We start from the raw sequence: 144,179 nt of genomic DNA, 5'->3' as shown, positions 1-144,179 counted from the left end.
AGTGATTGCATTTGCAATTGCTCAATAAAAAAATCTATTTTGGAAAGAAAAGAAGTGAGCACTGAACCACTGACATATGACAAGTGAACTGTGTTTGCTATTGTTTAAGATAAAACCTATTTGGGAAAGAAACTACTTTTGCCATTTTTAAGGATGTTTATTGTTTGCAACTACAGATACAGTAGTTGCCTTGGTGATATTATCTTGTGTCAATTGCAGTAGTCATTGTATCACCACCCTGTTCAGTGTTTTATTGTTACTCTTTTAGGTTTAGGCAGATCAGCAGCAGCAGCTCCTTCTTGTTCAGGGGTTGTTTCCCTAATTGTGTATATTGTATTAAGCAGGCAAGGGGTTTACTTTAAGCAGATCTTGTCTACCAAGATGTTATATCTCATATCCACTGATTGTCTTGAAGTCTAGACTAAATTGCTTCCACTGAAAAAATCTCAGCACAGCTTTGACTAGGGAAATCACTGCTGATGCTTCCATAATACCCATTTAAAAAGAAAGAGATTAGCTAGCTAATACTGACCAGGTATGTCACTATGAGGAAGGATTATAAACTAATTAAGCATTTGTCATTGGAACGTCCCTTTGATTTAATCAGATCTCTAAACAATTTAGTGATTTACAGGTGACAAAATTAATGAGTCTGGAGTTTTCGCCTTTGATTTCATCCTGAAAACTTGTGTCACCTACGTTAATCATAAAAACAGAAATCCACAAACATAAATTATGTCCCTTGGCTTTACACTCCCCCCCCCCTTTTTGCTTGACATATAAATCTTTGGTGCACAGCTACATATGTATTTGTGGATGAAATTATGTGCACCTACACTCAGAATTTCCATTCAGCAGTCTCCTCCCATTATGAGATTAAAATGAAGTTGGTGATGAGAGGGGAGTTGATATCAACATTTGAAACTCACCCACTCAAATTTCAAAGGGATTTCTAAAATCCAAGTGAGTCACAGGTCTTAGGGCACAGCTACCCTGCAAACTCCAGAGGGAAATCTGTTCTATTCTGTTGTAGCAAAAACAACATAAAGTGCTCTAGCATCTTAAAGACTAACAAATGATTTTATTAAGGCTCTAGATGCAAGTGCCTGCTGTTGCCTGGGAATTCTCAAAAACCAAAAATGCTGTGATTTGTATATACAGTTGTTAATTTCCAGGGCTGTGCACAGCCAACTATCATTCCAGTTTGTTTGCTGCTGCACTGTGGAAAATGGCTGCCTGAGTGAGACTCGGCTCATTCACCAGCACCCCAAACTAACTCCTGTATAAGCTGTCACCATAGCCAATGGTGAGTTCAACTGATCATGGCCCTGGTTCAATACTAGGTCAGTAGCCTGTTCTTCTCTCCTCTTCTCCACACTGCCAGTCCCAAGTTTAGGTCTTCTCATTCCTCCTTAGGACCTCTCTGGTCTTGGTCAGACCATTGGGTCTACTTTCCCATCAAGTTTCCTGCAGGTAAGACACTGGCAACGAAGACTCCTACAGCCAGCAGGATTGCAATTGAGAGTTCAATAGTGCCAGCTTTGACTGGGACCTGGCATGCACAGCCAAAACACAGTGTGGAGCTGTTTGAAATCCCTCTTGCAAGCAACCTATTGCTGTTGTTTGTGGAAGCTACCCATCTCCCCTTCTGCACATTCAATACCCCACTCACAATAATCTCAGATTGCCCAAGGTGGCCCAACCTAGGGGTGAGCCAAGGCTGCCTCAACCTCATTCAGTCAAAGCCCAAATCCACCAGACTTTTTTCAGGCTTTGACTTAATCCCATACCCAACCCTATTCCATTTCTGCAAAGGATAGTTAAAATTAGTTCATTTTCAAATGGTTAGGTCCACCATCCTGATTCAAAGTGCTACAGTGGTACCTTGGTTCTCAAATGAAATCTGTTCCAGAAGCCCATTTAGCTTCCAAAATGTTCAAAAACTGAGGCATGGTTTCCCATTGGTTACAAGAGCTTCTTGCACTCAGCAGAAGCCCCATCACACGTTCAGGTTCTGGAAAATGTTCGAAAATGGAAGCATTTACTTCCTGGCTTTTGGCTTTTGAGAACCGAAATGTATGACAATGGAGGTGTTTGAGAACTGAGGTTCTACTATATCAGTTGGCATCCACATGTAGACCAAAACCTACTTGTTGCTTTTGGGAATTATGACACCAAATTGGGCACCATATTCAGAGAAACCTTAAACTGAACAATGTATCTTCAGAGGTGTCTAAATCAGTGCCATTTGGAACCGATGGGTCCACCATCTTTTTAAAATGGTGTCCAAATGTAGACCAAAAGCAATTTCTCCATCGTCCCAAATCTGGCAATGATGCCTTCAGAGGGATCCAAATTGGAACAGTTTTCCCCAAACTGGACAAAGGGAACCTGAGAGCACTAATTTGGTCCAAGGCTATTTTAGAAACCTATGGGACTTATTTGATGGGTGATGTGGCTAGGCTCCCCTGTTGGGCACACATTTAACATTTCATGAGCAAGGAAACATCAAGAGGTGAGGGTTTAGCTTTGGGCCAGGATGGCAGCAAAGAGATGTTAATTTCCTAAAATCTCACCTATAATGTGACGAACCTGTGCTACAGTGGGGCAGAAGGCAGTTAAGTGGGGAATTGTGTCATAGATCAGTTTTTTTATTAAACTTGTGGCTTTAGTTTAATCCATATCTGTGTCTGATGTCCATATTCTTGAATGGAGGGACAAGGCAAGGTACATATTATGGAAAGAAAAGGCAGCACAGAGGTCCAGTTTGTGATGACTGTTTTTAAGGGTGGAAGCATAATAGTCCCAGAATGTCAATAGAGGCCTATTCCACTTGTAGTTTGAGGTTTGAAGCCTAAAAAACCTTTACAGAAGCATTAGTTGAATTTGTATATTTTAGAAAGAAGACAAAGAAGAATGTGGCACTTGCTGAGCACTGCTAGCATAGAGATAATATGTTATCAGAAGAGTTTTATGACTGGGGAGTTCTAAATGTTAAGCTGCAGCTAAGCTTTGTAGCTGTTGATGTGACAAAGTGAAAACAATACCCCATAACACCCTTTAGTATTTTAAGCTGGGATGTATATTTATCTGATGCCTGTATTTAATAGCTGAATCTCTGCCACACGAAGCAATTTTTGTATTACAAGGTGAAAGATCCTGTCAAGCTCTGCCTTGGTGGTAATTCCACAAAATGATAACAGGACAAACCAACTTGACTAGACATCCATATATTATATTTTTCACCGCCTAGATAACCTGCAGAGTCTCCAAAAGGATATCCTGAGACAAGATTTACAAAAATCTTTTTACATTCATAAGGGATCAGGAGCTAATCCCGTCCTTTAGCTGCATCGACAGAAATGCAGTGACAAATATATTTAAAAATGTACTTACAATGTAACGGGACGTCTTTCACATTTGCAAGAATTTAGTCTTACGCAGTTTGTTACTTACCATGAGGCTTCTAAGCACTGCAGCATCTCCTGATAATGAGGCTCTATGGGAACTTGTTAAAATGTAAATACGGCTCATTAAAAAGAAAAAAAAAAAGGTGAAAAACACAGAGAACCAATTTGATTTGACAGGGAGCAATGAATGTCACCGACTCTCCCATCCCTTTCACTTTTAAAAGTTATGTGACTGTGAAACTCACAGTTTCAGGGGTAGTCATAGCAAACACACAACTGTAAAGTGAGAAAACCGATGTTTTTTTTAACGGGCATGGTCAACATGGAAAAATAACATATGAAAGAGATTCCTCTCAAGGTCCACCATCTTTTTGTTGGGGGGAGTATAGTTCTTTTAAATCTTTTGGGAAATCACATTGCTATAATTAAAAATTGTTTTCATCATAGTAACTGTAACTTATTCAGACAGGCCTGGAGTGGGGCAGGGTGGCGAGTGCGAAGAAAGGCCCTGATGTGCCCTGCCATTTCTCGAAGCCCGTCCGTCACATACCTTCGGCAAGTCTCTTCAAATGCATAAAGGGTACTTAAGAGATTATTTGGGAGACATGACTGGCCTGGCCAACTAGCTCTGGCATCTTATCTTTATTATTTTTGTTACCAGAAACAAATACTTATTGGTACATGCAATTTTGCTCTTGGGGAAGGGGAGAGCATTATTATTCCCAACCCTGCTGCTGAAATGTACAAAGGCATTGCCTTCTTCTGATGAAACATGAAGTAATAACGATTTCAACCCCCGAAAGATTAAATTAATCTACTACTCATAAACACACTCACTTTCTCCTCCGTGCCTGCCTTGAGTAATTAAATTTTACAGCTTTTTACTCAGCAGCATCTGTTTCATATTTTTGCACTGTAGTTAAGCTATCCGTTTTTTGGCACTCTAATAACACCATCGTGTCAATAGCTCCTGTTCTGCTGTGGCGCTATTGACTCTGCAGGCACTTCCTTGTTTGTTTGTTTTATAACGCATATGTTTCGTGCGCACGCTTCTCCCTGGCTGACATGACGTATTAATAAAAGGCTGCCTGCCGCATGCGTCTTGCGAGAGTCAAAACTCTGTCTGTGCAGCTGTGGCAAATGGTTTTACATGTGCATGGCTTCGGAAGTGATGCAAGGGTTCTTTTCAAATACTGCTTCCTTTAAAAACAAAACAAGTTTAGAGAATGCCTAGCATCTCCGAATGGAAGGTCTCTTTCTGTTCACTGACGAGACAGAGATCCAGTAGAGGATCCCTTCTGTGGAAGGGGCTGAGGTCAACTGCCCCTTCCTCCTATAGCAGGGGCTGCCAATATGGTGCTCACAGGCATCAGTGGGATTGCCAGGGCCTCTTATAGGAATTCCTCCTATAGAAAGCAGGTGGCACTGTGGGCTCTTGGGCTTCCCAGTTAGAAGGTTGGTGATTCAAATCTGCACGACGGAGTGAGCTCCCATTGCTCAGTCCCAGCTTCTGCCAACCTAGCAGTTCAAAAGCATGCCAGTGCGAGTAGATAAATAGGTACCACTTTGGCGGGAAGGTAAATGGCATTTCCGTGTGCTCTGCTTTCTGTCATCGTGTTCCATTGTGCTAGAAGCAGTTTAGTCATGCTGGCCACATGACCCAGAAAGCTCTGAAAGTGAGATAAGCGCCACACCCCATAGTCAAATTTGACTGAACTTAACCGTCCAGGGGTCCTTTACCTTTTACCTTTACCTTACCTCCTATACAAGGTCTCACCTCAAAAACTCACAATGCACGAGAGATTATTTGGCTCAGATTCTCCCCTCCCGAACCCATATCCTTAAATATATCCACATTTCATTGCATGCCAGTGTGGGCTGTCAACCTGCTCTTCCATTCTGGACAGGGGAGAAGTGCAAAGTGTTTCTCTCTGTGAAGGAGCATAGAAGTACAGTGTTGGGTGACACCCCCTTTGATGGAAGGTTGAAGTGTAGGCATGCCTGCACCCAGTGCTTTTTTCTGGGCAGACGCATACCCCTAAACATTTTGTGAATCTTTGTACTTTTGTCCATTTCCTGTATTCATTTTTCCCAATTTGAACTCTAAAATGGTGATTTTATTGAGTCAAAATGGGAGTACAGTGGTGCCCCGCAAGACGAATGCCTCGCAAGACGAAAAACTCGCTAGACGAAAGGGTTTTCCGTCTTTTGAGGTGCTTCGCAAGACGAATTTCCCTATGGGCTTGCGTTGCAAGATGAAACGTCGGGCGAGTTCTTGCGAGTTTTTTTCCTTTCCCCCCCTTTTTCTAAGCCGCTAAGCCGCTAATAGCCGCTAAGCAGCTAAACCGCTAATAGCACTAATCCGCTAATCCGCTAATAGCCGTGCTTCGCAAGACGAAAAAACCGCAAGACGAAGAGACTCGCGGAATGAATTAATTTCGTCTTGCGAGGCACCACTGTACCCCTAAACGTTTTTTTTAAGAAAAAAAACACTGCCTGTGCCATTTTGTAGCCATGTCTTTTTTCTGCTTCTGCTTCTGCTTCTTTTTTAGATCTGAAAGCCATTTGGTATTATGCCACATAAACCGAAGCAACCACTTTTTGTCGAGGTGTCATTTCTGGCAGTCAGAAGCTGCCAATCCCTCTGGGGGAGTCTGGTGAAATTCCTCCTGCCCCCAATTTCTTTTTCCCCCAATGGTGATGGAGAACCGCAAGAATCCATTTGTACACAGCACAAATACATACACATTCTCAGGTGAATATCCCACAGCTTAACGTTAAAGCAAACTCAAATAGCAGGGCTGGCAAAGACTTCTGCTAAAAATATTAGAGAGCTGTTGCCCATTGGAGTAGAAAAGAGTGGGACTGTATGAACAAATTATCTGACTCGGTTTGCAGTATGTTTCCCTTCTTGAAACTTCGAGACCTGAGAAGGAAACTGCAGCTGAACACAGCTCCTGGTGAGCCAGTATTAGTTGCACAAAAAGCAATATTGTTAGTGATTAAATACCGTATTATCTTTGGCTTATCTAGCAGTAATCCAGGTCACTCCTGGTCACTTCTGTTGAATGAATGACATGCTAGAAAAATGCCAGGTTTATAACTCTAGTCTTCAAATACGCCTATTATGAAAATGTATTAGAACTGCTGGTTTAAATGTGATGTTGGAAAGACTCATCACAGGAGAGTTCCCTGCGCCCTCCTATCTTCCTGACACTGAGAACCACTGTTAACTGCTCTGGCCAATAACAGCTGCCATTTGACCCAGTCTGAATATCAGAAATAGAGGGAATCAGGCTTTGAGTGAGATTCAAGTTCAGCTTGTGATCCTGCTTCAAAAGCAACAGGGGAAAAACACTGTACTGGCAGCAGTGTATAATCTTGCACGCTTTCTTGTCTTCATATTTTGCTTTAAGTTAGGGTTGCCATATTTCAGAAAGTCAAAACCAGGACACTTCGAAACTTGTTGAAATATAGAGAAATTTTAGAGAAAATTTAGAAAAGATGATATATACATATCATAACATAACACCATAACATAACATAACATAACATAACATAACATAACATAACATAACATAACATAACATAAAACACAACATAACACATAACATAACACAACATAACATAACATAACATAACATAACACCAGTAAAATTAGGAAAAATGTATAAAACAGGAAACAAGGCCTGCTGGAAGTGCAAAACAAAAGAAGGCAACTTCCTTCATATGTGGTGGACGTGTGAGGAAGTGAAGAAATTTTGGGATTTGATTTACAATGAGTTAAAAAAAAATATTTAAATACACCTTTTCTAAAAGACCAGAGGCCTTTTTATTAGGAATTATTGGGGATGAAATTAGAAAAGAAGATAAAACTTTGTTTTAGTATTCGACAGCAGCGGCCAGAATACTAATTGCACAAAATTGGAAAAGTACAAATATACCAACGGTGAGGGATTGGCAATCAAAATTATTTGAATTTGTGGAATTGGCAAAAATGACGCAAAAAATTAGAAACCAAAAAAATACAAAGTTTATTGGCAATTGCAATAAATTTATGGCATATATTGAAGGAAATCATAGAAATTTAACAACTATAGCAGGTTTGTTATAAAACTTACGATGTTTAACCCAGTAACAATACCAGCTGCATAAAATGGAGTTTTTAATTAAGAAACCCGAATCCAGCAGGGAAGGAAGTCAATTTGTCTGAAACGGTTTGTGTCATGTGTATCTGTTTTTTTTTCTCTTTATTTTTTCTTCTTTTTTCTTTGTTTGGCTTTTGGTATCTTTACTTGTTTAATGTTTTTTGTTTTTTGTAAATGAAACTTAATAAAAAGAATTAAAAAAAGAAAGAAAGTTGTTGAAATATTTTTTAAGGAAGACCCCAAAATGGTTGAGCTGCTTTTTTTTTTTTAAAAAAAAGGAAAACTCCCAATTTTTCAATTAACTTGCCTAAGATCCAGGACAAAGGAGTGCCACCTTTCAGAAATCCCCCGACGTCAATCCCGGTAATGTCTGGGAAAATCCAATCATCTGGCGGCCCTGTTGATTAGGCTTTGAAACAAAGAGCTCAGATTCTTGAAGGCAAATGTCAACTCTATGATGAACTTATGCTCCTAAGGAGAAATCCTCTGTATCGGGTGTGGGGACCCTTTGATATGTTTCTGAACTGTAACTCCCATCATCCCAGGCCTTCCATTATGCTTGCTGGGACTAATGGAAGCTGCAATACAACAAAAGTTCCCTACACCTGTTCCGTGCCCATGATGCACTTTTAAATAATACAGTCAGTGATAATTAGAACTTAATTGTAGGTTAAATAGGCACACTTTTAACCTTTTCCCATAGCAAAGTGGTGATAATTTATTCAGCATTGCCAAGATTAGTGCATTAATACCTGTGGTGGGGCAGAGAACAATTTGCAAGGAGCCGTCATCAATTGCACAAATATCATGGCATTGATAAGCTAATTAACCCGTGTAATGTGCTTCAAAATCCTTTGTCTTGATTCAGCTACAGAGCAGCTCACTCGAATTGTAGTTCAGGGGTAGCATTTAAGTTTTAGTCAGTGTGCATCTATTAAAATTAATGGACCTAAGCCGTATCCATTAATTTATATGTGCCTACTCAGAGTAAAACTTAGCTAATACCATCCGAGCTGTTTCTCATTCTATTCTCCCTCTGAAATATAATCAGAGCAATGTTTGTTTTACAAGGGATGAGTTATTCTAAGAATTATATGGCTGGGGAATCCAAAGTTGGACCAGGCAACCATGGGGTATGACATAGCAGGGTCCATGCCATTCTGTCATCTGCAGCCCCATGGCCCATGCTTGCTAGGACAGAAGGGCAAGCAAAATACTCCGGGGAACTCAGCCTAGAGTTGGTGCGGTGACTGGGCCCAATGTTGTGAATTAATATCCGAGGGGCTGGCTTTGGAGCCAGCAGATTTCAGGCTAGCTTAGCCCCTTCCCCATTTTTTCCACAGAATACCCCATTTTCATGGGGCTGCCATACGTCCAGGTTTCCCCGAACATGTCTGGGATCTGTCTGACAAAAAAAAGTGTCCGGGCGGAATTTCTGGAAATCATAAAAAATGTCAGGGAAAACCTGGACGTATGGCAACTCCAATACCTCGCCAGAGGAGGAGCTGCCGCCAAGGACCATCTGGCTAGTCTGGTGCATGCACCAGATTGCAAAGGGTCTCCACAAATCGGTGCACGCAGCAGGCTTGCCAGACGGCCTTTGGTGGCAGTGGCAGAAGTCAGCTCCTTTCCCAGCAAGGTGCAGGGCTTTCTTCCTCTTGGCTCGCCCCTAGTTCGCTCGGCAGCCAGGAGAGAGAGTGATCCAGTTGCTAAGCAGACTAGGGACGAACCAAGAAATGAATTGAAAAAGATGTTTAAAATAACATTTGTAAAACAGCAGCAACAGAAGCTTTCCTTTCGGGAATTATAGGGGCAGAACTACCCAAACTACCCAAACTGTATAGAAATTTTTTCATGTATGTGACTACAGTGGCAAGAATGTTACTTGCCCAAAAATGGAATGAAGAAGAAGTCCCAACGAATGAAGAATGTATACAAAAACTTATGGAATACGCAGAAATGGAGAAATTTACCAGAGAAATAAGAAATCAAGATAACAAACTTTTCATAAAAGAATGGAAATGGCTTATTGTAAACAGATAAGAACACTGGCAGAATTATTGTAATAACCTGCAGGTTTTTTTTATAAGAGTATATATTTAGATGAATAAAATTAAGTTATTTTGGTATATGCAGAAAATATTAAAATAATAATTTAAGGAATTGCAGAATGAGGGAGAAGGAAGTTGAGTTTTAAAATGTTAAAATGATTGTAAAATTATTGAAATGTATAAAATTGAAAATCGGAAGGGCAGGCGGTGGAAGGGCTCACGGAGTTTAGGAGAGACTCGGCAGCAGAGGAGGGAACCAGCAGGGGGAGAGAAGGAGCTCCAAGGGAAAGTGAATCGGAGGGATGGCTCAGAGAGACTTCCAGCGAAAGTGGGGAAGTTTCAGGACCTCCTATAGGGACACCCACCCCTCGCCGGAAACTGTCGTGCCGAGAATCTCGAAGACGCGTCTCCGTTAAGGAGCTTCTATGCTGGAAGCGTTTCCGCAAACGCCCACTGTCGGATTCTGCCAGCGATTGAGGGAGTCATGTTTTAGGGGGCTCCGCTATAGACAGAGCTTTGATAACCAGGCCAGACTCTGAGGGACTAAGCTTTACGCACAAGCAGCTCATCATCCCATCACACCTAATTTGCACAAACTCATAAAACCATAGAACCAAAGGACTGTAGAGTTGGAAAGGAGACCAAGCACCATCTTAAAGATCTTAATATTTATTTGCATCAGCCACTAGCCATAGCAATAAAATAAAATGTACTAAAATAGAGGTAAAAATATAACTATAAAAAATACATTTGGGGGGGTTTACATCAATAATCAAATAATAGATCTTATTCTAACTGCCCCCGCTAAAAACTTTGCAGTTTTTGCTGTCACCTGGTCATTTTGATCTGCTAAAAGAAAAGACACACTAGCAATGGTTGAGCGACCCGGCATGGACAATAATAGAGGGGTTATAACCTCATTCCTCAAATCTTTATAAAGAGTGCAAGCCAGAAGCAAATGAGCCACTGAGCACCAACTAGTCCACCCTCTGCAGGGAAGGAATCTTTTGCCCAACATGGGGCTTGAACCCACAGCCCTGAGGTTAAGATGCACATGCTCCATTGACTGAGCCATCCCACCATTTCCCACAGGCCTGCCTCAAATTTTATCGTGTATGAAACAAGGAGCTCTGGGCTAGCATCATGCAGTGGGAGGAGACTAGCACAGGTGTTCTGGGCTAGCTTCACCCCATGGAGGATTGGGGGATTGGATTGTGCTTTAAGTGTTCTTGAAGACTTAGAATAAAGTCCTAAGGAAGGGGCTGTTCCTCAGTGGCAGGAGCCATGTTTTGCATGAAAATAGTTGCAGGTTGGCATCTAAATGCAGGGCTGTAAAAGGTACTTGTCTGAAATCCTGGTGGATTGTCAGTGACTCTCTCAAGGCAAATCTTTTTTTAAATGTAGTATAAACACCGACAACTGGGAAACAGGGGCCTGCGAGTGCTCCAACTGGAGAACATTCTACACCAAAGCAATAGCGGATGAAGTTGCTAGGGTGCCTGGGGCAGCGTGCCCAGGCATGGCACGAGCCGCCCATGGGGCAGCACGAGGGCGCATAGTGGCAAGGCACATCGCAGGGCCTCCAGAGTCTGCCTGCCTCCTCCCACTCAGCTGCCTTACAGCTGGGGAGGGACGCAGTGGGCGGACCATTTGGACAACACGGAGCCTGCACTCCCAAGCCACTGCATCGCTTTCAGTAGAGATGTGTGGCTCGGGTGTGCTGCAGGCCCTAGGTGAGTGCTGCCTGGCATTTTGCCACCCCCCTCAATGGTGACACCTGGGGTGACCCGCACCCACAACACACCCCTTCCTCCGCCCCTGCACCAAAGGCATCATGGACTTTGAAGAAGCACAAACTCAGGACGAAAGGGAGAAACATGCTAAGAGGAAGGCACGCTTGGCAAACCCTCACCATGATCAACTCCCACCTGGAAACCTATGTCCCCACTATGGAAGGATGTGTGGATCCAGAATTGGCCTCCACTATCACTCACTGACTCACTGTTAAAACCGTGTTCATGGAAGACAATCTTACTCGGCTATGAGTGATCGCCAAAGAAATTGTCAGTCAATGTAGACAATATTGAGCAACTTCCTGTGTTGCTGTACATCAGAAGAGCAAGTATCCAACACAAATTCTGTCTTACACAGGTGGTTAAACACAAGCATCTCCTGAAGGTATTTCTCTTGACTATTTTTAAAACGCTAATAATTGTCTTTTCCCCAGACAACACAGAACAAGAAAAGCCGAATGCACACGTTGACAAATGAACTATTAAGGTCCTTATTAAACATATTGCTATTTCTCATTCCATTCACCGTAGCCTGAAGTTTGTTAATAGTGCATTCAGTACAGTTTTTGATGCTGAATAATTTTGTTTTAATACCAGAAACGTGAACCTCTTTTTAATGCTAGCATATATTTAATGAGAAGCATAGATTCTGTCAAAACCTGAAATTGATGGATCACACACCCAAAAATATGCATAGATGTGAGGAGAAGGAAAATTCCAGAGCCAGCTCTCCTATAATTAAGAATGCTTTTCTTAGCAAAAGAGAAAGATTTGCATAACATTTGTCATGTCTGCTTACCTTGGAATTAATCAGTTATGGCGAGCAAAGCAGGTGACTCCATTGTTCTTATACTTGGATCTAGGAAATGTAGAAATTTGTCATGGACCCAGATTGTGGTTTTTTTTAATAAAAAAAAAGAAGCAGACCATAAACCCTAGCTCATCAGCAGAATTTTATGAAAGTGATTAATATTAATAGATTCCACTGAAATACATACAAAATAGAAGGTTAACACGTTGCATTTGAGCCACCAGAAAAGAAACTAGAGATGATAGTATTTGGGTATAAATGGTGTCCAACAAAGTCCTACTCAGAGTAGACCCATCAAAATCAATTTCAATGAGTATCCTCTGACAGTGATTTGGCTAGATATCGCAGACAGCCCAACAACCAAGCTTAAAATAAGAATGCAAACATTAACATGCAAATAAATATCGTAAGAAAACAGAGTACATGATGCAGTATAAAAGCCTCTAATAATTTCTACTGGTAGAATAAAGACTATAAATGAGCATGAACTTTTTATTTCATGGCCCCTACTTTTAACCGCCCCCGCCCCCCAATCCACACTCCATAATGACTTTTACAGCTTCTCCATCTACTAAATTTATGGGCTTATTCAGATGGCAAAATCTTGGCTTGACAAAGCATGGTTTTAGATTCAGGTAGGTAGCCGTGTTGGTCAGATGCAATCAAAAAAATAATATTTTATTTTTTTTAAAAAAAATTCTCCAGTAGCACCTTAGAGACCAACTAAGTTTGTTCTGGGTATATGCATGCACGCGAAAGCTTATACCCAGAACAAACTTAGTTGGTCTCTAAGGTACTACTGGAGATTTTTAAAAATTAATTAATTAATTAATTAATTAATTAATTTCAAATCATGGTTTGTTAGGCTGAGAGAGGTCTAGTGTCATGCTCGTGGGCTCATTGCCTCTTGCCTCCTCCTCTTCCAGCTCTGGCACTTCTGTTATGGTTTGTTTAAATCCATTTCCCATTCCTTCCGAACCAGGAAACTCTTATTTATTCTCTGTCTGCAAGCCACAATATGCTTTTCAAACCAGGTTCATTCTTCCTTGGTGTTCCTCATCATCCCAAATAAAGAATCCTCACCAAAGTGGTGGGAAAGGCTTTGTTAGAAATACTTAAGTGGCTATGTTTTCTCATGTCGCAGGGCATTGACAGAATGATCAATGATATTGTTGAATAAATCCCTCAAAGAGTTCTGGTAAAACTCATGCTGGTAGCTTCGAGAACACTGCCCAACCATCTCATCATCTGTCATCCCCTTCTCCTTGTGCCCTCCATCTTTCCCAACATCAGGGTATTTTCCGGGAGTCTTCTCTTCTCATGAGGTGGCCAAAGTATTGGAGTCTCAGCTTCAGGATTTGTCCTTCCAGTGGGCACTCTGGGCTGATTTCCTTCAGAATGGATTGGTTTGATCTTCCTGCAGTCCATGGGACTCTCCAGCACAATAATTCAAAAGCATCAATTCTTCGGCGATCAGCCTTCTTTATGGTCCAGCTCTCACTTCCATACATCACTACTGGGAAAACCATAGCTTTAACTATACGGACCTTTGTTGGCAAGGTAATGTCTCTGCTTTTTAAGATGCTGTCTAGGTTGGTCATTGCTCTTCTCCCAAGAAGCAGGCGTCTGAGTGTCATATGCCAGAGTTAAAGTGGATGGAGCGTGGCTTTTACCCTTGCACAGTGAAAGTCATTTTTCTCCAATCTCTATTTGAAAAGGAGCAGAGCAGTTTACAAGTCACTGGAAACAAGATTGTCCCAACCATCGATAGGACTGCTTCTCATTTCTCTCTCTGCTCTTCTGCAGCCTAACTGAATAGTTGCTGCTGGGTCGCAATTGAAGGAGAGAAAGAGTCACAGGAGTGGCCTGGCTTCTCACTGTTATAGCTCGTTGAGATCAGGGCTGGTCCAGGAGGTTTGGGCACCTGAAGCAAAATGTACCAGCACTACAGTGGTTGGTGCAGAGCATCACAAGTGTGAGAAGGCCTGTGCACAACAAAGTGGGTTCAATATCAAATAGGGCTGCCATACGTCCGGGAATCGGGCTGGCAAAATTGCGTATGAGCGGATTTTTGCCGAATCGGCAAAATGCAGTGGCGTCGCGTGGGTTGTCAGCACCCGGGACAAGGCAAGTAATTTGCGCCCCCTAACCCGTGGATTTGCGCCCCCTAACCCGTGGATTTGCACCCCCTAACCCGTGGATTTGCCCTAACCCCAGATGTTGCGCCCGGTGCGGCCAGCCCCCCCTGCACCCCCCACGCTACGCCACTGGCAAAATGTACAGGAAAACCCAGACGTATGGCAAGTAGGGTGATTTTTTAAAACAATCCAATTGTTTTAAAATTTTCACTTTGGGGAATATGTCAACCCTAGTATCAAACTTTATTTCTGTCAAGAACCAGCATAAGATAAAACATACAGATCAACTGAGCGTAAGACTTAAAACCAGGGAACCAGGCAGAAGGCCTTCTCGGTAGTGGCACCCTCCCTGTGGAACGCCCTCCCACCAGATGTCAAAGAGAACAACTACCAGACTTTTATAAGACATCTGAAGGCAGCCCTGTTTAGGGAAGCTTTTAATGTTTGATGTATTACAGTATTTTAGTATTTTTTTGGAAGCCACCCAGAGTGGCTGGGGAAACCCAGCCAGATGGGTGGGGTATAAATTATTATTATTATTATTATTACTACTACTACTACAGGTAAGGGATTAAAAGTAGTAGTTAAAGGTGATTATATCATACATAACTTTAAAAAGTAGAAAAAAGGACAGATGGTTTAAAGCAATTAAAGCATGAAGAAGCACAACTCTTATATTTGGGGTCTAGTTCATGGTGCTAACCATCCTTTGACAAATATCCATCATGGCAGCTCAAAATCAAGCAACTGAGTACATAACATCTTCGTTTTCATCTGGAAGTAGCAGGGAGATATAAAGTTGTTCTGAGCAACTTGGAAATTTACCGTATTTTTCACTCTATAGGACTCACTTTTTCCCGTTCAGAAATGATGGGGAAATGTGTGTGCGTCCTATGGAGCGAATGCAGGATTTCGCTGAAGCATGGGGAGCGAGTGGGGTTATTCTAAAGCAGCAATGCAGCAGCAAGCAAAGGCTATAGCAGCTCAGTCAGCTGCTTGTGGCTGGAAAGCCAAACAGGATGTTTGTGACTGTTGCCATGGAAACAAAGGGGCAGTCCATTCTGTATTGAGCACCGTATGTTAGCTCAGTGTGTGTGACATATGACCTGTACTGGAAGTACATGGGTGGAGTTTATTCTTACTGCTGTTGAGTGCAGACATGTTTTCTCTGTACTGAAGTGAAAGACAGAAATAAAAGATGTAAATAGTTTTCTGTCTGCTTCTTTCCCCTCCCTGGGGGACACCAAAGGGGAGAGAGAAGGAACGGTGTGTTTTTCTCACAGCCTGAGAAAAATCGCCGAGACCTCGCCAGCTTATCTGCCGGGAGTAGCAGCCGGGAGGTCGCCAAGGAATATCTGCCGGTGCCTGGAAGACTGGCACATCCCTCTGACCCAGGCAGAATTCCAACAGTGTGCACCAGCCCCTCTCACTCTCCAGGCTTCAGGAAGCTATCCACAAGCCTTCGGAGTGCGGCAGGAGTGCCCCCTGGGCTCCGCAGGCTTGCGGATAGCTGCCTGCATCCCGAAGCCCGAGGAGTGCGGCGCTGCACACCCTGGGCTTCGGGAAGCTATCCACAAGCCTTCGCAGCCTGGCGGGAGTTCCCGCCGGGCTCAGAAGGCTTGCGGATAGCAGCAAGCTCCGGGAGCGAAGGCGAGGTTGAGCGCAACCTCGCTGTTGCTCCCGGACCCGTTCTGGGGGCTGGGGTTGGGGGAAGCTCAGGCTTCTCCCACTCCCAGGCCCGTGGCTAAAAAGGAAGCCAAGACTGCAAGCAGGATCCATCCCGCTTGCGGTCTTGGCTTCTGCCAAAGCCGTGCACAGCCTCTGGGGGATGGGGGGGATATTTTTTTTTCTTTATTTCCCCCCAAAAAACTAGGTGCACCCTATGGTCTGGTGACCCTATAGAGCGAAAAATACGGTATGTAGTATAGGACAGAGGAACCTAGCTCATATATCTGTATAGTATTGGCAGTGAAAAAAGGCATGCCCAATACTATGCAGATATAAGAGCTAGGAATATGGGAATAGGGCAATATGGGTGCTCTCCTGAAAGTTTCTGGGCTGCTGCACAACAACTGTGAAGCACAAAGTCTCCTTCTTCCTCTTTGCCTTTCCCTTAAGTCTTTTCTCATCCTTCCTCATGCTTTGCAGCAGCGGTGTGTGATTGCATTCCTTGGAGGGCTGGGTCTACTTGGGCAACCACTTCACTTTGCCTCATGGGTCAGTCGGCCCCAATTCCCTCTAGCATGAAAGTTTCTAACAAATCAGCGCTTACAAGGTGGTGCAATTTCTATAGGACGCTTCTGAGGCTCTGCATTGTAGCCTGTTCCAAGATGCTATGGCCAGTAATAACAAAATATTGCATGGCTCAAATACTGAGGAGATGCAAATATTTGACCTGAAAATTCAATAATATTGAATTTTAACTGCAGCCGTAGCCAAGGTTAACATTTACTTGGTTATATTAATAGGATAATTGTTCTTCTCTTAGCATTCCCTTAGAGCTTTTTTTTCTCTGGATGTTGCTTGTCTGCATCAAACATGCCTTTAATCCTTTTCTGTGCTGCTGACACTCTTATCTGCTCCATCTAACCTGCTGCTATTCTGCAAACCATGCCATGTGGAGAACACAGAAAGAGAAAAGGCAAGTTGTCTTGTTGACAACTTGATTCAAAACATCTGGGCTGTAACTCACAATCCTGGTTCTTCTCCAGAAAAAATAAAAATAAAGAATAAAGCCCTTAATCTCACTTTAAGGTTTATTGTGTCAGTCCTAACATCAGAGCACCTATTATACTCCATCCAAAGACTATTGTATACACTGATCTAAAATCTAATCCCTCCTCACAGTATCTCTGCAATTTCTAAAATGACATCAAATTTGAATCCATTTCCTTCGCTGCGAGTAAAGTCGTTTGATACCTATTATTTTACAAACCGCACATTCCCTTTAATATTCAATCTGCTGCCACAATACTTCAGTGTATGTCAATCATTCAAAGATAAAACAAAAACTGAACCCTTTGATCATTTTATTCAACGCAAAACAGGATGTGTGATTGCATCCTTACCCCCACGGGAACAATCAGCATTCCCTTTTTGTTAATATAATCACTTAGCGATTAGTATGTCGTAATATAAATCTTGATGACTCTGCATGTGGAACCTTGTGATGAGCCTTCAATAATGAGGGAATTTGAGTGCATCATCCCATATGTAATTTATTTCCCATAACATGGCTTGCCATAAAGAAATTATAAATCGATTATGTAAAAGTGTCACCATCATTCTGTTCCAGAGACATACCGCATTATTGTAAGTGATGGAAAAAATATCGTTGGAGAGAGGGATAAACAAGTTGGATCACCCTGTCTGCCCCTCATTGGGCCCCTTTTCTGTGCCAAATTAAATATGGTGCATTGTAGATGGAGAACTGCAGTCAGGTAGCTTCTCAGCTTCTACAGACCCCAAATAAACTTCATCCACTTATTGGATTCCCCTAGGCTGGATCTAGACACATTAAAAAAAAAAAAAGTTTCAGGAAAACACATTGTAAATCTCATAATGAGAAATCATGTTGCTGAAAGATGGAAGTCCATAGTGCCATCTGGTTTCACAGTGTTATAATGCATTTATAACACATTTTCTTTACTAATGTAGCTGAGTCCCTGGTCAAGAAGGAGATACAGATGAACCATTAAAACTGTTTGTGCACTCGTAACTTCGTGGATTTTCTTGCAAGTCTGCTTAAGCCTGGAAGATGTTAAGTATAATTGATTTAATTAACTGTGTTAAGTAAAATTCACAAAGGAATGAAAATGTATGTGTATTAATGAAGTTTTAAAATGGAACAATGGGGTTTTCCTCCATTGTTTTCTAAAGGACTCTGGGTTCCTCAATAGGTTACTGAATAAATGCTAATTGCTTTCTGTTACTCTAAACCTGGCTTCCTCAAAATTGCCCCTCCAGCTGTTTTGGGACTAGCAGGACCAGTGGTCAAGGATGATGGGAACTGTAGTCTCAAAACATCTGGAGGGCTGAGTTTGAGGAAGCCTGCTAAGCTGTTGTAACCTTAGATCAGGTGACAAAGGTACTGAGTTGCAAATTTGCCATCTTGAAAGGGTGGTGGCTGAGTGTCTTTCTCTGAATGGGACACAGAACAGAAGGATGTAAACGAAGCTCTCAAGCAAAACAGTTCCATGGAAATGGATGCTATTAAAGAGAAAGATGTCTGCTTAAAGGTCTGTTTGTATTATTTCATATTTTCTAAGCTGAGCCTGTGCTGGACAGCACAATATACTATATGGATATTTTTGATGTATCTTTGACGCTTATGTTCTGTTTTTGAAGAATTCTACCACTGTGTGGTGGTAGAGCCAGTGTGGTGTAGTGGTTAAGAGCAGTAGACTTGTAATCTGGTGAACCGGGTTCGTGTCTCCACTCCTCCACATGCAGCTGCTGGGTGACCTTGGGCCAGTCACACTTCTTTGAAGTCTCCCAGCCTCACTTACCTCAAAGAGTGTTTGTTGTGGGGGAGGAAGAGAAAGGAGAATGTTAGCTGCTTTGAGACTCCTTCAGGTAGTGATAAAGCGGGATATCAAATCCAAACTCTTCTTCTTCTTCTTAAACTTTAAATGATATTTTTATGGTCCTGAACAATTATTTCTTCCTAAAGGAGTCAATTCTTATGCTTCCAGATGCTTGAAACTGCACAATATTAATATCTGCAACAGAAGATGCACTGTAAGGTCATTTACTTCCTACCTGCAAACTTAGGTTTATTTTATTGGTCAAAATTACCCTAATATTTTTTCATGGTAATGATGGTGAATGAGCACCATCACCAACAAACTCTGATCTCAGTGTTAATAACCTGCCCATGTAAAGCAGCATAAATCACCATATTTGCAGAGACTTATAAACAACAAATGGGTGCCTGTAAGATATTTGTCTGATTGAGACCAGCGACGTTCTCCATTTTTGTTCTGTCATGTCTTAACAAAAGTGATGCCGGTGTCTGATAAAAATCATTAACTGCTAATCCTATCCAGACGAGCTGACAGATTTCATTTTGTCTGATGCAGGTATCACGATTCTATTTAATCTGTTGAATGACACCCGGTAAAATTCCAGTTATAAATGCATTTCAATGAAACAAAAGAAGGCAAACAGCGGTTGGGCAGGGAGGAGCACAGACTTCCATCCATGCTGCGAGATAAAATAATGACTAACACCTTTCATCTGATGAAGAAAATAAGCTTCCCCAGGCAAAATGACTACATCTGTTTTAAATACTAGGGTGGATGGAGTCACGGAGACTGCTGCTAAATCCAAAGTAAAAAATTAAATCTATGTATGAAAAAATAAGAGATGGAATATCTGCTAGAGGGAACTGCTTCTGCATGAAACTTTTCTCTGCTGCATGGTGCTGATGGGAAATACAGTGCAGTCTGATGAACTTATCATGCCATTGCAATCCCTTTGGCAGGACTGGGGAACCTGTGGCCATCCAGATGTTGTTGGACTACAGCTCCTAGCAGCCCCAGACATGTAGTGATCAGGTGGGATTGCTATGAGGAATTATAACAAATATAGAGTAAACCATCTGTGTCAGCAATGAAAGCATTGTGTTGACTGGGTTTAAACTATTTTGATATGATTCTTGGTCAATCTACACCTCTGCATCCCTGTTCCATTTCTCTTTCTTCACAAGTCACATACACTGCCAGTTGCTCCGCCAGGCAGGCATCCTGGATCATCAAAGATAGTGGGCAAGTTTCTTTGAAGTAGCTTTCTAATATGTTAATCTTAGGGCCAGTAAACAGATCTCACATGAAGGTGATAATGATTGCTGTCCTCCTGACCATCCTCCTTATCATGTATATTGCTTGTTTATCACCTCCAGGGTTGCCAAATGTCCTCCTTTGTAGTTCTGTTCTTTGTTTACCCCAGAAATATTTGTGCTTAATTAGTTTTAGTAGTTTAACTTGTCCCCATGTGGGTTTGTTGAAATGCTTAGAAGAATTCTGAGTGGTTCTGTAAAAAGTTCTTTTGTGAATAAAACGACCTGGGCCAGGGGCTGGAGAGAGACAGACAGAGAGAGACTATTATACGCACCCTTCCCAGAGTCTTGATGGTTCAAGCCTCTGTGTGTATTCTTATTAATCAGAGTTCAATCCTTCCTTTACTTTGTGAACGCCTCACGGACAGAATAAACAATGGCTGGTGGTGTCATTGTTGGCTAGAGTTGTAGTCCAGCAACATCTGGAGGACCACATGTGTTCAAATTTGGTGATCATTGGCAGATGACCGACTTATACAAGATGTATATTTAACTGCAGAATACATCTTCTCACCATGCTATAGTAACATGTGCTTTTGAAGGTCCCTGATTTGAATTTCCTATACAGTGGTGCCTCACAAGACGAAAAGAATCCGTTCCGCGAGTCTCTTCGTCTAGCAGTTTTTTCGTCTTGCGAAGCAAGCCCATTGACGGCTTAGCGGATTAGTGCTATTAGCGCTATTAGCGGCTTTTAGCGGCTTATCGGCTTAGCGGATAAGCAGATAAGTGGCTTAGCGGCTTAGAAAAAGGGGGGAGGGGAAAAAACCCCGCAGGAACTCGCAAGACATTTTCGTCTTGCGAAGCAAGACCATGGATAGCTCAGTTGGTTAGACCATGGTGCTGAGAACACCAAGGTTGCAGGTTCGATCCCTGTATGGACCAGCTGCATATTCCTGCATTGCAGGGGGTTAGACTAGATGATCCTCAGGGTCCCTTCCAACTCTACAGTTCTATGATTCTATGATTCATAGGAAATTCGTTTTGTGAAGCACCTCCAAAACGGAAAACTCTTTCGTCTAGTGAGTTTTCCGTCTTGCGAGGCATTCATCTTGCGGGGCACCACTGTAGAAGCTCTTCCCTGTGTAGAAGCCACCACATTACACCTGGTCTCCATGTAGCAAGATCATGGTCAAATGAGGCTGACTCCGTGATGTGTCACCTTTGGTTTTCCCTGTCATCATCTCATAGTCCAATGTAAGGCTCCTGCAGTTTCAGCATCCAGCCAGACCTTTACAATGTTCGATAACTCCAGAGCTCACGGAGAGTGGGGAAAATATTATGAAAAGGAAATGAGAACTGAAGTATATAGGAAAGGGTTCGAAGGGCTGTAAATTGCTTAAATTTATAAACTGCTTTCTCCTCGTTTGTGGTAAAAGAATATGCCATCTCGAATTACCAGGAGAAAATATGATGCGAGGAACCCAAATTGAAACCTAATTTGAACTGCAAGCAAATTGTCTCACCGGAATATACAGTAGTTCACAGTGCACTAGTAAAACCTTCATAACTACTAAATAAGGATGCCTAGAGAGATCACAATAAATAATAATGAAAAAGCCCAAGGTCACCTCTGTACTGCGGCATGTTTTCATGCTTTCATTTGAAGCACTTGCAGGGTGCGAACTAACTCATCTAAAGGCAAAGTTGTCTTCTGCAAATGGCACATTTTGACAGACCAGTCCTCTTAAGGCAAAACATTGAGCAGACCCTCTGAAATCACACTTGCTGTATAGGCATGTGCATAGTTTGTTTTATGATCCGCTTCCTGCTTGGGCTGGTTTGTACCACTTTGGTGGTGCCTATCAGTATTGGGAGATGAATGCATACAGCGTACCTAGGAGTTGACTAGTTTGGCCCCCCAAAGGGCCCAGGCCCAGAGAAGTACAAAAATTGTACCTCTGCACTCTGGCTCAGAGTGACTTGGAGCCCAACCATCCATCTGTGCACCCTCATATTCATTGTTAGCCATCACAACTCACAGCTATGGATAGATCTATCCAAGAGCAACGGGAGCTCACCCCATCCCAGGGATTCAAACTGCCAACCTTCTGATTGGCAAGTCCCAGGGGCTCCGTGGTTTAGATCAAAGCACCACCCACTTTGTCCCAGCTCCTGCCAACCTAGCAGTTCGAAAGCACACCAGCGCAAGTAGATAAATAGGTACTGCTGTGGTGGGAAGGTAAAAGGCATTTCCATGCATTCTGGTTTCCATCACAGCATCCTGTTGTGCCAGAAGTAGTTTAGTCATGCTGGCAAATGATCTGTAAAAGCTGTCTGTGGACAAATGCCGACCCCCTCAGCCTGAAAGTGAGATGAGCTCTGCAACCCCATAGTTGCCTTTGACTGGTGTGGCATTCGTATGGAGCCCCCCGTCGTCTCATGGACTATTGACCCGTACACCACTAATTCGCTGCCACCAACCAGGTCCTCCCCGGTAAAATCACTTCAGTCTCAGTTGGATTCTCAAGTTAATAAAAGAGAGTGTATTTTATTTCAGACTCAAACAAACTTTTACGGCATTCCAAAAGTTGTTACTCTTTACTTTCTTAGTCTTATTTTCCTCTCTCTATCTCTTCTACCTCCCCTCACTCAAGAACCCACTGCCCTAACTGTCTCTCTAATTCCAACTGCCTGCCAACTTCTTCTCCAACTGCCTTTCCCAACCAGCCAACCCACTAAAACCAACCCACTACCCATCAACAACTCTAACAAACCTCGGGCTAAGCCCGATACACATGTAGGCTCCACTTCCAGCTTTCCTATTGGTCTACATTTTTAACCCTTTCTTTTCCCCCTGTACAGACAGGCTCTAAACGAATCGGCAAATGCCACAACTGGACTTAACCATCCACCTAGATCTATCCCCCAAAGGAGATTTGCCCATTCTTTTTGGAAAGACATCTAAGTGAGCTGTTATCACTGTGTCTTGATACACTAACTATTACTGCACCAACGTGAAGAAATGCCAACTTTTATCTCTCCCAGACCTACTGCAAATCAATTTCTTTTAGTGACTCACACCCCAGTATTATGAAAGAGGAAGAAAGTTTTCTCTCTTCACATCAGTGCACTGTGTCCTTCCATTCTCTGTGCATTTCCCCCTCACGTTGTGAGCAGGTGGCAGGTGGCAGGTGGCAGGTGGCAGCCATCAGCGAGAAGCATTTTCAGGCCCAGCACTGACTCCATCCATAAAGTCAGTCACTGGATCCTTCCAGGAAGGAATAAAATAATAAAGGACTTTGTGTTCCATAGGATCCTTGCTTGAGCAACACAGTCTTCCTAAATTCTGGCTCATCTTTGCACCAGTCTTAGGACTCAGCTATACAGCTGCAAATAAAACATTTTAAGTGTGTTGTAAAGTGCAACATACGAATGTGACACTTAGATGACGATTGTGACCTATGGCAAATTCAATATATTTTTCAAAACATTTTAAAGAAGCATTTTCACAGCATTTTTTAATATGTATGTAGGCTACACCCCATACTCTCCTTTCTCTCTCTTTTACCAAACACCTTTATCTAGATCAGGCACCCCCAAACTCGACCCTCCAGATGTTTTGGGACTACAACTCCCATTATCCCTAGCTAACAGGACTAGTGGTCAGGGATGATGGGAATTGTACTCCCAAAACATCTGGAGGGCCGAGTTTGGGGATGCCTTATCTAGATTGTGCCTCTACCACCAATAAAATTGTACTCCAGCCTTCTGACCGGGAAATATGAATATTAGAAATAATGAGGTTTTTAAAACCTCATTATTTCTAATATTCTCATTTATTTATTAAAAAAATCCCGTCAATCTTGCAATTATGAATTTATGAAAATAGAGAGAATTATAATGCAAATCATCTCAATCAAAAACAAGTTAAACTAAGGAGATGCTAACCCTGAAATGCCAAATTAATTTTAAATGAAGAGAGAGACCTGTAATAAATGAGAATGAGGATTACATGCCACCAGAAGTCACAGCAATGTTGCTATTCAGTGAATTTAAGTGGCACATAAGAGGCTATTAAGAGGGAAATGAACAATTGTATTTCCCGGGGGGAACATGTTTGTGCTGAATGGCTGCATAACCATAGTAACAGGGAATGTGGTGGCCAGTTCTGTCTTAATAAATTAAGCAAATCTGAACAATAGCCACAAATGTTAAGTGGAACGGACATGATTTGGGAACAGCAGGGAACTGTATGAAGTATGTGTTGTTTAAATGCAGAATGGACAGTTGGCAAGGTGCTTATATGTTACAGGTGAAAATGCATTGGTAAATTTGTGAAAATAGGTATTTCGTCCTGGATAAATGACTAAGGTCTGCTGCTACTCCCTCTGTGCATGACTGACAGGGTATGCAGCAGCTCCTTGCTGATCTTAGATATAACTCCCCCTTTCTCTGCAGCATGCATCCCACACATTGAGCGTGTTGGAAAAGGATCTAACCATTCGCTTCAAGTCTAAGCCCTCTCCAGTAGGGCCTGGAGAGAGGAAGGAGCATAAATTAGCGACAAAGGACATGTTTTGCATACAGAGGATCCCAAGTTCAACCCCTGGAATGTTCTTCTCCAAAAGCAGAGCCACCAACCATCCATGGTCATCATTGAGTGGGGATCGGATGATACCTGAACAAGCAACTCCACCCCCATCGTTCAGCCTGGACACTGAGGTCCTGCACCGAGGACCTTCTGGCGGTTCCCTCACTGTGAGAAGTGAAGTTAGAGGGAACCAGACAGAGGGCCTTCTCGGTAGTGGTGCCTGCCCTGTGGAATGTCAGGAGCTCGTCCTACTCTTGAGTAGGACCCTGGCAGAGACACATTCCCAACTGGCATGTTCTCTCTCTCCTGGTCGATCGTTTGGGAGCTTCAAAAGCTTTCTTCTGCCCGAACATCACAGAGACTGATGCCAACAGACATTGGCACACTTAGGCATCCGTAGAGTCTTCACAGCTTGCGTAACAGACATCAGCAACTCAGCATTTTGGCTAATCTACTTTATTTACATATAAACACACATGGAGCACTGCAACATGGCTCCCTCTCTCTCTAGCATCAGACAGCAAAGAGAAAAAAGAACAAAGGACAATAGTCCCACTTCACAGAACACAGTAACACAAACATCCTGTCTCCGTCACTTCCCACTTTGTGGAGTCAAAACATACATACACCGTCATGTGATAGACAAAAATCCCATGACTGCAATCATAGAGCAGGAATTCTAATGCCCTCCCGTCAGATGTCAAAGAAATAAACAACTATCTGATGTTTAGAACACATTTGAAGACAGCCCTGTTTTGGGAAGTTTTTAATGACTGATGTTTTAATGTATTTTTAATCTTTAGTTGGAAGCCGCCCAGAGTGGCTGGGGAAACCCAGCCAGATCGGTGGGGTAGAAATGAATTATTATTATTATTATTATTATTATTATTATTATTATTATACTCTTTTGGTGAATCAATTACCCACTTTTCTTTTCCCTTTGAGACGTTGGGCTCATCCCAGTAACCATCAAAGTGGGTTGTGATGGGAGATGATCTGAGAAAATGAGGGCTGACACACATTTTTAGAAAAGTGTGTGGTGTAGCCTTCCCACAACTGCTTCAGAAGTTCGCTTTTCAACATGCCTCCCATGTAAAATCTCACTGCAAGGATTAGCACATCAGGGAGAAATTGAGGTTTGTATTCTGCTTCCTGACCAGGATGCATCACAAAGCTGTGGATCACCTCTTACAGGGCACAGAGTGCATAATCGACTTGGGCATATTTGGTGCTAAGGACAAGGGACAGCATGGGCAACACATCACCAAATTTCACATAGAAATCTATTTTAAATAATTCTTCCTCTTGCCACTTAGGAGTTGATTTTTAATCATCCCAGTCATTGATCACACACAAAATGTTGTGCAAACACAAGAGTTTAAATAACTGTGTGTTTTGCTGCTTGAGCACCCTCCAGCCACTGAAAACTTAATAAAGTTTTACGACTTCTGCTGCTTTAATAAGCATCAATTAAGTCCTTGAGCGTAGTTAAATATGTGCTCTAAAACAACGAGATAAGATATTTAAAAGTGACATCTCTGTCCCACTTTTCTATATCAAGCTCTGGGAATTCAAAGCCAGCCTAAGGTCGTCTTGTTTCATTGTTGTTTCAGTACTCATTTTAGATAGCAACCAAAGACTTTGATACACATTACTTTGCTCACAAGGGGATTCTACAAGGAACATAGCAGCTGGGAAAACCAGAGAGATTTGTCCCTTGTTAATTAGGTAATAACCAGGAGGTCGGGGCATAGTTAAACAAACCAAATTCTGGTTTACACATCTTGTAAGTATGGACTACTGATCAAAATTGACAATTGCCCTGACTTTATGTATTCCTATTCTGGAGCTTTCTGTGTCTTTTGACAAACTGACATGATCACAAATCCAGTATCTTCTTGCACCCTTTGACTGTGCTTATAACTGGATAAACAAAAAAGACCCCCTGTGTTGCAAACAGAACAATCTGACAATCCAAAAGCAACATGGTAGGCTAATAATATAATTACAGTACTTTTATATCACTATTGAATTATGTCTTAATTTACAATCAGATAACATACGATCAGCTGAGGAAGAACATTTATTGAAACAGTCGGTTATCCTGGAAGGACTGTCCTGTTGCTGTGTTTGGAGCACAAACATTCTTCAGCTTACTCTCTGCAAATACTGCCTAAGACATTTACCTTGCAAGGCATGTTGCCTCAAGCTTTAGTGATTCTTCATGACGTTATACTAGCCTAAAATCCCTCATTTTGGGACATTTTCTTAATCCACATTAGTTGGTGTCACCATGTATATACAGTGGTACCTCGGGTTAAGTACTTAATTCGTTCTAGAGGTCTGTTCTTAACCTGAAACTTTTCTTAACCTGAAGCACTACTTTAGCTAATGGGGCCTCCTGCTGCCGCCGTGCCACCAGAGCATGATTTCTGTTCTCATCCTGAAGCAAAGTTCTTAAACTGAAGCACTATTTTTGGATTAGCGGAGTCTGTAACCTGAAGCGTATGTAACCCAAGGTACCACTGTATTGTATGTTGTCTGATTGTAATTATGGTAAGACATAATTAAATAGTGATATAAAAGTATTGTAATTATATTATTAGCCTACCATGTTGCTTATAATTGGATAGACAGTCATATATATGTATGCCCTGAGATAATATAAACATTAGACTGACAATGGATTTAGAATCTATTATTATAGTGGCCTAATAAGCTCTAAGGGACGCAGGTGGCGCTGTGGGTTAAAGCCTCAGTGCCTAGGGCTTGCCGATCGAAAGGTCGGCGGTTCGAATCCCTGCGGCGGGGTGCGCTCCCGCTGCTCGGTCCCAGCGCCTGCCAACCTAGCAGTTCGAAAGCACCTCCGGGTGCAAGTAGATAAATAGGGACCGCTTACCAGCGGGAAGGTAAACGGCGTTTCCGTGTGCGGCTCTGGCTCGCCAGATGCAGCTTTGTCACGCTGGCCACGTGACCCGGAAGTGTCTCCGGACAGCGCTGGCCCCTGGCCTCTTGAGTGAGATGGGCGCACAACCCCAGAGTCTGTCAAGACTGGCCCGTACGGGCAGGGGTACCTTTACCTTTAATAAGCTCTGGGGACTCTTTAAACCTTGTTGTAAAGAAAATATAGTTGGGCTTCTTAGAGACAACAAGCAAGATAGCCAATTGGATAGGTTCTTAGAAGTGCTATTTTTCTAGGAAAAGAGGTCCCAGAACTCACCATGAACGCCTCTGTTGTTCTCTTATAATGGCAATGGTGCTGAAACTGAGTTCCAGTGAGTTCTGGCTGAAAAAAGCCCTGGTTCTTAGAAGCGACAGAATCCAATGTGATCTGTGCATGTGTGCTCATGTGTGTGGTGCTTAAGTAAAAGAGGGAAGAGATTTAAGGAGTTGGGCTGCACACTCTGTATTGGCTGCCAATTATTTTCCAGACTCAATTCAAAGTGCTGGTTTTGACCTATAAAGCCTCAAATGGCTCAGGACTGCAATAGCTCAAGGACTGCCTCGCCCCATACGTACCAACCTGGACCCTGTGATCATCATCTAATGTTATTCTTTGTGTGCCCCCTCCACAAAATGTCCAGAGGGTGGCAACATGGCAACGGGACTTTTCTTCAGTGGCTCCCTGCTTGTGAAATGCTCTCTCCAGGGAGGCTCAACTGGTGCCTTCATTATATATCTGTAGCGACCAGGTCTTCTCCCAGACCTTTGGCCTTTAAACTGGGGGATATTGTTTTGTTTGTTATTATGTTATTTTTGTGTGTGTGTTTTCATATTGTAAACCGCCCACTGAGCCGCAGATGGAGGGTAGTATAGAATATTATTATTATTATTATTAATCAAATTTTCATTTTTACAATTCCAAATAAACATTTTACAAACTCTAAAATATCCAGTGACTCCCCTTCTTCTCTTTCCATGGTTCATTTTACATATCATAAAGTGACCCCTGACCATTAGGTCCAGTTGTGACCAACTCTAAAGTTGCAGCGCTGATCTCGCTTTATTGGCCGAGGGAGCCGGCGTACAGCTTCCAGGTCATGCAGCCAGCATGACTAAGTCACTTCTGGTGAACCAGAGCAGCACACGGAAATGCCGTTTACCTTCCCGCCGGAGCGGTACCTATTTATCTACTTGCACTTTGACGTGCTTTCAAAATGCTAGCTTGGCAGGAGCAGGGACCGAGCAACGGGAGCTCACCCCATCGCGGGGATTCGAACCACCAACCTTCTGATCGGCAAGTCCTAGGCTCTGTGGTTTAACCCACAGTGCCACCCGTGTCCCTTACATATCATACATCCCTGTATATTTTACTATAAGTATTCAAATCAGTTTTCCACTTTTACATCCATCAAAAATTATTTACTCTGTTGAATTTATCTTAATGCTTCCAGCATTTTCAGTAGTATACAATTATTTTCCATACATTCAATAAATGCTTTCCATTCTTTAAATGGATGTTCTTCTTGCTCTCTTATTCTATATGTTAAATCTGCAAGTTGTGCATATTCTGTCACCTTTAGTTGCCAATCCTCTTTAGTTGGTGCCTCGCTCACTTTCCATTTTGGGGCTAACAAAATATGGGCCGCACTTGTTGCATACATAAATAACATTTTCTGACTCCTAGGAACTTCTGCTGGACTCTGGTTTTTTGGTGTGGTTTTTTTTTTTTTTTTGGGGGGGGGAGTAGTTTTAAACATTTTCCCCCAATTCATTATAAATCATTTCCTAATACACTTTTACCTTTTTACATGTCCACCACATATGAAAGAATGTAGTATATAAACTTATCAAAACCAACAAACAAAAAGATAAGATAGATCAGCACATAAAGGCATCTTGAGGCAGATTCAGTAAAGCAATCAGACATTTGGCCACGGGACTTGGTTGGTTTTGCAAGACTCTGTAGAAAATGGATGGGTTTATTCAACATTTTCAGAAGTGAAGAAAGCAGGGCTCTCTCTCTACCACAAATTTCTCAAGTGTGAGTTGAGGATGTGCATTTGCCACACATTTAAAGCATAAGATTCCCCCCAAAGAATCCTTGAAACTATAGAGCAACAATTCCCAGCACTTTACAGTTCCCAGGATTCCTTGGGAGAAGTCATTTGGTTTAAATGTATGGTGTGCACACAGCCTGAATTAGCAGTAAAAGTCAAGGATAAAACTTGAGTAGGAAGTAAGCTTTTGAGAATGGATTCTATATCTTCTGCTCTCTTTTTTTGGTCATACCCTGACTTCGTACTTCAATCAGAATACCCACTGAGCTAACTGAAACTTAGTGTACCAGAGAAAACCTAGGAAACCACAGTCTGAATCAATGCAGCAATTCTTCTCCCTGTTACAAACCCAAGGCGTTGTCAACTGTTTTCACATTGGTTCAGTGATTAACTATAATTAGCTTTTCAAAATTCCTTTGTTGCAAGCATCCATATAAACAAAATATTTCCATCATAACTGCATGCTAAGTAAAAGAAAATAGTGTTTATTTCATGCCTTATGAAAACAAAAATCCTTTGTTGAATATGAAACTTGCTTTTTCCTGCATTGCTCACCTTAGTTCTATGTGCATTCTTATGTAAATAAAATAAGAGGATTTCAATTGCAAATGCTGCAAGCTTTGTTCAATTTGCGGCTGGCAAATGACTCCAGTGATACCCTGATTGTTATCCTTAGTGAGTCTTAATGATGTAGATGAGATTGTGAATATTCTTCTTTGGTGATCTCTCATAGCCCAGTAAGATTGTCTTCCATGTAAATGGTCTGTGAGTGTGGAGGCCAATTCTGGATCCACACGTCCTTCCACAGTGGGGACATTGGTTTCCAGACAGGAGTTGATCACGGTGACAATTTGCCAAATGTGCCTTCCTCTTAGCATGTTTCTCCCTTTCGTTCTGAGTTTGACAGTCTTCAAAGCCCATGACACCTGTGGTAAAGGCTGTTCTCCAATTGGAGCGCTCACAGGTCAGTGTTTCCCAGTTGTTGGTGTTTATACTACTTTTTTTTTTTTTTTTTAGATTTGCATCAAGAGAGTCTTTAAACCATTTCTGTTGACCACCAGCATTACACTTTCTATTTTTAAGTTTGGAATAGAGTAGTTGCTCTGGAAGACATTCATCAGGAATCTGATCAGTCCAACAAAGTTGATGTTGAAGAATCATTGCTTTGATGCTTGTGATCTTTGCTTCTTCCAGTACACTGGCATTAGTTCTCCTGTCTTCCCAAGTGATGTGAAATGTTTTTGGAGACACCATTGATGGAATCTTTCGAGGAGTTGGAGATGGCATTTATAAGTGGTCCATGTTTCATAAGTATGGTTGGTAGTACAATAGCTTTGTAAACAAGCATTTTCGTTTCTCTGCAAATATTCTGAATGGAATGGAATGGTATAGTCACATGCTCTTTGGCACTGAAAGTTTTCCAATCCATTCATCCACAGGGCGGTTGAAAGGCAGCAAGCTGGTACAACTGAGAGGGTGGGATGATAAAGAAAAGTGAAAGCTGTTTTGGTAAGCACTTGATTTTGTTGTTGTTGTTTAGTCATTCATTCACGTCCGACTCTTCGTGACCCCATGAACCAGAGCACACCAGGCATTCCTGTCTTCCACTGCCTCCCGCAGTTTGGTCAAACTCATGTTGTAGCTTCGAGAACACTGTCCAACCATCTCATCCTCTGTCATCCCCTTCTCCTTGTGCCCTCCAACTTTCCCAACATCAGGGTCTTTTCCAGGGAGTCTTCTTTTCTCATGAGGTCGCCAAAGTATTGGAGCCTCAGCTTCACGATCTGTCCTTCCAGTGAGCATTCAGGGCTGATTTCCTTAAGAATGGACAGGTTTGATCTTCTTGCAGTCCATGGGACTCTCAAGAGTCTCCTCCAGCACCATAATTCAAAAGCATCAATTCTTCAGCAATCAGCCTTCTTTATGGTCCAGCTCTCGCTTCCATACATCACTACTGGGAAAGCCATAGCTTTAACTATATGGACCTTTGTTAAAAAGCACTTGATATTGACTTGTAATTTGAGGATTAGGTCCCTTCCTAGTTAATTTACTGAGCAAGCAGGCTTGAGGAAGGAGATGATAAGTCAGGAGCAGGGCTAGAAGCATGGCCCCACTCGGAGGGCACACTGCAATGTGAGCAAGAGATAAACAGGGTTTGGGCCTACATCAGAATTACTAGAGGGCAACTTCATTCTTGTGGTGGGCCAAAAAAGCAAAACAAATTCCACAGGGTCATTTGGAACCCCATGAAATTGTAGAAGAGATTAATCTTCTTCAGCTTTGTAATGTTGTATAGTTCCCATTAAAGCATGGCCAGGAAAAGAGAAATGCAAATAGGGTGTTGCTTGGTTTGGCTCCGCCATCCCTTGATGTGACAACAATTTAATTTTTTTATTTTTATTTTTTGGTTTAAAAAAGGAAAAGGAAAAGAATATCAGAATCCACTGCTGCCTCCTCATCTGAAAATGTTTAGATTTTACTGTCTCCTAGACAGCCAATTCACTCACATCCACACACCCCGTGTATTGGGTGGGAACATCAGTCCAGTGGCAGAATTGCTGTTCTCCAAAATTTAAAATGAGCTGAACTACTGAAAGCTTACGAGAAGCTCTATATGCTTTAGATGAAACTGGAAATTTATGGTTATGTACCCAAAGCATTTGTGCATAGGCTGTATAGAACACAGCTATTTTTAAATGTTGGAACATCTCCATTTACTAGTCTGCAATGTGCTGTTTGTGACGTGAGATACAGACAAAACAATACTGCAACAAAAAAAGATACTTAGAAATCAACAAGCGAGACTTGCAACCAAATGTTGTTCTCTGTGTGTGTTCCTGCTCAGAGTTCTATCCAGCCCGCAATCACTTTTTCCAGTATTTTCAATTGTATTTCTCTTCTTGGTTTATAATTCAGCACTCAGACAGTTAGCATGCTGTGACCACTTGATCCTGCTGAGTCCTCACTGGGTTAATTTTAGAGTCCACCCCTTCAGACCTAAGAGTTAAGATTCTTACCCAGATAACCTCAGCCAGTAGCCACTCACGTTCTGGTTTTATCTTTAATTACACAGGAACAACAAATGGGACAGTTGTGTGACCAAGAAAAAAACCCAGTGCCACAAGTTACACAATTTCTCTTATATATGTGTAACAGAGACTTGGTTGGATGAAGCAGATGGGCCTGTTATTGCCGCTGCTTGTCCACCAGGTTTCTCTTATGCACAGCAACTCAGGTCATATGGACAGGGAGGGGGGTTTGCAGTGATTTTTAGGAGTCATTAGCTTATACCATTGGGAAGACCCAGTTCTGGAAATTGGGCAAGAGGGGCAGTACAGTGCTTTTGGTGTACCTACCTCCCCAGTGCACCAAGGATTTGCTGCCCGAGCTGCTTCAGGTCATGGTGGATGTTCTACTGGAGACACCTAGTTTGGTTGTCCTAGGGGATTTTAACATCCATGCCGACACAACCTTACAAGGGACCGCTCGGGACTTCGTGGAAAGCATGGTCTTATGGTGCTGTCCCTGAATAAGTTTGGCCCAACCCTGTTTAGGGAAGTTTTTAATGTCATCTTTAGCCCAATTGTGCATTTGTTCCAGATATTTCTACGGTGGGTGTGTTGAACCACTTTAGGTCAACCTGTGACCCGGTAGCAGATCCCAACTTACCCACTTCAGCCCAGTCGTCTACACTGCAGGACCATAGGTGGCAGAAATAGTGGGTCCCTGTGACACTCCTAAACAAGAGGACTACATTCTTGGCTGCTTCTCCAGTGCCTTTACAGTCAGTAGCGGAGGAAGCTGATTGGGTGCCTGGGGCAGTATGCGGAGGCAGGGCCAGCTACCCACAGGGGTGGGGCCAGTCACCCACAGGGCCTCTGACTGCTTCCTCCCACTCAGTCGCTCTACAACTGAGGGGGAGGTGGCGGGCGGACCATTTGGGGCAGCATGGAGCCTGCACGCGCCCAAGCCACCAGGTCACTCCCAGGAGAGACTTGTGGCTCGAGTGTGCTGCAGACCCCACGGTGAGTGCCGCCCGGCATTTTGTCACCCCCCTCAGTGGTGACACCTGGGGCAGACGACCCCTACCACACACCCCTTGCTCGGCCCCTGTTTACAGTCCCAGTTTAGTAAACCAGGGGCAAAATTAAGCCAAAGTAGAAAAAAAGAGAGCTTCCTATGTGCTGCAATGCCACATAACATGAAAGTGTCACTTCTCAGCTTTTGGACTTTACTTCTAAAATGCTAGCCATTAAAGGCTTCTAACACAACGGCCACCTAATTTGCCATCTCAGGAATTTCAAGGGGAAGAAAGTTTGGATATTGCTAGTGATATCCACCGCAATGAATCCATCACATTTCCAGCTTCAACTGTTTTTGGAAGTTCTTCTATGGTTTCAAACTTTTCGCTGTCATCAAAGGAATGCTTTCTTGCAAGACTCATTGCTGGGGGTTCAAAGATGGGACAGTGCAGTGCTTGAGTTCAACTTGCCATCTTTTCACAGCTCTAATTTCCCCCTCAATTGGTTACAAATGACTTAGGCTTTCAGATGTGCTTACTCCCCCAGACGTTTTTTAGGAAAGCTGCGATTAGCATCCTTAAAGTTCTCCGTTTTCTGCAATTATCTCTCTATTATCCCCCTCATCATTTTAATGGTTATTAAAATTGCCTCTGTGAAAGGTTAACCCCCAGAATGAGAGACATCTGAGTTGCACAACTATGGAGCTTATTAGTCACTTCAATCAAATTACCTTAAGAGAGTCATGGGCTTAAAAAGAAAAGAAAAAGGCATTCAGATTCCTGTTTAAGAGCGGCATAGAACTTGGATTGTTAATTTTATCCTTGGCCTCCAGAAGGATAAATGACTTCAGCAAATTTTACTCAGATACTCAAGTCTAGCCCAAGTGATTGAGTTGTCTTCAATTGTTTTCTCTTTCTCTCCCCTTCTTGTGTTATTGCACACTGAGCATCGTAACAGCAGCACACAGCACTGTTTTCTCATACTCATTTGTGATTGTACCTTTTTTACTTCCTCCTGTTTATAACATTACAATATCCACATCATGGGCATCCTCTTGAAAATGTACGTACCATCTTTAGTTGAGCTGAAGGCATAGGACAGCAACAGGGGGAAGAATATGCCAAAGACTGTTGTACAACCTTCAACTTTATCTGATGAACATAGGGGTGTCCCATTCCATAATGATAATTTTACTATTTATACCCCACCCATCTGACTGGGTTGCCCCAGCTACTCTGGGCATCTTCCAACATATATAAAAACATAATAAAACATCAAACTTTTTTTTTTAAAAAAAACTTCCCTGTACAGGATTGCCTTCAGATGGCTCAGGGCTTGGGTAACTTCATACCCTCCAACATTTCTCCAATGGAAATAGGGACAGCCTAAGGAGAAGTGGGACATACTGGGATCAAATCAGAAACCGGGATGGCTTTTCCAAATCAGGGACGTCCCAGGAAAATATGGACACTTGGAGGGTCTGCAGTTGGGGCGAGAACACAGCCCTGTTTCAAACACTCCTTATAGGGAAGGTGTCCACGAATGAATTGCCATACTGGATGGTGCCATGCATGTTTTCGTGGAAGGACACAATCATCTCATGGAGCTTAGGTGGGCATCCTATCCTGTGAAGAGTCCTTTTTGGCAGTAGTATATGTTGGTGTAATGTCTTATGTATTGAGTCAGCACATTCCCTACATCTGGATGTTGAGAGATAAGAGAGCAGGTGCACTGGGTTACCACAGCAACATCAGTGAGGTTGAGTATATGATTTTCATGAGTCATTCGCCCTCTCATAGGTTCAGAAATGTAGAGGCAGGTATAATAGTCTCTAGAGCTTTGCATCATGCTTACATGATGGTCACATCCTGTCCTGTTTGCTGTCAGGGTCTGACTCTGAATCTATGAGAGTCAGGGGAAGAGGCTGTGGGTTTTACACAGCAGTGTTAGTTAGCATGGCGAGATTGTCGGTGGATCTCTCCGTACGTATGTATCTTTACTTCAAAGACCAGAAGATTGTAGATTTAGTGTTTAGCTTTGTCTTGTGTATGAAGACAATAAACACTTTGTTACTTTGAATTGTGTGGAGAGGAGTTTTTTCCTTAACCAGAGATTCTGAAAGAAGCTATCTGCTGGGAACAGGAGATCTTTGAAGACTTGGCTGGGGGTCCACAAACCCTGCTGATGCATCACACTGGTTGACATGTGGTGAACTATCCACTCACTTCCACAAGTCACCAACAGTATCCTCTCTGAAAAAATGCAAAGATTAGGATACTCAAACCTCCATATCTTTGGAGTTCCAACTGCCTTCATCCCTGATCATGGACCTGTACACCAAAGCATTGGAAGTGAACCAACCTGGAGAAAAAGATGAACACAGAATGAAGAAGACGCTTCTGGCATTTTGCCTTCTAGTTTGGACCACTGTGCCTCGATGGTTCCACTTGCTTCAGATCTAATTAGGAATTTTTCACCTGTCCACAGACTGGCCATGTTGGCCTGGCTTTTTCTGCCTTCTCAGTACTTGATGCTGTTGGGTCATAAGGGCTTAGGGGCCGTTGTGGTTCAATAGGTTTATTGATCACAACTGGTGTGTAACTGGGAAGGAAAAGGACAGGTGAGCACCTTTCGGCACCATTAAAGGTAGTGAATGTTCTGAAGACCAGCCCCTCAGGGTTCAGTGGCCTTTGGCCTGGATATGGAGCACCCTTGAAGCTAACTTGCATCACCTGGAGTTTTGGAGCCCTGGGGATAGTATGGAGTCAGGACAAGCATCTCTACAATGTGTCCCAGGTAAAGGAATTATGGCTTCTCATGCCCCTTGTCCTAGGATTGCCTCACCCAGGCAGTTAACTTAGACAAGCTTCCCACACTGTTCATTGCAAACCAATTACCGTACTTGAAATATGAGAGGGGGTTTTCCATTGGGGGCTGTGTATTTTGTACCTGCCTATGCATCCTCAAATTTTGTAATAAACAGAGAATTAGCCCTGAAGCCTAAGGCAAATTTTCTGATACGAACAATGAAAAGAAAATCTCATTAATCCCCAACCCTGTTCTACTCTATATACTTGTCATTTTATTTGCTTAAGAACCATTACTGAACCTTCAAAATCCTTTCTTCTTTATACTATAATTGGGTGCTAATAATGTGTTTGTTTGTAATTTGAGGATAATAACCAGAACATCACAAACATATCAATAGCTTTTAGGAAAAAAATCCAATTAGGGGGAAAAAAGATCTTCTCTGTCATGTTTATTATGATGGAAAGAAATATATATATATATATATATAAAAGAATGTTTAAATATCATTGAGATATTCTTCAGGGTTTTTTAAAAGCCTCTGCATATAGTTTTATTGGGGAAATGCTATTCGAATTGACAGTAGCTCTTCAGATGGCAGAGAATGAATACTTCATTGATTAAAAAGTGGGGGCACACATTCTAGCCTGAGTAAAGTCATGTCAGTGCGCATCTCTATCGGCAACACAATCCACCCACTTCCTGAGCATCTTTAGACTCACTGTAGTAAAAGCCACTTGTGTATAGCCTTCCTACCTTCATCATTTTATTGACTATTATACAGTTCAAAAAGTGTTGGATTTGCAAGAATGGGTTCAAATTCCAGGGCATCTGTGTAAGTACTGAGTAAAAGAACTCTGAAGAGCTACTGCCCTGAGAAAGTTGCAGAGACTAACCACATGGGTAGCCATGTTAGTGAGGGATGGATGAATCATTATACTCTAGGGCACATTCATATATACTGACCTGTAGATCTATTCCAGTTTGTTTACCAATCTGCATTTTTTATATATATTATTCAACTTTTTCTCTCAAAATATTTATTTTCAAACCTGTTGGGAAAGCCTTTGTGAGCCGAGAAGTGTGTCAGAACATCCAGAAAGCACAATGACTGCTTCCTGGCCTCCAGATTCATGCCATAGCTGCCTGGCCATTGCTCCATCCCCTAGGTTGGCCACCAAGGCTGCAGGGCTCCTGCCTGGACCTGGTCCAAACCAGCCAATCGGCAGCGGCCTGGGGGGTGGAGTAAAGGCCAGGTAAGGAGACTCCCACCAACACAGGCCATTCTGTCGACTCGGAGCATCACCCACCCAACCCTCCCTCTAATTGTAAGGTTGTTGCAGGCTAACCTTTTCCTTTGCAGGTTTGTGGGCACTGCTACGATCACACGATGGTTGCTGTTTTCCAGAGCCTGCTCTGCAGGTTTGTCTTCCCTGTAGCAATCATCACAACTTTGGCGGTTTTAGGCCTTGGGCAGAATCCTTTAGTCCATCAGCAGAATTGAGGGGTAGAGTGGTAACACACCCCTCACACTGCAACATTAGCAGGGCCCCATTAGAGGGGTTTATGTTGGAAGTCACTGACCAAGAGCACTCGGTGTATGGTCAAACTCCCAGAACTGGAGGAGTGGGGGGCCAGCTATGTAAGCACATGTTTTGCAGTGTCCCCCATAATTCCTGCCTGCCCCTGCTTAGCCACAGACCCCAATTGGAGGCTGAGAGGGAAACACGCCCAGCGCCTATGCCAAGGTTTCCTACATCTGAAATTAATAAAGTTTAACCCCATAACTACGCTGTGTTGTGTCTTATTTATCTGGGCCTGGCTGCCGTGGACGAGGGGTCTGCGCTTGGGCTCACAAAAGCCAATGAACAACCAAGTCCCAACATCCACAGCAGTTGTGGATCAGATCAGGTGGTATAAATATTCACAAAGATCGAGCAACTCAAGTATCCCTACTTACTACAAAACACCATGCACAGCAATGGTAATCCTTATGAGGACTCTTCTTAGTTCAACAGTGACCAATATCCTGCTCGAATATTTGTTCAAGCAAAATTTCTGTAGGTGTTGGTCAGTCACACCATCGGGGATTCCATGCAATATTTACCATCACATGTCAACAGTGCCCTTTTCCTGTCTGTGTTCACTAATCAAATGGACACAACCTGACATAAAAGTTGAGAACATTCAGAAACGAGTGGGAGAGAATGTTAGTCTCAGGGCACTCATCTTCTGACTTGAGAAGACATAATTTTCCAAGGGTGGGAGGAAACCTTCAAAAAGAGACTCCGGTAAATTTGATTCTGCTTGTTTGGGACTCAGCTAAGAACAAGGGTTCATCTCTCATTATACTAAACACATAGCATGCTGCTTGCCCTCCAACCTGCCACCTGGGGCATGTGCCCTCATTTGCATACTCCTTGATTTGGGCCTGATCACCATTTCAGCTTTGGATGGAAACGTCCCATGATGGAAATTTTGGATTTCCTGGTCTATGGGCCTCATTGTTTACCTTTTTTAAAAAATAAAAAATCTTTACACATCTGAGAACAGTGTTCCTTGTTAAAGTGGGCCATAGTACACGACAGCTTATGCCACGATGTGTTAGTCATTAAGATTTACTGGACTCATTTTCTTTCAATTTTTATTTTAAAAGTTTCAAAAAGAAAAAAAAAACAATTTTTACACCCCCCCCATGTTTACATCAAACCATCGTCCATATCAGTACCTCTATGGGGTTCCTTGAACCCCCAGGCTTCCCCCCATCCCTCCCTTAGCTTCCAAAATTTATCTTCCTTTTTAAACTGCATCTGAATACCATATTTTTTGCTCCATAAGACGCACCTAGTTTTTAGAGGGGGAATGCAAGAAAAAAAATATATTCTTTAAAGGGAGCACTGAGCAGAGCCTGTATGCATCTCAGGCTCTGCTCAGCGCTCCCTTTCATGAGGCGCGTGGAGCGTGTGTGCGGCACTTGCAGGCTTTTCCCTGAGGAGGGAGAAGGGCAGCCCGTCACTGATGGGCTGACCTTCTCCCTCCTCAGGGAAAAGCCCCCAAGAGCCTCACACACGCTCCGCGTGGCTCTTTAAAAGGAGCGTGGCTATTGGGGGCTTTTCCGGGAGGTGGGGGAAGGGACTGATGGGCTGCCCTCTGTCCCTTTCCCCACCTTCCGGAAGAGTCAGCAAGAGCCACATGCTCTTTAAAGAGCATGCAGAGCATGTGTGCGGCTCTTGGGGGCTTTTCCCTCAGGGAAAAGCCTGCAAGTGCCACACACACGCTCCAAGTGGCTCGTGAAAGGGAGCGCTGAGCAGAGCCTGGGATGCATACAGGTTCTGCTCAGTGCTCCCTTTGAAGAGCCGCATGGAGCGTGTTTGTGGCTCTTGGGTGGCTTTTCCCTAAGGAGGGAGAAGGGACTGACAGGCTGCCCTTCTCCCTCCTTGGAGAAAAGCCTGCAAGAGCCACACACATGCTCCATGAGGCTCTTTAAAGGGAGCACTGAGCAGAGCCTCCCGCCTGCATTCACACCATAAGACGCACACACATTTCCCCTTACTTTTTAATAAGGAAAAAGTGCGTCGTATCAAGCCAAAAATACTGTACATTGATTTAACTGCATCTAACTCAAATAAAAATGATTTCAAAAAGAAAGAAAGAAAGAAAGAAAGAAGAAAGAAAGAGAAAGATACTGGACTCATTTTCAAATACCTTTTTTTTTTTTAAAAAAAAAATCATTTTTATTTGATTTTACCAATGTAAATTAGTTACAATACCAAATACATATCCATAAAATGAGATTTCTCTGAATCTCGAGACTTCCTTCCATCCCCTCTATGGGTCCTATTGTCAACATTTCCAACTGCATATTATTTCATAGTCTATGTTTTGTATCTATCCATATTGTCTATTTTATTTGTTACATTACAAGTGGGATGAAAATCCTGCTAATGTTTTCATCTGCTTACAGTGGTCTCCTAAATAAATTATAAACTTTCCCCTTTCTTTCTTGAATTTCTTGTCTTCTTGGTCTCTGATTGTTCTGGTCAGTTTTGCCATTTCGGCATAGTCTAACAGCTTGGCTTGCCATTCTACTCTGGTAGGGATTCTTTCTTCTTTCCATCTCTGGGCTAGTAGCATCGGTGCTTCTGTTGCCACATACATAAAGAATCTTTTCTGCTCCTTTGGAATGTTGGTACCCATAATTCCTAAAAGAAAGGCTTCTGTTTGTTTTGGGTTTTTTTACAAAAGTTATTTTAAGCATTTTTTTCCCAATTCATTTTATATCATTTCCCAGAAAGTTTCCCAAAATGTTTCACCTATATGCACATCTCCCCTAAACTGCAGGCTGCAAACATTCTTTATATCTTTCATCCCTGTCTTTTTGAAGCCAAGCAGTGATGCTGCTAGGTTTGAGAGTGCCCTGGGCACCTGTCCCCACCCAAAACATTGCAACAATATTCTTCCCTGCCTTCAGGCCCTAATTGCTCTCACACAGCCCACAACATTTCTTATCAGGGTTCAAGTTAGTGAATGAATTCTATAAGGAGTAGCTGTCAAGTTTTCTTCCTTTTCCTTCCCCCCATTACTGGATTTTTTATAAAGGTGTTGTTGTTGTTGTTGTTGTTGTTTTTGGGGGGGGTTAAATGGGACAATGAAGCCCCAGACCATCCCCAAACTGACACCTTTCAATTTTGTAAATATCCCCATAAAAACCCACCACAGTTTGTTCAAGGTTGCATAGTATTTACCTTCCCTTGTGCAGCAAAACCTTTAAACAGTCATATAAAATCAGCCCTACATCGGATCAACACCATTCCAACTTTATTTTACTCAGGGAACAAATGGCTCCTGAAGGGCGGACTTGGGAAATGGGTAAAGACAGCCATAATCCCTGAAACCTGGGGTCATGTACTCAGCAGCCTCTTGCACAAGAGATAATCACTGGCATCCTGGTAAGTTGGGTGTCAGACAGGAAGTCATCCCATGGACAAAGCAAACCATCCAGGAATGGATTAGGTTCTCGGTGTGATTAGCTGACCAGGAAACCCAGGAACTTGTAGATATTTCCTTTGTATCACTTGATGCTCCCGCATGTATCACTGCCTTGTCATGGCAAAGGGGCTTGAATAACTCAGAGTAGCTATGAGCTATGCCATGCAGGGCCACCCAAGATGGGCAGGTAATAGTGGAGAGCTTTGACCAAACGTGATCCACCTGCAGTAGGAACTGGCAAGCCACTCCAGTATCCCTACCAAGAAAATTCCATGGACAAAGACAACAGGCATATTGAGAAGAGAAGACTCCCTGAAAAAGACCCTGATGTTGGGAAAGATTGAGAGCACAAGGAGAAGGGGACGACAGAGGATGAGATGGTTGGACAGTGGTCTCGAAGCTACGAACATGAGTTTGACCAAGCTGTGGGAGGCAGTGGAAGACAGGAGTGCCTGGCATGCTGTGGTCCATGGGGTCACGAAGAGTCGGACATGACTAAACAACAAATCACTTGATGCATGTGAGGTGGAAGGCAAGTGAGGGATAGGGCTAACCTGCCAAGAAAACCCTTCCCCGTTTGTGACATATGTATGATGTATCTATGATGTATGCATGATGCTTAACCAAAGGTGTTTATGGGGAAAAGATAAACTTATAAAAGAGGGAGCATCCCCTTGTTTGGGGTTTCTTCCTGCTTCTCCTATGTGATGGGTGGAAGTTCTGTTGCAACAATCTTTTGAATAAAGATCAGGCCTATAGGCTGCTGTTTTGCTCCTATATTCCTGGCTGGTGTCTTTGTTTGACAATCCAAGTGAGCCCAAGGATTTTCCTATAACATCCCCCAAGAAAGAAAGAAAGAAAGAAAGAAAGAAAGAAAGAAAGAAAGAAAGAAAGAAAGACTCACCCATGCTTCTTGCCAGGCTACGAGAAAGGTACCCTTTTATTTGAAACACCTTATGAAAGTTGTTGGGTTCGCTGCCTTCAGAACATCCCACACATATTATAAGATGATCTGAATAAAGGTTAGAAAAAGTGACATTTCCCTCCAGCAGCACAGCAATCTCTCCCCTGTGAAATGTTAAAATAAAACAATACATTTGGGGGGACAGATTCCTCAGGGCTCCAGACCCTTAGAAGTGGGCCAAGCAGCCTGGCCCTAGCTGCACTACTGGGGACAAGAGATTATATTAGCCCAAGTCGTTTGACATTTCAAAATACTCATTTTTCAAAAACATTTTGTCCTGCAGTATGGGAGACGGCTGTTCATCAAACAAAAGTTCAGAGCTGCCATGTAAGTAGCTCCACACTTTTTTTTTTATGTATGCTGATTAATTTATGGATTAAATCAAATAAATGTTGCAGCCCTGTAAATTATAAATAACATACCAAACAACAAAAATCACCAGTCTGTAGACCTTGGAATGGTAAGGGCAGCAAATGTTAAAAGTCATCTCTCTGCAAATTTCTGTAAGATGGAGAGGCGGTGTATCTAATCGAGTCAGCCCTGCCAAAAGCCAGAGATTGGCATGAAATAATATCCTTCTAAAATATAATAGCCAACTGTTTTTAATTTGACACACATCCCCGCCGAAACAAAATTCCAGAGCATGTAATAGCTGTCTAACTGCAGTTTTAGACCTGCAATTCCATACGTTACATTTTTCTTTCTCTCTATCTTTGATATTAAATCCTTCCTGTTAAAATAAAAAAGGGGGGGGGGAACAACCTCTTTTGTAGGGGATTTTAATGGTATTGAAAAATGTACTTCCAAGAAACTTCCAACCACAACAGTTACTATAATTAGGAAAAAGACAATTTAAGTGTGAAATTAATTACAGACTTGTTTTGAATTGACTTGTTTTGGTAGCAGTATCTCAGAGGTAGGGGAACTTTTTCAGCTAAGGGACCATGTTTCTATTGGAGAACCATTGTGAGTGTGGCCAGATACACCCTATCTCCTATCCAGGTAAGTAAGAGGTGTTATCATAGTTTGAGGACACATTTCAGACAGGTGAAATGAAAACACGGTGTGGTCTGGAGGGCACAACCTGGGTAGAGTCCCGATAGCTTGATAGAGAGGTCAAATGTTCCTTCCCCCTATTGCAGGCACATCCAACTCCCAAGAGACTGTGATCTACTCACATTATAAAAATACTGGCTGTGATCTACCCATTGTTATTGACAGGCAAAGTTGTTGAGCTTTTATTAGGGGTGGCAAAGTTATTTGGGGGGAGGGGGGAACCCTGGACGGTTAAGTCCAGTCAAAGGCGACTATGGGGTTGTGGCGCTCATCTCGCTTTCAGGCCGAGGGAGTCGGTGTTTGTCCACAGACAGCTTTCCGGGTCACATGGCCAGCATGACTAAACCGCTTCTGGTGTAATCTCTGACATGCTTTAATTAACTTCTGGAATGTTACATGCTACAAAGATTCTGATGAATTTATGAGAAGTTAAAGGATATATAAATATGCAGTCCATAAGGAAACGTAGGGCCCATACTGATAATAAATAATAAAGATTAAAATGTGTAATAATGATGATAATAATAATAATAATAATAATAATAATAATAATAATAATAGGCCTGTAAGGCCAGGTTTGCTAAGAATCTGACCCAGGAAGCCAGAAAGATTCTTCACCCTTGCTTCAGCTGAACCACCAGAAGTCCCTGCTGCTGTTGTTCTCTGTATGTGTGTGTTTTGACAAGGAGGGAACCACGACAGGCTGCAAATTGGGCAGGTTGAGGACCCTGTGAGATTGCCCCTTTCTTTTCTGACAAGGGATGCGGGGCGGGAATTTGCCATCTAAACCTTAGCATGGCAAGCTGCCATCCAAAGCCAATGCTATCCCTGCTCCTGATTAGTTTAAATTCCTTGAAAATATGTTTGCAACCAAATTGCTGGCGCAATTTTAACAGTAGCTGCACGAACGGCAACCCGTCTAATATAGAAATGAAGACGATCAGCATCTATCTCGATAAAGCAGAAAACATAAGCGGAATGCATAGATCTTCACTTGTGGCTCCTCGGGGGATATCTTAACTGCTGGGCACTGCAAAAGTGGGTCATTTTTCTTGAGATTTACCTTGCATAAAAAAGACTGGAGTCACTTCCTGCGTTTTCAGCCCATATTACTCAATTTCTACTCACAGCACATAATGTTCGCTTGTCAAGAAAAATCATCGCCAAGTAGTTCCAAGTATGTTTATAAGATTCTTTTATGGGCTGCCACTAATGGATGGATGTCATCAAGACGAACCATTTTGGCATAAATTCCCTTCCCCCAAACCCCTCTGTATTTGTGCTGTGCAATGATTTTTGCGGAGGTTTACACGAGATGTTTCTATTTTACAAGACATAAAGAAATTTACATATATAGTGGGCTTTTCTCTCTCTTCACCCCGCCCTCCAAAAGTGCCACATCATTAAGGGAAATTGCAACAGTCTATGCCCATTAGTTTAAAATGGTGTGTTTGTCCTTAACAAAAGCTGGTTCTGCACAATATTGCATTATATTGAGGTTTATGGGCTGATTATTTCAGAGATAGAAGGGATTTTTCTTGTTGTTTTGGTAAACTCTAGATTTTCTTTTTTCTTTTTCTCATGATTTTTTGCTGACCTTAATGGGCAAGTGAGTATTGCTTTGGAACAAAACCATACACATTTTTTTAAAAAACAGAGTTAAATTTTAGGGGAATGCAACATGCTGATTTGACCTAATATATGATTTTGAGCCCTGCCATCATATTATTTGAGTAGCCAATGCCCTGAATTTTAAAAGCTGACTTCATTCCGACTTTGAAATTTGACCTCCTGCCTCCTGGTGTTTCATCTTCACTGTAGGGATCCTAAAGGACATTAGTACTGAAGGCATACTTTCTGACAGGTAAACTTGCTCTGTAAGCCTGAAATAAGCCTCATAAAATGCAATCTGATAAATCAGAGGAGCTCTTTCCACAGTTCATATGCTTGGCAAATCAGTCACAATTGTTGTTGTTGTTTAGTCATTTAGTCGTGTCTGACTCTTCTTGACCTCATAGACCAGAGCACGCCAGGCACTCCTGTCTTCCACTGCCTCCCGCAGTTTGATCAGACTCATGCTGGTAGCTTCGAGAACACTGTCCAACCATCTCATCCTCTGTCGTCCCCTTTTCCTTGTGCCCCCCATCTTTCCCAACATCAGGGTCTTTTCCAAGGAGTCTTCTCTTCTCATAAGGTGGCCAAAGTTTTGGAGCCTCAGCTTCAAGATCTGTCCTTCCAGTGAGCACTCAGGGCTAATTTCCTTCAGAATGGATAGATCTGATCTTCTTGCAGTCCATGGGACTCTCAGGAGTCTCCTCCAGCACCAAAATTCAAAAGCATCAATTCTTCGGCGATCAGCCTTCTTTATGGTCCAGCTCTCACTTCCATACATCACTACTGGGAAAACCATAGCTTTAACTATACAGACCTTTGTCGGCAAGGTGATGTGTCTGCTTTTTAAGATACTGTCTAGGTTTGTCATTGCTTTTCTCCCAAGAAGCAGGCATCTTTTAATTTCATGGCTGCTGTCACCATCTGCAGTGATCATAACACTGCGAATCCCAGTGCTTTTCCCCCTTAAAAAATGTTTAGGGGTACTCCCATTTTGACTCAAGAAAACCACAATTTTATAGTTCAAATTGGGAAAAATAAATACAGTAAATGGACAAAAGTACAAAGACTCACAAAATGTTTAGGGGTATGCGCCCCCTGCGGACCCCCAGAAAAAAAGCACTGGCTAAACCTGAGCTGGACAGACTCTTGCTCAACCTGAATATTCCTAACCTGTACCTCACTCCTAAGAGACAACACCATTCCTTCTTATAGCTGATTTGCATTGTAAGAATACTTCTGTTGCTTGAAAACTTTGAAGCCAGTAACCTATTGCAAAAGAGGTTGCATCTGTTATAAAAAAGAAAAAAAGTTTAGTTCATTATAGTCACAGCTGACAATTCATGTGATGAGAGGTGCAATATATCCCTGATTGAAAACTGTGGCACTGTATAAAACCTAAGTTTGTGAAATATTCTTTCCTTTCCCTCTGGTCATTTCTTGTTTCAGACGATTCCATCTTCCATTTCTCCTTTCCCTTGAAATACTGCTTTGGGGCTGGGTTTGGGGGGGCATGGGGATGGGTGTGTGTGTTAGAATCCTAGAATTGTTTAGTTGGAAGGGACCCTGAGTGTTAGGAGTCCAGGTTCCCAGCTTGTTAACACAGTAAGCGTACGTAATTAAAAAGGAGGATTTATTGCAAAAAAACCAAGCAATTGTCTTCGGACGCCTCTAGCAAACCTCCGGCCCCCATCACTCAGTTGACCCTTCTGAGGAGTTCTTCCTGTGTCGACAGAAGAAATCGAACCTTCAACCTTTATGTTTCTTATTTTGCTTCCTGCCTAGCAGCCTTCCTATACCCCAATGCCTTGGACTTATTTGGTCAGCTGCAGCCCCTTTCTGTTCCGAAAAGCTGTCTCTGTAGCTTTCTGTGCCTGTTTGGGCTTCCAGGGAGCTTTGGCTGTGTTCCAGCCTTGTTTTATACAGTGGTACCTCGGGTTAAGAACTTAATTCATTCTGGGGGTCTGTTCTTAACCTGAAACTGTTCTTAACCTGAAGCACCACTTTAGCTAATGGGACCTCCTGCTACCACCGCTGGAGCACAATTTCTGTTCTTATCCTGAAGCAAAGTTCTTAACACGAGGTAATATTTCTGGGTTAGCGGAGTCTGTAACCCGAAGTGTATGTAACATGAGGTACCACTGTATTGGGTTTAACACATTTTATGTTACAAGGCGCATTCTAACCAATCATAGAAGCGTTGGTAGACAAACGTGCTAATGGCAAGTAAGCAACTGCTCTTTCAACTGTCAACTGTCAACGGTCAGTTCTTGCTTGGGATTATTATTGTGCTGTCCAGTCAGTTTGGTTCTTGTGTTCCTATGAGTGAGCTGCTGTCACTGACAAATGTTGAATAAACTTAGTTGAGGAACTTATACTGCCTTGGGCTTCTGACTTTTTCCGAACATTTAACAAGCCTGCTCTCCATTCCTCCCTTATCAGCCGGCCGTCCAAGGCCAGGAGGAGTCGACGCTGGCAGCTGTGGGCTCTCCTGTGCCGGCGTGAAAGCCCAGCCTCCCTGTTCCTGACTGCATTCTGCAGCTGGCTGCGAGATTACACTTGGAGCTGGTGTGTTCATGACACTATCATCTAGTCCAACCCACTGCAATGCAGGAATATGCAGTTTTCCCATATAGGGATCAAGCCTGTAACCTTGGCATTATCAGCACCAAACTCTAACCAACTGAGCTATGTGTTGCTGGTTTTCTCTCTCTCTCTTTTTGGTATCTTTATTCTAGGTCTTGTGATTTATGCAGAAATTGCTCCGTTTGGTTGTGTACTTTTAAATGTTTCATTTATTATTTACAACTACTTTTGTTATATTGCAGTTATTCCCCATACCCCCACCCCAATTGCAACCCGTCTTGAGCATGGTTTGAACTGTGGAAAGGTGGGCTACAAATACAATTATGTATGCATCTGTGTATTTATGCTTTCTCGGGTCCCTGACTGATCTGTTCCTCCTTTGTTCAGTCCTTCTGCCTCTCCGGACTCTTTCTAGAACTCGGATAGGGAACCTGTGGTTCTTGAGATGTTGTTGGCCCCCCAACAGCTTTCATCAGCCCCCCACAGCTTGGCCAATGATCTGGGATGAGGGGAACAGGCAATGGCAAGCAAAGGGGAATGGCTCAGTTAAATGAATGGTTGTTAGAGCTAGGTTCCCATGCAATCTGTGACAAACAGGCACCTGAGACAGAAGCAATTCCACAGTATAGGTTCTGTAAGTGCCAAAGGGTAGCAATGGAATCACAGAATGGCAGAGCTGGAAGGGGCCACAAGTGCCATCTAGTCCAAACCCCTGCAAGGCAAGAATCTTTCACCCAACGTGGGGCTCTGACCCATGACCCTGAGATTAAGGGGTCTCATGCTGTACTAGCTGAGGTATCTGTATGATTCTGATTGATATTCCAGCTTGATTGTAATACCGTATTGGCCTGAATGTAAGCCTCACTTTTTTTCCTCAAATCCCAATCATGAAAAGTTAAACTGCGGCTTATATTTGTGACTTTACGGTATGCAGCCAGAAGCGCAGGGCAAACAGCACCAGGAGTGCGGCAAAGCAGTGCCCGCTCTATGCGTAGTCCCCCATCCTCTCCCCCAAGGCTGAGAAGGGAGAGAGCGAGGAAGGGGAAAGGTTGCATACCCCAGTATGCAGCCAGGAGCTGAAAGGAATGGAGCGCTTATATTCATATATATATATATATATATATATATATATATATATATATATTATTTTCTCTCCCCCCACCCTCCAATTTTAAAGGTATGGCTTATATTCAGGTACGGCTTATATTCAGGCCAATACGGTAATGTGAGAATACTGGCCAAATGAGGAAGCTCCAAATTTCCTTTAAAAGGGTAATAAAAAATCCAAAGTTTTCAATGTGTCCAAAGAACAATAGAATTCATCTCAGAAAAGATGCTCCATTGTCGTGCCTCTAATGCACTCCGAGATATTGGAGATTCCATAAGATAACAGAAGCTTGCAGTAGTATGGGAAAAGTCAAGGTTACAATCTCTCGTGGAATCATGCTATACCAATTATGGGTGTTTGGCATTTTGCTTTCTCATTTGCAGACTTTCACCTTATACTCAGGTCAGGCTGTTCAAGTGTGGCGCTTTTCTCTCAGATTCAATAAACACATTCCAATTCATGACCCCATGGACCCTGGGCTCGAAAGGTACGCCAAATAAGTTTCGCCACAAGCTCATTTTCACAGACTGCTATGGAAATTGCATCCTTTGTAGAATTACATAGGCAGCTCTCATCATTCTGATAAACAGCAATTGGTCTTGGGAATTCAAGCAGGACGGTTCCCTTTGAAGTTTGGACTCTTAAGCAGAACCAATAGATGCATTTCAAAGCAAAACTGTGCTTCTTTCCATAGACAGTTCCCCCTTTTTATGGGTTGCTATGGCTGCTTTAGTCTTGTTTGAAAGATTCTTCAAAAAAACCTGTATTTTTACCTTCCTAATCCCAGTGAAACTGGGTTGTTGTTGTTTTTTAAAAAAATCCAATGGTATGAAAAAATAAATTGATTAATACCATTCTTACATTTCTATTTAAATTAAATTCTTGGGACAAAGTACTTATTTTGAGTATTCAGCTTGAACTCTTTCAAAGTTTCTGATTGTTCGCATAAGCAATACAAGCCAGGGTTTGTGTATTTATTTATTTAAAACCAATTCATTTATCACTTAAATGCAATACTCTACAAGTGGTTCACAAGCATACAATCATAGCTGTCAACTTTCAGATTTGAAAATAAGGGAGCAGCAGCCTCGAAAATAAGGGATCAGCAGCCTCACCTATCCCGGGGACAGTCTACGTGATATCTAACAATCCAGGATAGCAGCTGGAAGCAGTGGGAAATAGCACTGGAATAAGGGAATTTCTCACAAAAAAAGAGAAGGTTGACAGCTATGCATACAATATAAAAAGTAAAAATCAGTTAAAACTATACAACTGTGGTCCATGGACCACAAGTCATAAATCAGTTTCATTCAGGTAGTCCGCTGGTATGTCTATGTGTTTGGGGTTGAAGACAGGAGAAGCATTAAATAGTAATATCAATTTTTAATTGCATTCTTATTGTTTCTTTTTATATTGTATATTACTGTATTACAATAAAATAAAATGCAAAATTTGCAAAATAAAAGAAGAAATAAAAATTTCAAATGCCAATATTACAGAATCTAGCACAGCACAGACGGAAAAATAATTTCAGTGGTCTGCTAAGGTCCTCAACCATTATTATTTTTTTTTTTTTGGGGGGGGGGGGTGTTTCAGGACCATGCACCTAAATTAAGCATATTTTAAGTATCAAACTTGAATAGGTGAATGCCTCTATTTTTCCCATAGCAACAACTGCGTTTCCCTGCCTTGCCACCATTTTGCATTGTCCAAAATGTCCTAGATCTAGGAAAGGTCTGCCACGAAACACATCACTACAAAATAGAACAGAAAGGGGTGGCACTGTGATCTAAACCACTGATCAGAAGGTTGGCGGTTAGAATCCCCGCGACGGAGTGAGCTCCCGGTTAACAATAACAATAACAATAACAATAACAATAATTTATTATTTATACCCCGCCCATTTGGCTGAGTTTCCCCAGCCACTCTGGGCGGCTCCCAATCAAGTGTTAAAAACAGTACAGTGTTAAATATTAAAAACTTCCCTGAACAGGGCTGCCTTCAGATGTCTTTTAAAGAGAAGATAGCTGCTTATTTCCTTCACATCTGAAGGGAGGGTGTTCCACAGGGTGGGCGCCACTACCGAGAAGGCCCTCTGTCTGGTTCCCTGTAACCTCACTTCTCGCAATGAGGGAACCACCAGAAGGCCCTCGGAGCTGGACCGAGGCCGTTTAGGGCTTTAAAGGTCAGCACCAACACTTTGAATTGTGCTCAGAAACGTACTGGGAGCCAATGCAGATCTCTCAGAACCAGTGTTATGTGGTCCCGGTGGCCACTCCCAGTCACCAGACTAGCTGCCGCATTCTGGATTAATTGCAGTTTCCGGGTTACCTTCAAAGGTAGCCCCACATAGAGCGTGTTGCAGTAGTCCAAGCAAGAGATAACTAGAGCATGCACCACTCTGGCGAGACAGTCCGTGGGCAGGTAGAGTCTTAGCCTGCATACCAGGTAGAGCTGGTAGACAGCTGCCCTGGTCACAGAATTAACCTGCGCCTCCATGGATAGCTGTGAGTCCAAAATGACTCCCAGGCTGCACACCTGGTCCTTCGGTTGCTCTGTTCCAGCTACTGCCAACCTAGCAGTTGGAAAGCACACCAGCACAAATAGATAAATAGGTAGAACTGTGGCAGGAAGGTAAATGGTGTTTCCTTGTGCTCTGGCTTCCATCTGTTGGTTTCTGCTCTCTTTCACTGTGCAGCGAAGCGCTTGTCACGAGACAGGTGTTTACATTCCACAGTCAGTTGCTGTTGGGTTTTCTCACGGGAAAGGAGACTGGATGTGACGTACACTGGTTTCCTGTTTTTCACTGTTCTCGCAGCTGTTCTCTCCGTGCTTTAGAGGAGAGAGGATGCTTTCTCTGCTCCGGCAGAGGCAAGATGTTTTTCTGTAATCTACCAGCTTTGAAGTGTAAATAAAGTAATATAGAGTATGTGGCCCGTACTCCTCATCATTCCGCTGTGCTTGGGAAACTGCACATTCAACATTAATGGTTATGGGCCCAGAAGAAAACACAGTCATCTTGATAATGGAATTTAGAATTCTAATCAGAATGCCGGCAAAAGGATCGGAATGCAGAGGGACGGATCGGACGGTATCTGCTCTGCGCGTCAAGATGATTGATGAGGTATGTGCTCATGCTCCGGGCAGCCTGCCAGCTTCTAATTAATGGCTTTATGGCTGGACTCTGAACTTTTATGGCCGTTTTGTCGGGCACAGGCAAAGGCTCAAAGTAACAAGCTCCTATGCTGGGGGAAACCGAAAGTAACTTTTAAAAGTGCTTTTGGAATAAAGCAGCTGCAGCAGTGATGCAGCATGATTTAAAGCAACAGAGATGACGCAGAAGGCTAATGCCAGAGTCATGATGGCCCTTCAGGATGCTTGTGGGATTCCTAAGCTCAATAAGAAAAACTACGCGGACTGGGTTCTCTATGCAGAGGCTATTCTGCGGAAAGAGGGTCTGTTTGAAGTTATTACAGACACCCCCCCAGCTCCAGTTACAGATGCATGGGAAGCTAAAGATTCCAAAGCAAGGGGAACTCTTACATTGATAGTATCCCCAGAAGAGTTCTGTCTATTGTGTGATAAGACCTCAGCCAGAGAAATTTGGGACGCTTTGAGAGAGGCTCACTTGAGGACAGAAGCTGGATCCACTATGTTTTACCTTACCAAGCTGCATAATATGGCTCTTGCTGAAGGTGGAGATGTGTGTACACATCTGATGGAGATGCAGAATCTGAGACATGAGCTGCAACAGAGAGGACTCAACTTTCCAGAGGCTGTGTATTCCTTCATGATACAACAATCTTTGGGTTCAGGTTGGGAGTCTGTTGCCACTCAGATTGCTGTACAGCCAACTGCTCAGCTGACAGTGGACTATGTTACTGCCGTGATTCTGAATGAAGCAGACCGCTGGGGTGCTAGCTGCATGGGCAAGGAGGAGTCTTCACAGACGTCATCCCATAGTGCAGTGGAACCACCAGATGGCGCCAAAGCTTTGAAGGCAGTGAAATGCTACTCGTGTGGACGTCTAGGCCATATGAAGAGGGAATGCAGATATCCCAGGGCCAAGACAGAGCAGCGCAGCGAAAGCTCATCGCGTGGAAAAGGCCGAGGCAAAGGCAAAGGTCCGATGTCCAGGACAACACAGCACAAGGCAATGGTCTCACGCTTCGCTCCAAAGGTTGCAAAGGTCCAGAAGACGTCTAGATCTTTCTTTGTTGTTGATTCAGCGGCGACCCATCACATGTGCAACGATAAGCGACTGTTCGTGTCTTTTACACCGCAGGAAGGTGCGATTCACCAGGCGGATGACCACACAATCCCCAGTAAAGGCTACGGAACTGTTGTTCTTCACAGTTTGGACTTATCGATACAGGATGTGCTTTATGTACCGGATGCCAAACATAATCTGCTCAGCGTTGGACAGCTGAATGAGCGGAAAATTGACGTTTCCTTTAAGAACAAAAGGTGCATCATCACAAAGAAAAATGATTATGTATTGCATGCTGAATATGTTGATCGTTTGTATGTTTTGTATTATGATGATGTTGTGCAGGATGACACTTGTTGCATTGCAGGTTCTAACAAAAGTTTGCATGCAAAATGTATTCATGATTTTCATCGAAAATTTGGTCATTTGAATTTTGAGGCAGTATCTAAAATGCCTGCCTTGGTTGAAGGTATGACTATTAAACCCTGCAGGTACCACATGAAGTGCAAGCCATGCGCAGCAAACAAGGTGAAAATGGCTGCAAATGGTAAGGTGTCTAGTAGGCAAGCTATAGAACCATACCAGATTGTTCATGCTGATTTGGTTGGACCACTAGCGCCCTCTTTGGGTGGAAACAGGTACTTCATGGTTCTCATTGATGCATTTTCCAGGTATATTTATGTGTACAATCTCAAGCAGAAATCAGAGGCTTTTCCAAGGTTCAAGGAATTCTGTGCTTGGTTGGAAAATGTGCATGGTAAGAAGATAAAGATTCTTTTCACTGATCGCGGGGGGGGGGGAATTCACTTCTCAGCAGTTTGAAGCTTTTCTGTCTGAGAAAGGAATTCAACACGATTTGTCTAGTCCTCGCTCGCCATGGCAGAATGGACTTTGCGAGAGGGCAAATCAAACATTGCTTCAAGGGTTAAAAACCTTGCTGCATGATGCCAATCTTCCAGAGAGTTATTGGGCCGAATCTCTCTCGTGTTTTGTTTACAGTTATAATCGCAGGTTATCTTCAGCGATTGGTTGTACCCCCTATGAGAAGATGTTTGGCAAGAAGCCATACATCAAACACATGAAAATTTTTGGTTCTGACATGTGGGTTCACTCACCACAAAGCTCCAAGTTAGACAAGCATGGATTGCATGGTATCTTTCTAGGTTATCAGAAAGGGTCTTACAGAATAATGATGACTGACTCTAAGACAATTAAGCTCACAAGAAGTGTTGAGTACAATGCCAAGTGGGAGGAGAATGTGGGAATTTTCCAATGTTATCCTGATGACAGTGATGAGACTGAGGATAGTGTAAAGCAACCGCAACAACCCACACCCACTGATGAAGGTTCTGATTCTGAGTCTGAAGCTGAATCGGGTGATTCAGAGTGTTTCAAGAGTGCGAAAGCCTCTATGCGACCCTCTGAAAGCTCTGATCAAGAATTGGAAGAACCATTGTTCACAATAGGTCACTTTTCTCCTAAGAAGGAAGAGGAGAGTGTTGAAGACCTAAGGCTAATTCGCAGGTCACAAAGAGCAACAAAAGGCAGACCTCCAAAGAGATTTGCTGATGAGTTTGCCAAGATAGCAGTAACAGCTGTTAAAAGCTCCAAGAAGGTATTTGAACCTTCAAGTTTCCAAGAAATCCAGGATTTGGATTCAAAGGAAGCTGAGCCATGGTTAAATGCCATGAAGGCTGAGCTTGATTCCTTAGAAAGGAACAAAACATGGGACCTAGTTCCAGTAGTTCCTGGAATGAAACTGCTTGGAAGCAAATGGGTCTTCAAAGCGAAGACTGATCAGAATGGCAAGATAGTCAGACACAAAGCCAGATTGGTAGCCAGAGGTTTTGCACAGGTACCAGGTGAAGACTATCACGAGACCTACTCACCCACAGTGAGGTATGAGAGCATTAGGCTTATGCTCAAGCTAGCTGCAGAGGAGAATCTACACATTAGTCACCATGATGTGAATACAGCTTTTCTGTACGGATCTCTAGATGAATCCCTTTATATGCTTCCACCTGATGGCGTACAGGTAAAACAGGGATTTGTTTGTGCTCTGAAGAAGTCCCTTTATGGTCTCAAACAAAGTGCACAGTGTTGGCACACAAAACTCACTAAAGTATTGTTTTCTCTAGGTTTTAAGCAAGGGAAAGCTGATCCATGTGTATTTGTCAAAGAGGAGGGGCAAAAGAAACTGTATTGCTTGTTTTATGTTGATGATCTTTTATTCTTTTGGAAAGATGTCACAATGTACAATAACGCCCTAGCTCAACTGAAAGAGCACTTTGACATGAAAGATCTTGGTGAGGTAAACAACTACCTATCTCTGGAAATAGAGAGAGATCAAGATGGTAACATTCTAGTACACCAGTCACGGAAAATTGCTGATGTGTTAAGCAAACTAAACCTGATGGATGCTAACCCTGTAGACACACCGATGACAACAGGTTATCAGGTAGATGACACTGAAGAAGCATTTTCTGACACTACACTGTACAGAAGTGTGCTAGGCAAGCTAAACTTCATTGCCAGATGTTCAAGACCAGACATTGCTGTTAGCTGTAATTTGCTAAGCAGACAAGTCAACAATCCTACTGTTAAGGATTGGAAAGCTCTGAAACGTATTTGAAAGGCACTATGCATTACAGACTGAGATTTAACAATCAGAAGTCTGGTGGTCTTGAGATATTTGCAGATGCAAGTTTTGGAAGTGACACTACAGACAGGAAAAGTACATCTGGAGTTTGCTATATGTACAATAAGGGTCTATTTGATTGGTCATGCAAGAAGCAAACAACAGTTAGCTTAAGTACTTGTGAAGCTGAACTGAATGCACTGTCTTATTCACTTAAAGATTGTGAATGGTTGTTACAATTGTGCAAAGACATGAAAATTCCTGTCAAATGTCCAATCCAGGTTTACCAGGACAACAAAGCATGTTGGCTTTGCTGAATTCTGAAGGTTGTAAGCAAAGCATGAAGCACTTGCAATTGAAGGTGCAACATGCTAAGGAACGTATTCAGAAAGGACTTGTAACGGTGTCCTATATGCCAGGTAATGAAATTCCTGCTGATGTATTGTCCAAGATTGTATCAAGGGATCAACACTGTACCTATGTGCAGAAGTTGGGTTTGTACTGATATTGTACGAACACGCTGCCCAGTGATGTTCACAGAAAGGGGGAGGATGTTGGTTTCTGCTCTCTTTCACTGTGCAGCGAAGAGCTTGTTACGAGACAGGTGTTTACATTCCACAGTCAGTTGCTGTTGGGTTTTCTCACGGGAAAGGAGACTGGATGTGACGTACACTGGTTTCCTGTTTTTCACTGTTCTCGCAGCTGTTCTCTCCGTGCTTTAGAGGAGAGAGGATGCTTTCTCTGCTCCGGCAGAGGCAAGATGTTTTTCTGTAATCTACCAGCTTTGAAGTGTAAATAAAGTAATATAGAGTATGTGGCACGTACTCCTCATCATTCCGCTGTGCTTGGGAAACTGCACATTCAACACCATCATGGTGTCCTGTTGCACCAGAAGTGGTTTAGCCATGCTGGCCACATAACCCGGAAAGCTGTCTGCAGACAAACGCCGGCTCCCTTGGCCTGAAGTGAAATGAGCGCCGTACCCCATGGTCAAATTCAGCTGTACTTAACCATCCAGGGGTCTTTTAACTTTACCTTTTACCTAAACCTAGCTTCATTCTGAGGAATTGGGGGGCGGGGTACATGTTCAGAATGGCAGCTGCTACATAAAAACAAAACAAACAAACAAAAACCATCTTTGGAGCAAATTATGCAATGGGGCCTTATTTTTTTAACAGTGCATAAAAAAAGAATAATTTCTGACATTGTCTCAGAAAAATGTCACCTGGGAAACTTCAGATATTAGGTACTGAGCTTTCTTACATTCTGACAGGGTTTTTTTCTTTCTTTCAATGGAGGTAAGTTTACACAGGTCATTGAAAGATATGTACATACTGGTGAATTGGGCCTGTGTAGATCTGCATACACAAAAGACCGATGCAAGTGTCCTTCTTGACCAGAGGGGTGGAGGTCAAACAAGATTTCACACAATAAATTTGGAAGGTGTCCAATTAAATAAATGCAATATTCTCTATTTTGTCCTTAGCCTTAATCCTATCTGATCCTTGAGGCTGACACACCAGCTTTTGTAGAGAGAGAAGATGGGCTGCTTTGGCTTAAAGCTGAGTTACAGTATATTTCTGAAGCACAACAGGCAGTCAATTCAATTACATTACCTGGTGAATGAATAATCATAATATCAAGCTTTCCAGTTAAGTGTCCTATTCTATGTGGGTATGATGGCACAAATCTACTGGTTCCTTTCTTTCCCCTGTTGTGAAACTGAACATTTCATTTGTATGGCCAAATATAAATTCTTCTATCATGGGTCAAAGTGTTTGTCTCAAATCCACAAAGACATAGAAAAGTTTATTAGATTATTAGATTAAAGTTTATTAGCAGCTTCTTCTTCTTCTTCACAAAGTTTGCTCATTTCTTCCTGAGTCTTGTGTGCTGTCTCTCAAGTACAAATCTCATACAGTTGTGAATTTATTTACTTATTAATAGCAATAACAAAGAATTAAGTTCTCTACGTAGTATGCGGAAGAAGAAATATCCCAATCATAAAGTATGAACGCAAACACAAAACCAGAACAATTGAAATGGCATCAAAATAAGAACAGCATATGGTTCCTGAAAAGTCTGAGCAGCAATTTCTAATCAATATTGTCAAATTGATTAATTAATTGAACACCCGCTGGATGTCTGAAGTTTCTTTGTTGGTTTTCAATGGCTCAGTTACAAACCAGTGAGCCTTCTAGGCAATACCGCACTCACAATAGCATCAACAGGTTGATGGAAATAGCACCACTGATGGTTCCCTGTATCACACAAAACACAGTTGTGTGTGACTGGCAACAAGTAGAATAGCCGGGGGGGGGGGGTTGTGGCGAGAGTAATGCAATCCACAGGGGACACTTTTACTCTTCATGTTATCTTTCAAAGGAAATATATGTGGAAGCGAGTCTTTATTTCTCCTCCTTGTGACAGCTTGGACGGATAAGGGAATTGCAGTCAGAATGTCTGCTATATCACTCAGCAAAATAATGTTATACACACACGCTCGGAGGATAACAAGAAGTCACACCACAGTTCTAAGCAAATGCAGCATTTGAAATCTCTTGACAACTGAGATCTCCTTAGCTCTACAAGGCTGATAATGGAGCAAGTAGTGTTCATGTTTCTGGGAAAGGAGGGTTAAAGCTCACTACTGCTCCCCATGTCATGCTTATCAATTTTGAGACAGAGAGACAGCATATGGTTAAAAGCTTGAGCAATTGCCCTGAATCATGGACATTAAGTGGTGGGCTCCACAGCGCTTGCGATCTTCCCAAGGATTATTGAAGGAGCACATATTGAAGTAAAGTGTGGAAGACATGCTCTGGCAGAGGACTATGCCATTATATTTCTTCCTCACTTGGCTGGAAAATGTATTGGACCGGAACAAAAAGACCTTGACGTATGATCAAGGAAAGTAAGAGTCACTGACCATTAACAATTGCTGCTCCAGGGGTGTTTCCTACCTTTTAGCAACAGCAATAAAACTGACCTTAGAACAATGAATGGAAGAGCTGAACTTAGAGAATGCCAGGACTATGGATGCCATTATAAAAGATTGCCCACATTTCTCCACATCTCACACTTTCAGCTTCAGATATGCCATTTCTTTAATTTAGGGAATCTGCTTTTAACGCTTTTCCCTGTATCAAATAGATCTCCCTCCTTGGCAGTTTTACAGGAAAGCAGGATTGCTTCCTCTGTCTACAAAGAAGAAATTATCACAGGCAGCTGTATCGATAGCAATATTTCACAATATATCGTTGCAGAATACTTGAAAAAAAGTGCTGTTTAACTCTTTGTGGGAAGGGTTGCTTTAGTTTTGCAAAAGGATATGGAATAGCCACAACTGAGATCCCAGTCAAGGGCAGAAGGTTAGGATCCTGATTTTTTTTATACTAGGTCTAGCCAGTCTAGAAGCATTATACTTACTGATACCCATAGAACATAATAGGACATGGGTCACACTGTGGTCTAAACCAGTGTTTCCCAACCTTGGGCCTCCAGCTGTTTTCGGACTACAATTCCCATCATCCCTGGCCACTGGTCTTGCTAGCTAAGGTTGATGGGAGTTGTAGTCCAAAAACAGCTGGAGGCCCAAGGTTGGGAAACACTGGTCTAAACCACTGAGCCTCTTGGGCTTGCTGACCAGAAGGTTGGCAGTTTGAATCCCTGTGATGGAGTGAGCTCCCATTGCTCTGTCCCAGCTTCTGCCAACCTCACAGTTCAAAAGCATGCCAGTGCAAGTAGATAAATAGGTACCACTGCAGCGGGAAGGTAAATGGGGTTTCTGTGCACTCTGTTTTCCATCATGGTGTTCCATTGAGCCAGAGGTGGCTTAGTCATGCTGGCCACATGACCCAGAAAGCTGTCTGTGGACAAACACCAGCTCCCTCAGCCTGAAAGTGAGATGAGTGCCACAACCCTATAGTCACATTTGACTGGACTTAACCATCCAGGGGTCCTTTACCTTTACCTTTTTAACTAAGAACTAATACTGAGCACTTTTACTCACTTCTGCATCTGAAGATGTTCAGGAGCTATTGTGTCAATAATCACTGCTGGCACCACCAACAGTTCATCCTCCTCCCTGAGCTCAGCAGCAGCGACACCAGCAGAGGAAAGAGGGATTTCCTGGGATCAAATCAGAAGCTGGGATAGCTTTCATAATTCCAGGGTTGTGCCTGGAAAATAGGGACACTTGCAGGTATGTGATTAACCTCTGCTTCATTTGAACACGTCTCTGCAGTTTATAGGGATGCAGGTGGTGCTGTGGATTAAACCACAGAGCCTAGGACTTGCTGATCAGAAGGTCGGCAGTTCGAATCCCTGCAACAGGGTGAGCTCCTGTTGCGCGGTCCCTGCTCCTGCGAACCTAGCAGTTCGAATGCACGTCAAAGTGCAAGTAGATAAATAGGTACCACTCTGGCGGGAAGATAAACGGCTTTCCGTGCGCTGCTCTGGTTCACCAGAAGCGGCTTAGTCATGCTGGCTACATGACCTGGAAGCTGTACGCCAGCTCCCTCAGCCAATAAAGCGAGATGAACACCACAACCCCAGAGTCGGTCACAACTGGACCTAATGCTCAGGGGTCCCTTTACCTTTACCTTTAGTTTATGCCAAATGGGATTTCTCCTCCAGGAGCAAGCACCAGACAGTTGAAGTATTCTCTGTTTAACAATCTGAGGCATTCTTGGCACTCCCTCCTCTCCATCTGGATTTGAGCCTGAAAGACCAAGGAAAAATGTGGGTTCATGAAGGGCAAGTGGCAAGCAAGCACATTTTGTGACACTGCACAACATCCCTGCTGGTCGTTGGGCATGTCCGCTAAGATACCAGCCTTTAGGGCTGCTATACATCCAGAATTTCCCAGACATAGCCAGGAGTTGGTCATCAGAAATAGTCTCCAGGTGGAAATTGCTGAAATGTATGGGGAAATCTGGACATACGGCAACCCATGTCGGAAGTGTAGATTTTGGCGAATTTCATTAAAAATAGGTCAAAAATTTCATTTTTTTTTTTTTTTGAGAATTTGCAGAAGAAGCTCGATAACTATGCCAAAAAAAATAAATAAAATTCAACAACTTTTGTGTCTGGATTTTCACTAGGGAACCCTATCAACCTGACTTTCCAATTTCCTTGGTTTGTAGAAATTAAACCTCCAGTTGTTGTGGTTTTTCTTTTAAAACACTGAAGACACAAATGCACACACCACAGAAAGCAGTGGCATTTAAAACTTTTATTTATTCATTTATTGAATTCATATACTGCCCTATACCTGCAGGTCTCAGGGAGGTTCACAGAATAAAATCAAATATAAAAGCACAAAATACATAAGCAAAATAAAAACAACAACCCCCCCCCCCAAAAAAAAAAACCACACCCACGTGTAATTTGTGTGCTTCGCATAGTCTGGCCAAAAGACCATCTTATTTAGGTGCTCAACACTAACATTTGCAAAAAATAATAATTAAAAAAAATCACCCCCTAAAAGTGGTTGTTTTCAGTTGTGGATCAAGCCTGCTATGCAAAGTTTCTGCCCTCTTGTCCTCATTTTCTCCTTTTATCTTTATCTTGGTTCATTAGCCATGGAAGTGTGACATCCAGAAATTCATTACCAGCAAATAGATGTCTATCTGTGTGTTTGCTGGAAATGATATCTCAGGGAAAAGATCAGCACAGCTTCTCCAGCATATGCAATTACATTTGATAATTAGCTGTAGGCATTTGCATTCCACGTGAAACTAGTTAGCTCTTTTGTTCAAAGGTTAACACTCTAAATGATGTGTCCCAAACACACTTAACAATGCATTTAATTTAGATTAAACAGATTAATATGCGCTAAATAAATGTTAGCTTTTTTTTTTTTTAGGGAGCGGGTGGCACTGTGATCTAAACCACTGGGCCTCTTGGGCTTGTCGATCAGAAGGTTGGTGGTTCAAATCCCTGTGATGGGGTGAGCTCCCGTTGCTGTGTCCCAGCTCCTGCCAACCTAGCAGTTTGAAAGCACTCCAGTGCAAGTAGATAAATAAGTACCGCTGTGGTGGGAAGGTAAATGGCATTTCCGTGCACTCTGGCACTTATCACAGTCCTCCGTGCACCAGAAGCAGTTTAGTCATGCTGGCCACATGACCTGGAAAGCTGTCTGGACAAATGCCAGCTCCCTCGGTCTGAAGTGAGATGAGTGCTGCACCCCAAAGTCGCCTTTGATTGGATTTAACTGCCCAGGAGTCCTTTACCTTTTTAAAGCTTATTTTAAAGAACGTAGTCATTAAGTCTTAAGTGTGATGTCGCACTCTGAAAGGAAACAGTGCAGCCAGTGGGATGAAGGAGTTCAATTCCCGCTTTAAGGCATGGACTTGTGTCTGGAAAGAACTAGGCAATAGGCAGGTGTGTATAAGCCCTCAGTCATTAATCTTGTGGAAGAGAAGCAGACATAGCTCTCATGCAGAGGCATTCCATATCCTAGAGGTTTTCAATTTTTTGGGGTCCACAGCTCCCTTGACCAACTACATTCATTTTGGGGCACCCCTGTAGGGCTCGGGAGCCCAGTTATGTCACCCCTTGCTTGCAGAGCTGGCAACCTCTAACCCCTTTTCAAACACCCTCCCTTGTGGAGCGTTCCCTCAGCCTCCTCTCCCCCCCCCTTCTCCTTGGGCATCCTCTGGGCAGCTGCTGCTGATTTCTGAGCTGCCCCTCTGCCACAAAGAGAGGTGCCTCCTCACACTGCCCCACAGGGGCCTGGAACTTGTCCATCCATTCCCAACAGCAAGAGCTGGCGAACTGGCTGGTTGAGCTCCCCCACCCCCTTGCTTGCTTACTTTGAGGCCTCCTCAGCTCCTGGCAACCAGTACCCTGTGACCATCCCCAGAGGCACCATTTGCCTGCAGAGCTTGTAGCCAGGACTGCTGAAACAAACAGCTGTGCAAGCCACTGGGAGGCAGAGATGAGAGAGGGCATCAGAGGAGGGAGGGAAGGAAAGAGGGACAGAGGCCAGTGTTGCCTGTGGCACCTGGCTACCATTCAAGGCACTCTGGATTTAGGAAAACGGATAGGGATTAAACCCTTCTCTCCACCCGTAATATATTGGCAGGAATCGGCACAGCACACTGGTTGAAAACCATTGCCATATATGGTACTGCCTTATATGGAATTCAGATTGAATTCAGCTGGCTTAATGTCCAGGATCAGCCCTGAGTGCTCACTGGAAGGACAGATCAGTCCTGGAAGGACTGAAATCAGCCCTGAGTGCTCACTGGAAGGACAGATCCTGAAGCTGAGGCTCCAATATTTTGGCCACCTCATGAGAAGAGAAGACTCCCTGGAAAAGACCCTGATGTTGGAGATGGAGGGCACAAGGAGAAGGGGACGACAGAGGACGAGATGGTTGGACAGTGTTCTCGAAGCTACCAACATGAGTTTGACCAAACTGCAGGAGGCAGTGGAAGACAGGAGTGCCTGGCGTGCTCTGGTCCATGGGGTCACGAAGAGTCGGACACGACTAAACAAATGTCCAGCATTGCACTATATTTTAAGGGGGGCGAGATGTCAAAAATCCTTTCAAATACATAAATCTTTATCTTTTATCTTTTTCTTAAAAAAAAAAAAAGATAGTGGCAATTGTAAGTTCCATACAATCGTAAATGCATCCCAGCAATGAACACCAGCTCATTACATTCTTTTTGTTCTACACTATTAGTTTATATGCTATTTGAAATGCATGGCCAAATTAAATGCCACTGAAATTTTATGTAAGAGGGGGAATCTTTTATGAATAATGGCATAAAGAATATTATCACTCAATCTGGAATTTTAGACTCCCATTTCCCATTTTAAAGCTGAAAAACTGCACCTGCGATAAAAAAACCCAAACATTTTAGTATACCCAAAAGCTCAAATTGTTGCTGGATTGCAGCAGCGAATGGATACAATGGTCTAGAAGCATTCCATTTGATGGGTCTCAAATGCCGTACAAATAAGGAGCACCCTCTGTTAACATGAAAAGTATTTCATTACTGGGCCCAATGACTTGTTGAAAAGATTTCAGAAGCTCCAGGAATGGCTGTAACAAACAGATCGTTTTTAGGTCTGACTTCGTAATTGAAGAGAGTTTTGCTGAGAAATAAAGTAGGCTTGCAGCAAGGTCAGAACATAGCAAAGCTCTAAGAGGGCCTGATTCATGAATACTGGGTGAAATGAAAACCAGATAGGAATTCTGTGTAACAGGACATGGAGAAGTTAATCACAGAAGAGATGTCCAGAATTTTGGGCAGAAAAACCTGAACATGGGAGATGAATTCTTTAGTTCAAGCTTTTGGGGGTTCTAGAAATTATTATTATTATTATTTGTTGGATTAATATACTGCACTATACCCAGGGGTCTCAGGCTGGTTCACAAAATAAAATCAAGATATAAAACCACAAAATACCTAATAAAGATAAAAACATTAACCCAATAGCCCCCCCAAAAAAAAAAACATTTTAAAAGGGCATAGGCTACAAATCAGATCAACCAAAGGCCTAGTTAAAGAGGAACGTTTTTGCCTGGCACCTAAAGGTGTATAATGAAGGCACTAAGCAAACATCCCTGGGGAGAGCATTCTACAGATGGGGAGCCACTGCAGAGAAGGCCCTTTCTCGTGTTACCACCCTCCAGACCTCTCAAGGAGGGGGCACACAAAGGAGGGCCTCAGAAGATGATCTCAGGGTCCGGGTAGGTTCATATGGAAAGAGATGGTCCTTGGGGTATTGCAGTCCTGAGCCCTTTAAGGCTTTATAGGTCAAAACTAGTACTTTGAATTGGGCCCGGAAACTAATTGGTAGCCAGTGCAGTCAGACCAGGATTGGTGTAATATGCTCAAACCATCTTGCTCCGGTGAGCAACCTGCCTGCTGAATTCTGCACCAAAAATGGTTTGTCAATAAGTTTAAGTCAAGACACCCCCCAAAAAAAGTCCTTATTTTAGATCTGATTATTGCACAGCTGTGGGGCAGGGGAAAGGGGTTGAAGAGAGACTTTTAACTTATTTGTGTGAGTGTGCAGGAATGTTCCAGAGACCTTGCTGGAGTGTGTGGAGATTAAGGGTCTGCAGCTACAGAGGACGCATGCTTACATTAGACCCACATATTTCCCTGTTAATAGCTCATAAGATAGAGTTCTGATGCGACAGCATTTCAGTCAATTTCTTCACATCCCACAGCCAATGAATTAGAGTGGGTGGATTGCAATTATGGTGACACTACATTGTTTCTTTGTTTCACTAGATGCTACCAGGGAAATGTGTTGGGAAGCTGCAAACTAGGGGCAGCTGTGCATACCTGTAATGTTTTAGAGGGATTAAGTTTGGTATTGAGAGGAGCATTGAAAATTACTGATATACAGACCCAAAGAGACTGGAGCAGTTGCTATGAAATAAAAGAGAAGCAGAGGAATCTAGACTATGGGATACCCCTGTAGAAAGCAAGAAAAATAGTTTAAAGAAAAGACAACTACGGGCATCAATACTTACATTGATCCCAGCTGATGGCCTGGAACAACCAAGGTGAAACGAAATTCAGTTACAGCATTAAATAATTGTACTAATCTCATTTCTTGCAACCCCAATAAGTCCACTTAACCCCCCCTTTACGGTCTGAGTCTGCAATCCATCTCCCTTTGCAAGGAAACCTTTCTGAGAGCTGTCGAAATGGCCAAGTCTTTGTATTCAAATCCAGACTCCCAAACGAGAAAAAAAGACAGCAAGCCTTCACAGGAGGCAAATGTATGCAGAGGAAATAGCAAAATCATTTTGGATCTCGCTGAGGTACATAGGTTTTGATGTAAATTTGACAAGTAAATCACTTTGTATCTATATAAGGGAAATTGGAGTGTCAAATACATAGACACTGTGCTATGTCTGAAACGATGAGAACAATCACATAGTCCCTAAACAGTTTAGAAATATACTCATAGCAGAGAGTAACTTAGATTCTATTCAAATGAGAACAAGCCTAGATAATATTTGGCTGTTGATGGATGGCAACGATAAAAAGACAAACATGAATGTCTGGTTGATTTTGGTCAATTTGGGGGCCCAAAAGACTTTGCAGGCAATATAAGGTAATTGTGATCTATCTGGAAATGGAAAAAACACATGTGCCTGCACAGACAAACTTTTATAGAAATATATTTATTTCTATTTCCCTCAAAAACCCAGAATATACAGTTTAAAGTGTAGTGGCTGAAAGAGCAAAAATTGCAATTTCAGGCGTCACTTACTTTTATTTGGGAGCAAATGAAAAAGAATACAGCAGAAGAGCATGCATTATGTAAATCAAGTACACTCTTTATACAAAAGCTCATTACCACAAAGTGATATTAAGGATATTTGGAGGAAATAAGTATAAATGTGTCTATCATCAGGGTAACTTTTGACGGTTTTAAGGAATGGGTAGAGTGCTAGAAAACAGTGTCCATGCAAATTTTAAAATTAAAATGTCACAAAATGTTGTTTGTGGAATTCAATTTCACTGAGTTATACAGAACTTATATTGGTGTTAAATTGCTGTCTGTGTGACTCGTGGGAAATGTTGTTAATTTTTCAGTTCACCTGGCTTCTTTAAAAAGGCGGAAAATATACCTGACCTTAGAGTTCTTATTTGGCAGCAGTTATTATCAAGCACATTGAGTTCTTAAATGTGGCAGTGATGAAAATGGACAAAATGTTTCACCAGGGATTCTAAATCCAGAGATCAATGCAGGCAACACACAAACACACACACAGACACACACAGACACAAACAAACAAAATTTCCTGGATTTAGGACAATGGATAGGGATTAAACCCTTTTCTCCACCCATAATATATTGGCAAGAATTGCTACTTATAGCTGTTGTTGACATCCATCTGTCTCAAGAGACAATTGACTGTGCCTCTGGGAAAGAAGTCAAACCATTGGTGAATCACAGCACTGTTGTAGTCCTGTGCTCCCAGCAATGGCCAACCAGCCAAGTCTCAGAGGGGAACGTGCTTGGAGGCAGAGTCCATATGAAAGGTTGAGTCCAGTCCTGAGGTCAGGAGTATCTCAGTTCACGTAGTCAGATGATCCAGGGGTCAAGAAAGTCGAGGGTCCAAGGTCACAAGAAGCAAGAAGCAGCAAGGTCTGGCCAGGAACTACAAATGTTGTTTCCAGCAACTGACTGAGGCTAGAAACCCTGCTGAAGAAAGCTGAAGTCATCTGCTTCTCATCAGGAATAAGACAGCTGATCAGCAGTAGGTGGAGTCACTTTGCCTGCTGCTCCTTCAGGTTGCTGCTCAGCAGGTGAAGCCAACTCCTGGCCCATGACAAGCGCCTGCTGTTGCAGCATAGACCGTAACTCACAACTCTTGCATGGTTTTTGCTACATTAGCAGCACCAAAGTGACCTCCATGGGGTGCAAGCCTCGGCAGCGTATATGGAAGTCCTAGGCTGCCCAGATGACGACCTCACTGATGTGGTCCAAAAGAAAACAGAGTGATATATTTGCTTCCAGCTTGTCTGCAGGGGTTGCAAGGAGGTGTTACAAGACACCATCCAACCGCCTTAAATATCCCAGACTCCTCTCTTTCTTTCACACATAAGCTTCTCCTTTCCCATCCCATCCTATCCAGGCTGCTACTTCCATGCAAGTCCCCCAACCATACATGACATTCAGCAACTACAGATCAATGGAATCTATGCCATCCACTGGAGAGTATGAAAATGCCTTATATACAGAGCAAACAACTCAAGTAAAATAGTCAAGCCACCCATGATGTGCCTTATATCATCAATATATCGCTCCATTGGCTCCGCCATGACAGGTTGGCTCTGTGAGGCCTCCTCTCCCCTCAACTCTAATTTGAGGGCAGCCATTACATCAGACAGCCTCAGCAGAGCTTACCAATGGCTCTACTGTGACAGGCACTTCTTGGCAAGTTCACAGCCCCATCCAAGTCTCCGAAATTTTGATATGAAAAGTTGGTCATCCTAGGCTCTTTTTTGGTTTTGTTTTTACATTCCAAAAATAAGCTGACTTCCTCCATCGGATTCTTGCAACCTGCCTGCGTCGCTCTCATTTGCCAATTCCCAAGGCACTGTGTATATTAAAATAAAATTGTCGGTCTTGTACAAACATAATTCTAAAAGAAACAGAGCTTCCCCTTAGTGCATCCTCAATACTTACCAGCCAGGTCTACATTTGAGAAACAAAGCAGATTAAAAGAACTGCTTCTGGCTTCCATCTGTGGCAGTCTTCCTTTTGATTACACCATCAATCCTGCTCAGTCAAATGGCTGGCAAAAAGTAATATGAAACCCATTCCAAAAGAAGTTATAGAGAGAGGCATAGCTACATGATAGCAGTTATAAAAAAAAATCATATTTGTTGCTTAGAGCCATCTCTCCTTCTGTAGTCTCTTCAAATGTTTTATAAAATTAGATCATGTAAAAAGTAAATGCATTTATTGAGACTCTGGATGTGGCAGAATTAATATCCATATTTATCTTAAGTAAGCCTTGCCTTTTTTATTACAAGTTCTCAAGCTGCCTTCAAATTGTTAGTTCCACCCAAGAACAACTAAACGTGAAAACTGGCGCATTACATTAAGAGGATAAAATCAATTTCAGATTATTTCCCATAGAGTGATGAAACTGCCCCATGTCTTTGTTGCATAAATATTACATCCCATAAATATTTATGGAAAATAATGAGTGTTTTCACATCTTCTGACTTCTATGTTTCTACTCAATTTGCACAAATGAATCAGATTTTTCTTGGGAAATCTTAGTGGAAGGATACCAGATGCAATCTTTTGGCTGAATTATTATTGTCATTATCAATGCGACAATTTCTTCTTCATGTTTCATTTCACCCATTTGTTTTGTATGCGGAGAATACATGCCATTGAATACAAGAAAGTATCGTAGTCCTTAAGTATGAGTAAAATGAACCCAGAGCCTTTGCTCTTGGAAGATTAATGACAACTATGTGATCACTGGCCAGAGGCCCAAAATATCATGGAAGGTTGTACACATAACTCCTACCAGCATAAAGAAGACCAGCCTACTCCAGCTAGGCGGACCACCAGATATAATGTGCTTGCTTTGCCGTCCCTCATAGGGAGATAAGGGGTTCAGCAACTCTGTGGGAACAGAAGAAATATGGAAGACAAACGTGGTCCCAGGCACTGACCAGAGGGTCAATAAGGAGAATGTTAGCCGCTTTGAGACTCCTTTGAGTAGTGATAAAGTGGGATATCAAATCCAAACTACTACTCTTCTTCTTCTTCTTCTTCTTCTTCTTCTTCTTCTTCTTCTTGAAGACTAAAACCCCATACCAACAGGAAAGCCGTCAAAGGGCAATTCAGCTGACCCCAAACTGGATGTAAGTATCTTTAGAAAAACTAATTCAAACCTTTGCTGGAGATGTAAAGAATCTGAGGGGACAATGTACCACATGTGGTGGAAATGTAAAAAGATAAAGAACTTTTGGGAAATGATTTATAATGAGCTTAAAAAAAAAAGTTTTAACTTTCATAAAAAAAACCGCAGAAGCCTTCCTTTTAGGTATTATGGCTGCAGACATTCTGAAAGAATTGAGGAGGGTTTTTATGTATGCAACCACTGCCGCGAGAATGCTGATAGCCAAATGGTGGAAAGGAGATAAAATACCAACTAAATTGGAACGGCGGGAGAAATTATTTGATTATGTAGAATTGGCAAAGATGACAGGAAAAATTAGCAACCAGACAGACCAAAAGTTCAAGAAAGAATGAGATATACCGTATACAGATTATATTTAAAGAACATTGTTCCCATATGAAATCTTTGACATGCTTTGATTAACTTCTGCAATACCATATGCTATAAAGATTATAGATAATTTACGATAAGTTAAATGTCATACATTATGCCTTTAACAAGGAAATGAAGGACCCATGCTGAGGAAGATGGAAGTCTTAATGCATGGAAGAACTTTATTCTATATGTAAAAGTTTCTTTGTATTAGATGTTTCCTTTTTTTTCCTTTTTGTGGTGAATGGATGCAATATTTAAAATCAATAAAGATTAAATGTAGAAAAAGAAGAGAAAAATGCACCCCTTGACTCTAGAATTCTCAAACAGATTTTCCTCCTTTATCTTTCCTCTCTCTTTAGTGTCTGGTGAACATCCTGTGTCTGGGTTGAGCAAAGGCTCCAAATTTATTCTGGTACCTAATTTTGCATCTGATCTATTTGCCAACACAAGCATGCCCCTATCTGTGGCTGGTAATCAGCCCTGGGGAGAAGAAAAGTCTCCTTTCTAATTAGCACTGCCTCCAATACTAACCTGACCACAGATATCAGAGGAAAAATGATTGAGTGCCGACAAAATCATAGCCCAAACAGGGCTGCCCAGAAACAAAAGAGGCAATTATCAACTTGCTTAAGTGAACCTGGATGCATGCAGAAGCACAAAACGTTTAACGGCGTAGCCCAAGTTATGGGCTACTTTATAAATCCTGTCAGAACTAATTTCAGGGGGGAAAGATTCACATTCTCCCTGCCAATGTGAAAATATCTATATTTGTTTTAAACACACACATTGTAGTGCAAAAACATCAGGAGGGCATATATCTGGTCACACTATTAAGGGGTAATGTGACTCCTTCTGGCAGCTTATTTGAGCTGCCATGAAAAGGTAGCAAGTTGCTATTTTTAAATTATTTTATTTTATTTTTACTACCCGGGAGCGAGAGAATTGCTTGGGCAATTTTTCTGCCAAATATGCCAAAATAATTTAATCAGCCCTGAGGACCATGCACTTTGAGGTGGTGGTGGTGGTACCATTTGATAGTCCATTTCTGACAAGAAACTGACTTGAGATGGCCATGGGTGGGCCACAAGTTCTCCATTTCTGTCTCCACCTCCATCGTTTAGCTCTGGGGGCCTTTGGTGGTTCACTCACTGTGAGAAGCAAAGTTACAAGGAACCAGGCAGAGGACCTTCTCGGTAGTGGTGCCCGCCCTGTGGAATGCCGTCCTATCAGATGTCAAGGAAATAAACAACTATCTGACTTTTAGAAGACACTTGAAGACACCCCTGTTTAGGGAAGTTTTTAATGTCTGATGTTTTATTGTATTTTAATATTTTGTTGGAAACCACCCAGAGTGGCTGGGGAAACCCAGCCAGATGGGCAGGGTATAAATAATGATAATAATAACAATAACAACAACAACAACAACAACAACAACAACAACAATAATCCTTACAACTGATCTATAAATCTCTCATTCTTTTCTATGCTTGCCTTTTCCATTTCAAGTAGAATGCAGGTTCTCATTTCTGCTTTTCAGAAAGTGACAAGCAACTGTTGGTTCTGAAAGTAGGTTAAATATGTGTGCATTGGTAACGTGCAAAATATCTCAAAGACATTTTAAAACTGGTCATTAGCAATGTTAATAAAGGAATTCCACTACAGGGTAGGGGAAAGGCAATGTTATAAGATCTGTAGATAGAGATCCCAGTGCTCTGAATTCTCACCCTCTTAGTCTGGACTAAAATTATTCATCTTGCTCAGCTGGTCTTCCAGTATCTAAACAGTGGTTGATTAGGGGAGTAGAATGGATTTTGGTTACTATGGAAATGGAGGTTCACAAATTTGCCTTTGATTAAACCAAACTCATTAAAAACACAATTAAGATTGTCAGAACCATCTACCATTCAAAGTATTTTAATTGATTAATCATGTTTTTTAAAAAAACAAAAAAACAGATTAAATCAATTAAATCAAATTAAGTACAAATTTGCATTGTGGCACATTTAACAAATAAAAGATACCACTCATTATCAACTAAACTTTAGTTAATTAAGGCTCATGGGTGGTCTGCAGGCAGGTTTCCGGGTCATGTGGCCAGCATGACTAAAACACTTCTGATGCAACAGAACACCGTGATGGAAACCAGAGCTAACGGAAACACTGTTTACCTTCCTGCCGCAGCGATACCTATTTATCTCCTTGCGCTGGCATGCTTTTGAACTGCTGGGTTGGCAGAAGCTGGGACAGAGTAATGGGAACTCACCCCCTTGTGGGGATTTGAACCGCCAACCTTCTGATTGGCAAGAGGCTCGGTGGTTTAGACCACAGTGCCACACTCCCTTGGCCTAAAAGCGAGACGAGTGCCACAACCCCATAGTTGCTTTTGACTGGACTTAACTGTCCAGGGATCCTTTACCTCACCTTTTTTTTTACCATGGGTGGTGCCATGGGGGAGCATTGGGCAAGCACCTCCACAGTGCCCTGAGTGCACCCACCCCAAGGAGGATAAACAGCTAGTAGTTTAATTCTTTATGGACAAAGAAGGGGGCAGATGGAATTCTACCAGTCTGCCCCTCTGAGGAACAATTTCTTCCTCCATTCCTAGCATGTACTGCACCTCTTCCTCTTCCTCTAGCCCTAGCTTATGCCCCACAATCTGCATCTCCTCCCTGTGTCTTGCATGATCAATGGCTGGAAAGGAGATTTAGGGTTGCTCCAATCTCTCCAGAGCACCCTCAGCCCCCAAAGGAGTAAGTAGTTTATTTCACCATTGATAAAGCACACACTTACAAGCCGGACTGTTGACACAACCGCGTGACCATGCCTCCACTGAAACTGAATTACTCCTGCCTGATAGGGCATTCACAAACAAGCTGTGACCTCCTATACAGAAGTCGCCTGTGTTTCTGCCCCTTCAAGCCCTTCCTGGTCCTGAAAGACAGCCTGGGATGGGATGGAGGGGCTTCTACCACCCCAGCCCTCTCAGTTGGCTTGTCTTCCTCTGCTCCTAGAGCATCCTGCACCTTCTCCCCTGTCTCCGACTGCTTTGACTCTTCCCCTTCCACCAGCCATGGCTCCTGCCTTGCAAGAGGCACAAAACCCAATAAATCACTGATCTCTTCCCTTGAGTCAGCCTTGGCCTTGCTCCCCACCTCTGCTACACAGTCATCAGAGCCCTGCCAGTCCCTCACAGCAAACAAGGAACTCACATGCTGGATTACTATCTGACATATGTTATTTTTCTTTCAGCGATCTTAACATGTGGAACACATAGAAATATATATGCTGCCCCTTTTCTGCACTCCCAGATTTTATTTCCTGATGTAGCCACCACTAACAATGGAATCCTAAACCCACTTACCTAAGATCCATTGAATTCAGTTGGACTATATATTGTTAGGATTGCACTGCAATTCACAAAACCGATTATATCTCATAATTTTTAAAAGCAGTAACAGTTAAAGGAAATAAACACAGGTGTACTGAAATTTCAAATTTCACATATTCAAGGATATTGGACATCCCTATGGGATACAGTTTTATTGGTAAAACATTTACTTTCCCAGGACTTTAGAAGACAATGAAGTATTCCCTTTATTTCATCTGCATGTAGATAAGGATTGCTCAGCATTTACCTCTAATCACATTTTTACAACACAATTTAATTGTCCTATTGCTAACTGTACTAACAACATTTCGTAAAGCTAAAATTTATCACCCCCTTTTATTTCTTTCCAATATCAATGCTTCTTGCTTGATTACATAAAATTTATGTTACCATTTCCGGAAAGAAGTTTAATATGTAATTGTGCTTGCTTTCCATCCCAAATTTAGCAGGAGAGAACATAGCAGCAAACAGTATAAGATGTGGTCCCAGAAATCCCGAGATCAAGTCTCACAACAACCACAGATTCACTAAGGGAGCAATCCTATACACAAGAAGCCATCATAAAGCAATCTGGCATAAACTGGTCTAAACTTACAGCAGATACAAATTTTGGATAAATTCAAGTTGAGTTTAAAATAAAGAATGACAAGAAAGAAGTTGCCGATTGATTTTTAGATCAACCTAGAACAGGCATACATGTCACTTGGTCACAGTCTTTCCCACTGGGGTGAGATATATTGAATTTCTGTTTCAATTATGGTACTTATTTCTAAATGTGCATCCATATATAAAATTACAAATTTCGTGTGAATGCACTCTCTCTCTTTGGGTGAAGAGTAAATGGCCACAAAGAAACACAGGCAACAAAAAACAATGGCAAATAGGAAACTTCCGCTTACTGTGAAAGCATCATTCAGCACCTTCCTTCAGGGCTGTTCTGTTCTGTAAGGGTGGGGAATGCTGCAACATCTGTATCTTTTAAGCCACTTGGCTCTCGACCCTCCCTCTAGCTCCTGCTGGCTCCATCATCATCTGCTTCCCAACTTTCTGCTCCATTAGGAAGCCAGCATAATGAGTTTAAATCCTCCACTGTTTTCCTTTGCATGCCCTTATGTCAGGGACTGAGCAGAGGAGGAGATCCCCATCCTGACTCTTCCAGGGAGGAGGAAGAGGAAGACAGTATAGATTTACAACAGTGGTTTGCGGGAGGGGAAAAGATGGGAAATCATGGGATAGGAGGAGCAGACAGAGCCGGCGCAGCAGCTGGCTGACACGTCATCATTAGAAGGCATTCCACACCCACCATCTTCCAGAACCTGGTGGGCCTTAAAAGTAGAGGAGCAAAGAGCTCAAAGTCTTCTTCTTTGTGGTACAGGAATTCAATAGTATGAAGCACCCATCATTCCTATGCAGGACCACAAAGCGATCTTCCTACCCCCCTCACTTGTAAAGCTTAGATCCTCACCATAGTCATCCAGATCTTATTCCTGGTTCCTTATCTTCTCCTTCTTGGCTATTTTTTTTTCCAAATACGGAGAAAAAGCTGCTATAGAGTTGAGAAAGGAAATGTGGTTGTATGAATCAGTCCCAAAGTCACACATAAAGTTGATTATTTGACAGGTGCAGGTTGTGAATGTATATCTATTGGCCTCAACTTGATGGGTTACCAACTGGCAAATCTAAAACTTTCCCCCAATAGTTAAAGTTAATATATCCTCCAAATAAAACTATTCATCACCTATTGTGGAGATCCATCTTGACAGGGCTGAGCTGCAGTCTGACTGTTAACTGTTTCTGGCTTTGCCAAGACTTAAAGCATATCCTCTTTGTGACATCACACATGACATCAGAATGGCATGTTTGCATTCAACCTAGACTATCTCCACGCCAAAAGCAATGGCCAGTAAATGTCTGCAACCAGGTAACCATCTGCCTGACTCCCCATTTTGTTTCTATCTAGACTATTGGATGTTTAATTTTTGCTCTCATAATCAAAGCCTGAAGAAGAGCTGTGTATAATCTGAAAACCTGCTTCCACTGTTAAAGAAAAGTAATTGTCAGAGACTGGGCAGAGGAGGAATGGTGGAGACCACCTACCCATCCTGACCCTTCCAGGGAGGAGGAAGAGGAAGACAGTATAGATTTACAACAGGCGTTTGCGGGAGGTCACAGCCCAGAGGCAGATGAGGGGGAAAGTTCAGAAATCATGGGAGAGTCAGAACAACACCTGACTGACATGTTTTCCTTATTAAGCTTTCCAGACCCTCCACCTCCCAGAACCTGGCAAGCCTTAAAAGTAGGAGAGAAAGAGCTCAAAGACAGAGGGCACTTAGTGGCACCCATAGAGGAGGTGATGATGATGGTGAATGAGGAAGTGGGAGACAGTTGGAGATTCACTCAGGACAACACCATTATCCAAGAGGCTGGGTTCTATAGCCTCTCTCTGTAATGTTTGTAATAAAAAATGACGGTCAGAAACTTTTCCTTGTCTTTATACATTCCTGGACAACCAGCCAGGAGCCACTGACAGCATCCTGACACTTTACTTGGTGTTCAGCTGTCAGTTCTACTCAGTGACATCCTGAAGCTAAGTCGTCTGGGTATATCTGCCTAGGCTGTTACTTCACTGGGTCAATGCTCTCCATGTGAGGTCAGTGGGGCTGGCCTACCCATTGGTTTGGTTTGGCATGGCATGGAGAAGATGGGGACGCAAGGGCAGGGCTTTGCAATATAGGTAGAATAAACCATGGCTGGCAAAATAAATACTGTGGTACCTTGGTTCCTTAACAGCTTAGCTGTTGAACAAATCATCTTCCGAATTCTGCAAATGCGGAAGTAAGTGTTCTGGTTTGTGAATGTTTTTAGGAAGCCGAATGTCCAACGTGGCTTTTGTGGCTTCCAACTGAGTGCAGGAAGCTCCTGCAGCCAATCAGAAGCCGTGCCTTGGTTTTTGAACAGTTTCAGGAGTCAAACGGACTCCCAGAACAGATTAAGTTTGAGAACCAAGGTATCACTGTAAAGCTATAGATGCCTTTGGAAGTGCCATCACAACTTTCCAAATCTATGTGTAATTTCTGTGCTCGTCTCTGATCTCTTATTAACAGAAATGGCAATCTTTGATAAACAATATTATGTCAGTAAGATTAAACAACCTATTAAATTGTCCCTGGATTTTATTTTATTTCATTGGAAACTTTTTTTAAAGGGGGGGCAGAAAACACCTTTGTGTGTTTATTTTCAGTGAGATAAGCACGTTTAGCAAAATAAATTAGAATGCAACGGATGGGCAAAAATCACATCATCTTTTCCCCGATATCACTGTGCAGCCAGCGGTCCGTTTCAGAGCACCTTAATGGCTGACAAGTTCAGTGAGCAAAAATTCCTTTTAGAAGAATGTACTTCTAAATGTGTCGACATTTAGTGTCTTCCATGACTGAATATTAATCATAGCTAATCTCTCAAAATTACATACTTTATTCTTTCCTGATTTACAGTCTCTCTTCAAACCCCAAGATTAAAAGCATTTACTCTCATGGTTCTGTAGTGTAATGACATCATTATAAAGCAGAAGGGAAATGTTTTCATTGCGGAGTTATCATTAAATTGTGCTGATGAAGGATAATACATGGATTGCATAGGAATTTGTCATTAGAAGTGTGTTTAACTACTATTGGGGGCTGCACAGTTTCTTATTTTTGTCTGTGGAAAATGTGGTAGTCTAAAAAAGTGAATGCTGAAGATGGAACTCATTAAAACTGCTATATTACATGATGCTCATTTCCGCTGAAGCAACACAAACCCAGTTCTGCTATTAACCTGGAATACAGACATTGTACCTCTGGTAGCTGAATGAATAGGCAAACCACACCACAGCATGCTTACAACATATATTGCAGGCCTTGTATTCCTGATTCTCCTGCCTGACCATCCTTGCCAACCTTTATGCCCCCCCCCCCAAAAAAAAACCCTTCCCATCCCTTCTCCCTTGAGCTTAGTGAATCCTGATGCTACTTCAAAAAATAAATAAATCAGGGTGACACAGAAGGAAGGAGAGAAAAGGAAAACCTCCCTTCAGCCATCTCCTGACATAGGAATGGGGGAGAAACACAATTCCATTCCTAATTTGCTTTTTCTGAAACAATATGTCCATTCTTCAAAATTAACACTTCTTTTGAATTTTGTAACACAGTTCTCCAACCAGGTAAGTGCATACAAAACTGTATCTATTATTCTAAAGCAGGGTTTCCTAAACTTGAGTCTCCAGCTGCTGTAGGACTACAACTCCCATCATCCCTAGTTATCGGAGCCACTGGGAAACCCTGTTCTAAAGTGTACATAAAAATAGATATATGGGTGGGGGGACACAAAAATAAACATTTTAGGGGTGTTTCTTTTGCAAAAATGTGCACATTAAGCAACATGACATGTTACGTCCATTCACACTAAAGCGGTGGTGAATTTTCAGAAGGACTTTGAAACAAATTGCAAAATGATGTGGAAATATGGAGAACTGAGCTCATGACCAGTGAAATATGAAATGGGGGGAAGTGAAGTGAAGGGGGATTGAGCAGATGGGGAACCATCAGAACTGATTGAGATGTGAGACATTTTTTATGATCACTCCGATTGGCTTGGCTTGTTCTGAGGCCTGCTTTTTTAAAAGAATTTTTTTTTTTTTGGGGGGGGGGGGGTTCCTCAGATTATTTCCATATTGATCTGAGGTGAATTTGAGAGTGTTCATTCATTGCTAAACTAGTAAGGTAAAGGACCCCTGGATTGTTAAGTCCAGCTGAATTTGACTATGCTGTGTGGCTCTCATCCTGCTTTCAGGCTGAGGGAGCCAGCGCTTGTCCACAGACAGCTTTCCAGGTCATGTGGCCAGCTTGACTAAACCACTTCTGGTGCAATGGAACACCGTGACAGAAGCCAGAGCACACGGAAACACCGTTTACCTTCCCACCACAATGGTACCTATTTATCTACTTGCAGTGGCATGCTTTCGAACTGCTAGGTTGGCAGAAGCTGGGACAGAGCAACAGGAGCTCACCCCATCATGTGGATTCAAACTGCTGACCTTCTGATTGGCAAGCTGAAGAGGCTCAGTGATTTAGACTACAGCGCCACCTCTGTCCCACTAAACTAATACGAAGCATTCCTCCCTCCTATTTTAGAGAAAAGTATTGAGCGCATTGGGCCTTTGTGAATATTTGCATGTCACACTGACATGCACCCATACCTCATTGCACAATTCATTGTGGGTAAGCATGGGTATGTATTTGAACTTGTCCATAGTATTATAAAACATGTTCTATAGTAATAAAATGGGCCACTCCTTCTAGGCTTTTGTACAGCTTGATAGCTGGTGGTTACTTCAAGTTACTGGATTTGTGTCACACACCCTATTTGCGTTGAAGTAGCTCCTAGCAATACTCTATCTGCAAAATCCACTCAGAGACAGAAATTTGAGTTTTGCAGCTGGCTGTTAAAAAGCGTTCTTGGGGAGCTAAATGGTGCATTGTTGACTTGGAAGGACAGAGGTTGTTTCCAAACTTCCTTCTCCTCCCTGCTCAACATGTATATTTGTTTCTTTGAAGCAATATACAAACCGAAACACAGCCATCATCTGAAACTCAAGCACCTCTGAATTTTGCAATACAATTCTCTAGTTAACTAACATGTGCAAAAATGCATACACTAGTGTAAAGTGTGTAGAAGTGCATCTATTAGTGAAAATAACATACATTCCCCCACTGTTAGGAGAAATTGATGTACACATACATGTATATTAGCAAAATTGCAAAGGAAAAATGAATTTGATAAGAGAAATTCATGACATTTTTATTCTATTTTATTTTGCAAATTGCCGCAGAAATGTGGATAACTGAATTTAAAATTGGAAAAATGAGAAATGCAGAGATCCAAAGCAGAGAGACAGAGCTATCCATCCCTAATATTTGTTAAGGAAAAGTTTATAACAAAGAGCAACAGAAGACTTCTGTGTTTTCTTCACACCCTCTCATTATTCAGAAAACTGGGAAACATGAAAGAATAGAGTAACTGGAACTTTATGCCATTATGCAAGTCAATCCAAGAAATATTCTGATGTTTCTGTTCTGCACGAGCTAAATTCAACAGTGATGGGAGCTGGTTTTTAGACTCCCATTAGAATGCAAATGAATACTTACACACTCCTGTAACAAATTCTTATTAAATGAAAATGCCTGGCCTCTATCAACTGAATATTTGTCAGGGGTTCAGGAGCAGAAGCACAGGGAAGAGGGGAGATGGAGAGTGAAGGGGAAGAATCTGAGGGCAGCGTAGGAGAAGATGACAGTGGCCCGAGAGATTCCATGAGCCTCTCCAGCGAATCAGAAGATTCACAGAAGGGGGCGCCAGTGGCCAGGGCAAGGGGGGTCCCAAGGGGGACACCCCAGAAGCAAGGGGCCAGCGGGGACTCCCAGAGCAGCAGTTGGAAATCAGGACCAGCTTCCCCACCAGAGCATAGTGGGGGGGGGGAAGAGTCACAGGTATCGGGAGTAGCATCTCCCCCAGCAGGGAGAGGAGAGGAGTCAGGGCTGACCACGCCTCCATCGGAGAGTCAGACAACGGAGGGGAGGTCAGATCCGGCCAGTATCCCGGAAGAGGGAAGCAGTGACAGAAGTAGTGTAACAGACAGGAGGAAGGTCACTGGGTTGGCGCGAGAGGCAAGTTCAAATGTACAGGAGCGTGGGACAGCAGAGAATGAGGATTGGGAACCGGGTCCTAAAGCCCGCCGGAGGCAGGGGGAGGAGCTAAGCGACTCAGCGTCAGAGGAGTCCAGAAAGGGGAATGCCCCAGCGGGCAGGAGGACCCAGAGGAGAAGAGAGCAGCGGAAAAGGTGGAGCAGGGCTAGGATCTTAAACTGGTGTCAGAGGGGAGGAGATTCAGACGGGACTTCGCCGGTCTAGGGTTTAAGACGTAGAGCTACGCGCTGCGGCTTTGAAATGGAAACTGAACCTCAATAAAGACTTTTGTACATAACGACAGCCTGGCGTTGGTCCTCTGTGAGCTGGGACCTAGGGGCAGCTCTGACAATATTAATTTACTGTCATTGTATACAACCCTCTTTCCTCAAAGGATAGATTTGATAGCCCATGGGAACATGCAATCCCCACCCCATGGAATAATGGCTACACACAAACACACAGACTGAATTTACCAAATAGCTGTTACCTTTTTTGAAAATATTTATTGCTCATTATTATTTCCAGGTTTGAACATTTGGATTTCTCACTGAATTCCTTGAAGTGCATTGTCATGCTTTAAAGGTTTGCAGTCTTACTGTCACCAGAGCCATCTTTCCTATTGTGCTTACTGGCACGTTACGCCAGGGCGCCGGCCTCTCAGGGGTGCCCCAGTAAGTAGGGGAGCTGTGCAGCTTTACCAGTGGCCTCCCCTTTTCCTGCACACCTGCTAGCTGTGCCCCATCAACCATATGGCTGGCGGGCACGCAGCTTGCCTCCCAAGCCTCCGCAGGAGGAGAGCGACCCCCGCAGAGGCTTGGGGAAAGGCCGACAACTCTGGGAAATGAGGGGGGCGCCTGAGGGATCTTTGCACCACTGCACCGGATATGCTTAAGACAGCCCTGACTGTTACCCAAATGTAGCAAGGGATAAACATACCCAATCATGCAGGCAAACTGCAAGGGCCACATACCAGTGTTGAGCAGTGCGGGAGGCAAAATGTAATGTAAATGGCATGTATATGTCACCTTTATACATTGCAGCTTCAAAACTTTCTCTTCAGTCCTTACCTTTGCAATTATTTCCAGCTATCAAGCTAAAAAATAAAGAATCTAGATAAAGAATCACCCGCTCATTCTGCATGATGGGAAGAACAGGATGCTAAAGTATAGGTAATAGCCATTTGGATTTAAACAACACTCAAATAATCTGTTGTCACCCGGAGATTCTGCATCAGTCTGCAATGCAAATTAACCTTGCAACTCTATCATTCTCCTTAAACACCGCATGCATCTCCAATTCTTTCCTAATATTTATGAGGATTCATAAACTTGTCAGAGCCTGGAATTAAATCCCAGTTTTATGAGACAATGATAAAAAAATAAATTATTCGCTTATGGTACAAACATGCATTTCTGCAGGGAAGGTAAAAATGGATTTTTCAGTCCTCCGATTTATCCAGAAGGTAATTTAGATACATCACTGTTGAAGCAGAATGAAAGCACCAATTTACCAAAAATAAAAAAATAAAATCAATTTGCAAATTGTGCCTGAATTGGAACAAGTTTTTGTTCCTTATGGAGTTTGACAAAAATAATTGGCAGAAGGAATTTAGATATTCCCTATGTAAACTTCATAACCATCATTTCTTAGATAAAAATGAGAAAGATATATGTGCAGATAAGACTAATCAGTTGCTTTTGCAACTAAAAGAGAAGGGGGGGGGAGGAAATAAATGGCCAGTCTCTCCCTCTCCCTTTACACTAGATGGCACACCTTCTCAATTAGTGAAGATCTACCGTACTTCTTGCTTCTCTTTTAATACTGTTGGTAGATAAAACAAAAAGAAGGGTACTTTGTATGGATTACTACGAAAGTTAAAACTATTTATATAGAGAATTTAAAAAGTGTATTCAAACACTGTTGATACATCCATCTATCTCAAGAGACAGCACAGGGTGCCTCTAAGGGTGAAGTAGCACCTAAGTGACCTCGACCGGGTGCAAGCTTGGGAGGTCTTGGGCTGCCCAGATAACAAGACCTGACTCTCTGTCTGGCTGATGTGGTCCAAAGGAAAGCAGAGCAATACGTCTGGCAGTAGCTTGGCTCCATAATTTGTTGGAAGGAGGCTTACAAGGCACCATCCAACCATCTTAGGGACTCCACTCTGGATTTGTGTCAGGTTTGCTCCTTAGCCTCTTCTTCTCCTGAAGATGTTCCAGAAGGCAGTGGAGGTTTAGGATCAGAGTTTTCCTTCTCCTAGATGGGCTACCTTCTCAAGTTGACAAGCTCCATCTGCTCCTCACTTCCCTCTACAGCATATGCAGAAACCGCCTTCTTGACCACCCCACATTAATTCACTACATATATGAGGAGGAAGTCACATGCTGGCCATACCTCCAAACCTCAGCATGCCAACTGGTCAAACCACCCATCCTCCCCTGCACACTTGGATTGGGCATTCATGAGAAAGGGCCCTGAACATATATAGAACCTCCAAGTGTCCCTATTTCCCAGATTTCCCAGTGCACCTGCTCTCTTTTCTCTTAACATCCAAATGTGGGGAATGTGCTGACTCAAGATATAAGACATTACACCAACAGATACTACTGCCGAAAAGGACTCTTCACAAGATAGGATGCCCACCTAAGTTCCATGAGATGGTTGTGTCCTTCCACACCATCCAGTATAACAATTCATCCTTGGATGCCTTTGCTATAAGGAGTGTTTGAAACAGGGTGTGGCGATCACACAGGGTCCCCGGACGCTTGACGGTCTATTGATCCCTGTGCCACCACTATGATCACTTCCCCGCTGCCAACAACCCGTTTCTCTTGCGTATCCACTGAGTCCAGACAGTTGTTAACATTAAAACAAATAATTAAGTTTATTTTATAAGCATGAACAAGTTTATGGTTTCAGTTAATTTTTCTTGTCAGTTTCTTATCCTTAGTTTCTATACCGGCCTATACCTTCCTAATAATTAATATTTTAATGTTTCAATATTGTAATGTTGTATTTTAATTTTGATTTTAAGTTGTAATCATTCAACTTGTTTTTATTATTGCTTGTAAGCCACTCTGAGCCCGGCCTTGGCTGGGGAGGGCGGGGTATAAATAAAAAATATTATTATTAATAATAATAACTGCTAACTGATTATCCCAGCTGTCTATCTGACTCCTCCTATCAGTTTCCCTCACTCTCACACATCAAAACTAGACCAACCCACAGACTTATCCTCCCTCTTCCTTCTCCAACTCCCAACTGACTTCCAAACAACTCCAACTCTAACTCTACCTCCTCCCCTTGGATTCCCACTGGCCAATCACTTCACAGTAATTTAACCCTTTCCTTATGACCCACCTAGGAGGGCAAACCCCACACAGGGCTATGTTCTCACCCCAACTGCAGACCCTTTAAGTGTCCTTATTTTCCAGGGACAGTCCCAGATATACAGAAACCAGTTTCTGATTTGATCCTGGAATGTCCTGCATTTCCTTAGGACGTCCCCTCTTTCATTGCAAAAATGTTGGAGGTTACGGAGTTACGCGACCCCTCTGAGTCAAAGAGATACAGTAAATCCACTCCACCTCATTGTGGAGAGGAGTTGCGGTGGACTGCATGGCCACCCACTCTCCCCTGGGGGTGGGGATGAAGTCCCGCATTGCCCAGGGGAAGCCAGCCACATCAGCAACCAGCCAGCCAATCCGCTGGCTGGTGAGGGTGTGGCCGGGACAATTTAAGCCAAGGCGGGAGCTGGAAGGCTTCCTCTTGGCTCGCCTCTAGGCATGATTTGACCTTTTGATGGGGGAGAAGAGGTGGCCATAATCTGCCCCTCCAAGCTTAAGGGTATTCTGTTAAAGGAATCTGGGCGTGTGGATTGTCCGAAGCCCGGGCCAGGGCTAGGGCTACGACACGACCCCGACAGGAACACCTGGGGGAGCTCAAGTTGGTCTGTATCAATGGGGCTCCCCCTTCTGGTGGTTTACCCTTACTGGATTCCCTGCACAACAGGCATTCAATGCCTAAGCCAATACCACTCACATTCTGTTATCTAGAAAGTTGTGGCCAAATTTTGCCCAATAACATTAACATAATATTTGTGTCCTGTGTGTTTCATTTCAATGAGGGGGTGGTTACGGGGTCTTGACACACAACTATACAACCTTCAGAAGACATCTGAGGGCAGCCCTGTATTGGGGAGCTTTTAAATTGTTGAATGTTCTATTAGTTGTGTAGTGGGACATTCTGCGATCAAGTCAGAAACCAGGATGGCTTCTGTAAATCTGGTGCTGTCCCTGGAAAATAGGAACATTTGGAGGATCTGCCGCGGAAACTACTTTCTACTAACCCCTCCTGCATCCAGTCTCCTTTATGTGGAACAATGGAAGGATGGAGGGGTGGGGAAGAAAAATCTCTCTCTTTCTCCCTTCTTCTGTTGCTCCCACCGCACCTGTACCCTGCCAGTCAACCAGGTAAGGAGAAGGGAAGGGAAGGAGTGTTTGTGAGTAGCTAGGGGGGAAGAAGCAGGGGAATGCTGGAGGCAGGCATTGGAAGTGGGATTTTGATCTGAGTCAGAAAAGAAACTTCAGGAGGTAGGATGCTCACTTCCTTTTTAATGGAGATCTTCAAAAACTTGGGCTTTGCTTCTGAGCCAGGTTCAGGCAAGCTCCTGCAACATCACTAATTGGGTTTGGGAACCAAAACTTACAACGGTTGCCGCCTTGTTTGTTATTCTGGGACAGACTCTGATTCTTTCCTGGCTTTCTAAAGGGAAAACTTTGACCCTTGACTCTCTCATACTTGAGTGGTTCCTCTTATGTCTCTTGCATTATTTTGTGTGTGTGATTTTTGAAAAGAAAGCTTTGCTTTCTTCAAGGATTGCTAACTTGAATTTGTGTAGTTTTAAAGCTATCTCATTTAAATCTATCATTAATTTCTTCATAAAAGAATCAACGCAAAACTAAAATGTAATAATAATATAGGCATTTTGTTTCCTCTCTGCAGAATGTCCTCCTTGAATATATCTGTAGAGTACAGTGGAGGATGGGGGCCACCTTGTTGCAGTCAGCTGTCTCCAGAAGAACTGCCTGGAAGGAACCCGAGGTAAAGGATGTCTACAGCTAAGCACATCACAAAAGACATAGTGATATGTGCTTGCACAGCTAATCCAAATAACTACTAGCCTTCGGGGGGGAAAGATAGGACAACATGACACGCAGGCTGTATCTTGTTTAAAAATAAATGTTCTCAAGTCATTATGGCATGAATAAGAGCTTTAGCAATAATGCACGGTTGTCATGTCTCTGGGATTAGCAGGTTTACTTGAACATTTTAGCTTAATGTATAGGATTCATGTTAAATATCCTCAAGGCTCAAGTTCTCTCCCGCCTCCCACTCCTCAAATTCTTAATGCTGGCAAGAGTCAGTTTAATTTTGCTTAAGGTAAAAAGCCAGTGCATCCCATGCAAATGGTGGCGATGATTATAACTCTTGAATTAATGTGTCTACACAGTCAGTGCAAGATTATGGTGATGTATACAAACCCGGTATATTTATGAACTTGCCTCCATAACCTGTGTACCACAACAAGGTTTAAGAATAGCTGGGTATACTTTCACTGCCAGAACTGGGAGGGTGAGGAGAGAGGTTGCAGTGCATCTCAACTCTGAAATTATTTTATCAGAGAGGCTCAAAGTGGATTTGTAACCTCTCGGGTGCAACATCTTCATGCGCTGAGTGGTCTGCAGGCATTCATTGAGGAAGCATGTGTTTTCTCTAAACGTGAGTGCCATCCTCCTGACAGCTCTCCCTGTCTGCTGCCACAGCAGAACTTAAATCACAGCCAATTGCCCCACTTTTGCCTTCAGTTTTGTGCACATGTACTTGGTTGCAAGTTCCACAGAACTTAATAGAACTTACTTTTTTCTGCAGGGCCTGCAAGACAGAGCTGTTCCACCAGGCCTTTGGCTAAGGCACAGTCTGACCTCCTCCCTCCTTCTGTAATCCTCATAGAACTCTAGCCCAATGGTTGCCATAAATTTGATTCTGAATTGATTTTAGAATCTATTTCAGTTAATTGACTGTGATTTTATGTAAACTGTACTATTTTTATTGTTGTTAGCCACTCTGAGCCTGGCTTTGGCTGGGGAGGGCGGGATATAAACAACTTCTTCTTCTTCTTCTTCTTCTTCTTCTTCTTCTTCTTCTTCTTCTTCTTATTATTATTATTATTATTATTATTTTGAGTAGACAGGCACTGGGAGTTTAATGGGTCTAGAATTGAAGCCCAATTCTCCCCCAGGCAGTTGTACCACCACAAGTCCGCCCACCTTTTCTGGTGGGAGGAGTTGCGGCTGGGCATCTGGGCCCCAGCAGTGATTCAGTGGGGGTTGGAGACTGAAGCCCCCCTCGTGCTGTCCTGGCCACATCACTGGCACTGGGTGGGGCCCCATCCAGGGGTGGCTCCGCTGTCCAATCAGCACTGGTTGGGGGTGTGGCCATAGAAATTTAAACCATGATATGGCTGGAGAGTGCTCCTCTCTTGCCCATCGCCGGATCTGGTTAGGACTGCTTTTGTTTCCCTTAGCTTTCCTTTTGTTGGATTACTATTTGATGAAAACTAGTTAATTACCTGTTACGTAATTAATAGTCAATTATTAACTAGTTAATTTAAAAGAACAATACTAGAACTTTCCTTTAAACCTAAATTTCACTGTCTGTGGATAATTTTTGGTGATCAGTGGATCCAGTTGTATTATCGTTCGATATTATTTTCATTTTAATGAAAAACAAAACAACAGACTTGACCTCTCCTCACAGTCCTCCTCTCTGAGCCCATTACTGCCTTTATTTTTCCAGTATGAACTAAAAATGTGGTTTCATTTAGTATTAACTGAAAAACGTTTCTCAGAATTTCCTGAGAATAGTTTCCCCTCCCTTTCTCAATTATTGAAATCTTCTCCTTCTCCCTGAGAGAATATGCGTCAAACCACCACTCCAGTTTGGCCACTACAATCTTTTTATACAATTGTTTTTATTTAATATAGGTATATTTCCCTAATACACACACTTTTAAAAAGTGGTTTTTAGTTGGAGAACTGCATCATAAAATGAGGATCTGTGTGAATGTTGTGTGTTCAGATTACAGTATGAACTGTACAAATTTCTCCTTCGTCCTTACCCACATATAGTGCAGAGACTTTTAGGAGGCTGTGTTTCTTGCTCATTCAAAAATAAATACATAATTACCCTTCTGCCATCACCATATTCATGTGTGAAGATTGAGAAAATTTGGAAAAGAAACTAGAAACTCCAGCCAATTAGAACTTCAAAGCAAATGTGCATGCTCTAGTGTCAACAGAAAGCTGAACTGTATCTTTTAAAATTAGATTTAATAATGCTTGCCAGCATCTGCCTTTGCCTTAAAATTAATAAACCCTTAATTGGGAACACAAAGAGCAGCCAATTATTATTATTATTTAAAAAAAAATACAAGACCAACTGTAGGAATGTGTTGCCTATGACAGATTTTTCTAGAGGGGAAGTTCAGAAAGGAAAGATATTTCCATTTAAACTGTTAATTTTTCTGCATCGGTATTGGGTTATGATCTCCTTTTAACAGCCACACACTGCTGCCTAATTTTATTTTGTTTTTAAAAAGCATATTCCAATGCATATATTGTACAGGTCCAGAATAGCATTGCACACATTCTAACTAGGACTGAAGAGTCAGGGAACCCTACCTTTCGTTGAAGCAGAATGTTTCTAGTTTCTCAGCTTGCAAAGACAGATTTGAATCTATTGTGGTTTGTGTTTTTATTATTTTATTATTTTTTGGGTGGTAGCCCCCCAGAGTGGCTGGAGCAACCCAGGCAGATGGGTGGTGTAGAAACAAACAAACAAACAAAATTTGGAGGGGGTAACAACAACAACAATTTGGAGAGGGACAAGCATGGTAGGAAGCATTGGACATCATTTAAAAACTGGAGTAGGGTTTCATGGTTAACAGAATCAGAAGGAATTATTCAAAATAATTACATATGTAAAGGTAAAGGTAAAGGTACCCCTGCCCGTAGGGGCCAGTCTTGACAGACTCTGGGGTTGTGCGCCCATCTCACTCAAGAGGCCAGGGGCCAGCGCTGTCCGGAGACACTTCCGGGTCACGTGGCCAGCGTGACATCGCTGCATCTGGCGAGCCAGAGCCGCACACGGAAACGCCGTTTACCTTCCCGCTGGTAAGCGGTCCCTATTTATCTACTTGCACCTGGAGGTGCTTTCGAACTGCTAGGTTGGCAGGCGCTGGGACCGAGCAGCGGGAGCGCACCCCGCCGCAGGGATTCGAACCGCCGACCTTTGCCTAATGTATAAAGACAAACAAATTCCAGTTATTTCAGTGCAGAATGCAGAAAAGCCCTGCTCATATATATTCAATTACCACTATTTTTGTGAGGTTGAGGGGGAGACAGGGAGAAAACAGCACTGATTCCTTGGTTGTTTCATAAACTCTGGATTTGACAGGACAACATGCATACAAAGAAATGCTGCTCTTTGATGGTATCAAACACCAGTGAAAGGGCTGTGATTCCTCCTACTGCATTTGACTCAGAATATATGCCGAATGTGTTCTGGTATCATTTTCAACATAACAAAACAATGAGTAAGATCTTCTTTCATTAACCCATAAGGATTCTAACCAGTGCTATTTTTCTAGAAAAAGTGGTGCCGGAACTCACCATGAACGCCTCCCTTGTTCTCTTATAATGGCAATGGCGACCACCTGAGAGGTGCTGGAACTAAGTTCTGATAAGTTCCAGCTGGAAAAAAGCCCTAATTCTAACCCTCTTTTGTCACCCAACCCACTGACTGTAGCTTGGGTTGGCCAGCAATTCATGGTGGCAATTCCTATCACAGCAGACCATTCTCCATGCTGGTTGGGGCGGATGGGAGAGTCTAACAATATCTAGAAGGCCACAGACTCATGCTATAGGCAGAGAGGGTATTAAATTTTCCCCACTTCTTTGAGTTGTGAAAAAGCAACAAAGAAATGGAGCTTACCCAGGTTTGGTCTCCCCTGGTCCCAATAGATCACCAGCAGCTTATTGGGATTTTTGAGTTTATTTACAAATTTACAGGTTGAACATAGGTGGAAACACAACATAAACACTTCAATGGGTAGCCAAATCCACTGTCTCACCAGTGATTAGGAGAGTGCCAGCTATTCACCACCATGCTCCCAGAGCTTACTTTCAGCTGTCTTGATTTCTTAGTCGGTCTCTCACTCAAAATCTGCAGGCTTGCTTTCACCAAGATTACATCATCTTGAGCTTGGTAGATGCAGAAAGGCATGCTCCCTTTGAAGTATTTCCAACCTATCTTGAAGTCTGGAGAAATATATGGTATTGAGAGCAACCAGCCCATCTCCCCATGAAGGGATGGACAATTTGTCAGGACTATTAAGGAAGTGTCCATAATAGGATCAGATAGGTTATGAGTTGGAGGAGAAGAGGAGGGATTGCTTCTTTCTGGGAGAGGTTTTCTTAAAGTGTCCTCATCTTTCTTTGTTTTGTTGTTACAGCAGGGGATAGAAATAGATTTAAGTTCAACGCTAAGCATGTCTGCTCTGAAGTAAGCTCCAAATCCTCAAATCCCCCCGGTTTACTATCCCTAGTACTTCAAGACTTCCATAAAAGTGCCTGGCTTAAAACCGTCTATCAAAAACTTCACTCTTGTGGCCTATCCCCACAACACCTACTCAGTATAGGCCCTACTAAAGCAAACAGCCTAACTGGTCAACGTCTAAAAGATATCGAGCGTCAGAACAACCTGGACACTATAAGGAAATTCTGCCCTTGGTATATCCATTTTCCACCTCTCCATTTTTTATTCTCTGGCTCCATATCTGCACAAACGTATCATCCCAAAATACAGACGTGCTTTTACACTTGCAAGACTGGATGTTTTGCCATCTGGGGTACTTGAGGTTCGATTCCAAAAGATCCCACCTGAGAAACGCCTTTGCCTTTGTGGAGATGGTAGCACCGAAACAGCAGCACACGTCCTCCCATCTTGTACTCTCTATAAAGACCTGAGGAACGAGATCATCACCCCACTCATACTAACCATCCCAGGGTGTTCAACTACTGCTACAATGTTCTTTCTTCTATAAGATCAAAATGAGCAGATAAGAGCAAAGGTTGCTAGGTTCATAGCAGGGGCAATCAGAATAAGGGCCACTAACTGATTGCTGATTCAGGAGTTTAAATTGTGCTCTTATATAAAATTTCATTTTCTGTGTATACTGTAATGTTTTACTGTTGCTATGGCCATTGGCTAATGCGAATAAAGTTTTATCTATCAAACTCCAGTGAATTCATTGGGTCTTTCTCCCAGGTAGGAGTGCAGTCTCAATACCTTAAATTTTGTACCTATTAATTGTGACTTTTAATCCATTTAGTCCCACATCCAACATGTAAGTAAAAAACTTATCATAGCTTACTATAAGGCACTTCAGTGGCTTCATAGCAACACACACACAAACACACCAGCCCTCCCCCAATCTGATGCCCTCCAGAAGTTTTAGATTGCAACTGCTATCAGTCCCAGCCAGCTCAACCCACCAGTTTGGGAGGGGACCAGGGGTAGCAATAATAGAACCAACTAGTCCAACTTCTTGCATCACTGGAATCTCAATTAAAGCATCCATGACAGAAGGCCATCCAAAATCAGCTTAAAAATCTCCAAGGGAGTCCATTGCACTATTGAACAGCTATCTTACTGTCAGGAAAGTATTCCTGATGTTTAGCGGGAATTGCCTTTCTTTTAACTTAAAGCCATTGGTTTGGGTCCTAGCCTCCAGAACAGGAGAAAACAAGCTTGCTCCATCTTCCATGTGACAGCCCCTTAGATACTTGAAGATGGCTATTATATCTCCTGTTATCTTTGTCCATGGAGTTTTCTTGGCAGGGATACTGGAGTGGCTTGCCGGTTCCTGCTCCAGGTGGATCACGTTTGGTCAAAACTCTCCACTATGACCTGTCCATCTTGGGTGGCCCTGCACGGCATAGCTCATAGCTTCTCTGAGTTATTCAAGCCCCTTCCATGGAGTCACAAAGAGTGGGACACGACTAAACAACAACAACATCATATCTCCTCTCAGTCTTTTCTCTTCCAGGCTAAACATACCAACTCCCTCAACCGTCCTCGTAAGGCTTGGTTTCCACACCCATGATCATCTTGTTTACCTCCTCTGCACATGTTCCAGCTTGTCAATATCCTTCTTAGATTGCAGTGCCCATAACTAGACACAGTGCTCCAGTGACCCATCAAGCCAAAAACAGCTTTCCCATGTATTGTGCCCTACCGGGTGCTTAACAACCTTGTTTGGGGAGCCCCAGGCCTTGCCCATCCATACATTGTGACTTTTCTGACATCCAGATTTTGTCATCTGACTTGGGTGAGCTGTGATCACCACAGACTCTGCTAGAGAAGTTCATCTTCTGTAGGGATATTGTCTCAATTAAGTCCAGCTTTGTGTACTCACTTGAGTTGGTGCTCCTAGCAAGAAATGAAAAAACAAAACAAAACACTTTGCAGAGTCTTTATTGGGTGAGTTTTGTAACTGGGTCATGCAACTGATTTAATTCTATAGACTTCATGATTTCAGAAGAATAGGCACTAACACAGCTCCAGCTTGCAAATTGTTCCTTGACTTCCCCACAGTGGATCTCATTATGCGCTCCCTCACCCCAGCCTCCTTTCTAAGATGCAAGGGGACTAAGAAAAGTTTCCCAAGTTCTACAATAATTGTTGTGCTTCGATACCTCTTTTGTGATGGAGGAATAGCATGAGAAGACAATTAAACAGGTATTTATTCTGGAACAGTACAGTACAGAGCAAGGGAACAAATTCTTCCTGAGTGAAAAAAATCAGCTTCCTGGGAATGTAAACTACTTTAAAAAAACAAAACACAAAACAGGTTTCTCACCCCTATGGCTATGATGGACCAACTCCCCTTGACTCCAATTGCAGTGAGCTCAAAATATGCTTATTTATTTATTTTAACACACACACACACACACACACACACACACACACATTAGAGATTCATCCTATTCCACATTGGGTCCCATCGCATTCTTGCTGGTGTCATTGATGATGCCTAGAGCAGGGGTATCTGAAGGTCTGGCTTCTTGCATCTGAGCCTGCCTGTTTATTATCAAGGCCATAAGAGTCCCTGCTGCAGGTGTTCCCATCTTTGACAGTAATGAGAATGGTAGTTTCCCAGACTATCCAGAGAGACTTGACAACTATCCTTTGTCTAGTCTGGTGCCATATTACCAAGGATGAATTTGAAAAAAAGTTTTTAATGGCAGGTACCTTGAGTGTCCTTCTGCTACAGTTGATATCAACAGTTGTTTGACCCTGTTTGTTGGGATTTAGTTATTTTAAAATATTTTAGGGTTGTTGTTGTTGTTGTTGTTGTTGTTATGCTATCATCATTCAGGATGTGGTCTATGCATCCTTGCAGGAGGGAGTGGTTCTAACTGGCTTTAAAGAAGCAACAATTCTTTAAAAATCCCACCTGAGATCCATTGATTTGTAACAATTGCCTCCTGGTCACAAATAACACCATTCTGGGGAAATGGATTGATTGAGAGGGTTGTGCTGCAGCAGTAGCAAGTACTCTGGGATGAAACCAGTTATCCCGACCAATTCCAATTGGGGTTCAGGCCTGTTGATGGGACTCAATTGGCCTTGGTGGCACAGATCGATTGCCTTTATCAAGAGGACAGGGAAGCATGACTGTTACTCTTACTTGATCTCTCATTGGCTTTTGATACCATTGACCATCCTCCTTAACCAACTCTTTAATGTTGGTATTGGAGACATTGTTTTACAATGGTCCTGATCCTGTCTCCTGGGTCAGTTTCAGAAAATAGTATTGGGTTTCAGTGGTCTTTCAGCCACCTGGCAGTTATGCTATGGGGTGCCAGTGCCACTGCAACAACCTTCCCCCAACCTGGTGCTCTCCAGATGTTTTAGACTAGTGGTTCCTAAACTTTATTTGGCCATGCCCCACCTAAGCATCTCTGAAATCCTGATGCCCCCCCCATGACATATACCGTATTTGTTGCTCTATAAGACTCGCTTTTTCCCTCCTAAGAAGTAAGGGGAAATGTGTGTGCATCTTATGGAGCTAATGCAGGCTGTGCAGCTATCCCAGAAACCAGAACAGCAAAAGGGATCGCTGCTTTTGCTGCACAGTGATCCCTCTTGTTGTTCTGGCTTCTGAGATTCAGAATATTTTTTTCTTGTTTTCCTCCTCCAAAAACTAGGTGCATCTTATGGTCTGGTGCATCTTATAGAGCGAAAAATATGGTATTTCTTTTTATTAAAAAGTGAACTTCTATTCATGTGTAGGAACCCTAAAAGGCCATCAATGGTTAATAACTCATTCTTGAATTGCCCCCCTTAAAAATCAAATTGTCCCCCCCGTGGGGCGTGTGCCCCACGTTGGGAACCACGGCTTTCGACTATAGCTTACATCATCTTGGTCCATTGGTTATGCTGACTGGGGCTGATTGGAGTTGTAGTTTAAAGCATATGAAGGATACCTGTCTGGGGGAGGCTGATTATATGCAGCACACACACAAGCTGTAAGTGATTTCAATTTGCAGTACCAGTGCCAGTCTCTTAATCTTTCAAGTGCTCCCAGTTTTCACTTTTGCTTGTATCTCCAGCACAAACCAAAACCAGTGTGCTAAGAAAATGAGCTCTTGGTTTCCCCTCACATTTAGATTGATTATTTTACAGAATGCAATCTAAACAAATATATTCTAGAAATATGTGTGTGTTTGTTGGCTTTTTTTTCCAGCTGGAACTCACCAGAACTCAGTTCTGGCCTCTCTCAGGTGGGTGTCATTGCCATTAAAAGAGAACAACAGAGACGTTCAGGGTGAGTTCCGGCATCTCTTTTTCTAGAAAAATAGCACACACACGCACAAGCGTCAACATACAAATAAACAGAGTTACTCAACCAATGGGGATTCTCAAAGTGCATCTGCAGAGCTTGCAAAAACTGCTCAGCAATGATTTCCTTTTCATTCACTCCCAGGTAGAGTGCAAGTCCCAATTAGCTGCTATGAAAGGGAATTTGGCCTAGTTTGCACAATAATAGAAGTGGTAGGTCTGCTCCTGAACAGTACAGCCTTCAGGCATTATGTGGGGATATGGGAGGGGGAAAGAAAAGGGCTTCACGATGCAAATAGAGTTAGCATTTCAGGGGGGGAAAACTCCAAGCTATATATCTCTCCTATCTCTAGTTGCTTATGTGTGAGATTTGTTGTTTTCTTTTTAACAGTGCTAGATTCAGCCCAGCCAAATTTCAAAGGATGAGTGAAAACATTATGTGAAAAATAATCTTTTTGTTTTTATGTTTACCCAAAATCATCCCGGGAGCAACATGACATCATGATACAGTGCCACTCCCAGCTGAGCCATTGCTTCTAGCATCTGCACAGCTTTCATTTTTCATTTCATTTTCATTTTCAAAAAAATATTTAAAGACAGGCAACAAACAATATTGAAATTTGCCTCCTTCCAAGTCATTGCATCTCACCTCCCCACCACCCGCCACTTTTACAAGGGATTCGTGTCCCTGCAAACTGATTTTTTGAAAGCCTGCTATGAGTTTTTAATATAAAGAAACATTCACTCCTGCAACCTCCCACCCTAATTATGAAGTGGCAGAGTTCTGGAACAGTTCTACCCCTTATTTGCATAATCCAATCAGTTGCCATAGGACGTTTTGACCGCAGTATTAAATATGTAAATATGGTAAATGATAATGCTGCATAACTCATAGATCTCTTAAAAGAGAAAGTCGCAGAGAAAGGTATCACAGCAGTAAAACAAAAGCAGCAAGAAACAATGATGGGCCCTTTCCTGGTCTTATATGTGGATATGAACCAGCACAGCATTGCAATACCTGCCATACCTATGGCAAGACCACTCATGTCCAAGAATAAAGGCACTAGCAATTGGGGGGGGGGGTTAATTCAGTTTGTATGTGAAGGTGAACCCACCAAATTCACACTTTCTGAAATAATACACAAAAACAGAGCCATCCTTCAAAATTTGAACTTCTTTGAATTTCACAATACCATTGTTCAAACAAGTAATTTGCTACAAAAATGCATAAGCTTGGGTAAAATTTAAATACAAATCCCCACTCATTCATCACAGCCCCTCCACCATCTTCTGGCCAATGGGATACATTACCACCTTTTCCATTGGCCAGGGGAATTCAAGTTGGCCTTCCTACAAAATTAGCCAATCACAGGTGCAGCTTCTGGGGTGGAGCTGACCGGGACTCCTGAGGGAGGCTTCATTCAGGTCCTCTCCTCAGCCATATAAGCTGGCCTGCCCCCTCACCTGGCACCGCAGTCACCTTTTGGATCTCCCTCCCTCTCTCAACTCAAGGTTGCATCCTTTCATTTGTCTCTGCTTCTCATCCCCATCTCCCTCAACAGGTTTGATCACTGGTAAATGTCCAACATGTGGGCTGGATAGCATACTCCCCAACATTTCTCTGATGAAAATAGGGACGTCCCATTCCATAATGATAATTTTACTACTTACACCCTACCCATCTGACTGGCTTGCCACAGGCGCTCTGGGCAGCTTCCGACATATAAAAACACAATAAAACATTAAAAAAACACTTCCCTATACAGGATTGCCTTCAGACGGCTCTGGGGATAGATAACTCCATACCCTCCAACATTTATCCAAAGAAAATAGGGACATCCTAAGGAAAAGTGGGACATTCCAGGATCAAATCAGAAACCAGGACAGCTTCTCTAAATCAGGGATGCCCCTGGAAAATAGGGACACTTGGAGGGTCTGGGTTAGTATGGGTGATACCCAATACCAAGTCAAATCTCACATCTGTAATCAATAAAGTTGTGGCCTAATTCAAATCCAATAATTCTTGTCTGTGGTTTTTCATTATTTGTTTGCTTGTGTTATGACAACAGCACGTTGCATTACCTGGGCATGCAAATGCATGTATTAATGAAAATAACTTACAAAAGTGCATTAAATTATATAAATTGCTTTGCAAAAGTGTGCATGTTAGGCACAATTGTATATAGAAGTGTGTGCCCTGTGCTGCTGACAACATTTTCTTGTGGGGGCAAAAATCACAAACTGAAGTAGAAATGTAAGTTTAGGAGGCAAAAATGTAGAAATGTAAGTTTAGGAGGCAAAAAAGAGAAACTGAAATTATCAGATTCCTTCATCCCTACCAGTTACACTGGGCCTTGTTTTTCCGTTACTTCAATGGTACCTTAGAGATTAAATTTAGGGCTATAACTTGAACATTATCATCTTCCGTATCATTACTCTTCATACCCAGACAGATAGAATATGACATACAGATATCTGCTCTCAGTTATTTCCTTTTATATCAGTAAGTGGAATGATGACCCAAGACACTCAATACATGAAGTGCTCCCTATCCATTTGCTCCATAATCAATCACTTCACAGTTCTCTTTAAGGCTATGAGAAATTATGTAGCTGTTTCACACCAAGTCAAACTATTTGTCCATCAAGCCAAGGGATGAACTCTCATGCCCTCCAGAAGTTGCTGAACTCCAAGTTCTAACACTCTCAGTCTTCGTAGCCAGTGTTCAGGGAAAATGGGAATTGTAGTCAACAACATATGGAAGACCATGGGCTCTCCATTCCTGATATAGTCCAGTATTGTTTTCTTTTTCTTTTTCTGACTAGCAGAATCTCACTTTAGAATCTCAGGCAGCAAGCTTTCTCAAAACTTGCATCTTTTAACTGGAAATACCAGGGAACGAATGTGGGACTTCTCCACGAAAAGCATGTTATAATGATCTCAGTCTGACTCACTGTCCCTCCCCCAACAGGAAGGATGCCAAAACCCCACCTTTCTTCTCCTTCCCTTCCATTGCTCTCTGAGCTTCTCTAACCTCCTTGTCCTGGGACTGCAGAAGACACATCCTCCAATTTTGGCTTATCTGCTGGTTGCCTGGCAATGCTTTGTCCAACTTCCAACTCTTCCTCTCCTTGGGAGCTAACAGTGTCTTGCCTGGGGGAGGGGCAGACTGTCTTCTCTAAACTCAGGCAGACAGCTCTCAGTGGCAGAGTCAGCTCCTTGCTCACTTAGCTCAATTTCAGAGGCTGAGTCTTCTGCTGTGCTCTGGGAGAGGGGGCACATTCCTGACACATGTGCTCAGAGCTATGTTCCATCTCCAGAGGGACCTCTCCCAAAAATGCAGCTGTACAATCTGGACCAAAGAGCCCCATTAACAGAAAGCAGATTATCGGATGATGTATGTGACTCTATGAATGGGCAGCGTGAGGTTTTATTGGGGTGGGATCATAGATTAAAGTAACATTAGCCTTATTTTCTTAGGTTGTCAGTCTTGTATTGTGGACTTTGGTGAATGTATCTGTGGGACTGTAATTGTTGAGAGGATGGAAGGTTGTGTGTGTGTATGTGTGTGTGAAGTCAGAGGTGGGAAACTGGACCAAGCTGGCAGGCTAGATCATTATCTCCTCCATCTCCAGCAAACCAAGTCTGACAGCAACACCCACTTGATTTGATATCACAATGACATCAGGCGACCCATTTTTACCAGCGCAGGTTTATATCAAATTGCTTGAAATTTTGCAATGCAATTCTCCAGCCAAGTAAAGGGAGGAAACACCTTTTGATGAAGCAAGGTAGAAATGAATGATAAAGAAACAGGTCAGTAGATTTTCTGAGTCCCTAGTGGGTGGAGAGTCATTTGACCTTACAGATCATCCACTGTGTAGGAAATAAAGATTTGAAGATCTGTTGTTTAATGGAAGGTCAAAAATATGGACTTGTATGCTTAGTTTTGTTTAGTAATGCGATTTTTAAAAACAATAAAAAACAACAACAAAAGTAAAACAAGTCAAAGCCCATTTTCAGAAGTACCTGCTTTTAGATGGTCAACACAATTTATCCAGAAGTGTTATCTGAGCAGGAAAATCATTCACAATAGTAGCTGCATATGCAGTTTTTCAGGCAGACGTAGGTTAATGAGGCTAGATTTGGAAAGTGATGGGCAGAGTGTCTGTGCTAAAATTTTATACTACTCTTGTGACTGAGGCACACATTGATGGGATGGCACTAATGGCCTTGACCGTATAATTTATGTAAGAGAGTTTCAAAAGATCTCCATGCTTCAAAGGAAGTCCTCAAGGCACATATAAGATACATTGATGCCATGAAATAGAGTGGGTTTCAGACTGAGCTTGTCCTCTTCTAATTTTTCACACTTGGCTCATATTCAGATCAGTAATTTGAACACATTTAGAACGATATGGCTCATAGAAAACTGTAGTTAACAAAAATGGCGCTCTTTCATTTAAACTGAGAGAAAGCATTTAAGCAAGAGACTGCCTAACTATGCGGTCCTATGCATGCTTAATTAGAAGTGTGTTCCATTGTGTTCAATTGTCCTTGCTCCCTGGTAATTTTATTTAGGATAGCAATCTTAATGGCCTTTTTTTTGGTCCAAGGGTGATAATCTCCCCACCTTGCATGTAGACAGCCTGTAGTCATATCCTTCATACCAGTGCAAGGCATGCAAGTGAGTTGGCTACATCAGTAGATCGGTGCAAGTTCTTATAGCATAACCATTTCCATGTTTATTCAGAAGTGTGCCCCACTGTTTTCAGTGAGTACAGTGAATGCAGAACCTCCACTCCTTTCTTCCCAATTCAGTCATTGCATCTCAGCCATGATACTTACTATCCATGTCTTATAGCAGAAGGGACAAGGCACATCCAAAGAATTCCTTTGCAATACATAACAGGATATTTTCCTCCCATCTGACAGAAATACAAGTTCCTTCCATATTTACCATTCTTCCTTATTCAGAGGAATGACAAGTGTTGAGACACTCATTGTGTCTTTATGTACACATACACACAGCTGAAGAATTTTGAGTGCATTTCTGTTTCCCTTTGTCAATCATCAATCGACCCAGACCCTGAACACAATGTAAAATGGGGTGGTTTTAGTATGATATATGCCTCAACTTGCTACATAGATTGCTTCACAGTGCCTTCAGCATCCATAAGTGGTCTTGTGTAAGGATTTTGCTCTTTTTGTAAACAAGTACTTAACACACTTTAAAAAAAAAACAGTACTCATGGATGGCTAGTTAGAAAATGACATTTTTTTGCAATCAGATATTCCTCATTCATTTACTTTGTAGCATTTAATAAATATATTGAATTAGGAATCTGAAGCTGATTGTGTGAATGAACTCACTAAACCATGATCACTCTGTTTAAATGTATGTAGTTACTAGGAGCAGAACTGCCTGAGGTCTCACCTTTTCTCCTCTAAGATTCAGAAAGTCAATCTCCATACATTCAAACTAAAGGTGATGGTAGTACAAAGGAGCTTCTCCAACCTGTTCGACCTCACCAGAAAGGTGGATAGGTTACTTACAGTTATGGCAGAGGCATCCATTGAAAATGGACCACCGAGAAGATTTATTTCCATTTACCCATTTGACCCCCATCATGGCACATGCTTGCTAGGAATGCTTTTTTCCCTTAGTTCTCTACAATGAAAGGATGTAGCAGGATGCAGTGGGTTGAGGACCATGAAATTGCTGAGGTCAGTTGGTATCTCATCCAGGAAGTTCATCTTGCAACAGTTCCAGAAGCTGTTAGATTAAAATAAATAAATAAATAAATACTAGAGTAATGACAGTGCACACAAACATAGGAAACTGCAGCTACTCCCAGGGCTTCAGAGAGTAGTCTCTACTCACCCTGTTAGTGCATGAGCGCCAACTCTTGAGGTTCCAATACTCTGTCTTAGAGTTACTCAAAAAAATTTCCTGCATCTTCACAGCATCAGCAGTCCAGCCCTCTCTTGGTGAATTCCCGTGACAAGAATAACCACTTCATCCATCTAGTTCTTCTCTAAAATCTTTATTATTTACATTACAGGCTGCATAACACTACTGGGCTACATATTAAATAAGATACAAAATCTTTATTTGCATCAGCCACTAGCCACAACAATAAAATAAAATAATATGTACCAAAGATAGAGGTAAAAACTTAACTATACCAACTATAACTATACATTCTGGAGGTTTACAGAAATAATCAAATAATAGATCTTATTCTAATTGCCCCTGCAATATTTTTTTACAGTTTTTGCTGTCACCCGATTATCTTGATCTGCTAGAAGAAAGGACACAGTAGCAATGGTTGAGCAACCTGGTATGTAGTAGAGGAGTAAGAACCTCACCCCTCAAAGCTTTATAAAGAGTGCAAGTTAGAATCACATGAGCTACTGATTCAAAACTGCCATCACCACATGGACATAACCATTTTTCCAGTGGATTTTTTTTGACATTGACCCTCAAGTACAGCTGAAGGCAGTATATTTAATCTTGCATAAGTGAAAGCGCGTCTAAATACAGAGCTCTGCTCCTGTCAGGATTTGGGGAATTGGCTTCCTCCCCCATGGCAGTAGATAAGAGATCAAATGAAAGGAACGTCTTACCAATTAGAATCTTTAATGATCACAAAGAACACATCTCCTAGAAATGGTGGTGCTCCTAATTAGGGGTCATCCCCCCCCCCATCCCTATTAATCTACATCACTCCTATGTCTTGTAATTTGAGCTTGTACCCTCTGACACTTTCTGAGTTCTCCGTGACTTTGGAGAAGGGGGGGGTGGATGCTATCCAGAGACAGTGAATCTGTTAACCCTCTCTCTTCCAGTGTTTCTTCTGCTAGCTGTTCCCCATCCAGTATTTCCCAGCTTCTGTCTTATGAACTATGCCTCTCTGCAAACCACTCTTCCAAATCTATACTGTCCTCCTGTTCCTGGGAAGATTCAGGATCAGAATCAGGGGGAGAGGGAGGCTCCCACCATACCTCCTCAGTGCAGCCCTCCTCAGCACGGTCCCTGACAGCTCCCTTCAGCCATCCAGCCACAGAGACGGTATCACAGACTTTCACATACTCCAGCAGCCATACTGAGCAACACTGACTGCCTATCACTCAACTGCATCATACCAGACACCCCCTGATAAAGACACCTGATGGTGGGGAGAATTCTCATTGTCTAGCAGATGTTTTAAGCATGCCTCAAGGATGTGCTTCAAGGCTGTGCTGGAAGGCTCGTTTCAAGTTTATTTTGGCAATACACCAACACCAGCAATATAGGCTAAGACAGCAAAGATAGACTAGTGGAGATGTACAGAAATCTCACATTAACAAAGAGAATCAGCATCCATGCAGAGCGGCCTCGGAAGGAATGAAGAATCAGGTGGACAAGTAGCTAGGAGGAAATGATACTGAATGGCTTGCAAAAGTGGAAACTGGGGTGTCGTGTCAGGCACAGTAGGCAGAGCCAGTATTTTAGCAAGACTGGGGGGTTACAGTGCAGCGAAAAGGGCTTTGCATATCAGTTCATTTCCCAGCATCTCCAGTTTAAGAGATGTCAGGGAGCAGGACTGGGGAAAACCTCTGTCTGAGACCCTGAAGAGATGCTGCTCACCCCAGAAGAGAGCAATGAGCTAGATGAACTGACTTCATATATTAGTCTCGCCAAGGAAGCAGCTGCATTTCTTGAGATGTCAAAACTGAAACATTAAGACTGACAGCTAATGATCTTTTATTTTCAGGAACCATTGTTCTGAAAATACTTGCTGTAAGGCTTTGATCCACTTCAAAGGCACTGTTTACATCAGTTCTGCTTCGATAATTTTGTTGCTGCTATCATCGGTTTTTGGATGCCAGACATCTTCCGAAGGAATAAAGATGTGGTATCTCTTGAATTCCTGCCATATGGAAAATATTGACAGATGTGTTACTTACTCCCGCTGGCAATACATACCTTCCAGATTCACTCAATAATCACATTTTAGCTTGAGCAGAATTTTAATATCATAACAAAAAGGAAAAACAAAAACAAAGAGGAAAGGAAAGTTTCCCCCACCCATGAAACCGACTGAGGACTATAGGCATTGGGCAAATATGAATATGAATCATTAGCTCAGACAAATGACTTACCAGTAATCAAACTAAAAGTACTCAGAGTGATTAAGAACTGTATCACCCCAAAGACAAACAACTTTATTATGTCATCAGTTTTCATGGACTAGGTGCCAGAATCTTTGTGTACACAAAATATTAGCCTCAGTTGACAGACATATATATATATATATATATATATATATATATATATATATATATGGGTACAGAGGGTGAGAGTTTGGGGGGAAATGGGTTGAAATAGCACAAACAAGCAAACAGTAAAATCTGTGACAATTCAATTAGAGCTTAGATTTTTGCAAAAAAGAATTTTTAAAAAAAATTGCATTAGATTTTTAGCCCAGCCTCCCCCCCAAATGAACTCTGGGCAGCAAACCTAGATAATTTCAAGTTTGCAAGTTTCCATTTCTTTCAGCTATCAAATGTCTGTGAGGTATTAATACCCAGGGTACAGACACAGCTCACCCAGAAGTTAGAGAAAGAGGAAGTTAGAAACGCACCCAGAAGCTTCTGGTGAAAGTCCTTACCCACAATGGCATCTCTGCACCACCAACCTCAATGCCATTCACTAGGGATCTCTTGGGCTGGAAGGGGGAAGGCTTGTGAATTTCTGGCCTTTTCCGATTTTCAGTTCATGTAGAGCATATGCCCTTTTTTAGACAGGTCAGATCTTCCTTTACTTATCCATGGGTCTGTAACTTGCAGGCTTAAATACTGCAACATGCTTCTTGTAGGGCAGCGGTTGAAGACAACTTGGGCATTACAGCTGGCACAGAATGCTGCTGCAAATCTTCCAAACTTGTTCTGCCCTAGTTCCTTCTGCATCCAACTCAAGGTTCAACACACTCTCTCCATATGACAGCAACATGAAAAACCATCCTGAAGGGCATGAAGCAATGAAGAGGACCACTCCGTACTACAGTGTCTTATTGCAGTTGCAATTTTTAAAAAGATGCTTCTCACAGCCGTTTGCTGGTGGTGTTTAAATTTCACTTGTATTTTTCAGTTTTTGGCTTGTAAACTTGTTTGGGCAGTGAGAAAAAGTGACGTGTGACCAGTGTTTTTTTTTGGGGGGGGGTGTGCAGATGTACGCACGCCCCTAAACATTTTGTGAATCTAAGTTCGGCCTCATTGAGGGGCAGTATTTCAATATGAGTAGGAAAATGAGAGTACCCCTAAACATATTTTTTTTAAGAAAAAAAGCACTGCATGCGACTATATACATAAATAAATATAAAAGTGTAAGTGTTGTCAGGATGTTGTCAGCAGCTCCGGGCTGGTTGCCCAGGAAAGTATAAAGACAGGGGAAAGTTTCTTACAGTCCTTTTTATTTCAAACTTTACAGAATGAGGTTATAGAACCTAGCCACTTGGATAATGGTGTCCTGGGAGATGGAGGGTCTGGAATGCTTTCTAATGACAACTTGCCAGTCAGGTGTTGTTCTGACTCTCCCATGATTTCCCAACTTTCCCCCTCATCTGCCTCTGAACTACTACCTCCCTCAACCCCCTGTTGTAAATCTATACTGTCTTCCTCTTCCTCCTACCTGGAAGGGTCAGGATGGGGAGGGGGTCTCCACTGTTCCTCCTCTGCCCAGTCTCTGACAATTAGTTTTCTTTAACAGTGGAAGCCAGTTTTCAGATTATACACAGCTCTTCTTCAACCTTTGATCATGAGAGCAAAAAATCAACATCCAATAGTCTAGATAGAAACAACTGGATAGTCAGGCTGATGGCTACTTGGTTGCAGAAGTTTACTGGCCATTTCTGTTGGCATGGAGATAGTCTAGCTTGAATGCAAACAGGCCATTCTGATGTCAGGTGTGATGTCACAAAGAGGCTATGCTTTAAGTCTTGGTAAAGCCAAAAGCTGTTAACAGTCAGACTGCATCTCAGTCCTGTCAAGATGGATCTCCATAACAGGTGATGAACAGTTTTATTTGGGGGATATATTAACTTTTACTATTGGGGGAAATTTTAGATTGGTCTGCCAGTTTGCACCGCATCAAGTTGAGGCCAATAGATATACATTCACAAACCTGTACCCATCAAATAATCAATTTTATGTGTGACTTTGGGGCTGATTCATACAACCACATTTCCTTTCTCCACTCTATACTGCACATCTCTCCCACTTCCTTATTCGTCAACCTCATCACTTCCTCTATGGGTACCAGTAAGTGCCCTCTTTCTTCAAGCTCTTTGCTCTCCTGTTTTTAAAGCTTGCCAGATTCTGAGAGATGGAGGGTCTGGTATGCTTTCTAGTGACAACACATCAGCCAGCTGCTGCTCTGGCTCTGCCTGCTCCTCCTCTCCCATGATTTCCCAACTTTCCTCCTCATTTGCCTCTGAGCTGTGGCCTTCCACAAACCCCTATTGTTAATCTATGCTGTCTTCCACTTCCTCCTCCCTGGAAGGGTCAGTCTGGGGAGGTGGTCTCCACCACTCCTTTACCTCTGTCCAGCCCCTGATTAGATTGAAGGTCACAGCCATTTAAAGGAATCCATTATAGTTAGAATGTTAAAACTAATATATTTTTCTAGAATTATAAATCACAGGATGCCAGTTGCAACTTTTAAGGAGAGAAAAATGAATTATTAAGATCTTGATAAGAATATACAGCATCCTCAGAAAATGGTTCTTCTTTGAAAAGAATTGTGATTTCTCCAATTTGTCACAACTATTATTTTTTGTTTGCAAGCAGGCAATGTGTCTTATATGAGAGATTGAACTGAAACTGATAATGCTTCATGAAAGTTAATAACTTATTATAAAAAGAAATCCAGGAGAGGCACCTATGGTATGGTATGATACATAGTCTGGGGGGGGGTGAATTAAATTAGACAATTGCAACAATTAATATTAGGTTGAAAAATTGCAACACAGATCAACCCACCAGAAAGCCCCAGGTCTGTGAAAGATTCATTTCCATATATTACCATTCCTCTTTGCAAAGCCAAACTAGACTTTTGATGGAAGAGTTAAGTCTGACATCTAAAAAGCAGCTAGGTGGAATGGGATTTGGGAGGAATAAATGGCTGACAGAGAAGGGTTGTTGAACCTTTTCTGCATCAATTGCTTCTTCAGTGCAAGCACCAGACCCCCTGGGTGCATTTTGCCCAGGTATGTTTGTCATGCTGAGCATATACTAATGTAAAACATGAGTAGGAAGCAATTTGATACATTCACTTGTGAGTGAAAGTATCAAAGCTCCCCAGCATCATCAACATCTGTTGTGGAGAGAGAAGAAGATAATTTATGAGGTGTCTAAGGGTTTGGTTTTGGGCTTCTGTTTGGACATATATTTTGGAATTCTATCTTTCATCATGCTTTCCACAAAGCTTTCCACAAATCTACCTAGAATAGACTTTAAGGCAGGCAGTCCCAGACTGATTTCCTCCAGATCTTTTGTATAATTTGGAATCATCTGCAAAATTGGCTACTTCATTGGTCACTCTAAATTAGTCATGATTCTGTTATGAGGTGCCCCTCATACATCTCCCCATTGCTACAACTGCATGTTTACTCCAGTCCACAGCTTCCTATTGTTTAATCAGTTACCAAACCATAAAGGTAACAAGCTATCATTTTGTCCCATGATGGTTATGTTCAGGAAGGAGCTTTTGTTGAGCAACTTCTTCAAAACATTTTGAGGAAATCCAAGCATATAACAGACCCTCCAAGTTTCCTTATTTTCCAGGGGCAGTCCTGGATTTACAGATTCCATCCCAGTTTCTGATTCGATCCTGAAATGTCCTGCTTTTCCTCAGGACATCCCTATTTTAATCAGATAAATGTTGGAAGGTATGGAGCTATCTGATTCGCAAGCCATCTGAAGGCAGCCCTATTTAGGGAAGTTTTATTAATGTTTAATATTTTGTTATGTTTATATATAAGTTGGAAGCCACTCAGAGTGGTGGGAGCAACCCAGTGAGATGGGCAGAGTAAAATAATAATAATAATAATAATAATAATAATAATAATAATAATAGAATAAGACATCCCTATTTTCATCGAAGAAATGTTGAAGGGTATGATATAATGTTCACCATATTACATAGCCACCTGTGCTCAAAGAATGCCACAAACCTGTTGAGGCAAGACTTCTCTTTTCAGATGCAAGTTATGTCATTCTAAATGCTAAATAATTCTATCTTTCATCATGCTTTCCACAAATCTACCTAGAATAGACTTTAAGGCAGGCAGTCCCAGACTGATTTCCTCCAGATCTTTTGTATAACTTTAATCATGCTTGGCTATTAGTTCTACTGGCTGGAGGGCACCAGATTGGGGTAATGCTGCTTTAAACTAAAGCAGAGGTTGACAGACATTTTGGACCAGTGGGCACATTCCAAATTTTGAAAAAAAATGCTGTGAAATCTTTTTTGAGGTGAGGCAACCAGAACCGTACACAGTATTCCAATGTGGTGATGGCACAGATCTGTGTAATAAATTGTATTGTGGTATCAGCAGTTTCAATTTCAATTACTTTTCTAATCCAGGTTCAGAAGGCGCTTCTGCTTTAAGTCTGCACCATCTAAGAATGCTCAAGTCTTTGAAAGCATCTTAACATCAAATATTCCTTAGTATGAAATGATAACACATCAGAGAGAATACTTGGCCTCTGTAACTTTAGAGGGTTGCTTGAAATTTGGGCAATGACTGAAAAAAATATCAGAAGCCATCTGTTTTCTTGAGCCTCTCTATGACAAGCTGCAGAATGCTAGAATATGCAAAATAAACAACTTTATGCAGCTCAGACTACAGTATTCAAGTTTCAGGATGTAGAATTTGGCTTACTTCCTTGGCACGTATGCCTTTTTTTTCCTTGGTAAAGTACTAAGAGTCTCCAGCCTGATGACAACTATAATATTAATTTCATTCTGTCTCAGTTGATTCTTGGGTACACTCAGAGTTGCCTTCTCTAAAGGCACATGGAAAAATCGGTGTTAGGGAACATATAAATAAGCTACACAATCAATAGGTAAAATATAATAGTTAAAAAGTATGTCATTGTGGAGTTTTAAATTAAAATCCACACTTTTACTTCTGCTTGTTCAGCCAAGGCACTCCTATTTTTAATAGGAATTTATTCTGGGAAATATAATTTTCACCTGCACAGTTTATTACCTACAATTTCAGTCTGGCATGTAGGTAAAAAGTTGTCTTGGCTGCTCTGTGGCTGCTTGATTACTTCCCTGATTTTCTAGAATTTCAGCCTGTGAGGTTCTGTTTAATGAGAAACCTGCTTCTGTATGGAACACCTTTTATTATCTCCATGGTTTATAGAGTCATTTATTCCCCACCTTGCCCCAAAAGTCTGCATCTTTCAGCATCTTCAAAACCAAAGCCTGTAACGGATGAGGTTATAAATACAACTGCTGGAGTTAAAAAATGTCCTCAAATAACTTGCCTTGAGTTTAAATGATTTGATTGGGGAAAAGAAATAAAATAAAAACACACACATGACAAAACAGGGGATAGAAAATGCGCGTCGGTGATATGAAACGTCCAGAAACAGAAATATATTTCAAGGTTCTGTGAAGCTTGCAATAGAAAATAACCCTTCAAGTAAGAAGCTTCTGAATGTGTATGATTAAAATGAGGACAAGGGCATGAGATTAAGGTTTCATGCCCATCCTTAAAATGCCCTTCCAAGGAGGAAGCATGGGGCTGCCTGAAACTGCATCTGTCAGGGACTGGCTAGATGAGGAACAGCAGTGGGGAACCACCTGGCCAAGAGGCTTCCAGAGAGAGTGCAGGAGAACGTAGTCTGGACCCAGGTTCATGGTGGTGGGAAACAGGACACACCCCAGAGTAGGAAGAGAGCAGGTAAGCTGGGAGTCAGGAGTGAAGAACAGGAAGGAATAAGTGGAAGCCCCAGCCTTGAACAAGGACAGGAGTCAGGTTTAGTAGAGGCCACGACAGTTGATACTGTGTCTGTGGACAGTCTGCCAGAACTAGCTCCCACCTCTAAAACAAGAAGATTACTCCACATAACGGAACAGAAACCAGGCAGAAAAAAAGCATGTCCATGGTGACTCGCCGTAGGCAGAAGAAGGGCTCTGAGACATAAAAATTAGGCTGTATGGGAAGGACAAAACATTCTGAGCAACTATCAAGATGATGGACTATACCAAAATGGCAAAATTGACCAGGAGGATCAGAAACCAAGAAGATTGGAAGTTTGAAGAAAATGTGGATAATATTGTAAGATGCAGCAGAAAAAAGATTTACAATGGAACCCACAGAGGAATGTAGGGAAGTCCAAGAATTCAGGGAATCCTATATATGCATAAAAATTGATTATATTTGAATGTAAACGATATTTGTAAAAATTAATTTAAAAAATTACCTGAGAAACATTCTGAGCAACAGCTCATGGTGTGGGAGTCCTGGATTTTTAGAAGCTGTCCCAGTTTCAGATTTGATCCTGGAATGTTCAGCTTTTCCTTAAGATAGTCCCTATTTTCATTGGGAAAATGTTGGAGGGTGTGGTAGGATGTCCCTATTTTCATCAGAGAAATGTTGGAAGGTATGGAATAGGACATCTTTCCTTTCATTGGAGCAATGTTGGAGGGTACACATTTCTGGGCCAGAAGTAAATGGTTACCCATTGCCTATGCCAGACCTCTTCATCTGTAGTCAATAAAGTTGTGTCCTAATTTTATTCCATTCGTATTGTGCTGTGTCCTTTATTTCCATCCCAGTCAGCAAGGTGGGAGGCACGCAGGGGCCGGGCCTGGAAATGGGAGCTGGAGTTCAACAGCAGATGGTGTGCCTCTGGTGAAGATATTTTCATTGTCCCAGGCCTCTTTGGCTATCCATGTGTTTGGCTCACCTGTTTAGCTTGGTATGCTGCTTGCAGCATTGTTTTGCTCTGTTGCTTTATTTATTGAGGCATTGATTTTATTCTTCACAGGTTTTAACTTTGTCTGCAAACCACTGTGAGAACCCTTTGAAGAACAGGGTATTAAATAATAAAAAATAAGCAGGGGAGAGGGGGAACAAAGGAACTCTAAAAGATCTGTATTCATAGGAAATCAGAGGTGAAGCAAGACATTGCTGGTGTTTGAGGCAGAAAGTGTAAAAGGTGTCCCCAGTGATGGTGAAAATATAACCATAAGTGAAAAATTGCATATCTGCTACCTTTCGCTAGTACATCAAAATCTGTCATCTGAAGCCTAATGGTAGCTGATGGAAATGCCTGCATTTAAAATATCCTATATCTACCACTTAAATTAAATTGAGTTATTCAAGGAGTGAGAATTCAGTCTTCTGTTCGTACTTTAGCATTATATGAAGTTACTGTTTGTTATAACTGTTTCACTATTACAGTGGTACCTTGGGTTAAGAACTTAATTCGTTCTGGAGGTCTGTTTTAACTTGAAACTGTTCTTAACCTGAGGTACCACTTTAGCTAATGGGGCCTCCCACTGCCACCGCACCGCCGCTGCACGATTTCTGTTCTCATCCTGAAACAAAGTTCTTAACCCGAGGTACTATTTCTGGGTTAGTGGAGTCTCTAACCAGAAGCATCTGTAAGCTGAGGTAACCTTTTAGATACAGCGTATTAGCCTTGATTTTTGTGGGTCTGTATTTTGGGACTCTCATGCCTCCCTCCAATGTTGCTTTTCCATCTCTCCTTATCTGACCTCAGAGAGACACAAATGACATGGCCAACCAAGATGTTTTGCTGTGTCTGTTTTGAGTTAGAACAGGGATGTTAATCCAGTATCTCTCCTCAAAGCTGTTTGACATGTTTTGGGAACAAGGAAGTAAGATATGGGGTTAGAATGTCAATAGCCCCCATCGAAGGCCTGGTTGTCAAGAGAACTGGGGTTAAAGTTTGATAGCTGAGACCAAATGTTTTCAGGCATGGCAAATAAGTTGATACTAGTATGGAGCCATGTATGCATATATCCCATGACCTGTAACCATTCTTGATGTACGTTGAAGGATTTTTTGATGTTTTATTATTCTTTGTGTGCTGTGTAGAAGTAAAAGGTAATGGTAAAGGACCCCTGGATGGTTAAGTCCAGTCAAACCTGACTATGGGGTACAGCGCTCTTCTCGCTTCAGGCCGAGGGAGCCGGCGTTTGTCTGCAGACAGCTTTCTGAGTCATGTGGAAAGCATGACTAAACCGCTTCTGGTGCAATGGAAAATTGTGACGGAAGCCAGAGTGCATGGAAATGCCGTTTACCTTCTCGCCACAGTGGTACCTATTTATCTACTTGTGCTGGTGTGCTTTTGAACTGCTAGGTTGGCAGAAGCTGGGACAGAAAAATGGGAGCTCACCCCGTTGTGGGGATTCAAACTGCTGACCTTCCGATCAGCAAGTCCAAGAGGCTCAACATTTTAGACCACAACGTCACCTGCGTCCCTATTCAGTTCTGTTCTGATGTGTCTCGTGGCAGACCTTTCCTTGACTGGTTATTTTGCCACATCAACCACGTTAAGTTGGGATCTTCCCTATTGCACATTGGTTTAATAAAGCTAAGTCCCTCCTGGATCTGCTGGACTTGATTTATTTCCTAGGTTCCATGTTTATTTAAAGGTGTTCCCTCTCCTGGGCATGGACCAGATACAGTATAGGAGTAAATTCTTACTTCACTCAGAGGGGTCATAGGACTGCAGCTTTACTGGTATAGCAGTTATACCCTCTTCTTTCTGTCTTTTCAAAATACCCTTATTGCTGAATCTCTAATATAATGTTCTGCACTTTAAGAAAATAGAAAGTTTTTTTACGATTCTCGGAAGACCTACCTGAACTCTTCCTGGAAGAATATTTTATTTCTACTCTTTTATTATTTACTTTTATGAGTCTAATGACAAGTAACATAAAGTGATTTTTTTTTTTGTAGGAAATGGCTAGTAAAAATCTCCATAAAATATCTTCCCATAAACATTGTCTCATCAGTCAGTCACTAAAGCAACAGCTCTCCCTCCTGTACATCTTTCTGACTGCAATCCTATACTCAGTTAGCTGGAAGTAAGCCCTAGAAAATCTATGATGTTTACTTCCAGGTAGTAGGCAAGCATAGTATGCCACTGTGAGATACTTTATCTGGAAATAAGTCCCACTGAAATAAATGAAATGTAGTTCTGAGCAAACAGGTTCAGGTTGTTGATGCTGTTAATTCTTTATTTATATACAGTCATACCTTGGAAGTTGAACAGAATCAGTTCCAGAAGTCCATTTGACTTCCAAAATGTTTGAAAACCAAATTGCAGCTTCTGATTGGCTGCAGGAAGCTCCTGCAGCCAATAAGAAGCCAAAGAAGCCCCGTCATACATTTGGGTTCCAAAAGAACATTTGCAAACCAGAAAAATCACTTCCGGGGTTGCAGAGTTTGAGAGCCAAAACATCCACGTTCCAAGGCGTTCAGGATCCAAGGTACAACTGTACTGTTTTTATTACCAAAATGGTAAATGCAAAACATACCAGCAAAATCTGCAAATCACTTACTTACAAGTAATACCATACTTTCCTTAAAAGGGAAATTAATTCTAGTAATAAGTTAAACAATTTCAAAATGAAGGTTCTGACTTTTTTCTAACAGCTTGATTATATACAAATCCATATGGCGGCATGTCCACTGAATTCAATGGGACCAACTCGTAGGATCAGTCACTATCTAGGATCTCACACAGCAAGGCATATATGAATGTTACTGGAGAGGGAATTCCATAAAACCAGACTTTTCCAACAGGTGTAGATACCTAAAGAAAGCTTGGAGTCTGGTTTCCCTCCTGGCTCTGTACCCAACTTTGGCAGCCCTGGTTGTCCTCAATAACTTGCTAGACTATAACTTCCATTAGTTTCAGCCAGAAAGGCCAGTCGTCAGGGATGTTTGAAGTCTTAGCCCAAACCATCTGAAGGTCACCAGGTTGTAGAAGCCTGAATGAAATCAAGACAGTTGTTGAAAGGGCCCCAATAGAATTGTGGGATAAGAGTTAAAGGACTGCACATAAAAGCTTTCTGGGAGATGATATATAATGAAATGAAAAAAAATAATAATGCAAAAAATAACTTTTGTTAACAAACCAAAAGCTTTTCTATTAGGAATTACAGGTACCAACATCCCAAAGGAACAGAAAGGACTTTTCATGTATGGGACAACAGCTGCCCAGATGCTACTAGCCCAGAAATGGAAAGAAAACAAAGTCCCTACCAGAGAGGAGTGGCAAACCAAGCTGATAGACTATGCCAAGATGGCAAAACTGACTAGAAAACTCAGAAACCAAGAGGACAAAAACTTTATAAAAGAATGGGGGGGGGAATATAAGCTATTTAGGAGACCACTGAAAGCAGATGGAAACATTAGCAGGATTTTGATTTCACTTGTAGTGTAACAATTGCCATGGATAATGTGGATTGATATAAATGTTGAAGTATCAAAGAATATGTAGTATTAAATGTTTAAAATGGGACCCCATGGAGGGGGTGGGGGGAAGTCCTGAGATTCAGAGGAATCTCTGTAAATGGATATACATTTGGATTCTTTTTTATAACTTTGTATTTGTAAAACCAAATAAAAATGATTTCACACACAAAAAAAGAGTTAAAGGACTGCACAGTACATGAGTTAATTTCAAAGCAACTGCTCCGGAAGAGAGATATTTGTACGTTTGAAAATATACAACTCCCAGAGTATAGCTGCTTCATAGTGAAAACCTATGCATATTCAGAAGTTAGTCTTGCTGACTTCAATGGTCCTATTGAGTTGTAAACATCTGAAGGGCACTAGCTGGAATAGACTTATCAAAGGACACTGCAATATTATCCATTTTGAACATGATTAATGGTCAGTCTCTCTCTTTCCCTGGGAATTGTAGTTCTGTGTAGCTGTCTATGAATTTCTAGCAGAGCACTCTCAGTGACCTCACTGGACAAACTGCAATTGCCAAGCTTCTTTGGGAGGAAGCCATGCCACTATGCATAAAAATGTTATAAATTTGTAATGCACTTAAATTCATACCACTGGAGTGCACTAGCTCACTGTATAGATTTCCCCACCCCCTGCTGAATGAGAACAGATGTGCAACAATAAAAAAGCAAACGGCAACCTTTTATTGGCCACTGCCCATGCTCAACTTTTCCAGCTTGCTTGTATCGATTTTGTTATCACCACCTGTGGTTTACATCTGTGCTTTTAAGGCCCAGAGCCTGATAAATCTTTAAAAGACATGGCAAGTCTTAGAGCACCTTTGAGATCAGAAGGTGCTTCCCAGGCTTAATAGATAAGGAATTCAAGTGGAATACTCAACACTTCAGAAAGCAAGATTATTCCCTCAGTGGAATATTTTGTTGTACTACCTGACCCTGCACTTTTGAAAGCAAAGACAATGAGGTTGTTCTTGGGAGGGGAAAAGAACATGTCCCTAAGTACTGAACAGACGAAACTGCTAACTTCTCAGCATCTTTGTGGTATACACTGTGGAATTAGGGGCTGGATGTTGCCATGCTGTCAGATAAGCTGCTTAATGCAAGCCCACACAACTTGTGACCCCACCAAACTGAATAGGGCCAGTTTCAGGTTCAAGACCACCCTGGACAAAGTACCCTTTGGCAGTTTATTCTCTTCCTTCAGAAGGATTGATTCAGTTTCAGGCCAATGAAAGCAGGAGGATTCTAACCAGTCTTTCTTCATTGGCGATCACTCATAGCCGAGTAAGATTGCCCTCCATAAACCTGGTTTTAACAGTGAGTCCGTAAGTGACTGTGGAGGGCAATTCTGGATCCAGACGTCCTTCCACAATGGGGACATAGGTTTTTGCCTGGGAATTGATCATGGTGAGGGTTTCCCAAACGTGCCTTTCTCTTAGCACATTTCTCCCTTTCGTCCTGAGTTCAAGTGTCTTCAAAACCCATGACACCTTTGGTAAAGGCTGTTCTCCAATTGGAGCACTTGCAGACAAGTGTTTCCCAGTTGTCGGTGTATATACTGTGTTTTTTTAGATTTGCCTAGAGAGATTCTTTGAACTTTTGTTGTCCACCAGCAGTACCAGACAGCTGGCACCCCGGTCATTCTCCAACAGCTTGGCCTGGCCTTCTCTTCCAGAACCTTGAGTCTACTGGCCTCCACTTTCCTTGGATCCCCACCTTGGACTCTTCATTGCAGATATCACTGTGGATCACAGCACTTGCAAGCTTCCAGTAGGGTTGCCAAGTCTCCAGGTGTGACCTGGAGGTTTGCCTGGTTCTCCCCAGGTGGCAGATGGAGGGGTTGAATCTCTAGGTGGATGAAAGCACTTCTAAAAATGTGTGTGTGTGTTTGTTCAGAAGCATGCAGAGCATGTGGACAGCTGAGAAACTAGAGTGGAGACTGGAGAGTCTGAACTGAAGGAGGTATTTATTTTCATTTGAAGTGAGGTAGAGACTAGATGAATTATTTCAGAAAGAAATGACCACAACACACCCTGCTTCCCCCTATAATGATCCTCTCACTTCAGCTGGATCTGGGAACGCCCTCTTCTGCTAATGCTATTATCCAACCAGTGACATATTTGCTCCTATGTTAAGTTTCTGGTTTTTACCTGAATGATATGCTCCCCGTGATTGCAGCTAATGCTTAATTTGTCACTGTTAATGACATCATGGAGGTCGGCTCCATCACGTCACTGGGATCTACCTAAAGGTTCCAGGTTTGGGCCTTGAAATATCAAGGTCTGGGGTACTCCTGATCTGTGTTGTGGAACTCTCCACATTGAGAGCGTCTAGCAGAGACCAATAACTAAGCAACAAGGAGTGAAGCAAGAAGGACTTCTTCTGCAAGAATGGTGTCTAAGAAAATAGACGCTGCATACAGGTTACACACATACTTTTACAAATCTCCACAAGCAGTCTGATACATGTATCATTGATTTTAACTGCCCCCACTTGTCCCACCTTCATGTGGTAGTTATAAGCAACCTTAATTACACATTCGGGAGATTTCCACTGCACCTCTCTTCCCCCACCTAACCCTTCCCAACTTCCTTTATGCTTCTGACTTGCCATTAGTGCAATCTACTTAGTGCTCACACTTGCCTCACCAGCATTTACATACTTAACACATGGCTTAACCACAAACCTCATCTGTTACCATGTGGTATATGAGTGGCGCTGTGGTCTAAACCACTGAGCCTCTTGGGCTTGCTGATCAGAAGGTCAGCAGTTCGAATCCCCATGAGCTCCTGTTGCTCTGTCCCAGCTCCTGCCAACCTAGCAGTTCAAAAGCATACCAGTGCAAGGAGATAAATAGGTACCATTGCAGTGGGAAGGTAAATGACATTTCTGTGCACTCTGGCTTCCGTCATGGTGTTACATTTTGCCAGAAGCAGTTTAGTTATGCTGGCCACATGACCCGGAAAGCTGTCTGTGAACAAATGCCGGCTCCCTTGGCCTGAAAGCAAGATGAGCGCCACAACCCCATAGTTGCCTTTGACTGGACTTAACCATCCAGGGGTCCTTTACCTTTTACCTTCACCTGTCATTGCCTGCAACTAGGAGATGCAACTGTTAAAAGCTTACAACAAGCAAGCACTGCATTTTCCAGAAATAAGCCCTAGATTTGCACCGCTTACTTTGCTATTTTCTTTGCTTTGTTATTTTATTTAGCCAGAGTGCCTCCATTTTCTAACAAACCTAGCAACCCTAGCTTCCAGAGGTATCTGGTTGGTCAATGCTGACTTAGAATTAGACTTAAATATTGAGGTCTTTTTGTAAAATATCTTGACCTCATATCTGTCTTCCTCGAAAACTGTGCTGCCTGTGCTTAACTTAAAAGCAAGGGCAACTGTTTGCATTGTTGTTTGTTGGAAATTTGCTTGGGACTTCAACAGTAAATAGGTATGAGTCAACTATGGCACAAGTGGCCCAATAAATAGGTCATAAAGACCTTGGAGGAAGCTCTTGCTATAAATTGAAGATTACTGATAATATCTATAACAGTATGTGAAAGCTAAGTTTATTTTGGTTTGGTGGAGAGTTCCAAAGAAATGATAAAATCCACTGCCAACCATAATGTTTGGCTCTGCTGTGATAAGTGATTTTGAAGGGAATATTTTCCCACAACAAAAGAAGAAAGTTTTGTTTGGAAAGATATGGAATTTTAAAAAAGGTAAACACTTTCTGTTTATCCAGTAGTGGGAAATTAAAGAGATACAAGGTCTTAAAATGTTAAATTAGGTTAAGTCTTACAAGTCATATGGGAGAAGAATTAGCTTCTCAGTCAAAGAAATAGTCCTGGAAAGAAAAATGTAATTAAACTGCAAACAGTATTTCTTCATGAGGAAATACAAGTTAGCAGAATCCCCCCAAGTGTTGCATATTTGCATGATTTTGAAAAACAGTTTAACCAAATCTGGCAATAAAGTCACAATAAATAGTCCCAGTGTAGATTGCATTGGAGTGTGTGCCATTGCTTCTATGTACCATTTTGCCAGATGCTATTTATCTGAAAGAAAGCTATTTCTTAAACAAAAGTGGGCCTGACCACGCTACAGAGGCCCACTATGTGGTTAGCCTTTTAAGGTGTTGCTGACTGGCTGGGCAGGAGCAACACCCAATGACAAGCCATCCAGCAAGGCACCACCCTCGTAGCGCTGGTTTGAATGGTTCTATTGGCCATTTTGAATGGTCCTTTTTGACGGGAATTAGCCCAGTGGCTCCAAGGCCACAGGATGATTCCCCACAATGCCTGTTAGGCATTTGAGGTTTAGCAGTGTGGATTGAGGCCAGAGCAAATGTTGCCCCTGGGAGTGTGGTGAGTGGCCATTCTTAACCAAACGTTTGCAACCTCAAAGAACCACATGCCCATGCATTTAATCTATTTTATTGCAACTCCTATAACATCTCAATTGATTTACATCTTAGTGCCAAAAGAGAAGTAATAATCTCTTCTCCCACCCCCCACATTAGTAATTTTACCATTTGCCCCTGCTGGAGTCCTGATCTGGATAGGGTGCCTTTGTCTCAATTCATACAGTAGTTATGTATTTCTGCCATGGCAAGAGTAAAAGGTTAAGTCCCTTCTTCCTTCTCCATCTTCCCTGACATCACATTCTGTGCCAGACCCTCTAGCACTGCTATTACATTTTTTTAAAAAAATCTGCTTCAAATCCCCGTGATGGGGTGAGCTCCCATTGCTCTGCCCCAGCTCCTTCCAACCTAGCCGTTCAAAAGCATGCCAGTGCAAGTAGATAAACAGGTACCACTGGGGTGGGAAGGCAAATGGTGTTTCTGTGCACTCTGGTTTCCGTCACGGTGTCCTGTTGCACCAGAAGCAGTTTAGCCATGCTGGCCACATGACCCGGAAAGCTGTTTGTGGACAAATGCTGGCTCCCTCAGCCGGAAAGCGAGATGAGCGCTGTACCCCATAGTCATGTTTGACTGAACTTAACCACCCAGTGGTCCTTTACCTTCTTTTTACCTTTATATTTGTATGTTGTTGTTTTTTTTTTGGGGGGGGGGGTATTGTCACAAGCAGGTATGGACTCATGAGATTATTTTTGGTCTATTTCAGTTTTGGATGTGTTCATTTCTAAGTTTGTTCCATCCAATTTCTTTATTTTTGTTCATGACACACCCACACACAAAAATTCATATTTAAATACAGTGGTACCTTGGGTTACAGACGCTTCTGGTTACAGACGCTTCAGGTTACAGACTCTGCTAACCCAGAAATGGTACCTCGGATTAAGAACTTTGCTTCAGGATGAGAACAGAAATCGCATGACGGTGGCATGGTGGCAGTAGGAGGTCCCATTAGCTAAAGTTTCAGGTTAAGAACGGACCTCTGGAATGAATTCAGTTCTTAACCCGAGGTACCATTGTAATACTGTATTATGTGGTCATCGAAGGTATGACTCTTAATACAGTTTCCCAGTCTTCTTTTACAGGTAGTAGCCCATGGGGACACTCATCTTTATTCTGTGCAGCAGTTCTGCATCGCAAAATTCAGATTAGTATGAAATCCAAAGAATAATTGTGTTCCCTTCCACACATCAGTCCAAGAGCTGTAGATCAGGTCACTTCACTGTGGAATATGAACAATCAAATTCCTCAAATATTGCTAGTAACAACAATCACTTAATGAGCTGATTAACAGAGTTTTCATGTTTCATAGCCAGCATGTCATCATGAGTAGATACATTGTTGACCTCTGCAGTGAAATGCTTCCCCCAAAATGTTAATGGAACTCTGCACAGCCCACCCCACCCCACCCCCAGAATGTGCATTAGTTTTCAGAAGAGAGATAATGTAATTCAACTTTGGTTGCAGACTTTTTTTGTTGTTCTGTTAATTTTATTTCAGGGCAGAAAAGGTTATTATAAAAGTAGGTAAAATGGAAAGAGGGAGATGGAGATGAAAAGTGTCGGAGAATATGTGGTTAAATTAGTGCATTTTATCACACCTGGTTCATATTTTTTTAAAAAAAATAAATAAAAATTGAAAGGTAGTTTTTTGCAAAATGTGGAAAGATTTTGGGACAGACTGTACACTATAGACCTCAGCTGATTTTTTTTAAAAAATGCATTTTTTAAATTGGGTTTTATAAACAAGAATAATGTTATACAAACAAGTATACCAAGTTTTCTCGTATCATTTGTATATCACAAAAATAGCATAATAAAGGTGGGAAAGTATCTGCAACTTGTTTCATTAGTGGTCAGTGTGTGTATGTTCTTGGTTTATGTATTGGTTTTTGAAAAGGATAATAAACATTTGCTTTGTAAGGCATTGTTATTGTTTCCACTGGGCAGGCAATAGTAAGAACTGGGAAATGACATTTTGTTGACCAGATGGAATGGAAGTAGTTGGCAGATTTAAATATCAGAGAGAGTAATGGGTCCTTTGAGATGTGAAAGGAGAAAATGGCACTGCTTTATACAGAGAACACACTTTTCCCCAATACTGACACAATCTGAAAGAATTTACTGGGTTAACTAATGGTCACTTGTCTTAATGTATCAGCTAAGATATTGGTCTTCAACTGGTACATTGGGAACTTAAGGTGTATAAGGGGATGGGGGTCACTACCACTCAACAAATATGTTGTGTAAATATAAAATGTGCGCCCCCAAGGGCATGTCTGGGCTAAAGGTGTCTCCCAGTTCTGAAAAGGCTAAGGACTGCATGTGTTGTACCAATTTTAATGATTTTCCTTTCTTTCCTTTTTACTACATCCTTGCTTTTCTCTGAAATTTGAAAACAAAGCATTTTTAAATATAATAATAATAATAATAATAACAACAACAACAACAACAACAACAACAACAACAACAACAACAACACTTAAAAGGGATTAAACATGGATTCCAATTTTAACTTTTGGAACAGAACTCTACAAATGATGCACGATTAATAGTGTCTGGATGTTGCACTGTGAACTTTCGCTACCCCCTGTTTCAAGGGCTCTGCATGGCTGCTGTCAGTTTCTGCTTCCAACCTCTAAAACCACTTCAGTTGACTTGCAACTACTTCTTATCTCTTTCCACCAGCCACAGGGTCCAAATAAAAGCTTCCCTCCTGCAGATTGCTTAAACCTGCAGGAAATGTGCCTTTCTTCTTAAGAGCAAGGATAGGAGAGAGTAGGGAAGGCAGACAGGCAAAAATAGGATACGAGAGTGCTCTGCTGAATAAAGTGCAGAGCTGCAACCACAGAAGCAGGTTGCTTTTTCACTGCTGTGTATTACCTTTGGGTCACATCAGACAGTTACAGCCCCATTTAAAAATAATAATAAAGATGCTATTGTCTCTAAAGAGGCTGGGCTGAGATTTCATTAGGAGGTAGAAAGAGAGGTTTATTTCTTCCCTTCTTATATGCATACTGCTACTTTTTCAACAGGAATCCACTCCACATCATGAAACAGTGCAAAGAATTCCCCAGGTACATTTCTGGCACTATGATAATAACCAATGAAGCTGACGTTAAGTCAATGTGGGCCATATGTAAAAATTCAGAGACCTACAGTATTCAAAAGACTTTTAAAAATAATAGCAATGTACTTCCATGGACTGCACGTGCGGTTTCGACTTTCAATATTTTTAAAACCTGAAAACTGCTTTGCAGTTGAAATAGCTGCACTTGTTTGTGGAAAGATGATAGTCATTTTGGGCTTAGATTAATATCTTCTAAAATCTGCAGTAGTCTGAAGACTAATAATAATAATAAGTCTGTGGGCAGGGGAATAATATTGGTACGATTGCTAATTTAGTGAAAGGCAGGTCATATACTATATATTGCATCTATATTTCCTTTAGGGGCTTCAAAGTAGCATACAGTATATTTGTAGGGACGAGGGTGGCACTGTGGTCTAAACCACTGAGCCTCTTGAGCTTGCTGATTGGAAGGTCAGCGGTTTGAATCCCCCTGATGGAGTGAGCTCCCATTGCTCTGTCCCAGCTCCTGCCAACCTAGTGGTTCGAAAGCATGCCAGTGCAAGTAGATAAATAGTGTATCACTGCAGCAGGAAGGTAAACGACGTCTCCATGCACTCTGGTTTCTATCACGGTGTTGTGTTGCACCAGAAGCAGTTTAGTCATGCAGGCCACATGACCCAGAAAGCTGTCTGTGGACAAATGCCGGCTCCCTTGACCTGAAAGTGAGATGAGCGCTGCAACCCCATAGTCACCTTTGACTGGACTTAACCATCCAGGGATCCTTTTTAAAAAAAATAATTTTTATTGACAGGCCAAACACATCACATTAATTCCAAATAACAATAATTCCAAATTACACAGCCAAATTTTTAAAATTTTTGTTGGGGGTACCCATGCTTCAAGCTCTGAAAGGGATCCGATCATCTGTTTTGCTGCTGCTTTAATTACACAGTTCTGTCAAAATAATATTCACAGTTCTGTTCAATCTTCTCTTTGTTGTTTTCCTCATCTTCTTGTTGTTATCTCCTTTCTTTGTGATCTCTGATAATCTCCACAAGCGGGTTGAAGACAAACATTGTTATATTCTGTGTGGATTTTACAATCATCCAAGAGCCATAAAAGTAGAGAGACGCCATTTCAACACCTCCACACAAAACATTCCGACAGTCTGTCTTGATCTCCCCAGGCCCGCCACTCCCTCATAAATTTTCTCAGGGGGCCCTGCTAGGCCGAACCCACACTCCAACATAGTAACAGCCATAGTCCTCCTCCCCCTGGATTCCTGTGGGCGGGCCTGCCATGATAAATCTCTTTTTATAACTGCATCACAAAGGACTTACTTTCGTTTCCCGATGCTCCCATAAGCCATGTCCTTGCATAGTAATTAATTTCCACACAGTTCTTATTCCTCGTGCTTGTGATCAGTAATTGCAACGATTCTATTTTTTTGGGGGGGGATTACTGGGTACTCACATAAGACAAAAAAAGAAAAGTTTTTCTCCCCCCTCCTTTTCAGTCTTGCTCCGACGTACCGATCCTTTGATGAATCTTCTTCTTAATTTATTCCTCTTCTTGATTTATTGTTAAGTCCAGCCCGTCGCTCCTCTTCCCAGAGATCCATTTAGTTAGCAGTCCTTACTCCCGGTCATCACTCGAAGTATGTGTGTTTGCTTCTGTTCTGATTGTTTATTTTGAGCTCCCGCAACTAGCTGCGCAGATCAGAGACAGCGTCCAGGAGAGCCAACCCACACGAGGGCTTTTGTGCCTAGTGCCCTCACCCCCTTTCAAATCTGGGGGTGAATTATGGGCACAGCAGGCAAGGCAGCATTCCCCATTCCTTTGGGGTAACGAGGGAGGCTGCATACTCCCATAACAGCCTCTTAATTACCTCGTGTGAGCCAGAGAGATGGTATTGTCGGCCATCTTCCGATGCACCCCCTAGCGGCCCCTCCACCAGGGATCCTTTACCTTTACCTTTACTTTACAGTATATTTGCTAGAAAACATATCCTCCCTAGGCACTGCCTGGACTTAGACCTGTGCATCATCAGCCTCCAACAAGGAGGCTATACTTTTATGCCTTGATCTGAAACTGATAAATGAGTCTGATGAGGAAAGCAGAGACAATGAAGAATATACACTAGCTATTTTCTCATACACACAGCACTAGAAATCAGTGTTGTCCAATAAAATTGATCAGGAGCTACAGAATTCTTACATGTCTACAACCTTCATATGCATTCCCTAAAAAAACTCTGTAAGTTTCCTAGAGGCATCCAACTTTCTGCCATTGGAGAGAGAGTGTTGGATTTGACAATCTTTCGATGTGAGTCAACAAACCAATTCATATGATCTTCCCATTTCTATTTCACAAATCCATCACCATTCTATGCATTGACCTCTCTTCAAAAGGGGACTATATGCTTTTCATGGATGTCTTCCAATGACTAATTTCCTAATGTTTCCACATGGCTCTGCAACTCTGAGAGAACCTACATATGAGATGTGAAATTCAATAACCTCCATGACCAGATGGGCTTGCTCCTTATTGTGAAAATGGTATGTTCTCAAAGATTTCCTTCTGGCTACGTTCCAAAGAAGGAAACAATTTAATTATGCGCTAGTGCTGCAAGGGCCATTAGATTGCTTAAGGTTGAGCTTTCAGAAGAATTGGCACTCAAGTCCATTGAAGATTATGTGTATCTCCAACTGTACATGAGTCAATTAATAATGTGAAATTTTTCAACTAGAGGAGGGCAGGATTAGTTCTTATGACAGTTTGTTAATTGATTCCTGTAGAAATAATGCAGGCCATGATGACACCAGAGTCTAACTTTATTGAGTGGGATGTGAAGAAGACTGGGTGAATAATATTTCTCATAAAGTTCATTTTATAATTCCAGGTTCTGCATTGTGATTTTCATTTAAAGTATACCCTCTTATTTTCTTATCCCAAATGCCTTAATTAAAATTGATCCAAGTGACAGAATGTTAATAACACATTCAGTTATAATAATTTAAATTGGTTGTTCATGAAGGACTCAGGCAACAAGGCAAAACATCAGATCCTATGAATGGTAGTGTTGTGGCTGTTCCCTAACACATTTTGTGCCAATCAATTATGATGCTGTACCAAATTCACTAACAATGCAATCCTATATGAGAAGTAAGTCCCGCTGCTTTTAATCTCGCCCCTGAGTTTTTAAGCTGCATATTTATATTTTATTGGTTTTTCACCATTCCTGATTTTTTAAGAAACAAAATCTTGCTGTGAGACACGCTGAGAACCTGATTCTAGCTGGTCTATAAACACTATAAAAATCAACAACTAGATAAGTACATTTCAGATTTATCAGCTCCTGCATTGCTTCCAGTTCTCCTTCAGTTTGGACTAAATGATATATCATGCAGAACCAGAATTGAAATAAGGACCGTCACATATACTAAACAATTTTTGTTGCATCAAAAAACACAAAATGAGGTTCTTCCTTAAAAAACTGTGTGCTTATGTAGATGAGGGACCTTACATAGGTTTATCAAGAAAAGGAGTTATGAAAAATGGCAGATATAATTTTAAAGGGGACATAAATCCTTTCACTTCGTGATATGAGAGAACCTCCTAATGCAGGTTAAATAGACCCAGAGGGGAAGTTATCCTCGAACAGTTTTCAGTAGGATTTTATTCTTTGAAGTTGCTAGCGCTGGATACTGTCAGAGATAGGATATTGGGCTAGATAAACGGCTGGTTTGATTTAGCGTGGCAATGCATCAGGACTCTGCTGAATCAGCTCTGCTGATTTCAGGGACAAAGAGCAGTTCAAGTGGATCAGATATACTCGTCCTAGAAAGGAACAGGTCTGAATTTCCCTCCCTGGTTCTCTTTAAGTGGCAAGAAGCATAACCTTGAGCAAGCTAATTGCTCTCACTGTGTATTGATTTCTTTATCCCAGCCTTTGTCAACCTGTTGCACTCCAGATACTTTAGACTACATCTCTCATCAGCCCAAGCCAGCATGACTGCCATGTGGCCTGGGGTTAATGAGAGAAAACATCCGGAGGGCACCAGATTGGCTGATTTAGTCCCAGACAAGCAATGACATTCAATTTTTCATGGGTCTATTTGTTTCCTTTTTTAAAAAATATTAAATGTATGTCCTACTTTTGACCTGTCAAGAGAGGTCTACACGCAATAAAACCAATAGGAAACAATTTGGAATAAGTCAACAATTAATAAAAGAAACCAAAGCTACTATCAACTATTTCCCATTTTATCCCAAAGCCTGGTTGTAAACAGCTTCCTAAAAAATGGTAAGCATGCTGGCCTGATGTGCCTCATTTGCTGATAAATGCTACACAGAATCTGTTACTGTGGAAAAGTCTTAAGTTTGACCTGATTTTGATCAGTGAAGTCCAAGACCTTAATGCACATGGGGAGAAAGCTTCCTTTGGGGATCCTCACTGCAGGCCATTTTGGATTCTGCAGGGAAACACTTTCAGTATGAAATGGTCCTGCAAATATAACTGAAAGCCAGTGCAGTTCCATGCTCACCCATGCTCTGGTACAGGATCATGGTCACCACATTATGTTGGTGCTGACCTTTAAAGCCTCCAATAGCCTTGATCCTGTATACCTGAAGGAGCATCTCCATCCCCATCTTTCAGTCCTGACACCGAGGTCCAGCTCTGAGGGTCTTCTACCAGCTCCCTCAATGCGATAAGTTACAGGGAACCAGGTAGAGGACCTTCTTGATAGTGGTGCCTGCCCTGTGGAACACCCTCCCATCAGATGTCAAGGAGATAAACAACTACACAACTTTTAGAAGACATCTGATGGCAGTCCTGTATATGAAGGTTTTTAATGTTTGATGTCACATTGTGTTTTTATGTTCTGTTGAAAGCCGCCCAGAATTGGCCGGGGCAACCCAGTCAGATGGGTGGGCTACAAATAAAGCAACAACCTATTACTGGAATGTTTGTATACTTTTCAAAGGTAGCCCTAAGCAGATTGCAATACAGTGGTCCAAGATGGAAACTAACAAGGCATATATTATAGTGGCCAGATGTCCACCCTCCAATATCAGGAGAACCTGTGTCCCTCTAGCATGGCCAATGGTCAGGGGTGATTCGAGTTGTTAACTGAAGAGGAACAGATTCACCATCTCTGTCCAAGCAACAGACATAGTTGGCAAACTGGACAAAACCACTAAGGCTTCTTTCTGCACCAGTGTTCCATACTGATGTTCAAGCAGCTATGTTGGGTCCAGGTGAAACTCTAGACCAAGGGTAGCTAACTATGGCCCTCCAGATGTTGTCAAACCCTATATCCCATCAGCCTTAGCCAACATAGCCAATGGTCAGGGGTGGTGTGTGTTGCAGTGTGATAACATCCGGACAGCCACAGGTTACATACCCCTGACATAGATTGTGGGACTATTCCTGAAGGAGGTTGTGATCCCATAAAGAACAGGTTGGTCCCTACTCCCCATATCAACAACGGTCCCCAAAATCAACAACTCTGTCTTATCAGGAAAGAGCTTAAGCTTACTATTCCTTATTCAACTGCTGGCAAGAATTCACCACCTTCCATGATCTCTATTAGAGGAATTCTATTTGAATAACATCTATTTGAGGAATTCAGTCTCTGTGAGTTCCACTCAGACCAAAATTTAATGGAACGATGCTGTTAAAAGAAATAGAAGATCTATCTAGTTATGTAATTTGTCTAGATCCTGAAATCATATTTCTTGACAGTATTAAAGCTCATGTACTAATGTCAAAACAGCCAAAATTTGGGATTATGCTTTTAACACAAAGATCTTGCTTCTAAATGGAAATGAGGAGAGATCACCCTTTTGATAACAGAAGGGTCAATGCGCAATGATGCACAGATTAATTAAATTAACAGCATATGTGCAAAGCAGATAGAACCCACAAGCGAAGCATTTTTAAAAGTGTCCATTTGTCCCCTTAGAGTGTCTCTTTTAATGATAATTGGAGTAAAAAAAAAAAACTGGGTTGGTTAAGAACTTGAGCCAAATCCAAATGTATTTGTGGAAATTATCTGCTGTTAGTTATTAACGTGGGCAAATGTTTTGTGTACGTTTTCCCTCTGTGCTCGCTATAAAGTGCTATGCATGACATTATTAATCTCCATCTAGAATTATTGTAAGTATGAATGGGGATTAGTTAAAAACAATTTCTAACTTTTTTTTTAAAAAAAGGGATACATCTGGGTCAGGGGTCTATTCCCAGGTGGGGTGGTAGTTCATCTATCAGTTCATATGACAGAGGTAGAAAGTTATACTATTTTTTGACTTACCAGTTGCTTGTTACCTAAAAGATCTCCAAATAACTTACATTTTAAAACACAAACATAAATCCATTATATCATTTTAAAAAATATAAACCAATTACATTCTCAAACACCTGCAATCACAGACAAATAAAAACAACATTGCCCCCACGAAGTGTACTTTGGCAGCACACTAATGTCAGAAAAAACTCGACTAATCTGGGCAGTAGGAACAAGTCTTCACCTGGGATCAAAAGATGTCAGCAAATGTCCCTGGCAGACCACAACAGAAAGAGTATTCCAAAAATGGGCAGCCATAACTTGGAGAGGCTTATCATATACAGCAGCAAAGAGGAAAATATTTGTGTCAAGTGGGTAATTGGGGGGGGGGGGGAGATCCAGCAGTAAAGTGGGACTTCTCTCTCTCTCGTCCTCAAACCCAGTGGGTTGCCACGAAAAGGAGAATTCTGTCTTGTTAGGGGTCTGAACTGATTGCTTTCAGAGGGCTTCTCTTCTTCTCTTTCTTCTTCCATCCAGTGGAGTAGTGTGAGGGTGCTGCAGAGGAGTTGTTGCAAGCACAAAATTGTTAGGTCGTCCATAATTTCAACTCCCGGTGCTGCCTCAATACAGCTGCTTGCTTCCGTCACTGGGCTCCATTGAAAACAGGAACCAGGAAGTGAGCTCTCCAGACAACAGAATGGCTCTTCTTTTATTATCTCTGCAGCTGCGATCTCCTGGATGACGTGGATGCCCTTAGGCAAATGAATGTGCATGCATACTCCATCAGTTTCCCTCCTCTCCAACCAACCCTACCACCGTGTGGCCCCAGGCCCTGGCAACCCGCACTATGCCACTGCTTCAGTCACTTTATTGCAGCTCCCCCTCCCATTTCTCCCCCTCTGCCCAACTTCCCTCACTCAGGGTTCTCCTCCTGTTTGAAATTATGCTGAGTCCTGCATGTGATCTGTGGCTTTTCCACCCCTTTCCTGCCCATGTGTTACTCTTGTTTTCTGAGATCTTGCCAGAAGCCACTGCTTCCACTGCTTCTCTACCAGTGGTGCATGGGCTGGAGCTGGTGAAGGCACCCATGGGAGCATAGCTTTTTGTGGTTCTTCCACCTGAAGCAGCTGCCTCAGCTGGCCTCAATGGTGGGTCAGCTCTGCTATATTGACCCTAAAGCAAAATAAAATTCTGTGCAGGCCATTGTCCTCTTCCCCACCTCTTCAAATCTACTGGACTAATGACAAACTCTTGAGGGTCTCTGACCTCCAGGTGACTCTGTATGTTGCAGAGCTTTTGCCAACTGGATGCCTTCATGATATTTTTGACTACAATTCTGTTAGACCCCAGCCAACTTAGTCCTAGTCCATAACATGTCTGAGGAAGGCTGATTTATAACCTCTCTCACACATCTCTAGATGGATATCTCATGCTAATGGTGACTACCCACCATCACCAGCATTTTAATGTGCCTAATTTGCCAATGAAAAATTCTATCTGTCTGCTAAAGATAGCTTGGATCAAATAATCAAATAGATTTCTTTTCACATTCTCAGTGGCAGAGGAGTGATAAGGATGAGAAGGAACAATTTCTTTTTGAGGAATCTAATCGCTCCCGCAATAAAATACAAGCAGCCTTTGTAGCCATGCAGGGGTAGTCAATGTGAAACAATTTGTGACAAAAACATGCTTCCCAGTGCAAAACAACTGATAATGGAAACTCTTTGACCTGGATTACATTTTTCTTCTTTTTGGAGTAACCAATATACTTCAGCAGGAAAGAACAGCTCTCAGATTGGTCCAGAAAAAAAAGCAATATAAAATTTGCGCATTAGGTGACATGGGTTTCCATTATATATATCTATATAGGGGAACATCAGGAGATATTTGGTTTTTCCTCTCTATTACAAACTGTTTTGTTTTTTTAAATGATATTGAAAGAAAATAGCCTGTGCTAAAACAACTTATGTTCAATATGCAATAAACTTCAACAAGTTCTCTTTCACAGAGGGTGGAAGGAACACTCAACAGCCTGAGTTCTCCTGTGCCCTTTTACTACTGGGGCAGAAATCCAGAAGAAATTGCTCAGGGCCTACTGAAGTAATGAGAGTGGAAGAAAGTTTCTTCCACATGTCAAATGTCAGTGTGGTGTATTGACTGGACTACATTTGGGATAGCCTAGGTTCCAAGAGTAGCTGCTGGGAAAGTGCATCACTGCAGACTTGGTCTCCCAGCAGTGGTGTCCCTGCCACATACTAGGTTGTTCCAAGGAGAAGAAAAGGTTGGTAGTTAGGTCAGATTAGTTTGAGTGCATTGCAGAGCATGCTACATTGCATATGCCAGTGCATATGCCTTAATGCAGTCCAACCCTTAATGCAGATATTAATATTGTGCAGCTTGAAGCAATTGGGTGCAGAAAAACTGACTCCTTTTGGAATAAAACATTGTTCAGATTCATAAGTATTGATTCAAAGCTTTACTAACTAGAACTGCTTCAAAACATGTACAAAAAAAAAAAAGATCTATCCAAATAATTCTAGAAGACATGGTTGTCCAAGAAGTAGGCCCATCTTCTTAGAAATAAAATAACATAATCTGGCAAACAGATCTCTTGCTCTGCAATAGCCTGCATTCCAGCCCAAAGCTGTTGAGCTCTTGAAGAAGTCATTTTCACATCCTTCTCCCACAGTGCCTGGGGAACAAAGAAAACAGCTACCATCCTTCAATACAGTGAATTTACAATTGAATACCTTCATCAGATGATCTAAAGTTAAACACTTAGTATAAGTTACAGGTGGTAGCCATGTTGATCTGCCATAGTTGAAACAAAATAATAATAATAAATCCTTAGAGACCAACTAAGTTTGTTACTGGTATGAGCTTTTGTGTGCATGCACACTTCTTCAGATGCATGCACACTTCTTTAATTTTGTTTCGACTCAGTATAAGAGCAGAGAACATCACAGTTAATTATCAACTAGTTAAAGCTCAAAGAGCTCTCAGTATGCTGCCATGGAGAATCCCCAGTGTTAGCAATACAGATACAGGCATTCTCCATTTCAGTGTCAATGAAACAATTCTACTTAAGAACCCTGATCTTGCCAGTGTCATGCCCTACTCCTGTAGCATCCTGGGATATGGCAATGATGCCATTGCCAGGAGGCACTGCCCTCCCTGTCTACTGCTCTGCCAGGTAGATACTCCTCCAGGAAGTTTTTTCTACAGCTTTGGTTATCGTAACCAACTTAACTGGATTTTTGTGTGGATAAAAAGTGGGGGGAAGAATTAAGTCCTTTGGCTTCAGCTACTGAGTGTAATAAATGCATAAATAAATGTACACCAGTTGCCAGCTGGCACCCACCTATCTCAGGAAACAAAGGAAGAGAGCACCATTGGAGGTGATATCAAACTGCTGGAGAGCTACAGCATCTACTGTGGCTGTAGAGGTCAATATGGGAGAGACATGTTTTGCTGCAGCTGGGGCAGATGAAGGTGTCAGCGTGTGCTGATGCAGGTGTACCATTTCATTTATTCTTTCTGTGCTCCTCCCAGCAGTCATTCCTCCTCTGGTCATTGCTGTGGATATACAACCTGACTGATGGTCTCCAGGTGTTGTGGTTGTCTTTAAGCAACACCAGCATGGCAGGGTTAATGTCACCTTTGCAGGCATCTTTGTAACACAGAGTTGATCTGCCAACAGGCCTGGTGCCTGAAGCCAGCTCCCCCAAAAGGATCTTTGGCGATCCTTGGGGATCCTGCCATCTTCCATTCTGTGGGCATGACCAATCCAGTGTAGATGTCGCTGAGATAGCAGTGCAAACATGCTGGGAATGTGGGCTTAAAGGAGCATATCTTTGATTGAGACTGTCCCACCCAAATAATATAAGGTTGGATCTAACTGAATTTTGCTCAAAGCAGACCCATTGAAATTAATGTATCTGTTCGTTTTGTCCATAAATTTCAATGAGTCTTCTCTGAATAGGTCTGACATTGAAAACAACTCTCTTAAAGCAGAGGTTTTAGCCTCTTTAGCAATTTAGCAAACTGCTTTAGCAATTTTAGCTAAGCAAACAGGATGCATGGGTGAGGGGTCCTGAATCTCACCAAGGGCTTTTCGGTGACATCATTGCAGTTGTGGAATTCTTGTTCATGACTGGTATGCCAGGATATATCTCTGTATGACCAGATCTTGTTTTTAGACAGATGCTGATACCTTTTTTTTATTATTCCAATAGGTATGGTATTATTGCTTAATACTGCTTTCATGCCATCTCCTCTGGTTTTAAAAATGGCATTTTTGCTTCATTTTTAATTAATTAATATTTTCTTTTATTGTGACTTTGGTTTTGTTAGCACCAATAATTTAAATACATAAATAATGTGTGCCAAGCACCAGGAGTAGGATTTCGGTGTAGCATGGCCCCCCTCTCTAAATTGTGCCTTGAGTCAATCATGGTTTTTTTTTAAAAAAATTGTCCGTTCTGAACTATGTTACAAAATATACAGTTCTGACTTCAAATATTCATTGCTTTCTATGCTAGGCTGTAAAGAACTTGGGGGAGGGGGGAGAGAGAGAATCCCCAAAGCTATAAATAACTCCATCCCTCTCTGTATGACCAGTTGTAGATGGTGATGTATTGATTGAAAGGAAGGTTCATGCTGTAGAGCCTTTTAATGAAGGCTTAGCAACGACCATGATTTAAGACCATGAAAATGTTCTGTAGAGGTTGCTAAGAAACATTTAACAGGCACGTATCAAATCCTTAAGCCTAAGGATGAATTGTTCACTTGCTACCCATAAATTATGGTCAGCCAATGTTTAAGGAGACAGTGATAGAAGTGTATTATTGGTTCACAACAAACATCATCAGTGCTAAACTGCAGCAATAAATGCCATGTCCCTGGTGAACATCTTGGCTTAATAGAGACTCAGAGTTTTCAAAGAAAGCTCACCACATCCATCACAGGATAGAGCAAGGATTGTATCTTGGCAGCCTTTGCTACAGTATGGCTTCCTCCACACAATATCAAGGTAACACTCACATTTATGAGCATAGCTGAGTTTTAGGCTAATTTGCGGGTCATTGTATGCAGTGTGTGTTTGTGTGTGTGTGTGTGTGTGTGTGTGTGTGTGCGTGCACTTTAAAGCAAGTCACAATTTTAGACTGTGTTTGCTGGCAAAGTTAAAATTGACATAGAAATCCTGCGAACCTGTGAAAAAACTCATTGAACACAGTGGGATTTGCTTCTGAGCAAATGCACGTGGGGCCACAATGTATGTTTAGCAGTGCTTTTGTTTGAGTCAAGAAGTGTAACATCATTTGGCACTGGAATAATGAACTCCTTCCTCACTCCATTAGAAATGAGCTCCTATATTATTATTATTTATTAAATTTATATACCGCCCTATACCCGGGGTCTCAGGGCAGTTCACAGATTGAACCTGGGACCTTCTGTGTGCAAAAGCAAGTACTTTTCCACTGAGCTACAGTACAGCCCTTGCCCAAGATAAGAGGAACACAAAAAGCTGTGTAATACTCAACCAGAACATTGGTGTATCCAGTTCAGCCTTGTTTACACCCACCAGCAACAGCTCACCAGGGTTTAGATATAGGAAACTGCCTTACACCTTCCAAGTCGGACCACTAGTCTATCTCACTTAGTAAAGTCTGCACTGACCAAGGAGTCATTCCTAGCCTTACCTGGAGATGCCAGGGATGGAACCTAGGACCTTTTGCAAAGCAGATGCTCTAACACAGAGCTATGGTCCTTCCCCATATCATCTGTTCCATGTCCACTGAGCATAGTCAGTCCTCACTGGGTGGTTTTGGCTCCTCCCCCTGTTTCTCCCTACTTCTGCCAATGTTGGGGTTCTATATGAGATCCTATCATAATCTCTAACCAGAATATATTGCATTGCAACTAGAAAAATCAAAGAGTATTCTTTCAAAGAGGAGTGGGTGTGGTCCAGCTGGTAATTATTATTATTATTATTATTATTATTATTATTATTATTATTATTATTATTATTTTAAAGGCCGTGAAGGGATTTAAAGGTCAAAACCTCACCTTAAATCTGACCCTGTACTCCACTGGGAGCCAGTGCAGCTGGAAAGATAACTGGCTTTAAGTTGCACAAATATCTGTTGAGGATGCTAAAGGTACAGCGTCTTACTTCTTTATTTCCCACCTTTCCTCCAAGGGGCTGAAGGTGGCATACACAGTTCTTTCCACTGTCATTTTATCCTCAAACAAACCTTGTTAGGTAGGTAAGGCTAAAGGAGAGTGACTGGCTCATGGCCATCCCATGCGCTTTATGGCTGAGGGAATATTTGAAACTTGGTCTCCCAGATCCTAATGCAATGCTATAACCACTACATGAACTAGGAGAGGATGTTTATTATGATGGGATTTGGGGCCCAATTGGGGTATCCTAAAGCTATTCAAAGGGACGCAGGTGGCGCTGTGGGTTAAAGCCTCAGCGCCTAGGACTTGCCGATCGAAAGGTCGGCGGTTCGAATCTCTGCGGCGGGGTGCGCTCCCGCTGCTCGGTCCCAGCGCCCGCCAACCTAGCAGTTCGAAAGCACCTCCGGGTGCAAGTAGATAAATAGGGACCGCTTACCAGCGGGAAGGTAAACGGCACTTCCGTGTGCGGCTCTGGCTCGCCAGAGCAGCGATGTCACGCTGGCCACGTGACCCGGAAGTGTCTCCGGACAGCGCTGGCCCCTGGCCTCTTGAGTGAGATGGGCGCACAACCCCAGAGTCTGTCAAGACTGGCCCGTATGGGCAGGGGTACCTTTACCTTTACCTTTAAAGCTATTCAAGGGCTTCATTAGCAGAGCTAACAAAACTTACCTGTTAATAGTTGTCTAGCAGGAGTGGTGATAGGCAAATGAGTTGTTGAGTCCTATTCTGGTGAAATATTTGTAAGACTTTCAAAGTTAAGTTACAATACATACTCTGAATATGATTTGTGAAATTTCCTAAGTTCTGTATGTATGTTTGGGCAGATAAACACACATAAGGAATATCTAGATAGCACTAGAGTTAGTACTGAAGAAGGCACAAATGAAATGATATAGTAATTTAAAACAAACAACTCTCTTGATGCCTTCAGCAGAGCCAGACATATTGGTGTAGCAAGTGCTGAACTGATTAATAGAAAGCTCTTTACAATACGGAGTTGGCTGCGATTCATTTTGCGAGGAGGACGAGTAATTGCTGTGAAACAATGAAAAGTTGGTCCATTTAGAAATCTTACTTGAGATTGCTTTGTAAGAAACAACATGAAATGAGCAAAGTCTATTGTTCAAAAATCCCATTTCTGCTGACCCTGGAAAAATGATTAAAGGAAAACTTCTGCAGTTGTTAAGACTTCGTTTGTCTAAAATGAAATATAGAACCAGGACAGTTCTTCAGTATGTGTTCTTAGCAAAACTGTTTGATCCAAAACCCAAATGAATTCAGAGGGTCCTCTGATTTTAATCAGTCAAATTCAAAAGTGAGTAGCAGTTTCGCTGATCTTGGGTTTGTACATGAACTGTCATTGAAATACTGCTACACCTGCATTAATAGGAAATTGATGGCACAGGTATGTTAAAGGTGGAGATGGGCAAACTTTTCCCCTAAAACCAGCCAACCACCAAACCCCTTACCACTCATGAGCTGAGGAGTCGCAGCTGTAGTGGTGGCTGTACTATAAGTACAAAAGGGGCAAGGAAGATCAGACATCTCTCCTCTCTGGTACACTCATCACAAGCACATGAAGAAAAACTGGAAAATGTACATTTTAGAAGACATCTGAAGGCAGCCCTGTTTAGGGAAGCTTTCAAAGTTTAATAGATTATTGTATTTTAATACTCTGTTGGAAGCCGCCCAGAGTGGCTGGGGAAACCCAGCCAGATGGGTGGGGTATAAATAATATATTATTATTATTATTATTATTATTATTATTATTATTATTACATTGGAAAATTTGTCCTTACAAAATGCATATTGCCCCTCAAAAGCCACCAGGAAATTAGTGGATTCCCCCTGAGACATACTAGGGCAGGGGTCGGTAAGGCTTACCGAGCAGGGGCCGGATCACTCCTGCAGAGATGCTCTGTGGGCTGGACCAGCACAGAGCGACGCCGTAAATCACGTCTGTGCATGTCTGCAGTGCCAGAAATCGCTTCTGTGCATGCCCAGACACCAGAAATTGCACCTGCGCAGAAGTGATTTTCAGTGTCTGGGCATGCGCAAAGCAATTTTTAGCACCGCGGACATGCGCAGATGTGATTTCCGGCATCTGGGCATGCACAGAAGCGATTTCTGGAGCCATGGAAGAGAGTCCCCGTGCCACACTGCACCGGTTTAGCTCAGCATGGGGGGACTCGCCAAGCGAGCTGCTTGGTTCAGGGCTGGCTTGTGAGCTGGTTAAACTGCCTCTGTGGGCTGCTTCCAGCCCATGGGCCACAGGTTGGGGACCCCTGGACTAGGGCTTTTTCTCCTGGAACTCAGCAACAGTGCTATTTTTCTAGAAATAAGAGGTACCAGAACTTACCAGGAACACCTCCCTTGTTCTCTTATAATAGCAGTGGCGCCCACCTGAGAGGTGCCGAAAGTGAGTTCCGGTGAGTTCTGGCTGAAACGAAAAGCCCTCTTGCTGCCCATTGAGATCAGCTTTCTTTCAAGGGAATAAATGAGACATGGGCATGCTTCAAGGACTGTATCCAATATAGGAGAGGCTGACCAAGAGGATATTTTAGGAGGTATTTACTGAGACTTTCCTCAGGCAACATAAAAGGTACTAGTGGGCACACTGGCACCCATAGCCCCCACATTAGCACCCCCTGTGCTAAAGGAGCAAAATGTTGGCTCATCTAGATGCAAAAGAGTGGCTCTTTTATAAGAGTACCGTATTTTTCGCCCTATAGGACGCACTTTTCCCCCTCCAAAAATGAAGGGGAAATGTGTGTGCGTCCTATGGGGCGAATGCAGGCTTTCGCTGAAGCCTGGAGAGCCCCAGCGCCAGCCCCACAAGGTCGGGGGAGAGCTGAGAGGCGCAGCACGTCTTCCCGCTGTCCCCGGACCTGGTCTGAAGGCGGGCGGCGGGGAGAAGAGCGCTTCTCCCCGCTGCCGGCCCCACAAGCGCCTGGGGGGGGGGAATAATTTTTTTTTCTTAATTTCCCCCCAAAAAAACTTGGCGCGTCCTATGGGCCGGTGCATCCTAAGGGGCGAAAAATACGGTACTTGATGGCTGTCTGCATCTAATTGCTACATAACTCAGGATGCCATAAGGTGAACATAAAGGTAATGTTAAATAAAAGCATCCAGGTGATAACAGGATGTCTAATGATGTGCATGAATCTGAAGGGAACGGAGTGGGAAGGAACATTTTCAACTCAGGAGGAATTGTAGTCAATATTTTCCAGAAACCAACAGTAGGTAATTGCCTTATTAGAGTTTCCTGCTGCCATTTCCCTAGAAACAACAGCAACAAAACCCTGTGCAAAAATAAGTGCAGGCCAAGCCGGTGTTGGATAGACTTGATTAAGATTTTTTTTTATGCCCCATCCCTCAGCACAGTGACCACAGTGAACTGACCCCTCCCTCAACACAGTGTCCAGGTAACATCAACTGTCCCTTGCAAAGAAGATAGGAAAGAAAAGGGACAAGGACCCCACTCTATGAACCTGCTCCTAGTAAGACTGAAAATTACTAGAATTTTTTTATTTTTATTTTTTTAGAATCATAGAGTTGGAAGAGACCACAAGGGCCATCGTGTCCAACCCCCTGCCAAGCAGGAAACACCATCAGAGCACTCCTGACATATGGTTGTCAAGCCTCTGCTTAAAGACCTCCAAAGAAGGAGACTCCACCACACTCCTTGGCAGCAAATTCCACTGTCGAACAGCTCTTACTGTCAGGAAGTTCTTCGTAATGTTTAGGTGGAATCTTCTTTCTTGTAGTTTGGAACCATTGCTTCGTGTCCGCTTCTCTGGAGCAGCAGAAAACAACCTTTCTCCCTCCTCTATGTGACATCCTTTTATATATTTGAACATGGCTATCATATCACCCCTTAACCTCCTCTTCTCCAGACTAAACATGCCCAGCTCCCTTAGCCGTTCCTCATAAGGCATCGTTTCCAGGCCTTTGACCATTTTGGTTGCCCTCCTCTGGACACGTTCCAGTTGGTCAGTGTCCTTCTTGAACTGTGGTGCCCAGAACTGGACACAGTACTCCGGGTGAGGTCTGACCAGAGCAGAATACAGTGGCACTATTACTTCCCTTGATCTAGATGCTATACTCCTATTGATGCAGCCCAGAATTGCATTGGCTTTTTTAGCTGCCGCGTCACACTGTTGGCTCATGTCAAGTTTGTGGTCAACCAAGACTCCTAGATCCTTTTCACATGTACTGCTCTCAAGCCAGGTGTCACCCATCCTGTATTTGTGCCTCTCATTTTTTTTTTTGCCCAAGTGCAATATTTTACATTTCTCCCTGTTAAAATTCATCTTGTTTGTTTTGGCCCAGTTCTCTAATCTGTCAAGGTCGTTTTGAAGTGTGATCCTGTCCTCTGGGGTGTTAGCCACCCCTCCCAGTTTGGTGTCATCTGCAAATTTGATCAGGATGCCCTTGAGTCCATCATCCAAGTCGTTGATAAAAGATGTTGAATAAGACTGGGCCCAAGACAGAACCCTGTGGCACCCCACAAGTCACTCTTCTCCAGGATGAAGAGGAACCATTGATGAGCACCCTTTGGGTTCGGTCAGTCAGCCAGTTACAAATCCACTGAGTGGTAGCATAGTCAAGTCCGCATTTTACCAGCTTCTTTACAAGAATATCATGGGGCACCTTGTCAAATGCCTTGCTGAAATCAAGGTAGGCTACATCCACTGCGTTCCCTTCATCTTCCCTTCATCTACTAGGAACAACAACAAAAAAAAACACCACACGGATTAATCTGCCATCGTGCTTTTAACAGCAGGACAACAAAATTTACTTTAACCTGTGTGATCTTCACATGCCGTCAGTAGCTTTAATTTATGAAAGTCCCATTGATTTCAATTTAAAAACTTAATATTTTTATTAACACACTTCTAGTAAAAGCTGTAGGGATTTGCACTGTCTAGTGGTGGCTGGGTTGTGCCCTATTAATTTTATCTTCCTCAACAATCAATGTAGCTAAGATGATCACTCAAGCACCCTCACAAACTTACAGTGTGAACCATGAACTATTCATCCAAAGGTATAACATCTCAATTCCTCCTCTTTTTAAATTTTCCAGTCTGGGCTAAGTGGACCTTGAATAACACTCACATCTGCTGAGCAGTTAAGGACTGGATGCATGTTTAAGTGAGCTCATTGATTAATGAAAATGACGGAGCCATTATAAGAGGATAAACAGCTTTGAAAGCAGTCACTATAATGGAAATTAAGATTTGGTAGGTAATGACCCAGCAAGTCAACACAGTTTAGCTGGTGGAGACCTTTAAATGGATTACACAAAGGTTTACCTGCTCTTGATGAATTACAAATGACAGTGGGTAACTCTTCAAATGACAGACTACTTAAAAGTGTGTTTGGTTTCTGCCTGCATTTTAAGCTAAATTGTGCAACCTGTGCACAGGGGAGTGGACAGCCTCAAAACTGGAGTAGAGTAATCATCAGGAGTGCCAACTTGGCCTTGCGATTGTGGGTGCCTGGGGTTGTGGTGCCATGCAACATGCATGGCCCTGGCACTGAAATTTGTGGGTGCCTGAACACTTCATGGGGAATTTTGTGGCTGCTCAGGCACCCAGGGCCCCAAGGAGTTGGCACCTATGGTAATCATCAAACATATTATTAATATATGCTGACAAAGATTGGCAACTCCCCCCAACAACAATGCAAGAACAACAATACTGTTAGCAACAGGTAACAGAGAAATAAGAGATCTGGCTGATAAAAAAAAAAATGGTTTAGACAAATTCATTGAGGATATGGCTATCAATGTCCAATTGAAGGGGGCCCCCATTTATCTTAACTCTTTATAGGGATGCTTGGGTTGTCTTCTACACTGAATGAACACACATACAGAGGGAGGTGGTATCATGACAGCAGGCACTGCTTCTGCACAAGATAAGGAATTTTCCTTTCAAGGGTTACAGGTTGACCAGCAATGGTTCTATGCACCAAAGAATACATACTTGGCAGAGGCAAAGGCTGCCACCACTACATATTCATGTTCTGTAGAAAAGTGGGGACACCTGAAGAGGGCTTTATGTCTAAAGAGATCGTCTTTTGACCCAAGACATTTCTCCACAGACAAAGAGACTGTCTTTTGATTTAGGATGGAATTACAGGTTGCTTAGGAAAAAAATAGAGCTAGCTATAAGTGGCAGGTGTCACAAGCAATGTTGTCAACTAGCCAGTATTGCACTGATCTATTAATAACGTTCTCTCACATAGTCAGTACTAGGAACTGAAATAGTTCTGGGCTGAACATTTCTCCAATCCCTCCCACCTTCCCTGTCAATTAATGAGAAAAATGTTGGTTTTGGAAATTTTCAAAGGAGAGAGAGAGAAAATCAGTGAAATTCTCAGCTGTGAGGTATAGAGCTTTCACTTTTGAGGTGGCTGAAGGGTATTTGTAACTGTCCAGAGTGCTGAAAAATATACTGGAAAGAAAAATTCACACACACTACCCTCAGCCACCTCACGATATGGATAAGCAGATCTGTCCATTTCGTTTTTTCTAAGTTTTGCATTTCTCCAGTCTTAAAGTCCTTATTCCACATTTCCACATCAGTTTCTGGATGTTTTTATTTTTTTAAGTGCTCATGAAAATTTATCAATGTATTTCTCCAAATATACATGTTTGTGTGCAGTTTCCCCCTAATATGCACATTTTAACAAAGTAATGCATTTTATAATGCATTATAACACAATTTTGTATGTTCTTTTCACCAATGTATGCATTTTAACAAATATTTTACCCTTGATTGTTTGTACACATTACTTGTACACATTTCACAAGAATAAATAGTATTGGGGGAAGGAGGTGGCAATTGGCAAATGGTAGTTGACAGTTGGGAACTGGCAGTTGATTGGTTATTCTGTTAGTTGTATCTTGACTGCAAAGGTGTGATGTTTGGGAACTTCATGCAGACACTGTCAGGAGGAGTTTGAAAATAATACTTGTTGCTCAACTGTTACCAACCTGACAAGCAAAACGATTTGTCTTCAACTATTTGTGTAATACATATTTTTTTTATCACAAATAGTTTAAAAAGTAGTTTAAAAATTGATTCCAGTTTCTCTTCCATCCCTACTTTCAAGTACTAAAGTAAGCTCAAGCTCCACACCCACTTAAATTCTAAAGAAATTCTAATGTCCTGAGAATGAGGCACAAAAATTGAAGCTTTTTTCTCGGGGGTGAAAACCTCTGAGAAACTGGGGGACAGATTTTGGCACATATCTGAAAAGCCAGTGAAACCTAAATCATCCCTGACCCTATCCATAAACTGTTATGTTCACATCACAGTTAGATCTCTCTCTCTCTCTCTCTCTCTCTCTCTCTCTCTGTGTGTGTGTGAGAGAGAGAGAGAGAGAGAGAGAGAGCTTACCAAATTTATCTCTGGTTCTATCCCAGTCTGCCAAACTCCTTTAAAATCAGGTTTACTGGGTTCTCTCTCACAGACTACGCTCTTCCTGTTCTGTCTCTCTTGAAAGACTCATAGCTATTTGATAAGTGACGGGTCAGCATGTTCTCATACTATAGATTTTTAAACACAGAATTAATTAATTGATCTGCCTATAGTACCACGTTTCCTTCTAGTAATTAAGCAGAACTTTAATTTCGGTTAATAACATAATCATTGATTTTCCCCACCTGCCATATTAGGATTAATTTAATCTTTCCATGCTCATTGATTTACAAATTCATCAAGGTATGTTCAATTGTAACTTCTATGGTTCAAATATCCCCCACCCCTGAAATGATTCTCAAATTAAGTGCTACTATATTTCTGAGTCATTCTTACACAGTCTGTATGAGAAAAGGAAAGAAGTTATGTTGGGTATCCAAAGCAATGATACAAAATTAAAATTTAAAGGGAAAGCATCCACATAGGATGCAGCATGTCTCTGGCTCAGCTGATTCCCAGGCTTACCTGGTGTTAAGTCCCCAACTCCAGTTCAGCTGAAGACCTGTGCTCAATGGGGGGGGGGGGCTCTGAAGATGATCTGCCATTGGAGGCAGATGGATCCAATTGGTTTCCAGACAGCCCTCAGGGATTTTCTGGTGGATGAGTACCTGTTGAAGCCTTGGCCAACTTATGGAATATCTTGATGGCTTGGGCCATTGGCACAATTGCTATTGAGCACCCTCTCTCAATTCATGGGAGGAAACAAGCTGGGAGATGTCTGAACATGAGTGGAGGAACACTCTAATGAATGAAATTGAAATCTGATGATGGCTCATCATCAAGCCTACCTAGTGACAGTGGAGGCAGCAAAGAAGGCTTGCTTTGCTGCGCCCATTGCATCCTTATTGCACCGTCCGACAGAATTTTCCAGGTAGTGTGGGTCCTTTTACAATCTGGCCCGAAGGAGTTGGCAAAACTGATGGCTGCCCACTGCCATTCATCCGTGAAACATTTTGAGGATAAAATTGCTTGCCTCTACTGTGGTCTTGACTCCACTGTTACAGCAGATGACTTTCACTGAGTGTCCAGAGTACTCTCTAATCCTGATGTGTTGGAAGGTATTTGGGTTGGTCAGGGTGACTACTTGTGATCTGGACTCTTGCCTATCTTGGCTGACAAAAACTAGCAGGAAATGGACAGCTGCCTGGGCCAGGAAGGAGATTAATGTCTCATTGCAAGAGTGGGTGGTTCCTGCCTGCTTGAAGGAGGCAGTAGTAAGACAATTCCTTAAGTTCTGCCTGGATTTGGAAAATCTGAGTAATAATCAACCAGTTGCCAACCTCCCCTTCTTGGGAAAGGTTCTTGATCAGGTGGTCATAGACCTGATCCAGGCAATCTTGGAGGAAACTGACTTTCTAGATCCATTTCAATCAGGGTTTAGGCCCAGTTTTGGCAGAGAAACTGCTTTGGTTGCCCTGTATGATGACAGGGAAGAGATAAGGGAAAATGCCTCCCTGTTAATTCTTCTTGACCTCTCAGTGGCTTTTGATACCATCGACTATGACACCCTTTCTGGAGCAACTGTCTCAGCTGGGAGGGGGGTGACATCACTTTGCAGGAGTTCTGGTTCTACTCAGATGATGGTTTCCAGAGGATGATGCTTGAATGATGCTTGAGGAGTGAGACTTTGCACCAGCTTAACTTACACGAGCTTGCTTTATGCCAGTTTCTTTTGGATAGGATTGCTTCCTTAAGTTGCATTCCTAATAATGTCTGTTCAAAACAAAGTCCTATCAAATTCCATGAGACTTACTCCCAGGAAAGTGGAGTAAGGATTTCTGTCTCACAAATTTACAAGGAGTTTCATGTTATGTGAACAATCATACCTGCAAAGGACATTTTCAAAGTGATCATTTCTTTTATTGCTGAACTATTGCATTCTTTTTCTCTCCCCATTTCCCGAGCAATAGGGAGTTATAGGGGCTGCCTTTTATACATCCTGTTTCCTTTCAAGAAGATAGCTCTGGAGACTTCCTTCAGATGCCTGTTTGTTCAGAAAGAAACTGAACATGGGGGAGCAGGCAAACAGCTAAGCAGGCAGTACCAGTCCCTAAAGCGGTATCAGTTCCCCAAAGACAAGCAGTGTGCATTAATGCTCCCACCACCCAAGCATGGTGGTTGTTTTTATCCAGCCAGTCAGCTGAACAAGTCAGGCTTCTTTGTTGATGCACTCAGATTTTCTTTCTGCTTCCACTTGAAGTGATGGGATGTCTCCAAAAGCTAGTAACCACCAACCACCCAACGCCATTAAGGTTCATTTAAAGACAATTTCAAGCTTTTGATGCCCATTGAAGAAGGTTGTCCTAATTTGTTGGTCATATTGATAGTATAGTGTGTAGTAAGTAGGGTCCCTCCAAACTCTCCAGACTAGTGGTTTTCTAACAAAAAGCATTTTTTTAAAAACAGAAACACAAAAGAGCTGCCTTTCGGAAATTCCCCGCAGATGTCAATTTCACCTTTGAATTGAAAACAGATGAAACCAATAGGCTAAAAAAAAAAGGACTGGCGTTTCTAAAGAGTGGCAGAACATGGGGCACCTAATCTTAAAAGACTGGGGATCAGCACAATGTAAAATCATAATATTTATAACTAAAATTAATGTGTTCAAAGTGTTGGTACTGACCTTTAAAGCCCTAAATGGCCTCGGCCCAGTATACCTGAAGGAGCATCTCCACCCCCATCGTTCAGCCTGGACACTGAGGTCCAGCTCCGAGGGCTTTCTGGTGGTTCCCTCACTATGAGAAGTGAGGTTGCAGGGAACCAGGCAGAGGGCCTTCTTGGTAGTGGCGCCCACCTTGTGGAACGCCCTCCCATCAGATGTCAAGGAAATAAACAACTATCTGACTTTTAGAAAACATCTGAAGGCAGCCCTTTTCAGGGAAGTTTTTTAATGTTTAATGCTTTATAATGTTTTTAATATTCTGTTGGGAGCCACCCAGAGTGGCTAGGGAGGCCTGGACAGATGGGTGGGGTATAAGTAATACATTATTTATTATTATTATTATTATTATTATTATTATTATTATTATTCCCTCCAACATTTCTCTGATGAAAATGGGGACATCCTAAGGAAAAGTGGGACATTGCAGGATCAAATCAGAAACTGGAATGGCTTCAATAAATCCAAGACTATCCCTGGGAAATAGGGACAGTTGGAGGGTCTGCTTTTCTTACAGTAGCCCACTAGATGACCATGGGAAAGCTGCAAGTAGGACCTTGAGTAGGACTCTCCTCACCTGAGCTTACCAGCACCTAGCATTCAGTGGAATACTCCATCTGGCAGCAGAGATATTCTTTGTCCCTTTACTTGCCTTCTCCCAGCTTTGCATGACACATAACAACAACAACAACAACAACAACAACAACAACAATTTTATTTATACCCTGCCCTCGCCAGCCAAGACCGGGCTCAGGGCAGCTAACACCTGATATAAAAACAAATTGATTGAAATACAACTTAAAAACAAGATTAAAATACAATATTAAAACATTAAAATATTAAAATACAGCCTCATTTCAATGGAAACGTAAATCAAAAACTTTTTGGGGGATGAAAACGTCTAGTCTTCTCCAAGGCTAACATAGAAAGTTTAGATAGACAACATCCCTATAAGCATAATTGCAACTGACTCACCTGTCTTCTCAGTTTGGCAAGAGGTCTCCCGGCACCCAAACAAGCAACAATGGATTATTTCTGCTGTTACAAGAGGCCAAGCTGAGTACACAACCTTATCCACCAGGAACATATATTTATAAGTGTAAGATTTTACAGAACTGCAGCCAACTGCTGACATATGCTGTTTGAAGCCCATTCGGCTAAGCTTTGCCCTTACAAAAGCCCCGCTGAAACAAAGCGGAGAGGCGGCGGTTGCATTGGCTGATTGCACCCTTTGTAACTCCTGAGTGTTTTTTAAACAGCTCCATTAGAATTAGCAGCCGACGAGTGCAAAAGTGGATGCAAGGTTTTTGTCCAAGTGCATTTTACAATTACAGACAAACGATTAAGCTGCTTTGAGGGAACTAATCCTACACTTGAGCCCTGTGATTCTAGCAAGCTTTTGTCCGATGACCACTTAAGCCATATTTCCCTTATCGTTAATGCAAGTGAGCTGCGGCAGCCAGAAAGAATCGATCCGTGGCATCGAAAGGAATACTTTTAATTGAAACAGCAGACATTTAAGATACTAACAAATAGGAAGCAAAGCTGGAGGGGGCTGGGAGAGACAGAGAAACAGGGAAAGGTGCCTTCTTAACAGAATATTTGTTAGGGTTGGGTAGTGGGCAAAACTTTTCTCGCGAATAATGGTCAGATCAAAATGGCCTGTGCATTCACACAAACCCATCTACCCACCCAACAAAACTTTCCATTAGGTTTCCCAGTTTCCCAGAAGGTTAAGGAATGAGGAAGAATGCCTATAAAACTCCAGGTAACTTCATGTCTTGGAAAGATGCATTCCCTAAAACACTATACAGTGGATGAAAAAGGGGAGCTCTGTTATTCACCCAGTTGCCTGGTCAGAATTGGCCTTCCTCCCTTTCCTCCATCCATCCTTACTCTAGAGCTCTAAATAGGCAGGTTGAAACTTAGTTTTCACTGGGATGTCAAGATTCACCAACCAGAGACAGTTGGA

General features: G+C 42.3%; 4 long non-coding RNA genes across 9 annotated transcripts; 1 reads left to right on the top strand and 3 right to left on the bottom strand.

Annotated features, from left to right (window-relative positions):
• Positions 1–59,315: 59,315 nt before the first annotated feature.
• On the bottom strand, positions 59,316–68,873 carry LOC307220981. The gene is made up of 3 exons (XR_013841246.1): positions 68,753–68,873; positions 60,318–60,436; positions 59,316–59,844 (listed from the first exon to the last, which is right to left on the bottom strand). It is a non-coding gene; the product is annotated as an uncharacterized lncRNA (long non-coding RNA).
• Positions 68,874–88,724: 19,851 nt separating this feature from the next.
• Positions 88,725–103,475, bottom strand: LOC307220939. Of its 5 annotated transcripts, none has more exons than XR_013841169.1 (4): positions 103,263–103,475; positions 101,220–101,502; positions 99,471–99,670; positions 98,306–99,362 (listed from the first exon to the last, which is right to left on the bottom strand). It is a non-coding gene; the product is annotated as an uncharacterized lncRNA (long non-coding RNA). The 5 variants fall into 5 exon arrangements; XR_013841171.1 differs by having other exon boundaries at positions 101,368–101,502; XR_013841172.1 differs by having other exon boundaries at positions 101,372–101,502.
• An 85-nt stretch (positions 103,476–103,560) lies between these two features.
• On the top strand, positions 103,561–106,476 carry LOC307221004. Its single transcript, XR_013841271.1, has 2 exons — positions 103,561–103,638; positions 106,218–106,476. It is a non-coding gene; the product is annotated as an uncharacterized lncRNA (long non-coding RNA).
• A 21,894-nt stretch (positions 106,477–128,370) lies between these two features.
• LOC307220964 lies at positions 128,371–142,880 on the bottom strand. 2 transcript variants are annotated; one of them, XR_013841228.1, is made up of 3 exons: positions 142,785–142,880; positions 140,014–140,266; positions 128,371–128,567 (listed from the first exon to the last, which is right to left on the bottom strand). It is a non-coding gene; the product is annotated as an uncharacterized lncRNA (long non-coding RNA). The 2 variants fall into 2 exon arrangements; XR_013841229.1 differs by lacking the exon at positions 142,785–142,880 and adding an exon at positions 141,195–141,365.
• Positions 142,881–144,179: the final 1,299 nt, after the last annotated feature.

This window comes from Podarcis cretensis, assembly GCF_951804945.1.
Source record: "Podarcis cretensis genome assembly, chromosome: 7".
Taxonomy (NCBI): domain Eukaryota; kingdom Metazoa; phylum Chordata; class Lepidosauria; order Squamata; family Lacertidae; genus Podarcis; species Podarcis cretensis.
Note: the sequence above shows the minus strand (reverse complement) of the source record. Positions and strands in the feature narration are given on the sequence as shown.